Here is a 124606-nt window from a genome sequence, read left to right as displayed (position 1 = left end):
TTAGAAATGTCAAGGTTTATAGTATATATAATGTCATAGCATGTAAATGTCTGTCCAGGTCATGATGACCGCCCCTCTACTTTACACGAGCGGAGATCAGACTTTGTGGCGCCACGGTCATGAAAATGTAATACACCAGCTAAAAAAATGCCACGTCCTGGCCACGCTGTAACAAAGATTTCTCAATATAAATAACCACCACGTTGCATTGCTCGTCCAGGGCAGAGAGCAGCGTACGCAGCGTCTCTCAGAGAGCAGCGTAGTAATCAATAAATCCCAGTATTATTGCACAGGGGTCAGCATAAAAATAACATTGCCTCTATGGCTCTCAGCAGTGATGATTCTTATGGTTTTGATATCAGTCGATTAATAAAATGTTACTTTCAAGTGCTTACTGTATTATTTCTTCTGAAATATCAAGTCATAACTTTCAACGAAGCATACTTCAAGCATTAATCATAGAGCATAAGTATTTATAATAACTGTTTTGTCATATCCAAAATATTTTGTCTTTGTTCCCAGAGTCGAAAACATGCAAACAAAGTGCGACTCTATTACATGCTACATCCAGTTGATGGAGGCTGTCCGGCAAAGAAGCTACGAACGGAGGTAATCTATTCTGTTATATGGAATTCCCATTCACCTATTCTACTACTTAACCAGCCGCTACACCCAACAGGAATCCACATCTCAAATTAATTAGTGATGCTTTGAATTAAGGACATCTTAATCAGTCAGTTACATAATGTAAATAAATCATTGCCATTTGTATTAAGAAACCATGAGAAGCAAAGGTTTGTGGATTATTAATGTCAGCTAATGCATAATGCTTTAGTGTATGAGTTTACATCAATGAACCATTTAGCATACCACACCACACACTTTCCAGGCACAAGTACTGTCAGTCCCTATTTGCGTTCAGTCTCCTGTGAGACAGTATACAGTGGAGAGGGCAGGGGGACACTGATATCCGTTATAACAGACATGCTTTCTACATAAGACCCCGAGATTAAGACATGAAATGTCACCCATTGTGTTTTGTTATCTTATTTGTCACATCTCTGCTAAAAGATCCGTTAAAATCAACATTATTTATTCTACACTCCAGAAGAGATTTTCACCTCTGTTTTTCACCATCCCATAGCAACTGTCCAGGCAGTGATTTCACACCCACAGCGTATTGATCGGCTCATAACTCCCCCGCTTCCATTGTGTTTTAGAGCACACCCCTGATTATTTCGCCACCACATGGACAACGCTTCAGGCCCTCTGGCTGAATGTGAGCATCCATTGTCAGTCAGATGTGATATTTTTTTTGTCTGCACAAAGAAAGGAAAATCAGGCTGCACAGGGACGGCGGCAGTGATTGCTGGCGTTGTGGTGATGGAGTCTTGTGGAGAGAGGTAGGAAGAGGGGTGTGTCCCTTCTGGGTCATCTGCAGGGCTTGGACTCGCCACTCTGCCCACCCACTCGGTGACAGCTCGCCAAGCTCACCGGATGATTTGAGGGCACGGTGCAGGGGTCCCTAGGGACATATGAAACCCCTCCTCCAGTCCTGGCACATCATGGGCTGGAACCAGAGGTGGTGAGGGCTGAAGGCAGGAGAGAGGGAGGGATGGAGGGATGGAGGGAGGCTTTCTGGCTGATTAAATGATACCTGCAGACCACCAGACTCATTTTCGTTGGCATTACTTAAATCACTAGTGCTGTGGGCAACTGGCATTGTTTTTATTTCAAATTGAACTCACTCTAAGGGGTCACATTAAATTTTCTGCTGGAAAAAAGTAGTCCACTCAATAATGTACCAGAAACACAATTTCCCATAAAAGGCCTTAAAATGTAAATAGGCTGACACATTGAGACTGGTTTTGTTGCTTTAGGCAGTAATAAATTCACTTAGGTAAATAAAGTGAATTTAGGCTATTTTCTTTGACAAAATCAAATAAACTCAGTATCCTGTCCTTGTATCTGAGTTGGCACAATAGGAATATTCTTGTAGCTTGATGGAGATAGCAATCCATTTGAATGTAATGACAAAGATTTAGCTGATCAGCATAAAGTATCCATGCATAATATTAAGTTATTATGTTCAACTGAATTATTAATGGCAGGCATTTGAAATCGCTTATCTCATTTCCCCTTGCTCCCAGTGCAGGTCACTGGTTCATTGTAGCCATTGTTGAGCTGGGATCAAAGCATCGACGGAAGCAATAGGAGCCAGTGACCCTCTCCTTACCATACGGGCTAGAGTATGCTGCTACATGCTTTGATGATTGAAGAGGGTGCATTGTACAGTTGTATGGACTGTCCTGACTCCTCTGCATCAGTGAATGAACCCCACAGAGAGTCTCCCAAAGACAAACGGCTGTACAGAATTGCAATAGGCTAAATGGACCACTGCTTGCTTGAGGCACTCTGAAAGATATCCAGGATAAATGCACAAAGATGCTTTTTACTAGAACTATAATTGGATTCCTTCAGCTGTGCTCAGATGTTAATTCTAGATTTATTTTAGCACATTTGTCAATATCATTCTTGATGAAGAGTAAGTTCCTTATATTTATATTTCAGAGGTTTGGTTGAGCTACTTAGATGCACAGTTGGATTCATATAGAGTGTATGCATATGTTGTCTTGGGACTTGGGGAGTTATTGAAATGCCACAGTCCATGTTGTAGGGCATGATATTCCCAAGTTAATGACACTATCTGCACAACAGATGAATAATTGAGATGTCAACCTGCCCATGAATGTATAAACACAGGGGGGTTGGGTCGAATGGGTATCATCATATGTTTACCAACAACTCATGCAGTGTTTAATATCCAAGGTCAGGCAATAGGGAGATGAAAACCAATGAAGGCTTTGCCTTAGGGAGTCAAAGTAAAGACATTACGGTGTGTGTAGACAGGAGTAAACACAGCCCGCGTGTGAGTGGACACAGATGAATGCCCGGCAGCTAAACGGATGAATGTGGGAGAAGTGCATTTTGCTTTTGGCCTATTGCTGCTCAGAAATTAACTGTGACACTGTTTTATTCATTGTAGTAAAAACAACTTTAGACGTTACACATATTCACAGATGATTCAGTTAGTGTGTGCTTTAAATAGAGTCATCTTATGACACAGTGAATGGACACATATGTTGACCCTGTGTGTGTAGTGTGTGTGTGTGTGTGTGTGTGTGTGTGTGTGTGTGTGTGTGTGTGTGTGTGTTTGCTATGGGATTATTTAACCCTGCCACAGCACCGACAGCGATCGACTTCCTTTAACAAGTCCTATTGACTTCTGACCATTATGGGAGTAAAGCTGTACGGCCTATGAAGGTTAATGTGGCTTCTGCCCCATTTCCATTCTGGCATGATGCACCTAATAAGAAGCACTGCTGAAAGCATTAACAGTCAGTCTCCTTAAAAAGCTTGCAAAATTACTCTTCTCCTCGTCCTCTCTGCTGGTTATAATGTGTTTTGGGGGTCCTTGGAAAGAGCTTGTGTAATCATCCAATTTTCCTTTAAAAAAAAAAAAAAAAAAAGTCGGAAGGCTGGATAACAAACACATCCATGTTCTAACTGTGTCACACTGTTAGGTGTTAGGAAGAGGGATGCTTTCTGTTTTTAGAAGTGTGCAAATTACTTTTCTACACCATGACCTACATGCATTGACATGACGAATCATGCGTTTTTTCTGGCGATGAACACTAACACCTTTCATTTCCATGGCCCAAGACAATAATCATGGGAATGGATGCTGTCTTCCTTTTTTACTTAGAAACAGCATAGAGTAGCTATTTATATCGAAAAAAATTTCTGTTGGGCCAAATGGTTTCGGTTGGGCTTCTTGGCACATTTATTTATGTGTGATTGGTTGTACTTGTGTTTTATGTTGTGTGTATGTGTGTATGTGTTTTTTTGTGTTTATACATGCTCCTGTAGGGCAGTGAAGAGGGTGATGTGGATAAGAACAAGTGCTGTACACTCTGCAACATGTCCTTCACTTCTGCCGTGGTGGCACAGTCCCACTACCAGGGCAAGATCCACGCCAAGAGGCTAAGACTACTCCTAGGGGAGCCACCAGCCATCACCTCCAAAGGTAAGATTCCTCCTCGAACCGTCAGCTCACACACAGACACATAAAGTAGAGAGTGAGAGTGAAAGAATGAAATGGAGAGAGGAAAGAAAGAAAGAAAGAGAAGAAAGAAAAGAGAAAGAAGGAAAGATAGTCTGACAGGGAGCCCCCAGCCATCACCTCCAAAGGTAGGATTATTAGTTCCTCTAACTCTGAGCTCACACACAGACACACAAGGCAGAGAGTGAGAGAGAGAAAGCAAGAGAGAGAGAAAGAAAGAAAGAAAGAAAGAAAGAAAGAAAGAAAAGGAAAGGAATGAGATAGTCTTGACAGGGAGATCAATCTGTGGGTTTAAGTAGAGTCGCACTGGACTTGTTCTCCCCCCTGAGCCCCCACTTTGAACACTGAGTCTCTGAGCTCATCTCGTCTCTTTCGTCTCGGTCGGAGACTAAGGCTGGAGCAGTGGAAGAGGCTCTGTGTGTATATGTGTGTGTGTGTGTGTGTGTGTGTGTGTGTGTGTGTGTGTGTTGTGTGTGTGTGTGTGTGTGTGTGTGTGTGTGTGTGTGTGTGTGTGTGTGGGGACCGAGAGGCCCAGATGCAGAGCTTTCTGACAGAGTGGCCCTGACTGCACACCTGATGCTCACTCACCCGAGAGAGGCGCATGTGAGGACACATGACTGCAGGCTCCACTTTAATACCCAGCTCCACTCCAGCTCCTCTCAGCCCTCTGATCCAGGTTGGGCTGCACAGGAGAGACTCTGTCAGGCTGGAAGAGGAGATCAGTGGAGCTCTCTCACATGGCTGTGTCTGTATGTACACACTGACTATGCAATCACTGGCAATATGGCACCGCTCAAGGGGATTCTTGTTTTGTGATGCAAGAAGGGTCTTATTAAAGGTGCATACTGATAACTTTCTTCAAGTGAAGATTGGGTGCATATTATCTGGCTACATGACACCTTGAAGCAACTCAGTGTGACCACTATACCTGGCTGCTTGATGCTCATTGAGCTCAATGCAAATCAAACCAGCTAATACAGTAGGCTAACTAAAATACACACCATGCCAATCGGTAGGTATGGTGAAGGGTATGTGATGATGTGGGACTATTTTAATTCCAAAGGCCAAGGGAACTTTATCAGGATGCATAGTATCCTGCATCTATTAAATAACTGGCCTTTAAAAATAAAAATCTGCCTGCCTCTTTGGGAATTCAACATAGGTTTAACATAGGGGTATGAATACTTATGCACCCTGTATTTTAATGAAGAACATTTATTTATTTACGATACATTATTCATTCACAAAGAAAATTGGTGTCCTTAAAGGTTGGATTTTTCCTAATTTTTTTAATTAAGGCATTAAGATCCATTTTCAAAAGATAATTTTTTAATTCCTCTTTTTAGTCAACTTTAGCATAGGGCTGAATACTTTTATAGGCACTGTAGTTAGTTAGTTAGATTTTTAGCAAGAGTAAACACACTACAAATTCATCCCTAGTCATTATAAACAGAAGGGAAGCATATTGGTGGGAAGCCCTTTTAAATATTTCAAGCTCACTTGCTCATCCTGTGCAAACGCAGGGTATCTGTGCACTCTCACCACGTCCCAGTGGTGGAGATATATGGCCGGGTTTAGGTAACAGGCTCGGTCCAGGCCGTCGCACCGTTGAGTCACACACACACACACACACACACACCAGCACGCATCAGTGTTCACGGGCAGGATGGCCCGCGGTCAGAATTGACCCCAAAAGGAAGGAATGACCGGGTGAGAGCAGGAGAGAGAGAGAGAGCGGGCTGGAGGCCTCCGGGGGCTGTGAAGGGAGCAGTAGGGCAGCAACACAGGCCCAGGACCCAGAGTGCACTGATGGGTCACCATGAGCTAAGAGTATGGTCATCATCTTTGTAGGTGTGTGTGTGTGTGTGTGTGTGTGTGTGTGTGTGTGTGTGTGTGTGTGTGGGTGTGCATGTATGTGTGTGCGTGCGTACGGTGTATGCGCATGCGTGCATGTGTGTGCGTGTGTACGTGTATACGTGTGTGTGTGTGTGTGTGTGTGTGTGTGTGTGTGTGTGTGTGTGTGTGCGTGCAGTCCTTTGTGGTCAAGTCTGTGAAGAGGAACATGAAATGTTTGATGTTCTCTGACCATCCTTACTCTGCTCTCTTAAAGGGCCATGGCAGTTTGTAGAACATTAAATATTAAGTATTATTGTTTTCATATCTCAAAATAAGTCTTTTTGAATACTGTGATACTTGCCTACTGCTACTTCAATTGGCTTTGAGATTTAACCATAGCCTTCTGCTTATCCTCTCTATTAACTTTTATATGTTTTTGCTGAAAAGGCTCAAAGAGATATTTCTCACCAGTGTATGAATAAGAAATTAAATAACAATAAAGGTTGGTTGGATTAAGTAAAGATTAATGTCAAAAGAGAGTATTTTCTCTTTATCTCTTCTTAAAAATGAGATGCATTCCCTGTGTGCAATGAAGCTTAGTCTTACAATGTGGGAAGCGGCCAGCAGACTGCATTAACAGTGCTGTCTCTTTCTCACTTCATCTGAGATGTAGAAATGAAATAAATAGCCGCTGTGGCATTGGCTGGAACATTGACTCTTGCTACAGCCAAGTCTAGGGCACAGACCGAGAACTTGGACAGAGTTATCTCAAGGTAATAGAAGGATTAGAATGTTCTTCTAACTTCTGTGCTCTTTCAGAGGAGAGATTATCAGTCAAAGCTGCATACCAACATACAAAAGAGCCACGGGCACATTTATTTTCCCGCTTTGCCACTCTGCTCGCCGGGTCGGGGTTCTGAAGTGAAATATTTGTTTGTTATGTGTACTTTGGCCGATACCGGACCTGAATCTTTGAGCCAGGAGCATTATCAATCCGTCACAGCTGATGTTTCTGCCGACACTGTGCAACTCTGGAGGTGCACTGGCCTTAACCTGAAAACATTGTCTTTCAATTTTGTTTTTACTGTGGCGGCGACTCGTTGGGTTTGATTTGTGTCCTCGTAGTGGCTATTATTTGGAGGTCTCAGAACTGTTTTTGCTGGCGAGCTGACCTTGGCATAGCTTGCATGGGCCTGGCAAAGTCCTATGATGTATTTGCACCCAGTCTTGGACTCGTTGTGTATACAGCTGCCAGGGGGCTGGCAGTGTAGAAGCAGATAGCGGTTTAACACTCTGGCCACTCACAGACATAGTGTCCAGCAGTGAACGAGGGATGGACAGAAGGACAGTGTGATTTATGTGTTTTTTTATTCAGAACTGTAATTTCTCTCTCTCTCTCTCTCTCCCTTGCTCTCTTTCTCTCTCTCTTTCTTTCTCTCTGTGGCAGAGATTGGGACTCCATAATCTTGGCAGTTTTCTTTAAGATAATTTGTAAGTAAGAAGTGAATAACACTGTATTAAACATGCATTTATCATTACCAAAAATGAGGTAAAGGGAAGGGAAAATATGGCTCTTGATGATGTAATTAGATCAGGCTCTCTTTCTCTCTTTCTTTCTCACTCTCTCTCTCTTTCTCTCTTTCTCTCTCTCTCTCTCTCTCTCTCTCTCTCTCTCTCTCTCTCTCCTCTCTCTCTCTCCTTGCCCAAGCTCACAGACCTCCTGCTGAGGACTCCCTCAGACAGATTTGTCCTCTCGCCTCTCGCTGTGTGAAGTCTGGTCTCAAAATCTGCTCACTTGTTTCACAAAGCGTTGACCGCCTGGTAGTTATTCCAAACGATATGCATATTTCAGATCTTGCTGCAGCAGGTGTCACTGTTTGTGAGCTTTTGCTGAAAAAAAAAACAAAACAAAGATGAACAAGACCCCATGTGTTCCAACAGAAACTACAAAAGGTGTCGCCACATAAAACCATTATACATGCCACATGCACAAATGCTATCTTCTGGCTGATTGATTGCCTGAGTTCATTGGACAGCTATGAAAGAAAACATAATATGTGGGGAAGTTACATGCCATTTCATGCATGTAATATAGACAACATTTTCCCATAGGGTTTCTTTTCTACAACTTTCATTAGCAAAATGAATCCTTGTGAAACTTCTCTCTGGTTGCCTGTTATAAGGATCCCTGATGTTCATTATAAACAAAGTTTCCAGACAGTTTAGGTATTGCTAAAGGCTTATAAATGCTTTTGTTAAAAGCTCACAGTGCTTTGAAGAGGACCATCTGGACCCCTGGTTGTTGTATATACACTTGTGAAGTGTATTAGTAAATTGAAAGCTCCTGAGAGGGGTCCAGTATGCTGTTGGGCCTTTTGTGTGGGAAAAAACGGCAAATGCACTTCTGATTAGAACAGCTGTTCCCTTCAAAATCCATTTAAACGGCGATGACAAAGAGGGGATGAGGAATTTGTACAAGCCGCCCTTTTTCTATCATGCAGAAATGAGTGTCACAATGGCTGGTGATTTTCATTTGAGTGTAATTAATAAGCTCAACGAGACGAGTGCACATTCTTGGCAATCCAGTGTTCTTTCCCTCAAAGATTTTCCACGACACAACAAAATGAAGCGAGTGACTCATCCCTTATTTCTGCCTTCATCTGATGCCGCAGTTAATGTCTGTCACTCAATCTATCACATTTATGAGGCAACCGAGGCCATTGTTAACATTTGATGTCTTTTGTACTGGCAGGGGTTTGCGGTAATTAAAGTGAATAATGCCAGGCGAGCTTGTCTGTGTCTCAGAAATGAGAAGCCCAAACGTATGGGGCGTATGGGCACCCTGTACCTGATGACTGCAGACGGATTGCCTCATGTGACCGCTAGTGTGGCCTATTCATCACATTAGAGTCACATCGCTCCCACTGCTGCTCATTAAATGCAGGCCCCCAAGGAGACGTACTGTAGGTCTAATTTGTGTTCCGTGGACCAGAAAATGCCCAAATTTACAAAAGGCTTTTAGACCCATGCGTCTAGCCTTTGACAAGCTCTGACAGGTGAGGTAAATTGCCAGGAAAAACATCCTGGTGCAATTATCCCCTCCTATCCGGAACCTTTTGGCATCTTTTATTCATGGTCTCTGTCATACTATCTATATTGGCCCACTAGATTGCTCTTTTTAAGCAGTCATGCAAATATTGATTGCCAATATCAGGGGACTTCTCCACTGGGGAGCAATGCCTCATCACAGAGGTTATCACGCAGCCTGGACCTCATCACTGATCCAGATGCATGTTTTCATTATATCCATGTGCACATGTGCATCTAACAACAAATTCAAACTCTTTAACCCCAACATGACCAAAGAAGCTATTCTATCAGCATTTCAATTGTGTAGAGAGTGGTGTCTCGGACTATCTTGACCCCTCTCCTCAGAGGTCATTTCTCTCTCTCTTCATCCCACTCTCTCTCTCTTTCTCTCCTGTGTGTTTCTCCGCAGAGCTGACGGCCAGCACGGGGCAGGTGGCGGCAGGGGAGATGCCCGCGTCGGTGCCCTCCAGACAGGGCCGTGTGTCCCACCGCTACTGCCAGCTGTGCAAGGCCTGGTTCAACAACCCCAGCATGGCGCAGCAGCACTACGACGGCAAGAAGCACAAGAAGAACGCGGCGAGGGCCCAGCTACTGGAACAGCTGGGGGAGAGCCTGGAGCTGGGCGAGCTCAATGGTAAGCCGACTGAAGCCTGTTCGCACGTGTGTTGAACGTGGGGAACGTATTTGTGTGAGACCCTTGTGGTATACATTTCATGTTATGGTCACCTTTCGAATCATGTGTGTCACAACCCAGTAGTCCACCCCTCATCAGCATGGATGTAGATAGTTGTATGTAAATACTGTTTCATTTTCACATTACTGCTCATGCAGAAGCAGGGCCCTTTTAATCACACTTAGAAGAGCCCACAAAGGCAAGCCGTGTCATTAAGGACTTCCATTATTTAGCAGAGATCAAATGAGACTTCCTGCGTGGGAATTATCAGCAGGTAATTAACGGTGAGCCCAAGCAGTGCTCGTGCTCATCTGTGCCACCTGAGCGCTGCTGACTAAAGTCGACCAGCAGGAAGTAAAGATCAAGAAAGCAGGGCGGCTCCAGCGTACTGGCAGGTACCTAAAGGGACGGAGGTGCAGGCTTGTGTGGAGGAGACATTAGTGGCTGTGTGTGTGTGTGCTGGCTGTGTGTGTGTGTGTGTTATAGCGGTGAGCTTAGCCGTGCATTCGCCCCACTAAGGCTCTGACTCACTTCTGACTCATTGCTGCGGCTACAGCAAAGCTCTCAGCACTGCACCTCTTCAGTAGTCTCTCTCTCTCTCTCTTTCTCTCTCAGTCTGTCTGTCTGTCTGTCTGTCTCTCTGTCTCCCCTCTCTCTGTCTGTCTCTCAGTCTGTCTCCCTCCTCGCTCCCAGGATGGTTGAAATAAGCTTGGCTTGTGTTCGGCTCCCCCATGATTACTAATCTGCTCGGTGCTTACACACACTGCTCAGCTGTATTTATATTGACCAAAAAAAAACACACACACACACACTGACACACATGGAATTGACCCACTTTATTGGTGTCCAAAAACATGCACCAAACTGAGGCAGTCTCCATGCCGTATAACGGTGCATGATTGAAGCTGCTGCAGCGTTTGTCCTCATATGCTGCCCACAGATAAGCAGGGTAGCAGCAGATCCATTATTTGATGCCAGTTAAATTAAAAATCAAATGAAAACAATTGGTTTAATGGTTGCAACAGTTTGAGGCCCTTTTTGCCTGGATGGGAAGAAAGGAGCAATAGATGGATGGAGATAAAGGTAGGAGGAGTGCAAAAAAAAGAGAGCTGGAAAGAGATGGGGGCCACACATTTGCCAAATAGCTTGGTTTTCCATCCAACTTTTTAATGTATATTTGTTTCTATTTGATTACATTTATTCACTGATGTTTCTGTAAAAGTTGCCCTTACAACCTCGCGTTTTGATCCTACAGCTTTTCACACCTCATTCCTTCATAAGGACAGTGTCCATTCTTAATTTGCATAACACAACTCCTCTGCAAGAGACTTTTTGTTTGTCCGATTTTCTTTGAATGCGCAAAAAAAGAGGTAAATGATTTGGATAGAAGCCCGGCTACTCTCTGGATAACAAACTGGGCGCTCAGCGCTACGTGCAGTATATTGTCCTGATTAATAATGGATCCGGGGTAAACGTTATTGATTATCCTCAGAATGCCCATTTGTTATCCGAGCACACTCCAAACAGCTTGCTGTGGCTCGGGTCAGGCTTCGTGCAGCTAACATAACTCACACAATGTGTTATCACAGGTGATTCATGACCCATGAGGTAGGTCAGTCTCAACTTATTACTCTTTTAGGCTACCCGACAACATGTTGGGATCTCCCATAGCATTTTAGAGGCCACTGTCAGATCTGGTTCATCCCCTCAGCACAGAACTAACTTATTTTGCACTTCAAATACTGTAAATGTTCAGAACACAATTTAATCACCAGCAAAAATACAAATGGAGAAATCCCACCAACCATCAGTCAATCTCATCTAAATCTGCATGAAAGCAAATCACGCATGTAGATGAATATGTTGCTCTATTCTGATTCAACTATTTGTGTTCACTTGGTACACTTCACATTAGATAGGAGCTCAAATGCAGCATGAGAATGGTGATTTCACATAAATTGTTTACCGTACCTTATTGGGTTTTGACTGCAAATGGTGGTATGTGTACAGTAAGTAAGCCGTGTGAATGGCCCCTTTATCTGTAGTGATCGGTGTGAGAGTAGGCAACAGACGTGCTCCTGTGTGACAGATGTGAAGGACGCGCTTAACGCTACGCCGTCCCATCGCCCCGCAGCTAATGTGCTGCACGGAAGCTCTCCGCAGCACGCGTGTATTCAACACATGAGTCACCTCTAGTTCTGTTCCGTTCCGTTCCGTTCCGTTCTGTTCTGTTCTGTTCCAAAACACAGGATCGACTTTGATGTGGGTGCATTGAGTATGCTTCAGGTTCCTGAGGCTATAAGGTTGTGTTTATGTTCTTGTGTGTATCTCTCCATGTGTGTGTGTGTGTGTGTGTGTGTGTGTGTGTGTGCAAGCACTGCATACATCACATGTTCTTTCATACATTTCATACACTATGAATCAGGCCAAAGACGGATTTGTTAAAGTTGCATCTATATTGCCTTATTATTGGAAACATGAGCTTATTTCGTAGATGATATTATGTTTGCTTATGCATGCTTGTAATCCACCTGTGCAATGTGTGTGTGTGTGTGCATGTGTGTATGTGTGTTTCTGCGCGTGTGTGTGTGTGTGTGTGTGTGTGTGTGTGTGTGTGTGTGTGTGTGTGTGTGTGCATGTGTGCATGTGTGTGTGTGTGTGTGTGTGTGTGTGTGTGTGTGTGTATGCGTATGTGTGTGTATTGTCTCCTCAGGCCTGAAGCGAAGCCACACATGTGACGTCTGCCATGTCACCCTCAACTCAGTGGCCCAGTACCACGCACACCTGCAGGGCTCCAAACATCAGAATAAGTGAGTACCCCCTCACACGCTCAGCACAGCACAGCCTGCAGCTAGTAGCACACTTTACATAGGACATCTATAGGGGGACTGTCACCATGACTATCTAATATGATGTTAAATGTGATAATATGCACCACGAAATACACAGTCACATTACCAAGGCATGCAAGTATACAAAGGTGTCAGAGCACAGTCCAATATAAATCCCTAAATAGTTTTTAATGGTGAATATTCTCACTTGAAAAGGTGAATTAAAGACGATATTGACTTTGTCTTATTAATAGACACGTGGTATCCTTGAAAAGTGAGTGCGTGGAGCAGAGGTGAGAGGGAGGTGTGAGGGTGAGAAGGAGGTGTGAGTGCAGCGGGCTTCTGCGCGGAGAGCTCGAGTGTGATTTGGCCGGCTCGTCCAAGCTGCTGCTGAGCACGTGGCAGCATTACTTCACCCCCGTCGCTTCTGATGACTTTTGCACGGGTGGGCAAGGACGCGGGTGACAGGGGGCCAGCCATTTCGTGCGGGCCGGCGTGCTTCTGCTTGGCCACACTGGAATTCCCGTGGGCTACTCTGGGCCTGTTCTGTGAGACCTCCGCTGCCCCCCCTCCTCTTCCTCCTGCACCACCATCTTTCTTTCTCACAGGTTCAGCTTGGAGAGCACAGCAATGCATCTTCTGCATGCACTGCAGAGCACCAACACATGCTCGGTTCTCCTCAGACGACCCCCCAGTACTGTGGGGTTAAAGCAAGGGGCAGCCAACATGCAAATCGGTGGTGCGCTCACACAATGCCTTCATGTGCACAGGCTTTCTTAGCATGTTTTAGTCACACGCTCTTAAACACTAACACTTCTTCATCTACTCTCTGTATCACACACACGCACGCACGCACGCACGCACGCACGCACACACACACACACACACACACACACACACACACACACACACACACAGTCACACTAATAGACTTTCATTCACACACACCCACATACATGAAGATGTTGGATACCCTCACACACACACACACACACACACACACACACACACACACACACACACATACACACATACACCCGAACCTAATCTCTATGTAAATGGCTTATGATTTCCTGCAGCGCCTTTATGTGTTTTGCGCATTCACACGGGGCCAGGAAGAGTTGCTGAGGTCATGTCACGAGAGATAAAGTCTCCGCTGCTCCCTCTGCTGCACCCAGCTCTGTGGAGGACTGTATTCGGTGGCCCAGAAAAGGTCATGTGTCTTTAGTCATGCAAACAGTTTTTTTTTTTTGGTTCATAAACTAAAGCATTGACCCTGTTGACCTACTTCCTTATAATCTTGTGGTGCATGCTAGAGGTCACGCATGTAGTGAAACAAAGCAACAATACCCTGCATATCTGCTAGTCTAGAGCGTGTGTTGTGCCTTATGCAATCAATATGTGATCTCTGAAAATCATGGCATGGGCTCTGGTGAGGTAAGTTATCAATACTTCACTAATGGGCCTGTCACATCCAATAGCCCTGGCCTTAGATGACCCCATAGGGCTGCTTGGATGACAACCGCATTACTTTGCTAGGGGTTGTGTGTTTGTTGGAGGACATTGTACAAGCTTGCATAAAGAGGTTGTAGGGCACAGATCTGAGGCCTGTAATTTATGATCATTAAGAAAAACATGGCAGTTCTGAGACACATCAGTGGAGCTATGGGGGAAGATCTCTATTGATCTGTTGTGGTCAGGTTGTGACCTGCTGCAAGCTCTATTATTAGCATGTCAGACAACAGGCACACAGTGGACTCATGGATCACAGGAAGTGACCCGGCCTGCCCATAAACATACAGTAGCCGGCCGCCAAAATGGGTGCTTTTCATTAAATGTGAATTTTTATGTCAGAGCCATAATTGCATACTTGTATAATTTCATGTTTTAATACAGATTTTTTTTTCACAACTCTCACTTACACTGCATCTGCGAAATGAAAGGGTTGTTTTTAAGGGTATTAATCATTTTCTATCATTCACACCACATGTGTACTGAGGAAGGAGTAACATGTCTCTCCCTCTCCCTCTCTCTCTCCTCTCTCTCTCTCTCTCCCTCTCTCTCTCTCTCTCTCCTCCTCTCTCTCAGTTTGAAGAATCAGTGAATTTCAGAATCTCACCAAGTGTTGGATTTCCTGTCGGGCCGCCTCAGCCTGTCGTCTGCCCACTTTTCTCTAAGTTCTCCTCCTGGTCTGATCTCTCTCCTCTTCTCCTCCATCACTGTGTTTCCCTAAACAAATTAAACCAGAGAAAATACTTCAGGTGTCGTTTTGCCTTGTGAAAACCCCTTTAACCATCCTGAAAACCTGATGTCAACACACTTCGGGCAGAACTCGAAAAAGACTACTGTAAGATGTCAAACACTGGATGTGACTAAAGACACACCTTCCTCCTGACATTCCTCATGGCAATGGCGACGTCCCCACTGGATCCGTGGTGGAGTGATTTTGTGAACACACACAAGCAGAGATCCTGAGGAGTGAACCGTGCTTCATACCATACAGACTGTGTCAGTAGCCTATACTGTATATACAGTACCATATTGTGAAGCGTCTTTACTTTCTGATTAACAAATGCTGCTCTTGGGACAGGTATGTGCTGTGTCTATGTTTGATATTAGGCTCATGTTTAACGTGTAAGCTTTGATAGCTAGCTACGTTGATATCATAAGCTGCCTGTATCATACCATCTCTATGGTCACCTTTTGTCAACCCTGAAGGGTCCACACCATGCTAAATATGATATTATTGGTTATTTTGGGTGGATTTCAGTCCTACAGGGTTTGGCTTGCTCTTGTGGGTGTAAATTATTCACATTTTCTCTAATTTGGCTTCATTTTGTCGTGACAGATGTGCTCTTTGTCTCAGGGATGTCTGATTGATCACAGACCATGAAGCAAGGACATGGACATTCAGTTACTGTTTAATCATGTCTGTTTAACAGGGAAATATGTGTAACTTTCCGGTATATTATATAGTCTAGAGCCTATATTAAAAAAATATGTAATTTATATTAATTTATCTGGCTGATACTAGATGATACTAAAGGATGATGATGGATGTCTATGTTTTATTCTGCCAGATTTTATTTTTCACAACTCAATTCTACTGTAAGTAATATAATATATATTACCTCAGTAATTGATGGAGGACTGCGCTCTAATACTGTATGTTCTGTCTGCTGGCCTTACAGGATGCTGGTAAATTACTGTATTAGCCAAGTGAGTGACTTTTAAATTGCCCTTGTGTGCTTCTCTGCTCTGTGAAAAAAAAACATCTTTTATGGATTTGGGGCATAAACCATTACCTGTAAGTAAATATTTCACATTCAGAAGTACATGTTATTTGGTATGGTGCTACAACTCATGCTAGTTTGAAGGTAAAGCATCATTCAGCAAAGTTGAAAAGACCATGTACCATGTCTTGCCTCTTTTGAAGAGTATCTTTGGAAATAAAACATTGGGTCAACCAAATGTGAGATTAGCACTTTTCTTGATGTGTTTTGCTTTGAAGTAGCCTGCTCTGTCCAGATGGCAGGTGACTCTTTCTCAGGCTACGACTCAGAGTATTTATCCAAAATGACATACTGCTTTCCATGACCTGGATCCCACAGTAACCTAGTCCAAATTCAGTAAATACGATATGGGTTCAGGGCAGTTGGAACAGGGAGAAAACAAATGGCTGCCAACCAGTGCATAACAGATGTGGGAAGTCCTCTAGGACTGTTGGAACAAAGAGTCAAAATAAAGCAAGGAGTAGCTGTGTGCAGGCCTGAGTCTTCTGGCACTGTATATTGGGTGCTGGATGTGACCTAAAATATCAGGTAATTTATCAAGTGTTATGTACCCAGCAAGACTTCACATATGCTTATCAAGTTGCAGACAGAGGACAGGAAAAAGAACACAAACAGTAAGTCTGTCTGTTAGCAGTGCAACAACAATTTAATGAAACTTGGTGGATTGTAGTAGCATGGGCCAAGAAAGAACCTATTAGATTTTGGAATGGACCTCAAGGGGTGGATTCACGAATTACCAGTTGGCTGTGGTGGAGGTTAGCGCTCTAGTTTCAACTAGAAGTCATAATGAATTCAAAAGTCATAAAGTCTTTCTCTCAAGATGGTTCTTGAATGTGCGAGTGAATGAATTATAGTAACCTCCTTGAGAGACTTCTGAAGAAAGTTTATGACATTTATATAATAAAGATTCTTGATAGACTGTCAAAAATGACATAATAATAATGTTTCTGGCAATACAATTTGAGTAATGACATCAACATGGACTTTCTCAACCAAATATAGACTGAATATATAGACTGTTCACTTCATGACAATGTATTATAATAACAAGGCACTCCAGTGTTCAATTATGCCACCCCAGCCAGTGTCTAGATGACCTGCTTACCAGGCAGTACTTAATGTGATTTGTCATGCGGCACCTTCTATCAGCAAATTTATTTGCATATTTTAGTCCTACTGTGATTGTGGAAGTCAATACAAAAACACTCAACAACGTCACAGCAGGAGGCGCCGATGATGAATTCACTGTCTCAGTGCATGAATAATATAACACTTAAAGGGCAAAGGATTGTGTTGTCAAGAAACAGACAACAGTCGGATCTGATCAGAAAGTGGAGTGAGTCAGCCTATTGTGTCCTGTGATTTGGTCTAAAAGATAAGGGTCTGTGTGATCTTTAGAAGCATCAGAGTAGCCTGTCAGAGAGTTGCTTTTCAATACAACAATAAAATCAGATGCCAATGACTTCCAGGAATGTGATAGCCAAGGCACTAATGCTCGGCTGACCTCAGCAAATCTTTATTGATGCGATTGCTTTTTCCTGTAGCTTGGAGGGACACATTTGAAGGCTACACACTCAGACATGATCGAACAGCATTGGGCTCCCGGGAACACACTATGTGGTGACTCTTCCCCTCCTCTCAGCCCATTGGTGTTTATATGGCCATAATTATTGCACTGAAATGAACAGAGTAGCAGAACAGTGTACCAGACTCTTTCTTTAGGTGTTTCTAATCCACTGTGCTACCAATTTGTAGTTTATTTTATGGGATTATTAAATCACGTATTAAATCATCATTTTTTTTTTGCTCTCTGGGCATCCATGAAACTAGAGTTTGTTCAATTCACACAAGCATCTAATTGTGTATTAGTGTCTGCGGCTCTCATCATGCCTGCTTCCTGTCGGAGCGTCATCAGTCAATCAGGCTGCATCAGTATGCAAGCCTCTACTCAGATGGCCTGCTGCATGACCATGTTAAGCGATCTGTTTTCGTTGCTCTAACTGGGGGAGCAGCTGTGCAAAAACTCACAGCTTCTCTCACGTATGGGGTGAAGTGGATGGCTCTCGCTGTGGTTTGTCACGGAGGGCTGCATTTAACTGGAAGTGTCTGATTCATTCATTCAGGATGGATGGGCTCAAGTGGATGCATTTAGTTACGAGAGGAGGAGGGCCAGATTAGAATTGCACACGCAGTTACACAGTCTACACACACAAACAAACAAACCCAAAGACGCACATGTGTACATGCCCGTTTAAATATTGAATAACATGCCAACTTTCACACATCCCTATTTGGCTCGTGGGTTATGAGAGCCGTTCCGTAGGCTACATACGCAGGAGAGATGTTAAATTCCTAGTGCTATAGGAATTTCGCACAGCGGCCAATCAACAACCAAGCGTATTTACAGTACCGTCAAAACCAAAATCACTAACAAACCACAAATTACTAACAAAACATCACCAACAGAACAGCCTTCCAAAGCATTTCACTGGGGTTATCAAGCAGGTTCATAGGCATTTCATTGGATTAGGCCCACAACACCTCCAGAAGGCTCAACAGTGGTATCTGGTGTTTCAGGTGTTTTATGAATAGGTAATGTATAGGCAAAGTAAGGTCTGACCCAAAACTGATTGCAACATTTGACAAACAAATTGTCCAAGGCATGGAGGAAGATAATACATGTCTTAACTGGTATCATATCTCATCTAGAGGGTATATGCTTTTAGAAAATATATAGTTTAGGGTGTTTAATCTGTTTTCTCTGGACAGTATAGGCCAAAATGCATCCACTTTAAACTAGATTCGCCTTTATAGAATAGAGGGCAATGTATTGTGCATGGAGGAAGATGGGAAATGTCTTAAATGGTGTTATATCTCCTCTAGGGGGTATATGCTTTCAGAAAATATATAGTTTAGGGTGTGTTTAATTTGTTTCCCTTAATAGTGCAGGCCAAAATGTATCAGCTGTTTACTTGATTTGCCTATACAGAATAGAGGGGTATGTGTTTTGCATGGTATGGAGGAAGATGGGACATAAATTGATTGATGCTATATTTCATGTACAGTGCATATGCTGTTAGAATTTGTATAGTTTTTACTATGACTTTGGTAAAACCATGACCCATGCATAGGCATGCATTGTTAATTATTAGTCTTAAACTATATTTATTAGTATAGCATGCACCTTTTTGCCAGATGTCACAACAATAGAGTCACCTTTTTGACGGCTAACTGCAATTATCCCATCGGCACCCTTCTTTCGAATTTGGACATCATCATGTCCATCTTCAACTTTGCCTTCAAAATTTTCCTGCATTCACTAACATAAACATATACTGTGCTGTCTGATTATTGTTTTAGACAAAATTGTGCAAAGTAAAGGGGGATCATACAGGCCCCTCTGATTGGACAGACAGTCTATTATTCAACCCCTGGGCAAGAGGTCAATTACAGTCTTGGAAAATGATGGACTGATACTTTAGTGTGACATACTGTATATGTTTCAGTGACCTCTAAATCAGGTTAAACACCAAAACCACTTTCCTAGGCTGAATAATGCTTAACTATGTGTTTGTATAGCTTGAACATTGTGGAATACTTACATGCAAAAACACACTGGCTCTATTTAAAGAGTCAACAACCATTTCCATTGATTCAAAGGGCAAACATGTAAAAATAGACACCAATTTTGCAACAAACCAGTCTGAAATAAGCCAAAGAAATTCACTCTTTGAAAATATGAAAGAATGTTCCTCAACAATGCAACATTCTAAAATTCCATGTTAAGTTAGATGGGGTCAGATATTCTTTAGAATGTGTATTCTACAACATTCTAATTACAGTTTTGTCAGTATTTGCTGAAGAATAATGCATAAATCAACCCTCATTTTAACATATTTCCGCCAAATGGATTTTCATGGTCTTCTACTATGGTGTTTAGATCACCAATTGAAATATAAAAGTCTGAAAATAAATTCTATTGCAATTAGTTTTGGGTCATACCTGACTTTGCCTGGACTATTAGCTCCGTTGTGGTATTTATACAAATTAGCTATATATAGACCCTTTCAACAATAAAAACAAAAACAATGCTTGAACGTTCTATTTGGGCCCCAATCTACTTCCTCTGCATTAAGATAACATATGGAATGTTAAAAAGGAAGTCTTGTGGGGCCAACTATGATGCTGATAGTGGAACCAAGGGGCAGGCGAATTCCCGGAAGTAGAAGAATCAATGTAGGCTGGAGGGACCACTTCTCTGCTAACCCCATAGAAGCACATTCATTTTAGGATTTTTTTGAAATGCCATAACTACATATAGCATATATCCTGTACCGACATTGTAGCTTCTGTATTATCTACATAAACAATAGAAGGCAAAACAGGCTCAGCTACCTTGTATGTAACGTTGAGGTTCCCGTAAGAAGTAAAGTTAGCGAGTCCGGTTGTAGGGAAGCTAACGCACCGTAGGGAGATAACCGTATTGTTTGGATAAGAAGCTCAGTCCAGCCAGCACGGAAACTCATGAACAAAGCTATGTAGCCTACAATACCATTGTATGTTAAGGTAAAGCATTGGATAGAGGCAAGTAAACCTAATGAAAAACGGCACTAACGATAATCATTTCAGAGGTTTTCGATGGATTGACCGTGGGTCAGAAAAGTGTTAAGAAGATTAGCTTCTAGTGCTAGGTAGCAGTGCTAGGCTGTAACTTTTCGTTTGTTTTACCATGACTGTTTTGAAGATGATCATGTGTGGTAGTTTCAACATTAACACTTGATATCTTAAATAAATGTTTTAACTTTGATGACTTTGAAGGCAAAGGAAGTGTGAGAAGAATTTCTGTATAGCCTATCTATCATATGATTTAGTTCGATGGCTAACGTCAAAGTTAAGTGCGAAGTCTGGCGAGTACTGGGGGACCAACTGAAAAATCGTTCTATTTGACTCAGTGCCCTCCCATTGAAAAACGACGGAGTCTGTTCGTCCATTTCTTTTACTGTCTATGAGTGGAACTCTCTTGAAAGGGTCTATAGTATTTTTCTAAACGTTCCCTTATTGGGATTCTTCGGGGCTTTTTTCTCCTTACTCAGGACATATTGAGGATACAAAATCAGTTAAGTTTGCTTCTATTTGTTCAACCTTTTCTTCATAAAATGACTGGACTATTACATGGCTAGTGGATTTGGAGCCTATTATAATCTTAGCTGCAGAATTCTGAATCAGTTGGAGCCGATTGTGTAGCTTATTAGGCATTCCAGACAAGATGGAATTACAGTAGTCAAGGTGGAATGTCACATATGCATTTACAAGGACTTCTGCACTCTGCTGAATGAGCACTGGGCGTAGCCGTGCAATGTTCCTTAGATGGAAAAAGGCACTTCGAGACATTCTGTTTATGTGCACACTAAATGAAAGTGTATTGTCCAGTATGACACCAAGGCTCTTGACCTGGTTGAAGCAAGGGATGGTGCTGCCATCTACACGAGGGTGTAGGGTGAAAGGTTCCATCTTAGCAAGAGCTAATTTGGAGCCAACCACTAGCAGCTCATTCTTACTGCTATTCAGCTTCAGGTAGTTTTGTGTCATCCACAAGTTTATGTCATGGAGGCAGGCAGTAATTGTAGCTGGCGGAAGAGTGGCAGTGAGTTTTGTAGATAAGTAGAGCTGGGTGTCGTCAGCATAGCAGTGAAATTGAACACCATGTTGCCTGAGGATAGTGTCAAGTGGTAGAAGGTAGTTAATAAACAACATGGGCCCAACACAAACCCCTGGGGCACCCCTTGTCACAGCACGACTCTCAGACTTGCAACTTAGCATTTGTACATATGTGTTCTTCCAGAGAAATAGGAGGTGAACCACTGGTGAACACTGCCCCGCACTCCGATATTGGCTAAACGTTCCAGGAGAAGATGGTGAGAGATAGTGTCAAAGGCTGCACTGAGATCAAGGAGAATCAGAATGGAAATAAGTCCATCATCAGCTACACAGAGGAGGTCATTAGTAATCTTAATCATGGCCGTTTCAGTACTGTGCATAGGACGAAATCCAGACTGGAATTGCTCAAAGAGGTCATTGTCCTTCAGGTGATCCTGGAGTTGAGTTGCCACTATCTTTTCAAGAACTTTGGAGAGAAAAGGCAAGTTGGAAATAGGCCTGTAGTTGTTGAAGTTGTCAGAATCCAATCCAGGTTTTTGCAGGATGGAGGTACAGTGCCAGAGAGAAGAGAGGTGTGAAATATTGATGTAATCATCGGAGCAATAGATGGCAGGCAGCTCTTAACCAGGCTTGTTGGAAGAGGGTCCAGCTGACAGGTGGAGGAATTGCACTTTTTGATGAGGCCACAGATGGTACTTTCAGCAGGGAGACTGAATTCACAAAGTTCATTGATGGAAGATGAGCCCAGAGTGCTCAGTGAGCATGGTTGTTTCAACTGGGTAATTGAACATTCTAAATGCTGGTGGATTGCCTCAATTTTGGTACTGAAAAAGTTCAGGAAGGCTGAGCAGCGTTCATCAGAGAGTTGCTGATGGGTGATGTTACCAGGTGGCTTAAGGAGACCATTAACAGTGGAAAAGAGAGCCCTGGTGTTTCCTTGTCCTTCACTGATTATCTTTGCATACATACATTATAGTATGATGTTTTTGCAACACAGAGTGCATTTTGATATTGATGCAGGTGTTCAGAATACATGTCTTCTTTATGCACAAAGACCAGTCTTTTTTGACAGCCACTCCAGGCGTCGGCCTAAGGATTTCATATGCCGAAGTTCAGGTGTAAACCAAGGAGCGGAGTGCACAAATTAAACAGTTCGCATCTTCATAGGAGCAAGTCTGTCAAGTGCTGTAGATAGTCATTATAGTGGTCAACTAAATCCCCTAATGAAGTATTAAAAGCAGGGGAGGGATAAGTGGCAATTAGAGAAGTGAGTTTCTCTGGGTCCACCTTTTTAATGTTGCGATGACATCACACGCTGAACCTTGGACTTCATGACAGGCAGATGGGTGTCAAAAAGTACAGCTTTGTGATCACAGATGGGTATAATATAGCTTACAGCTTGCATCTTCACCCACCTATTGACTGAGGTTCTGTGGATTTGGAAGAACATCATAAGTTGCTCCTAAAATAAATTCAATGTGGTAAGCATCCATGGCCCATAGCTCCTTCCAGGTGTAGTAATAAGAGGCTTATAACAACAGCTACTGCGCTACTACTACTATTACTACTGACAACTGAGGTCAGTCAAGGTGTATGTTTGTGCTGGATTTTACAACGGCATTGAACGCGATTCAGCCAATCATAACCAAGGACCGGAACTATCCGTTTTAGAAAATATAATATAATATAAGATAATGTAATATAATACATATGCTACATGACCCCTTTATAAGCAATTTATTTTGCACATTCAATGTTTTCTGTGTTTTGAGCACAGCAGTATTGTATATGAGGGACATCAAGACTCGTGAAACTTGTGAAATTGGTCCAATGTATTATTGCCAGCTGTGTATTTACCAGCGTGTCCCTCCTTTTTATTTTTATTTATTTTATTTAGGTACTGTCTGATTGAAATCCCTGCCTAGAGGCAGGTAAAAATGACATTTGCTGTAGACCAAATCATATAGGATTTCACTAGAAATCTGTATGAGCTTAAGTGTCTGAACTGAATGTTGAGGGACCTTGAAACCTGAGTCAAGCATTTTATCATTTTTTTATGCTTAATATTGGAGATAAGGGGAGAAAATAATTGACCCAATTGACAACCTTCTTTAATCACAATTTCACAGTAGCAGGAACTGCTCCAGAGATACTGCTGCTCTCTCAGTCGATTGATTAAGATCAATAGCATCTAATTAGGTGAGATAATCTAGCGGGACCAAGAGTGTACAAACTCCAAAGTCAGCTGTCTGAGGAAGGTCGTTCCTGTCCCTCAGCATGGCTCTCCCTGTGTTTTGCATTCATTAAAACCTCGACAGGATTTCAAAAGAATGTTTCAGTTGACTACACAGGCATCCTCTCTCTCCATTTACCACATACCACACCTACACTATCCTTGTGACGGTGCTGTTCATAGCAAACTCCTGATGTCTTGTTATCTTAAAGACTATATCTGACCCAATCCAGGACTACCTTGAGATCCTCCACCCCGGTAGTGATAACCAAGAGTCTTCTGTTCATGTAGTCACAATCCTGCCAAGGATGGGGATGATCACTGCACTGTTAAAGCCCCACTAATCTCTATCTAGGCATGCTGCCGATAGACCATAACATCAAACATTCATGATGGAACACGTGTGATATGTGTCGGATGTTATCACCTGCTTAATAGGTTTATGTTACTCCCGTGCAAGGCCTCAATTGTGTCCCATGGAGAGGGTGGCATGTGAACCAAGTACACGACAAGGTCATGGTTGAAAGGTTCAAGGCCATGGGAGGCTTGCTATATAAATAGGTATGGATTCTTTCACACTCGACACCATCTGGAATCCTGCCTGAATCATTGATTGTGCCCTTCAGAAGCCAACATAGAGCACCTGCTCACATGAACGCCTTCATTGAGGGCCCATTCCACACACAAGACAATAAATGCACACATCTGGTTCTCTCACCACTGTCTGGAATGAAGTTCCATCCAGACTCCTTATGCTGGGGATCCCCTGTGGTCAAATGGGTTATACAGCTCCATTTGATAGTCCAATTCTCGGTCCAGTATCGGTGGTTTGCCTAAGCATAATTGTTGTAATTTCCTTGTTAGACTAATGTTCTTGCAAATTATTCATTTTTGGCTGCCATCTGGTATTCACAGAACATCTGGGCAAAGCAGAACTTTGTGGAAATTAGTCTTCCTCCATGGCAAGCTGTTTGAGTTGCATTCTACCTCCAAAGCACTGTTCACTTTGAATAAAACAACATAAGCCACATAAATAAATATATAAATCCTCAAACCATGTGTAAACGCCCAGTTGTTAATTCATCTGACTACTAATTATCCATTTTCAAGAAATGTGAAGATCTGTTGTGTTTCTTATCATTTCACTCAGAGGAGACTCTATTACATACTAGAGGCGAATAACACAGAGAATGTTTGCATTTCTCTGTATAATTATAAACATAGCAATATGACTATACCCAAGTGAAAACAAATGCCTATCTCTTCACAACTGTATGCTGCATGTACAGTAAGTCCAGATTTCTTTGTGTGTGTATGTGTGTGTGTGTGTGTGTGTGTGATAACTGACGTATGTGATGTGTACAGTCATCATAGCCCTGGGGCAGGGGGAGGGGGGAGGTGGGGGTGATACCACACAGGGCATTGTTTGGCCTTCAGGTTTCCTTTCTCAGAATTGAGTCGCCGTTGCCGGAGCCAGAGCCAGCCGCCTCCCTGCTGACCCATGGGCTTCACAGGAAACTGAGATCTTGCTAATGAGATGTGCCCTGTGGGCTAACGTGTTGTTACGCTCAAGCTCACGGGAGGGTTTGGGGCCACTGCCTGCCTTGACAGAAAGGTCAAGCGGACAAACTGTGGCCTGTTTGAGCAGATTTGCCAGTGGTGTTTTCACAACAAACATCAATGCTGTCTTGTTTGCAACACCATACACAAATACACACATAGATATATTGTATACACACGCACAAACACACACATGTACATATTAAGTTGTTTTTCTATAAGTATAAAATTGGCTCAACCCAACTCAACAGCAACAACAACAATATAGGAACGTCACCTATTACCAACCGTCCCGTTGGAAATAGGAATTTTGATTTGTGACGACAATTCTCGGTCTAACCATTGATGTGCCGTGAGCAAGGTTGGAAATAGGCACCCACCAGCCCAGCACTAAACTCCGAGCGTGGTAAACAAAATCGGATATTTCAGGCAGTAAAACCCCCGGTAAGAAACAAATTAGATTTTGTTCAAATCTACACACCTATGGCTACTGAAAAATGTAAGGTTCATTTATCAAATGTTATTTGGAAATATTAAAAAACATTGGGTTGGTAATTAGTGGTTTTACGATAAATATATTGACTACATAGCCTTTTTCAGCATAAAAAATGAGAGAGCATATGGACACTCAAAAGGGTTTGTCAACAAACTTGCACTCCGTCAACAAGTCTTATCACAAACAGAACAGAAGAACTTGCTGAGTTAATTGACGGGCTTTAATTTTTTTTCTCTACAAGTACTGAAGTGACCACCACGGGACAGTAATGCTGACTGACTCTTTCTCCACGCTGCGGACCAGGCCCCTGCCCAATGCTGGACCGTCTCATATGAGGCTGTGTGAGGGAGATAAGACTTCCTCCCACTCTCTCCTCGGTCCCCCACCCAGCCTGACCACATTATAGCAGCTTGTTAAGCCTGACAGTAGTGCAATTGTGGACATTACAAATTAATGCAGTGTGAGTGTGTGTGTGTGTGTGTGTGTGTGATGCTGTGTCTGTGTACTACATCCTGTCTGATTAAAGGTGGGAGTTTTTTTCTGCTGCCCCTCTCACCAGATGAGACACACAGGACGGCCTGCTAGGGTGCCAGGTAAAGGCCACACGTGTGTAGATGACTTCTGTGTCTTATTTGGCATGTTGCAGTCCACACAGAAGTCAAAGAGAACAGAGCGAAGTCAGAGAGAAGTAATTTGCTTCACTCAGATCACTTGGAAGTTACAGTAAAGATGCAATATGTAGTTTAAATTATTAACAATATTTCTACAACCACAAATCAGAAAAAGTTGGGACGTTGTGTAAAATGCAAATAAAAACAGAATGTGATAATATACAAGTCTTATAAACCCATAGTTAGCAGCAAAAAGGACATAGACAACATATCAAATGTTGACAATGAAAATTTGGACTATTTCATGGGAAATATACTAATTTTCAATTTGATGCCAGCAACATGTTTCAAAAAAAGTTGGGACCTGGGAATGTTGCTGGCATCAAATTGAAAATTAGTATGTGCTGCTTGACCCTTTTATTTAACAACATTCTGTAAATGTTTAGGAACTGACGAGACCAGTTGTTAGAGTTTTGAGAATTAAATGTCCCATTACTGGCCGATATAGGATTGCAGTTGCTCAACAGTATGGGGTATTCTTAATCATGTTTTTCATTTCATGATGCACCTCATTTGACAGGTCTGGAATAGACAGACTGGACTCTTCGTCTATAGAGAAATACTGTTTAGAGGCTTTCCTGAGCCCAATGATTTTCTTTACAGAAACAGGTCTGGTTTTGATGCAGTGCCATCCAAAAGACCACTGCCATCCAATGAAGTTTTTCAGCTCTATCCCTTGTTTGCAAAGATTTCTCTCGATTCTCTGAATATTTTAATTACATTATGTACTGCAGATGATGAACTCCTCAAATACTTCACAGTTTCATGTTAAGAAGCATTAAAATTACATTGTTTCATTATTAGTCCACACAGGTGTACACAGAGTGATGTATACCCCTACATCTTTACCTAAGAGACTACCTCTCTGGGACACTCTTTTTCATACCTAATCATGTTGCCAGTTACCCTAATTAGTTATGAAACATTTCTCGTTTTGTTTTTATGAAATAGTCACATTTGTTATGTTGTCTGTGTCCTTTTTGCTACTAAATATGAGTTTAAGAGATCTGCAGATTATTACATTCTGTTTTTATTCACATTTTACACAACGTCCCAATTTTTTCTGATTTGGGGTTGTAGTCAATTCAACATAATCTGATTCTGAATACATGAAGACCACACATGCAATTTTCTATGCACTCTATGTATGATGCAATATTTGCCTTACTTGCCTATCCATCTCTCTGAAAAACATGAATACATATAAATATTTTTAATATATTTGAAATAAAATGCTTGAACAACGAATTCACATAATCCACAAGACTACATATTGTGCCATACATGCTAAGTAAAATGATCTGTTCAGTGCTTTCTCATCCATTATATTTTCCAGTCTCTACAGAGTTGAGAAGTAAACATGGGGGATCACTATCCCTCAGGCAACCTCACATGCGTCATCATATAAGCAATAGCTGCACTGCAGATTATGACCATTGGGTGGCATCAAAGCAATGATGGTTGTTCATCGGCTCTTTCTGGTTACACAAGAGCACACGTATTAGCCACAGGAGGGAGTGAAGATCTGCGATTTCAGTGCTTTGCTCTGGCTGTGGTGAAACAACAGCTCAACACGAGAGACTTTTGTACTGAGCTGTCCTGCCAAATGACCCTTATCTGTTCCTGCAACCTCGTACAGTCTGTTCCATTAAACATTTTGAAAGATTAATGAGTGTCTTAGCCGTTTGTCAGTAAAGGAGGGTATAGCTGATGGAAATGAACTTGTAGGCCTGAAGTATCTGATGTCTGATCCAAGCCAAACTTTTTGGCTAGATAAGGAGACAAGTGTCCCATGCAGATAGAGATCTTATCGGCTCAACTTATTCTGCAGTCTGAAAACTGAGGCTCTCCTCTGATGGCTTTACTGTGACAGTTTAGCTCTGTTTTGCCTGCATGTGGCTTTGAGATAAGGTGGTTTTTGCAACAACAAATTAATTGTATGTGATAACACCAAGACTGACTTTAAGAATGTTCACATTTTAAACACACCTCAAACAAAACTTGTTAGATAAGAGAGAGAGAGAGAGAGAGAGAGAGAGAGAGAGATTTACTGAACTGCTTATTAATAAGAGGGTAATTAATCCCAAAGCATTTCAACTTTCCTGGGTTTAAGTCATTATGCCAGTAAGCCTGCAGACTTCATGCCATGTTTCTACAGCTTGTGTTGGCATTCACATATTCTTATGTAAACTGTGTTTAGTAAGTGGTATTGTTGAACTTGGTCACCTTTAATCCTGACTTTACTGAGGTCACAAACTGACATCTGGGGCCTGTAACCTCATGTGCTGTGTTATATTCTATAGGTCTAATATGTTAAGTGATTTTCCAGACATGTTGTGCAAATTATTGCTTAGGTGCAAGGAAAGGGCATAATTGTATTTTATAAGCAAGCTGTCCTAGCCTAGAAATCTAGACGCACCCTAGCAGCAGCAAGCTGTCCTGTTGCATAACATCAATGTACAGTACTGTAACTGTTCACTTCTTACAGTACATGAGCTAGTTTCATTCTCTGTGAGACATGACCTCTGGCTTTGGGAAGGAAGTCCTTACTGGGGGATATCCCATTGTCTCCGGTACACTCAGAGACCCCAGACATTTCAACTACATTTTAGTCATTTAAACCTGGGAAAGTGGAAATGCTTTGGGATTAATTACCCTCTTATTGATAAGCAGTTAAACAGTGTACAGAATATATAAACCTCTACATAAAATAGTGTTTGAAATTGGCTTTTGGAAATATCATGATACACTTTAAGATAGAGCAATGCAATTGAATATAGTCATTCTAAGTCCACAGTATGGTATAATGCAAGCATTGAGCAAATAGTGAACATCATTTTAAAAAACAGTGACAAATGGTGTATGAAGGGAACACAAGGTCTGGACCCATTGCCCCAGTTAAAGCGTATAATAAAGCGTCCCAGTTAATGTGTATTTTGTCTCATCCGGCGGCCCAATGAGGTTGTCCTGAATAATCTTTTCATCAATCTGACTACAATTTTATTATAGTTTAGCCACGGATATATTGGTGTCCATGGCCGATTCTCCCTATATGCACAGTAGGCTACGCAAATTGCGCAGAGCTCCGCAAATTAACCCCGTCTCCCGTTGAGTTAATCTGACAGACATATAGCTAACGACAGTGACTCATACATTAAAAAGATGAACATGAAACCGAATTAGCATTCAGGGCATGAAAAACGGAAGAAACTTCACGAGAATGAACAGCGGGAACAGTAGTCGGGTAAACTTGTGTTCGTTCTATGGTTTGATATAGCTACATGCATCTCTCCAGCGCGTGTCGATGGCCTGGCCTAGGCCTACCTAACAGGGAAGTTAATCTCCTGATCTGTCTGCAGCTTGCTTGCCAGCCTTTCCCATTCACCGTTTTTTGAATGTGGGCGACTGGCTACATTTTTGGAAAAATAAATAAATCAATCAATAACCTCATCTTTAAATGCGCTGATAACATGCAACTCGGGATGAAACTAGCAGTTTTTCAGCAGAAGCATACAAGAACCCGTCGAAACTAATCGGTGATTTCACTCTTCCCATACATTTTAAAATAAGTAAATGGTTTTACAATATTTCAGCCAAGCTTTAGTTGATTTAGATAGCCTACAACTGAACGTATGCAAAATGGGAAGTAGCAATGTATTAACTTTGATTGGCTGTGCTGCATGCATGGGCAATCGATGTATATAGTAAATTAGGCCTAGCTTATGTGAAGTATTAAAATTATTTGGTAACACTTTACTTGACAGTATCGACATAAGAGTGACATGACACTATCATGACACATGAACCCTAACCCTAATCCTAACCTCTAACCCTAATCCTAATTTGTTATGACAAAAACTGAATGTCACTTAATAATAGAAGCGTTATCATAAACGTTTATGACTTGTTTATGACACGTTCATGACTGTGTCATGTCACTCTACTGTCAAGTAAAGTGTAACCAATTATTCTTTTAAATAGTAGTCTACGTTTGAAAAAATATTAAATAAGGGAATCAGGAGAGTTAAGTAGCTGTCTTTGGCAAGTAGCCTACTAGACACAAAGGTGAAGAACAGTCAGCCTCCGCCAGTAGGCTACTAGCATAACCAGACCTTTACAAAAAATAGCTGTAGCCTATTACATCAAGTGTCAAACTGCAGTTTTCTGATTATCAAAACTGCAGTGTTGGAGAAAATATTTAGGCTACAGTTCTTATGCAGGGAATGCAGTATTTTGGACACAAAAAACTGCATTGTACTGCATAGTACTGTAATTTACTACAGAAATGCAGTATTTTGGACATGAAAATAGGCTACTGCACTGTAGCCTACTATAACTGAACTGTACTTCGAAAAAACTGCAGTTATTTTTTGTAAGGGGATATGTACAGCAAGCATCAAAAGCACACTGGGCATTTATAGCTGTGAAGGTCCTTATAGGGAAAAACACTATATTTTGTAACTTCCGTAGACATCCAAAATGAGGTGGGATGATTGTATTGGGAGCACTGAGGTGTCTGATTATTAAAAAATGATTACATTTTGGCCCTCAGAGTTCAGGTAGGAGGGCCCCTTAGCAGGATTTTGCCTAGGGCTCCATGGAGGTCTGAACCGGCACCGTTGGTGTCATTTATCTTAATTTAACCAATAATCAGTAATATGCACCTCCAGACAATTATCCTTCTGTCAAAGTTTTATTTGAAATCATAAAGGGTCCAACTCCGATACCAGCAGTTGTTCTCAGTTTGGGGACTGTTGGCATAAAGTCTGCCAGCTCAGTGACTCTCGAGTTTGTCTGGACAGCACTAGGCCAAGTCTTTCCGCTCAGAGGCTCTGCGGTTTGTCAGTGAACTTATCTACCCAGCTCAGGGACTACTGTATATACAGTTTGGCTCAGCCTTCAGCGACACGTGCAGTTCAACTAGAAAACAACACTCACACTTGCCAAATAAGTACATGATTGGCAGTTTCCCTGCTACTGAAAGGCAATAACCCCAGGAAAGCAATGCCAGGAATAATCTTCAATTTGAACTACAATCAGTCAGTGTTAGGAATAACATTAATAATAAACAAATTAAAATAAAGCATTAAGCTGTAATGTAACAACCAGTTCAACTCTAAGTCAAAAGTATAGCATACCTGGCACAGACAGGACTACACACAGAGCGTGGGAGTTCGGAAAAGCTGATTAACACAGAGACAAGTCTCACTTCCCTTATACAGTTAAGAACAAAATTATTCACACCCCTGGCAAATATTGATTTAATGTTGATTTTCTCAGTATGTTTGTTCTGACTGAAAATGACACTGCCACATGCCAAAAGGTTGAAAAACAATGTGGTAGAAACGATCAGAAAAAGAAGCATTTTAATCTTTTTTAACATTATTATGAAAGTGTGGGGGTGAGAACATTATTATTTTAGGATATTTTTTCAACCAGTTTGACCTGGTGACCTTCTCAAAGTAAATGGTAACACTAAAACAAGGGGCTACATTAAGATTTTTGGAGGAAAAGATCAGTCTGCCGAGAGACCTGCCCCAATAGGCGGCATTGCACCACACAATGATTCAAAACATACAGCTAAACAAGGAAAAAGAATAGTTAACAGATAACAGTATCAACATTTTAGAGTGGCCCAGCCAGAGTCCAAACCTCAATCTGTCAAAAAAGTGAGCACAAGGCCAAAGTGATGGTATGTATTATACAAACTATTTTGAGAGCTGTGATGGCAAATAAATATGTTTCCTTTGATTATATAAAAAGGGGAAGAATCATTTTGGACACGCCATTTTTCATGAAAAAAAAAAAGTGAAAACACTTGATTCCATATTTCTACCACATTGTCTTACAACCTTTTCGCATGTGGTAGTGTCATTTTCAGTCAGAACAAACATATTGGTCAAGAGAAAATCAACATTGAATTAGAATTTGCCAGGGGTATGAATCATTTTGTTCTTAACTGTATATCCAACCAGAACAAAGAAACTCTTTACATTTCAATTATGAATTACATATCACATTTCAATGGAGACGCTATTCACATCTGGAGACCTTTGAACCACCAGGGGTATTCTCTTATGGTAGCAGGAGGTGGTGGGGGTAACCCTGAGCGGGAACCATTTCTCCCAGGTTATATAAATATCATACACTCAAATGAATGTGTTGTTTCTATATGGACACAGAGATGTGCTAAAAAAACATCGCAAGTTGTGTTATTTTCAACATATATTGTGTAACAAATAAAAAAAGGAAACAACACAATCTGTGTTGTCCCTATCTGGACACAGAAAACAACACATTGGTTTTCAGAGTGTAAATATACTTTATTGTTCTCAAACTGGGGCCCTTGTACTTCTTGCCATTAACACAATACCAAACATGAATAATATCATTTCTCATTTGACAAACACATTTCAACCTTCAAGTTGAGTTTAGGTGTGTCCTCATGTATATAGGGGAGAAAACAGAGTGAAGGGACACAACAAGGTAGTAGAAAGCCAGGGATCAAAAGGCAACTCAAAACAATGGCTTCTCACTTCAAACACATACCTAAACAGGGACACATTGATTACAAAAGATGTACCCATTGTGTCAATACCAGAATCTTATGCAAAAAATTGTGGGAATTACAAGTGGCAAGAAAAGTATAAATGATGGTTGTGAAGAAAACCGTCGGCAACTGGATGACAACTACTGAGGCACAAGGAGTGAGTAATGTAGTTACGAGGAGATTTCCACTTGGCAAGAAACGCCTACACAGCCCTGGCAAAGTCCCAGGATTCTATAACGGGATAAGGCACCACAGACGCAAAGGGAATTCAGCAGTAGGCCTAGTCATAGTTACAGTAAAGTCATTATTCTTCAGGCTACCAACAACATGTTGGAATCTCCCATGACATTTTAGAGGCCAGTGTCAGATCTCACTCATCCCCTCAGAACAGAACTAACTTATTTTGTGCTTCAAATACTGGAGATGTTCGGGACACAATTTAATCCAAGACCTCATCTAAAGCTCATCTAAATCGGCTTGAAAGCAAATCATGAGAGAAGATACCGTCTCTCCTTGAAAAATATTTGTGATCAATGTTTGAGGTAAAAAAAAAATCCCCAAAGCCTCTAGTTACACTAAGCCTCTTGTTACTCCGTTGTCATGGAGAGCTGGCTGTGTCAACACTCCCTATGAAAGTCTGAGCAACACAGACAGTGACTCAACAGGTGGTTGCTGTTTAATTTTTTGCCCATGCTTTGGTTAAACCAGCCTGAACCAGAATCACAAGGGATTTCCTGCTTCAGGAAACATTTGCTTTGGTCTGACTCAGGGTCCAAGACTACCATCCCCATGGCGATAGGTTCTAAACTCACAGGCTGACCAGCAGGGACCCCACTGCCATGCTGACGGGTGGCTTCAAAGTTCATGTGGCCTTTCCCTGACAGGAAGAGGGTGTGAGATGGTACCATGATTGCAACATGTGGTGGGTCTTCCTGTTGGAAACAATGGCACAATAATTAGAGGGTGGTCTGATAAAATTTCAATCACAAGGACCTTTGTAGCAGATGCTGTTTGACGTCAAAGCGGGACCTCATTTCTCCAGAGTAATGGAGAGGCAATGAAATGAAAACGGCTGAGATAGAGGAATGTAACGTTAAAAAAGAGTGATAATAAAATATTAGTGTGAAGTAGTAAAGTATTAGTGTGAGACTGGCATTTTGCGGGTACCATTTAATGAAATTGCTAGTTATGGACCTGTGAGGCATCTATTTCTTAAACTAGAGACCAATGTACTAGTCCTCTGGCTTAGTAATACACCGGGGCCTCCAACTTGTCCGTTTGTGAGCCATTTTGAGAGTATAATCGAACCCACAAATGTTGATGCTCCAGATGCTCAACTAGCTCAAAGGAAGGCCAGTTTTATAGCTTTTCTAATCATCTAAACAGTTTTCAATTCTAGATTTCAATCTAACCATTAGAATACAGGAGTGAAGGTAGGTGAAGGAAACCTATATTCCATTAAAAATCAGCTGTTTTCAGCTAGAATAGTAATTTTCCACATTAACAATGTCTAGACTAGGCCTATTTCTGATTCATTAGATTTTATCTTCATTGAAAAAAACAGTGCTTTTCTTTCAAAAATAACATTTCTAAGTGATTCCAAACTGTTAAACAGTAGTGTATGTTAACTGAAATGCCCTCAAACTTTCAGCTGGCGTGAGCAGACGGAAACCAGTTCAAACTAGTGTGACATGCTGCGCCTTTGATAAGGATGGGGTCTCCCTCTCTGCATAAATAAGCCCTTATCTTTGCTTAGTCAGCACAAAATAAAGCCAAACTGACGTGTGTCATGATCAGCCTATGATGCATAAATAACATAACCCTCGTTCTGCAAAAGACCAGTAGAGTTAAATGTAGCTGTAAATGTGTCTCCACACTTGCATAATAGCACATGGAGTACCTACTGTAGGTGTGCTTAGGATGTTTTGCACCCCATCCCATCTAACCCAAACACAATCTTGACCACCTACGTGAAGTTCATCTTGAAGTGGTCCTTTACATATTGCATTGGCCATATTGAGTTAAAAGCTCTAATATTGTGGAATACATTTTTCATCTTCACCTCATGCAAAGACTGGAGCAGTGTTTTTTTTTTTTTAAAGAGACCACGCGTGCCAATATAGGCTACAGATTCACATTGCATCTTTCTCAAATGAAAGCCCTGTTATCCAGGTGTGTTAAACCACTAAACTGACTCTCAACACTGGATGTGTGCTATAGCCTAATGCTCTCTGTGCCGAATTGTGGGTACATAATCATCTCCAATCTTCTAACTTCTTACTAGGCTACTGACAAATAGGCTATTTCCTAGCAATATGTGTTGTCTAGCATAATATTGCAAAATATCCACCCAACAAAAACAGAGAAATATGTAAAATATTAATTTATTAAAATTACTTTGACATACTTTTCACAGTTCTGTTACAAGTGCATATTTAAAGACAACTTCGTCTTCGTGGTCAGCTTGATCTCTTCTACAAATCATGTCGAAGAAGTGTCTTTGCAGTTTTTCTATAGCCCAGTTCACAAGCACTTCGGCGGACAAAAGCTCTTTCATTTCACATGCACATTTCGGAGCTGCACGTTTTTTCTGGACTCCTTGGCAGATCCATTTTCACAGAGAAGCAACACGAAGAGCCACATTCGCCACTGCAGACGAACCTTAGATCCAAAGCTGCGGCATCATTCCCCGTATCTGTCAGCCAGGTATGCGCCGGCATCCACTCACACCGGAGCATCGACTTTTTAGGCTATAGCGCCTCAGAGCCAAATAGCCTTACATTCGGCGAAAGTCAGCGAAATTTCATGGACTGCCGCGAGAGTCCTGTGATTTGGAAGAGTTTGTCTTTTCTCTCCACTTGTAAGGCCATCAGCGCTTTAGCTTTCCCCTCGGGATCCTGGGAGTCATAAATGCTCCGCACTCTCTCCATCGCTTTCATGTCCCCGGACCTCACAAAAAGTTTGAGCAGGACATCCTGGTTGACATTTTCGAATATGTTGGCAACCGCTTTCTTGCGATTGGCAGTGTCAAATTTATACCCATTGATGGATGGACTGACAAGGTGGATGTTCTCAAAAGAGCAAGACATTTTCGGTCGCCTTTAGTCTTCAGTACACGCTCACAACAGACAACGAGCTGGTTGAAATCTGTTCAGTTTGTGCCTTCCTCCGTTTAAATACGGCACTGAGAGGGATGCCACGCATGAGAAAGTTTGTCACCCTGTGACATATGGCAAGCCATTTTAACATTTACCCACTAAGTTTGACCAGAGACTTTCTAATGTGGAGACATCACTCAAAAAATACTCCATAGAAATGCATGGGGCTAGTTTGTCACGCCAATATGGCCGTTGTCTACACATATCCCACCCCTTCCTCGGCAAAACGTCGACATGTGAATACATTGAGCCAATCATATGGTGTGTTGTGAAGACATCGTGCCAATTATGTGTTATGATCTCGCCGCTGGAGCAAGATTGGTGTCGTGAAGCCTTGCGCACGCGCATTTCTGCCGAAATGGATGCCCGACGAGCAGGGCTTGAAAACGAAATTATTTTTCAAACGTTCCATTCCGAACGGTTCAGGTAGGCCTATGTTTAACGTTTTCGTTCTTGCATGCGTTCCGCCACCAACATATCGGCCCTGGGCCCACTTCCCCGAAAGCATCTTAAGCCTAAGAGCGTCGTAAAGTCCCTCTTACGAACGTCTTAAGATTTGCCGACTGTTTCCCGAAACCATCGTAGCTTAAGAGCATCGTGAAAACACTCGTAGATCTACGAGTGCTCCAGAGTACTCGTTACCGCTAAGAGCGCCTTAACAGTACTTCTCACTGAGGTCACCAACAGGACATACAGAGGAATTACAATTTAGAATACATAATCCAATTTACGTTCCCATTCTTTATTGTGTTTACCTGTGATGAATCAGATTTTAGAATCAAAATAGCCTACATTTAATGGTCATTTTGATGAAAAGCGGACAAAATGCAAAAATTAGCCTACATTTAATGGTCATAATAATGTGATGAAAAAGCAACATGTGGTTTAGTCTGGCCTACAAAAATGCAATTTCCTCTCTTTTCTTACTCGACTTCTTTCTTATCTTCAAACGTTTCTTAAAGTGGCACCGCTTGAAAATTAAACAATCTAATCTTAAAATACAGTCTCTGTGTGGTATATAACCCCCTTATGCTTAGATTTTCGTATTGATGTGATCTTAAATGGTAGGCCTATAGCTGTGACGTGCAGTCACCTGACATCACCGACAAATCAGAGGATATTTCAGTGGACAGCTCCCGAGCATCTTAAGAGCAGTGCATGCGCTGCGTTCACTTCTGAGCATGTTTGGGAAACAGTCGGAAAAACCAAACGAACGATCGTAAGATGAATCGTAGAAAACCATCTTAAGAGCGTGTCTCCGTCGTTATCGGGGAAGTGAGCCCTGAACCGGTTCGGAACGCAAAATATCGTTCGTTCTTAAAGTTCCGGCAGTGTTTGGCGGGCCTATCAAGTCTATTTTTGTGGACTTTACCTTAGAATAGATGTAGGCTACTCATTATTTCCCCTTGATTTAGCCTATACCGTAGCTATGCCCAAAAATAATAAATCACAGGAGGCATCCAAAAACATTCAGATGGGCTATCCATCCCATAGCCTACAGACTTACTGTAGGCCTAACCTATGCCTATAAATAATTTCTTATCAAAAATATTTCTGGATACGTGCTAAACTCCTTACCTGGTTGTAGCCTAAGTTTTATCCATATATGGAGATCTTCAAAGGCTTGCGCTATAATTCCAACCCTGTTTATAAATGAACCTGTCTGTTGCTGACAAGGCATATCTCAAATTTCCCGTTTAACTCTTCTACATAGAATAGGCTATAATTGCGCAAACATTTCAAATCCCGACTTTAAAACGACAAGGCGTGGACAGGCAAAATAGGCTATTATGCATAGGCTACAAACAATTTCAAAATCAGTTTCAGTAGCCTACGCTACGAGCTGGCCTAAGATCCGAAGTGGCAGACGGATAGGTTACATTACAACAGCAAGACAAAATATACACATTTGGACCAAAGGTCCATTTATTCGATTTTTTTTTTTCAAACTGCAGAAATCAAATTATTAGGCTGTTCGCCTACAATCAAACGAGTAGAACACTTAGGATATGCTTTTGTGAAATTTTATAAAATATATAGAGAACAAAAAAAAAAACATTATTAACCGGTTTTGTGGATTTCAGAATAACGCTTTCTGTTCGGAACAGTTGAAGACCATTTTGTTTTCGTTTCCGTTTCCGGCTCTCTCGTTCAGTAAAATTCTGTTCGTTTTCGGTTTTCGTTTTCGTTCCTTGAACCGGTTCGGAGCCCTGCCGACGAGTGCCCAATAAGCGTTGTCAAATGGCCGCCGAGTGGAGGGACTTGCCTAAAAGGACTTTGGTTTGACTATGCGGAATTAACATTGTAAATATCAACAACGTCTTTCTGACTATATTCACAATTACATTTTTGATAGTTGGAATTGTCATTCAAGATATCTGTAACGTAATTGTGACTAGTCGAAACGTCAGATAGAGATATCTGTAATTTAGTTTTCACTAGGCAAAACTGAATTACAGATATCTGTCATCACGTCATTGAAAACAACATTCAACTCATAACACATCTTAAATGACAATTGCAGATATCTTTAATTCAGTTTTGACTAGGCAGAGTAAAAGTGAAGATATCTCAAACGTCATTATGACTAGTGCAAATTATTGTGCAAGACGTTGCTCTTTAGATCCGTAGCAGAGCCCGTCTACTTATTAGACATTCTCTGTCCGTAGGCAGAGTTGGGTTATGTTTCCCCTCCCCAACATAATCGAAGAAGAAGTGGGCTTATTTCCTTATTTCTATGAATGGAAGAAGAAGAAGCAGTCATGGCTGTAATGTCTTGTTGACATCTAAAATAACTAAAACTCGGACACCGTGTGGTTTATTAGACTCTCACGTTATTAACTGGCTTGATCTCTGTTTCGTAGCCTACATAAATTAGTAGGCCTAGGCTACTAAATGCACTAGTACCATCTACAGGAAACTCCATTAATAATGGTGTTGGCTGTAATCGAAAAAATCAAAGCAACATTGAATCATTAATTCTTGCTGCCAGCTCCTGTCTTGCATAGGCTGCAGCATTAAAAAGACGATTAAAAACTCCTTCGCCCTCTGGCTGCTCTGACATGGTGCTAAGTAGTGCTAATTACAAAGTTAACAGTTAACAGGTGCTATGTGATTTGATGATTTGAACAACAACACGCTCTGCTCCCGCCTAAAGTGGGATGCGGGCCTAATTTGCATAGCAATACAGATATCTCTAACGTCATTTCGCCTAGTCAAAACTCTAATTCAAGATATCTATAATTACATTTTGCTATAGGCAGAATGAAAGTTATAGATATCTCCAATTTCAGATATCTCTAATCAAAACTCATTCAAGATATCTATAACTTGATAATAGATATCTACAATCAAATTATGACTATCCCTAACTCCAGTTTGAGATATCTACAACGTCATTTTGAAAACTTAAAATTCAAGATCAAAACTTAATTCAAGATATCTGAAAAGGAACATGTAGATATCTTGAATTGAGGTGAATTAAAGATATCTTCAACTGGAGTTATGACTAGTCAGAATCAAATTGTAGATATCTCTAACTGGAATTACAGAGATCTACAATTCAATTGCAGAGATCCGTAATTCACATAGTGGATATCTGCAACTGAATTGTAGATATCTGTAATGATAAACCCCATTGAAATGAATGGCAAATGTGGCGTCATTTGTCCTAGGAAAAATGTCTTTTTGGATATCTAAAATGACAATTATGGATAGGAAGAATTCAATTGCGGATATCTAAAATGTTCGTTTTGACTAGGCAAATATATCTGCAATACATATCCAGTCTAGCGGGTAAATGTTAAAATGGCTTGCCATAGTGACATCATCTGCTACTGCGGCGCTCTCATGCTAACACCGCCCATTTCAGCCCGACTGGAGTGTTAATAGAGTTCATTGCAAACGCAATGTGAAACCCAGCAACCAACGGTCACATAATAATAACTAAGCTTTACTCAGATACCATCATAGATAAACCTATGTCTTTTTAAAAGATCAACCTTGATTACCCTCTATCATTTCAATTAGTAGGCTACATCTGTACAGGAGTGAAATAAAATATAGGCTATAGGTTCACATAATAACAGCAGTTCTACATAATTTAAATCCATAAATATTCAGCTTCACTTTTGAGATTTTCCTACTTTTATTCCAAAAATGCGCTAAAACGTGTTTCAGCATGTTGCACATCTGATGATGAGCTCCCCACCCAGAGCCAGTGAATATTTTAGCAGCAGTAGGCTAAATATTTTAAAGCCCTGCCTCTTTTTAGGGACAGTTACGTAAATTGGGTTATGGTGGGACATTCAGAACTTTTTAGTGTTAATATCTCAGAAGTAACAGAAAAAATTAGGCTACATATAGGCATATTGTTATGCAAGCTTGTGAAAACTATTCTTTATTGTTTATTGTTTTTAATCTTTATATTCTTTATTGTTTTTGTGCATTGCTAGTATAGGCCTACCCAGTAGGATAGCCTGGTGCCACCCTTTTAAACAGTGAACTCTGAGGCGAGTAGATCATTCTCATACGGACATTACACAGGCATCAGTCACAGCCAGAGGTGATATGCCAATGTGGTAAAGATGCAGGATGTGATTACAGAGCTCAAGCTGTGCCAAGTGGCGCTCCACCTGTGATTGAATGATAGCCTTTCAACTGGAACTCCAGGGCAAACCTACTTCACTCACGTACTCTCAAATCAATCACTGTCTTTATGTGCTGCTCGCATGCCTCATCAACAAATGGCAACAAACTCCAAACACCAACAATGTGCACTATCAGTCCTGTGTTTGTTGGATGGAGTCGTTTGAGTTTGACATGTCCAAAAGTTTCTATGTTCAACTGCTGTCTGAAGTGTGGAGAGGTAAGTGTTTTTTATCTGGGCAGTGCAAGCACCTTTCGATGCATACGTTTTCTATGAGACAACTTTTCAACAGAGATTCAGATAGTAACTTCATTTCCTGATAATAGGTGATGAGGGATTATGGGATAGGCCTAAGCACTTCGTCAGCTTCTCCAGAAGCCAGGCCATGAACAAAATTCCACAAAAATGGAATTTCCACTTGTACATCTGACCATTTTCGAGTGCAATATTTGTTTTTCTCCCTTTGCTGGGAAACCAGCTTTGGAGAGGGCCTGTCCTTAGACTACCCTATCACTCTCACACAGCCGCCTGGGAGGAACACACCAGGGCAGTGACGACACTGCGGATGTGGAGGTGGCCTTTCACTTCATGAATTTCACTTCATGAATTTCTCCTGTATAAAATGTCCATTCCTCCGTACACAATCCTGTAAATGAGGAAATAAATATCAACGTTATTCATATTATACACCCTATCTGACGTCAATCATTGGTAACTACATATGCTGTGACAGCTCACATGTCTGAGAACAATGCCCTAACTGCCACCTTGTGTTCGTGACAATGTAATGGATATGATCATTGTGTGTTCCATATCACCTGGGAGCCGGAGTGGTCTTCTGTCCAGCCCCTTGTTCTGCCTATCCTTGGGTGTGTCACACAGCATATCCTGGCATTCTCTCCCCCATAGTGTTGACCGGCCTTCCTGACAATATACTGACAAGAGAGTTAGAAAGAGAGAGTAGCCTATCACTGTTCCTATAGAGTATGTGACTTAACTTATAGAATACATTTTGTCTACTGTATATATTTTCACAAATGTAGAAAACATTTCATAAAATTACATATAAAATAGCATTTAAACAAAATATTTTTATAAAAAGAACATGTTATTTGGTGGCACAGTTACAGTATGCATAACCAGATTTTTTCCAATTCATTTCAGAAAGTGAGGGAAACTTATGGTGTATGACGTACGTTTTGAGGATGTGTCATGTGTACTATATGTTGTACGCCATCCATCCCCTGAAGCCAGGGTACATGATACGATCACACTAATTGTGTATTTGTGAATGAAAGTGATAACAGACCTATGCCACAGATATTGAGTTAGAAAGTGTAACACAGATGTCTATTCCCCATAAGATGGTATTTATTGTAGAATTACAATGACACCAATTAACATTACATTAACATTAAAATGAACAGTAAAATCAAATAAAAAATCAATACCAACATTATTAATAGGATAATAACACTAACCATAAACATAAACAAACTGCTACTCTGTAAGGAAAAAATAATTAGTGAAAGACAAGGGAAATAGATAAATGTAACACATTTTGAGATCCCAAATCTATCACTAAAAAGCCTTTTCTTATACACATAATACATGGTGCAGTAGCATGGCTGTAAGGGGCATTTTGATTTCTCTAGTTTATTTGGCAGCGCTGCAGAAAAATGTGTTTCACTCTGAGCCTCTTGATGGCACAGAATGGAGCATAGGTGCCACCCAAGTGTGACACAGGGAAATTGCACTTTTGGAGTGATAAGCAGCTAATTAAAAATTCTGTTACAGGAGCTGGCATTAGTACAGAACGTTTAACCCATAAACAACTCTTCGTCTCTACATCTCTCATAACAACTGATTTGTTTTTTAATTCAATACGTTTTTACATTTTCTACAATTCAGCCATATTTTTTTCGCCATTCAGCATCTCAAATAACTGTGCATGTGCATTGGGATAAATACCTCACTTTATCTCATGGAAAAAAAATGTTATTCAACCTTCCCTCATTTCCTGTGTTTAAAAAAGCAAGACATCTTTTGCAAAATAATTAGTTGAATGAAGTCTCCACCTAGTGGTATAATGTGAATCTGTTCACTATCAACAGCTGGTGTCAAGGCTGGGGATACAGTCTCAGACTGTCACTATATGAAACAGAATATTTCTGATAACCAAACAAATAACAACCCCAATTCCAGAAAAGTTGGGATGTGTAAAATGTGAATAATAAATGCTATGATTTACTAATCATGCTAATCCTTTATTTAAGAGTGGTTCAAAGACAACATCAACTGTTGAAGGAGAGGAATGTTATTGTTTTTTGGAAAACGTATGTTCATTTTGAATTTGATGCCAGCAACATGTCTCAAAAAAGTTGGGACGGGCATGTTTAGATGTGTCGCTTCACCTCTTTTGTACCTGGCTTTATCATTTGTTCAGATCTATCTATCTGGCCATCACTGCAAACAAGGATTCTGGAGCTCTTAATTGGACTTTGCATTTGTCAACAGGAAATGTAGCCCACTATTTACATTTCCTAATAATATTTGCAACTGTAGACACCAGAACATCAAACTGCTTGGAGATTGTCTTATAGCCTTTACCTTTAACATGCCTGCCTGTCTATAATTTCCCTTCTGATGTCCTTAGACAACTCTCTCCTTTGTTTTCTCTGGCCCCTATTTAGTGAGGTGCACATGATACCATACTGAGTGACCTTTAAAGAGGCTGAATGTCTGAATACAAAATCAATTCAAACACATCTGTGATATAGTAGGGGGGCCTATATGTCTAATTTGGGGGCTTGTGGGATTCGCATGTTAATTTTTGGAGAGTATTATATCTTTGTTCTAGGGGTTCTTAAGAGTAAAAGTCTACTAAAAAGAGTCTCCATTTTTTGAAGGTTTTGAAGGACCCAAATCAAAGGTCAAATTCAGAAAAGGTCAAATTTGGTGTTTTGTCCATAAACCTCACATTGCTGGTATTATAGCATAGAGTTTGGTGCCAAAAAGCAAATATATTCTACAAGGTAGTGTGCAAAAGTGGGCGAACATAAACAATACAACATTATAAAACATTTTTAGGCTGATGATTGATCTTTTTAACAAGAAATTGTGCCTAAAATTCTCAATACTATCAATTCATGCCTATTAGTGTGCTGGAGTGTAGGCCTAGCCTGCTCTGTCAGTTCTTGTCTACACCCAGAGCACAAAGTGCAGAAATCTCTGTTAAATCAAGTTTAATAGACTTTTACATGGTACCAGCTGAAGTCTGTAAGGCCTTCAGTAGCCTATATGTAAGTGTGAAGAAAAGAAAAGGTAAAGGATCAGATAGACAAACAGACAGGTGTGTGTGTGTGTGTAAGAGAGAGAAAAAGAGAGACACTACCAGCATGGACGGATTCTGAACTTTCAGGCCCCTGGGCCCAGATGTATTAAGGGTCCCCCACTAATTGTTGCGGGGGACATTGTTTTTAATTTATTTTATGGGATTTCCTGTATTCTGGTGCATTTTGGGGATGGCCAATACTTTAATTCAATCAGATTCATAGCCTATGTGTTGATATGATGTGTTGATATTGAGTCAATTATTCTATGCAATGGCTCCTTGGGCCCCTGGCTTGGGCCCGTGCAGTAATCCATCCCTGACTTCCAGTGACAGTTGGCTGTTGATAGCTGGCAGTGATAGAATTTAGAATATTGAATAACCTGAAGCACATAGTGCTCTGTTCTCATGGTTGGTGATATTAGTGACCTTCTAGCCTTCTACATTTGAGCAAGCACATTTTCATAGTTCATGGTGGCACAGTCTAGTTTCTGAGGTGTGTCTTTCTGTTAGTCAGTTAGAATATGTGTGATGGCACACATATTCTAAAAGAAACAGATTTTGGGCTATGTATCCAGTGGCAGATATGTGTGGACTGGTGAATGACCCATCACTAGAGACATATGCCAAATTTCTTGTTTTTGTCCATGAGAGAGTTTGGAGATGGGGGTCACAGATCAGCCAACGATTACATTGTTACAGTGCAGTTATTTTACAACAGAACAAAGCAGTTTGGCACAGGAACTACTACAAATCCACCTGTAACAGTGAGCATCTGCAGCATGCTAAGATTCGCTACTAGAAATCATGTGAAGCAGGCAGGCAGTGTCTTCAGAAAAGACATAGTAGACCATCTTCTGAACCTGCAGTAACACCTGCAACTGCATCAAGTCATTCTAGAGGGACTTTGTACACTTGTTCAGCAGCAGCTGCTGCCAGCATAGATAAGTGCTTCTTCTGTCAGAAGCAGACAAAAGAGCGTCTTCATGAGGTGTCCTCTTTCAATGCAGGCAACCAACAAAGAACTATAAGTAATATTTTGAAATCAATGACTTTTAACAGGTAGCCAGTGTAAAAATGCTAGTATTGGGGAAATATGTTAATATTTTTTGTGTGTGTTAGCAGCTGCAATTTGAATAAGCTGTAAGCTCTTTAGACAGGTATTATTACAGCCAGCATAATAGCATTACAATAGCATTACAATAGTCTATCCTTGAGATGACATAAGGACTTCCTTAAATGGTCTTGAAAATCTTTGAAATGTTCCTTAAATGGTAAAATTACGTTTTGGTGATCTGTTTTATGTGATAACTTAGTGCTAGGTCCTGGTCAATTATAACTCCTAGGTTTTTAACACTTGTGGATGAGGTCAGTGGAAGATCACTATATGTAGCCTGTGATGTGGATAGGATATCCCTCATCTTTTTAGAACCTAAAACCATGCCTTCTGTTTTATCTGAGTTCAAAAGCAGGAATTATTCATCATCCATGTCTTTATATCTCTTATACATGTGTCAAGGCAGCGCTGAGGTCCAGGAGGACCAGTATCGATACAAGGCTAGGTTTTTTAGATAGATAGATAGATAGATAGATAGATAGATACTTCAAGAAATTTTGAGGGAGGGCTTAATAACAGATGTCTTAAACGACTGCAGTACATGCCCTGATAGAATTATTTATAATCTAGAGCAAAACATTGTCCAGGAAGGGGAGAGCAGTCTTAAGAAGGTGAGTAGGAATAGGGTTTAGTAGACTAGTTGTATATTTTGATGAGGAAATTGTGGAGGTGAGATCTAATATGTTGTGTATATGTAAATTAAATAAATGTTGTTTGAGGTCTCATCTGTGATTCTGTGATTTTGCTATCTTTCAGCAATGGAATATTTGTATTTGGTGAAACTGATCTTTTCCCTAATTGTTTGACATACAATCATAATACTGACATACAATCATACTGTTGAAAATAAGAAAATAACTGTTTTGTGAACTTTATTCAACATAGCCAGTAATTTAGGCGAAATTTATGGTGTTAATTATAGTGTAATATACAATTTCACAAAAATAGGGTTAAAACAGGTAAATAAAAAATGGAGACATCATTTTTCTCCATGTTCAATGACCTCTAAAGACAGTCCAACCACTCTCCAAAAATTAACATTTCAATCCCACAGAAACCACATAGGCCCCCTGACTAATACTAATGAAAGTGAAATGATATTGAAACATCACTCCAATCCAATGATTATCTTTGGTACCAAACAAATCTGTCTGAGACAGTTTTTAGAATATCTTTACAAAAGACACAATAAATTATCTCTTTTCTCTATTACATACCAGATACAACTTTACATGTCAGCACTTTTCAGGGGGAATTCAACTTTCTTTCAATGAGCTGTAAGGTTACCAATACATTTGACCAGGCCTGTATTTACCAAAAATGTTATACCCTAATTCAAAGCCAAGGAAGTATTTTAACAAAGCTTGCAGTTCAACAAAAGAAATCTTATGAATCATGGAACTGCCATGCAGCCAGTGAATCATGTGGGCCATGTCTGCTGTGGCACGTTTTCTCTTCAAGTGTTTAAGCAAGCAGCAACACTTGATGGCAACACTTCAATGAGTAAGAGTTTGCTTCCTTGTTCCTTGTAATCCATTTGCTAAGCTTGTTCAAATACAAACAACTATAGATACAGTAAATCCTTAAACAAACTCCATGCATTGTTCTTTCCCCTCCAGAAAGCATTTTTGTTCCATCTAAGGTGAGGCTAAATAACCTGAGCATTTGATGAAGCTCTTTTACGATGACAAACACAGTCTTGATGCATGAGACCAAGACATTGCCCTACAGTCTTAGCAAGTGTGTTCTTACAATATCTGCAAACCAGTGGTGGAATGTAACGTACTTAAGTAAATTTTCCACGTATTTGTACTTCCACCTATTTACTTTTGACTTTTACTTCGTTACATTTTGCAGCAATTATCTGTACTTTTACTCCGCTACATTTCTACAACACCATCGTTCCTTTTTACATTTTATGATCAGTTTTTTTTTTCTCTTTGACAAACACGTTTGTTTCACCAGGGGGCTGGGTTGCTACCAAAGATAGAGCGCTACGTGCCCGCTTCTAAATCTTTGAAACTAGTCTAGACCAGACAAAGTGTGAGCTTGTAGCCATCTTCATTCGGTAGGCTATATTCACCAGACCATGGCTATACTGGACATGCAACTGTGTTCTGTGCCCTGAGCATATGCTTGCCTTTCTCTGTCTATTATCTGCAGCGCTAGGGCCTCCTCTCCGATGAGATTGCAAGTCCGCGGAGCAGCGAAGTTACAGGCTATGCCCATGCGTCTGTCACACGTCTGATCATTTGCGGCACATGAATGGTAGACTATAGAACCGCTGTCCGAAAAAAACTAAACATGTTCCAGATTAAAATATTTTTTAATTGTGTGATCAAATAAAGAGGCATAGGCTAGCCTACACTTGGGGGGTAGTAAAGTGAGCGCCCATTCAATGTTTATGCGCGTCTGCGCAAGTGAAACTGAACCTTATCATCAAGACACCTTTCTCAACAACTTTTCTGTTCAATCTGGACCGGCAGAATTGGCATTATGATCCACCGGACGTTTCCCTTGTCTACCCCGATAAACTTCAGGCTCTCGTGTTTTACTGAATGATACTTAACTCAGCAGATCACACTAGATAACCAGAATTAGTCTCCATAATTGTAAGTCAGAATGTAAACTGGGCCACGGATGGTAAGCACAATCACATCAGCTTAAAACTATCTAGCCTAGTATAACCTAAAACTATAGCTTTATTAAAATGCCACACCTCATAGGCTACTGTTTTTTTTTTTTTATTATTATTAGGATAGGCCTATAGATATTAAGATAATAAATCATTATGCAAGTACTTTTACTTTTAATACTTAAAGTACATTTAAAATCATGTACTTTTTACTTTTACTATAGGGTTGGCATTGTGGTAGCCTACTTTTACTTTTACTAAAGTAAATATTTCTCTGCTTATTTGTACTTTTACTTAAGTACTGAGTTTCAGTACTTCCTCCACCACTGCTGCAAACATGAAAAAGGAGGCTTGGCAAAAGATAGCAACGGTGAACATGAGAGGCACCTACAGAACAGTTAAGAACAGTTAACTCAAGTATGATTGGCATAAAAACAATCATTGAACAAAATAAAGCAAACATTCGCATGCTTTCATGACGTAGGCTTTTTACGCTAAACTAGTGACATGAAAGACTGCTCCTAAACATACATGACCTTATTTGCAGGTAAAACACACAAACATGTTTTGTGGGTGTCATAAAGGGATTCTTAGTACACTAAGGATCAGGGATTAGAAATGGTTCAAAGAAAACCGGAAAAGAACACTATTTTTGGATGAAAGTAATTTTACTTGTTCCGGAGTGAAAACGCTATTTTCAATTTAAGATAACCGGTTACGGTATTTATCGTTCTGATGAACCTTTCTTTGAATATTATTCAAAAGTCCATAGGCTTGGAAAGTCACCTGCCCACACAGCTGTTCCTCAGACCCCTTAAAGTATTAATTTAGTCAGATCTTATGAATTTGTGTCTCCCCTGTATATGCCTAGTAGTATAAATTGATAAGAAGGATTTTCATATCCAACACTATCTAACTGCCTTTTCCAAGTATGTAGCCTATGTGAAGTAACATACTACCCGAGACCCTATCTAGGCCTAGTGTCATGCAGTTCATAGCACCACATTTAGGTTAGGCTATTACAGGGCTTAAAGCAAGGATATTTTCTGTGCTTGAAGTTAGGCTATCAGACATTTTTGAAGATCTATTAGGATATCTAATGTGCTTTGTTTGCTTTAAGCTTTAAGGCTGTTGGGCAGAAAAAAAGGCTATATATTGTGTCACCACCTCCACCGGCCATAAATCAATTTGTAAAGGCAATGTCATTTTTAAAGGAACATTATTAACCGTTCTTCTGTAACAATAAAAAAATAAATGTTTTTGCTCAGAACGAACCGAAATGAAAATCATTTCATGTTTTAAGTCCCTGCTATAGGGATTGTTCGTACACTAGGGATTGTTCACATCTGACGATGATGTTGATGTCTGGGGTGGTGGTGGGTAGTAGGTGTGTGAATGTGTGTGTGTGTGTGTGTGGGGAGGGGGGGATGCATGATCATGTCTAAAGAGTGTAAAAAATGTAAACTGATATGGATAAGAGGAGAAACAATGTCAACACACAAAATAAATAGAAGGGAGGGTGACTGTTAATCTTATTACTGTATTACTGATTGGTAATAGTGAGTTAGTGTTGCACAATGCACCGAAACTCAAAAGGTATTGTGATACCCTAAATGTAAAAACATTACAATACCCCGTTTCAATCTGATTTTTAAATAAAAAGCCATATTTGATATCTTTTCAAAAATATAATAAAAGAAAAATAGTGCCATTTTCTGTCATACGCTTGTTCTATTAGTTCTATTGCTGATGTTTAAGGTTTGTTTCAGTGTTGGTATTGAGAAACAGCATATTATTGTAATATTTGCTTTGAGAAAACACCGCTGTGAGTAAAGCAGAGCTGTGAGACACAAGGCAGTGAGGAAGTCAAACAATTTAAATGTGAGTGATTATAGGACAGACGGTAAATCTAGTGTTGTGTGTCTGGAGGGAGTGGCAGGTTTTATAAAAAGGGTCAAATGTGACTGCAAAGACACACAAGTTCAGCATATCCCAACACATCAACCATGAGAGGGACATACGCCTTATGTGAGATGCTCACCATAATATCTTTGCTTCACATCTCTGGTAAGACCACGGATTATTTGAACGTTTTGATTGATGGCTTAATGTGAACAATGCTCATTATTCCATACCCAGCAGGCTATGTGATTACATGCATACAAGTAAGAATGTATGAGTTTCAATATATATGACACATTACACCACTTTATGTTCTCTTTGGCTTCTTGGCATTGCTACATTGTGATTGCATTACTATGTCATTGTCTATGAAAGCTAATGGAAGAACAACTATGGTGTAGACTATCATTTCTCGATAGTATATTGTCTTAACTAGAGAGGGCATTTGTTTCATAACATGTTTATCATCTGCTTAAAATAATATAAAGCTGAAAAGTCTGGGGACATTCGATTTATGCTATGAGTCATGTTTTGCACAAAATAATAATAAAGAAAATAGCATATACTTCTGTAGGCCTCTGTGTGATAAGGCACAGACCAAACACCAATATTTGCCAGACTTAACCCTTGTAAGGTGTTCGGGTCTGTGGGACATGTTTTCAATGTTTGCTAAAATAAAAAATATGCAATTTATTATTTCTTGTAACTCAAACTGATTGGCCTTGGCTCATTTTCTGTGAAGAGCATAAAAAATAACTTATTTTCAATGACTGCACACCTACACCCGCCCTACACATAACTATTACACATGTGGTGTTCGGGTCTACTGAACCCAAGTGTAGTAATTGTAGGTGCTATATACCTTAATTGTGCCCTCCTAACTGGGCCTGCTGTGTGTGTGTGTGTGTGTGTGTGTGTGTGTATGTGCATCTGTGTGTGTGCATGTCAGAGTGTAGGTGTCTGTGCGGGAATGTTGTCTTTCTGCATCTGGTATTCCCACACAAAGTTAGAAAATTGCTACATTTCAAGCACTTTCACCTGTTCTGATTAAGTTCTGAGAAATAAGCATCAATAATGATAAAAAAAATCTTGTTTCTATTTTTTTTAACCTTTTTTATAATTGTTCACTGGAACATTGTCTAAGTAACAAAAATAACACCTTACAAGGGTTAAGAAAATCAATCAATAAATTATAATGCTGCACTTGAGGCTGATGAATAGCCTTCACCTACTAACACACATTCCGAGACTAATGGCAGAATGTGATAAGAATAATATGCAGCTAGGCTTCACTAGTCAGATGATCTGACAGAGGGGAGAGTGGCAAACACATCAATGTGTCCAGTGATACTTGACCAAATAGAGTTGCTTATGTTAAGACAACTATGAAATTGCGTTGTAGGCTATTAGTGAGCACTTTCTAGACCTATAAAGTAGCCTATGAAGTAATCACAATGTCAAAGCTTTCGGTGGAAAAATCCGTTTGAGAGAAGGTCCCTCTCTATGAAAGCTCATTGTTATTGAAAGGTGTGTTGTTAGATGACCCAATGATAGCATAATCACGCTGGTTAGAAATTACATGCTTTTATCAATTCTAGTCAGTTTTGAAAGGCATTTGGGAAGACAGAATGAGCCTTAACAAATGCACTAACCTGACGTATGTTTAAAGCTGAATGCAGAGTGGATTAAGTCTACGTCATGATGACGGTGGAAAAAAATACTGAGGATGGCGCAAATTACAGTGTCTGTGTTTAGAGGGATGGCTGCGAGAACAGATGGTAAACAGGAGGGAGTACGAGGTGGTGCGCCCGGTAAAACTGCATCATCGGTACGGCAGAGACACAAAGGTGACCTTTCTTGCTGAGCTTACGTCTCAAAGAACACATTTGGATATGCTGTGCCAGAGTAATATGCATAATTCAAACACCCCTTCATATGTTCATTTGGATATGCTGTGCCAGAGTAATATGCATCATTCAAACACCCCTTCATATGTTCAACTTCACAGCTGTTCGGAACAGAGTCACAAGACGAAGTTAACTATAGACTAAAATTGAATGGGAAGGACATTGAGATTCACTTGCAAAAGAACCGGTGAGTGAACAGGAGGAGCAGTTCTCTCACGTTTGCCGCTCTCACTTTAGACATGACATTCTCTACGTATGATATAGGACAGAGACATTTGAGTATGAGTATATACAAAATATGCCAAGTCTACTTCTCACCACTCGCTTTTTATATTTCCCTTAGATTGCTGATAAGCAAAGACTATACCGAGACACACTATACCAATACGGGAACAAGGGTGACAACGCCTTACACGCAGGATCAGGTGAGGTGTTAGGGAGCCTTCTTAGGGCTAATTTGATTTAGGCTCTTTTCAGACCCCCAACACCTAAACACTACATTTCACATTTTAGAATCAGTGCTATTATCTTGGGAAGATTGTTGGCGACAGTCAATCAGCCACCAGCATGAGTACCTGCCACGGCCTCAGGTGTGTGTTTGAGAATAGCTTGTCTCTATTTGGTGCGGATTATTATTGAAGCCGTTCAAGGAAACCTTATATGTCTGACTGTGGTTTCTGTTGTTTCAGTGGATTCATCAGGGTTGCAGGGCAGGAGTATGTGATTGAGCCGTTGGCGGGGACAGACACCGGGGACCACATAGTGGTGAAGTACAGCAACCTGCGCCGGGTTCCGTTGAACTGCGGCGTCAACGAGAGTGTAGAGAATGAGTTTCCGCTCCTTGCCGAAGGAGGGCGCGCCCAAACCACAGTAAGAAAGTGGAGCTAAATCAAGTCAATCATCGCTTTACCATGCTATTATTATGCAGTGTTACAAATAGTGATGTCAGCCCCTTATACAGCTTACTTAACCCAACTATTTTTGCAGTCTCCTCTGGATATACAGAAATACATTGAGGTGTTCATAGTAGTGGATCACAGTGAGGTGAGGGGCGATAAAATAGGCTACTGTATGACCTAAAACATAGCTGTTTATGTAAAATATTTTATTTTGATTAGTTTTTATATTCTGTTGTAGTACCTTATGATGCAGCAAGACACTGACAAAATCAGGAGGAGGATGTTCGAGATATTGAATTTTGTGAACATGGTAAGTTAATTAAACCTTACTCACTTAGGTCTATTGATGAAACTCCGAATTGATTTTCTGTAATAAGACAGTGGGCCTACCAATCCACATCTTAAAATCATCTCCAGGTATACAGACCTCTACATACTGCAGTTGTCCTTGTAGGACTAGAGATATGGAAAGACAAAAATCAGATCCCTGTTGTGAAAAACAGTGGGGCGACTTTGAATACTTTTACAGATTGGAATAACAACGTCCTCGAGAAAATCAGGAAACATGACAACGCTCAGCTGATAACGTAAGTTTATCATCAAAGTTCATGGCCACTATCACAGCTTCCTCTTTTTAGTCCACTTTGACACCACGATGTGACTGTTTTTACCTCTCTACCACTTATAATTCAGGGCAGTGCAGTTCGACAAAGGAATTCTTGGCTCCGCCTATATTGGAACAATGTGTGGAAAATACTCCACTGGAGTAGTGCAGGTACTAAATTTCAATCATTAAATCAATTAAGATGGCTTATTTTTAGTAGATGATCTATAGATCTTGATTTGGCACTCAAATCTGATAAGCAATATATATGTTCTATTATCCTGATAGCTGATGAAAAGTTTACTGGGTTTTCAAGTTTTCAATTTTCACCACTTATAACTTTACATTGGTCAAAGTGTATTAGCCAACACAACCATGTCTGCTAATACCTTTGTGAGGGGACTCAAAAGGACATGTCTTCCAGGAGTTAATAAGTTTAATAGTGTTTAGAAGACCTGTTTGGTCACATATGCTATTGCATTATCATATACATGATCTGTGCTCTGTGAAAACAACTCCAACAGTACGATTCTAGACAAAAACTAATCAGAGAACACAGACCAGAGAACTGAGACACTAGACTTTTATGAAGCCCTGTTGTCCTCTGTGTCAACGTCACACAGGATCACAGCAGGGATGTCATCCTCACGGCGGCAACGTTCGCTCATGAGCTGGGGCACAATCTGAATATGCAACACGACAGCAGCCACTGCTCCTGCAAGGATTGCATCATGACCAGCCATCTCAGGTAGGACGACGTCGAAAAAAAGAGACACCATACGCTTACATGTAACACTCAAATACGTACGCAGACACAAGGTGTCAGAGGATCTCATTACACTGTTTACCTGAAAAAGCATCCATCTCTCTATCTCAGCGGTGGCTCGCATCCGAGACAGTTCAGCAGCTGCAGTAAGGAGGCTTACACCTCCTTCCTGGAGAGGCCAGGCATCATGGCCTGCCTTAGTGTCAACCCGTTTCACAGAACCCTGATCCCCGTGTGCGGGAATAGCCTCCTGGAAGAGGGCGAACAGTGCGACTGTGGCTCTCCAGAGGTAATGGAACTAGTGCATAAGCTGTTTGGATGTTTGGAAAACGTAAAAACAACAAAATGAATACTGAGTCTGACCTGCATCTCTGGTGTGTTGTATCTGCTGAGAGGACACATGAATACCTGTCTGTACCTCTGTACTCTGCAGGGGTGCACCAATCCATGCTGTGATGCTACGTCCTGCAAATTCACTAAAGGAGCTCAGTGTGACAAAGGAGAGTGCTGCAAGGACTGCAGGGTAATGCAACGCCACAATCCACCCCACAATGCCCAGGGTAAACAAGGCTGTTATGGCCCCGTAAGGCTGTCACGGGGGCAGCTGTGGCCTACTGGTTAGCGCTTCGGACTTGGAACCGGGACCGAACCCCGACCAGTAGGAACTTGAGCAAGGCACCTAATCCCTCACTGCTCCTTGAGCGCCGCTGTAGCAGGCAGCTCACTGCGTCGGGATTAGTGTGTGATTCACCTCACTGTGTACTGAGTGTGTTTCACTAATTCACGGATTGGGATAAATGCAGAGACCAAATTTCCCTCACGGGATCAAAAGAGTATATATACTTACACTTATACTTGTTATTTATTCATAGGCATCACATCTGTTCTCTTGGTTTCACTGCAGTTCATCCAGTTCACCAAGCAGTGCAGGGCCCAGGTGGATGAGTGTGACCTCCCAGAGTACTGCACGGGCTCCTCCGCTCACTGTCCAGATGACACCTTCCTGCAGGACGGCACCCCCTGCGCACATGACACAGGGTACTGCTTCAATGGCCAGTGCCCTACCAGGGCGGAGCAGTGCAAGGCAGTGGGTGGAAATGGTAAGCACTCTGCTGCCCTCTCTGGACACTTTCACTCAAAAAAGTTGTCTGCAGCCGGGTAATAGTGTGTTGATGGCGCAAGGGGGATTATAAAGTGATAATAACGCAACATGGATGCAAGATGAAACATCAAATTAACTCTTTATTTAAACTATTTGTTATGTTGCAATGCCTGAGGTCAGCTTGTCACACACTATGTCACATGGTAGAAAAAAGGAACCCCCCTCTCTCTTTCTCTCTCTCTCTCACACACTATCTCTCACACACACTCACAGAAAGAAAAGGAAGAAACTTACTAAAATTATAACAATGTTACCTTTCAGATACAAAGGAGGCTGAAGACCATTGCTATCATTCTAACTCTTCACTCCATCATGGTCACTCTTCAAAGTAAGCAGTTAACAAATGAGATAATGTGACATACAAAGATTGCAACAAATAAAACACACCATACAGTACACTGTACTCCATTCAAAACAAACCTAAGGCTAAAACACATTTCTTTTTTCCTATAGGGATGCAATGTGTGAAATGCTGCTGTGCACCAGTGGAAACAAAGATCAGTCCAACGATACATGCACAGACATCATCTCACCTAGCAACAGATCAGACCACAACCAGGTTCTAAATGGCACCAAGTGTGGTGAAGGGCAGGTAAACCCACAGGAAGACCCAACTAATGCAAATAAAGATGACTAAGCCGTGAACATTATGTTAATCACAGTGTGCGGTTGTTGCATTTGTTAAGTGCTTGTGTTTCTTCATTTAGGTTTGCATGAGTAATAAGTGTGTGGAGCTGGGGAATGTATATACCACGAATAACTGCAAAGAGAAATGCATGTGGACACATAAGGTAAGGACTGTGTACATGTATTGCAATGTTAAAGATGATAACATACTCTAACCTACACTGTGCTGCAGGAATTAATATGAGCATAACTCTGCTTGGGAGAGTCGACATTATGCTACACCTGCATTCTGTACTGTAGCAGTGTTTCAAGGCTAAAAGTCTAAAAGTTAAAACCAGGGGGCACTGTGGTGCAAGCGGCAGCTGCAACTAGACCATACTCAGGTCCAAGTGCCCACGGGACCCGGGTTTAAATCCGGCCAGTGGTCATTTCCTGATCTGACCCCATCTCACTCCCACTCACTTCCTGTCACTCTTCACTGTCCTATCTGAATAACAGCAAAAAGCTCAAAAAAATATCCTTTAAAAAAAGAAAAGCTTAACCTCATCTGAGTTCCACATCTGGCAGTTTATAGTTTTCCTTCAGCAGCTATGTCCTTCAGTGAGTCTATCGATAGCATAAGCTGACAGGTGCCATTATCAAAAGACTGCCACATTAGTATTTTCCAATGCAGTGTGTGCTGAAATCAACACTGTATTTTAACCCTATGTTCAAAGGTGTGCAACAATAAACAGGAGTGTCAGTGCGAAGCAGGCTGGATCCCACCTCTTTGTGACAAGAAGTATCAAGGGGGCTTGGGTTTAACTCAAAGTGAGTTCTATAACTGTATCAAACTTGTCATCACAAGGTCATTCATTGCTGTCATTAAATGGCTGATGTGGTTACTTTAAAGACAATGATTACTGATTCCGTTTAAAAAAAACCTCTTGAATCATAAAGACTTTTGCATGGAAGTATAACACTAACAACAACATTTTCACATCTCTCTCTTGGTGTCACTACAGGTCATCATCCCTCAAGACTTTCAAAAGGTGAGAATAGAAAGCCGAGTCTGTTTACATGTGCAGTTTACCAAGACAACACCAACCACCACACACCACACTCATAGCTACCCTCATGGACATATTTTCTCATTCCAAAATCTCACGTTGCTCCATAGATCGATGCTATGGGGCAACATCTTTGTGTCATAACTCACCAACAGTTAATCGATGTGGAAGGGTTCCGTGCAACCCTCGTATTGAGAGGCTCTTTTATCTTCCTGCAGGCGGAATCATTGCTATTGTGGTTGTCATAGCGGCAGCTGTCTTGGCTCTAGTATTGGTCCACGCTGTGTGCTTCTGCAGAAAGAGAGACACACCTATCAGCCAGCACAGGTAGGCCTACCGCTCACACTGTACCACTGAGAGAATGGAACTCTGCCCCTTACATCACTAAATACAGTTTCACTCCTACTTGCACAATGAATGACAAGTTAACAGTGATCATTGTTTGTATATCTTGAGCCAAAGTCCTACAATAGAAATAAGTGGTATCCTACTTGTACATATTATTGGCAATGTAACTGGTGCTGCTATTTCGTTTGGGATGACTTTGCATCTTCTCTTACCCAGCCACTCTTCAGATAACCCAACCCAACCCAAGCCAGGGATTGGATAACTCTGCCTTCAACCAGTAGCAAAAAAATGTGTATGCAAACGTGTACGCAACCAATGTGCCCATGCAGGTACTGCCATTTGAGCCAGCTGTTCCATTCACCACACTGACCACTATTCTAAGACACATCAATTTGCATTGAGATGGACTTGATGTCTAAATTCATCTTATTTAACCCTGAACAGGTACTACCAACATATCCCTACCCTACTGTTTGAGCTGCAGAGGAGTCTGGTGAGCATCTAAGGGTGGGGATGAAGATCCCCTAGGCCTGAGGCCCCTCTCCTCTTCTGGGTTGGCCTGTGCTCTGGTCAGTCGCTCTCGGCAGCACATCCATCATCCTCCTCCTCTACAGCAGGGATTTCCAAACTGTGGTATGTGTACCACCGGTGGTACACGAGCATCCACTAGGGGGTACGCAAGTTGAAAAGGGCAATGTCGGAAAGGTGTTAAAAATGTTTTTTTTTAAATCTTAAACCTATGTTCTCTTTGTTCTTTGTGTTTCATAATGTTGTTCTCCACAGTTTTTTTAGTGTGAGAGCTCATAGACCAGTTGCACATTTTGATTTTGTTATCATGTAGGGTGGCTAATTAGCCTAAGCATGATGCCTGGAGTGCGTCAATAGAATGTGTTACGTTTTTATGATGGTGGGGGTATGCGAGCCGAGTCAGGATGAGGCGGTGGTACGCGGGGGGAAAAGTTTGGGAACCGCTGCTCTACACAGTAGCCTGGACCCAGTAGCAAGTCTACACCTGCTTTGTGAGGTGTTCACGAGACATTTCATATGCAGACTGACGGTCTATGACAAGGTGTATGGTTCATAGGCGTATGCAGTTCAAATGAACTTATTGACAAGCGTTTTAATGGTTGCAGGAGACATTTGCCAGTCTATGTGGAAATATAGGTCAGAGAGTTTACTTGTTGCTCAGCAACAGTGCCAGGGGAGTAGCATTTACCCCAAAGACTTCTGTTTTGAGAAGGGACCTTGAGGATGAACAAGTTTGTATTTCTCTTTTTATTTGTGTTGCATTGCATTAACAGTAACAGAGTTGTAATAATTCTGGTTTGCGGTTAGATATAAAGTTGTATTCTTCTTTGTGGAACTCAATTTTGAGCTTGTGGCTGATAAATGCATATATACACTGTAATTAAGTGACAAATGAATTGATTAAAAATTAAAAACAAAGAACAGTGTAATTTGTTTTGAGCAGTTGAATTTGTGTAACCTAAAAAAAACATCCTACACAGCAAGAGATTTTCTTCTGAAGTTGTCGCATCTCAAAATAGTAAAAACTGTAAAAATAGGGCGGTGGTAGTGTAGTGGTTAAGGAGCTGGGCTGGCGTGCAGTAGCCTGAAAGTTGTCGGTTCAATTCCCGGCTTCCACCGTTGTGCCCTTGAGCAAGCCACTGAACCCCAAGTTGCTCCGGGAACAATATAATCTCTTGTAATATAGTTGACAAATGGTCAAAAAAAAAAAAAAAAAAAAAAAGTGTCCGCTAAATGTAATATAATGTAAAAACTAAAACCTCAAAACTTTATCAAGAACATCTCCAAAGATAGATAACTCTTTCGGGCCATCAGCTTCACTGGAGATGCCAGTGCCACATGTTAGACAGACATTATTAAACTCAATACTGAAGGTGGTTTGATGGAACAAGACACAAAATGATAAAGATTTATGACTTTTTTGTAATTCTTTTAAGTTTTTTTTTAATGGAGTGATACATCTACAGAAATTCAGATTTATAGAGGCCTCGCAATACAAGTACTTGACAAAAAGTTATTTTCTTTTTTTTTCAGCTATTAAGAAAATCTTAATAAACAATTTCTGTACATTCTGCAAGATATGTGTTCAAAATCGTAACAGAAGTCAGAAATAAAGCATCGCCCCACCGTACTCGCTTTCCCAGAAGCCCCTCTGTGTTGCCCTTTACACATCCAAACACAAAGCCCTGACCCAGAAACTCCCCTCCCCTACCCCACCCCACCATCCGCTAGCTATCTTTCACACCACAGCAGAATTATTTTTTAACTTAAGCATGGAGGAAGAAAAAAAAAAAAAAAAAAACAAGAGAAAATATATATATCAAAGAAAACTTTGGAGTCTGCAGAGCCTCTTCACGGAGAAACAAGAGACAACACGGCCAGCCAGGAACAAAACATTCAGAAGTAGAAAACGAGAAGATAAAAGGGAGTCATGATCCAGGTGAACTCTTGGTACCTGATTGCAGACGCGAGTGGAAACAAGCCTCTAGGCAGCGCCTTTATAATATATATTTATATATATTTATATAGTATTTTTTTTTCTTTAAAACACAAAAAATAAAAAGTACAATATAATTCAAGAGCTGAAAATGCATTATCTTACTCATGATTACACAAATCTACAGGACTGAAGAGCACTGACTTTTTTTCCTTTTTTTTTTTTTAAATATAGCTCCTCTATTGATGGTACAGACTTTACATTATAGTACAAATGAAAACACTGATTTTCTTTTTCTTTGGATGAGAAACATTCCTAACAAAGCTCTGCGATGAGAACCCAGGAGCCCGTTGGGGTGGTAATGCATCCCTTTTTAGTATGGGTCTCACGGCCAACAGAAGAACAACTACAAAAATGGATCTCAGTGTGGCAATGGACAGAGAGGCCTTACTAGACTCGGTGGTACTGAGGATGCCCTGGCTGGACACTGCTGGGGTTGCAGAGAGACCGCCTGAGAGGGTGAGCCTCTGTGAGGTCCCCTCAACATCAGTTTTTGGAGGTGGGTGTACGAGGCAGTACGCGGCACACAACCTCGACTGTACGATTGCTTGCAGGAGGGAGGTAAAGGGAGGGGCTGTGCTCTCAAGGTGACCTTCTGCCCAGAGAGAGCGCAAGTGGTGGAACAGCTGTTAGGTTCGGGGATAAACTATCAGGGTTGACCTGCAGATGGAGGGGGACATTTCTGCTGAATCCTAACAACCTCAACCAGCCCGCTAGTTTGGTGTGTAACACAGGGGTCTGACACAAAGTAACCAAGAGCAACTAATTAGAATATCCCGTTTTTTTTTGTGTGCCAATAGCACTTACTCCCTCAGCAAGATCACTATGAAAGGGCGAGGATTCAGAGGCTATCAAAAAGCCAGACAGCCAGCAGTCTCCAGCTGCAACTGACCAGAGTACCACAATAAAAGGCATCTCTAAACACACAGAGTCGGCCAGTCTGACTCACTTTAGAACAGCTGTGGTGGATGACCAAACATCATTCCCAATATATGTATATATAAAAGCTTATACTAATTATTGACTAAAAGCAGAGTTTGCTTGCTCATTGGTACCTAACTGGGGTCATTGTTGTCAATTCAGACTCAAAGTAAAATAACAAACAAACAAAACAAAAAAACGGAACCCAAAAAAAGATGAAAGTAAGAGAGAAAACAGAGAGACATCACATCCGAGTGAGGGAACGCTTAAAAATATACAAATACATGAAATACATGTGTCAACAGAGGCTTCAGTCTGCTCCCCCCCCTGAGCTAGTATTGGCATCATCTTTCTCCTCTTCCGGTTAAACGTTACAAGCAAATGGAGATTACGTTTCGTTCCCCCTCCCCAGCCACGGTAGCCACCCCGCGCACTGAAACGACCACACGCACATGCAGGTACTAGAGAGGTACTGTGCCAACGGTTCCCTGCCAAGCACGCAGACAACACAGGAGAAACTCTGCTGAACTAGTTCGGGGTTGAGAAGAGGAGGAAATAAACCGCAGATTGTATCAACCGAAAGTTACAAAATGGAGTTTGTCAATGACCATTCAGGCTGGCCTGACCACGACCCAACCTGATCTTTTTTTGTAATACATGTCTGTTTGTCTATATCTATGTACTGCATTTATATACATTTGAGAATACAATGTATTTATTTATTTATTCATTCATGTTTATTCTTAATTATTACGCATCAGCATTAATCTTCCTTCTTATTAGGATCAATAAATAAATAAAACCATGATTTTCTTTTTGTCTGGTCTATTCTCTGGTCATGGTGTTGTGCAATTCCCCCCTCCCCCCAAATCTGTACTATGGCAGTTTGCCTGCAGGGGGTGCCAAATCCACCCAGAGGAGTGAGAGGGAAGGGAGAGAGATGGGGGGGAGGAGGAGGAGGAGGGAGGAGGAGAAGGAGGGGTGGTAGTGGGGGGGGAGCAGAGCAGGTTGGGATGAGTGGGCACTATGCTTGTGCGTTGGTGCCGTTTTTGTCGGGGGAGTTGGCGGCGTTGATGGAATTGGCAGTGCCGTCCGGCTGCTTGCCATCCTTGCGTGGCGGCATTCTCTCGTTTATCCGGTCCAAGCCGCGGGCCTCCTCAAAGCTCTGGATCTTATGCTGCGGGTTGAAGCCTTGAATAGCTGTGCGTGGGGGAGGGAGACAGAAAGAACATGAGCACGGTGGACAAAGAACGTGGCCTTGTGGTGGGACCACACACACACACACACAAACATTCACACTCACACTCACACTTACACAGCTGTATCTGGCAGTCATTACAACTCTAGAGCATCCTCAAGGTATTCAACAGACACCGCCTTGTGATAAAATAATCAGACCTGACCAGGTACACACATACTTTAAAAGGTAAAATAACAACAACTCAAAGACTGAACAAGGAGGACAAAAAACATTTAAAAGTTTACTATGAACTACAAAAATCCAGTATGAACTTACTAGGTAGCGAGAGCATGGGTGCATAATACAAAATAGGAAAATACACAAAATTAGTTCTTCTGTTCATAAATTGTTAGCATAATAAAGACATTTCATATCTAAAACACAACTACCTCATCCTGGGGGTGCACATAAATAGGATAAAACTATGTGAGCCATTTCAGTGACACTACAGCATGAACACGAGTATGAAATACTGATGCACACACAAAATAATGTGTAAATGTTGTAGTGTTTAAACAAACCTGCCATCATGCTAGACCTGACCACAGTTATCTGAGAGTAAATATACAATCTCAGAGGAGATGGAGAAAGCAAGATTAAGGAACTCGGGGTGAGCAAGGCCAATTAAATATACTCAGAAGATGATGTGAAACCCCCGAGCTGGACAGGACTTCTTGTTTGCAAGTTTGTCCGTGGCCAACATTGATTGATCGTTCTTTCTGGGCCCTGCCTGACTGTAGCATCAGCTGCTACTCATCACAATTGTCTGTAGGGTGCTAAAAGAGGACACATTCTTCCTTTTCACAGCAAACCAGACTGATGAAAAGCAATGTGGCTCACTGTGGCTTTTTCAAAAGCTGACCTTCTGCATTTGTAGAACTTGAATTGTAAAAGGTCGCAACCAACTGCCTACATGAAGGCCTTGGAACAACCACAGGAGCTGCTGGCTCAGCTGTGAGTGAGGAGTATTAGGGGCAGGTGTCCACCAATCACATTTTTGCGCTGACGGCGGCTATTTTCTATACAAATCCTATGAAATTCAGCGTTCACAGCGCTGAGCGGCAAAAAGCCCTCGATGCTGACCGGTTTGTTACTCGCCACTCAGAGCGCTGAAAGTTGAAATCTGTTCCAACTTTTAACGTTGGCCTCGTCAATGTCACTTCTCTCTCGACGACCAATCAAAACTTTGTAACCTAGCAACAATAAACACTTGCCGAAGCGCTTTGAAAATGAGGTTGAGGGCACTGTCAGCGCAAGAAACGCGATTGGTGAACACAGGGCCTTATACGGGAACACTTAGACTGAGTGGTGCATGCTGTACTGAATTAGTACTACACAAAGCAAGACTTGGCCAGTTATGGCACAATTCAGGACAGTGATTATTTGTGAGAAACTTTAACACCGTTGTTATTTTTTGTTTCAACAAAACAAATTCACATTCAAAATGCTTTATAACTTTTTAGTTAGTTTACTGATGCAAGATCAAAGGGGTTAACACATTAGGTATTAAAAGGGATTGTTATACTGAGAACAAGACAATTCACAAAACACAGGATGTCAAAGAGGAGGTTCACAAAACACACACACACACACACACACACACACACACACTCAGAGAGAGGAAAAGAGAACGGTTGCGTACCTCGTGCCTCCTCAGCTTCTACGGTGGCTGTGTAAGCGTGAGTAGTAGTGCCATGCCCAAAAACCGACGGAAAGAGAGTGAGTCAAGTTATCAATGCAATCAACGTCCATTCAGAACATATCCCCTCCCCAGAGCCCACCCGCCCCCATCCCACCCCACACCTCATGACTGGGCTCCCACGGCACTCACACACGCACCTGGAGGGTTAGTTCACTAGACAACAATGGCTTTACTCAAGAGGCGAACTCATGCAAGAAAAATTTACCCTTCTGCATTGTATTTAAAATAAATAAACAAACACAGAGACTGTTAGAAAGTTCTAGATAAGTTTACATAAGTCTGGCTACATCTTAACCCCTATACAGTGCTAGATAATATCATAGGCTGAATACAACACCAAAAGGCCCAATATGCTAAATCAAGTAAAACAGGAAATTACATTCTAAATTGCTAAAATATTTTAACCATTTCAAATTGTGACATTCACTCAATGTGCACCCTATAAGGTTAAACGGTAAAAATGACATAGGGATGAGAGAGGCCATGTGCTGCAGTCTGGTTCTTTGAGTGGAGTCTTTCCAGAGGCTTCTCTAGCGGCGCTAGCATGAATACGAGCTGATAATCCTGGGAAAAACCCACAGGTGCACTTAAGATTTTACAGTCATCACAGTTGTCATTTAAGCTGTCTATCAGTGGCCGTGCCGACCCGCAAATGGTGAGAAGCTTTCTGTCCCGCGCGACTCTTTGGCAACGCCTTGGGATAAAAGCATCTGCTAAATCGGGAGCATTTCAGTAGAAATGCCAATTTGGAGCCTTCAGAAACCTGATTAAGCTGGTGAATGAAGCAACCAGATACCAAGGACATGGCAAATGGCCTCTAATTGCCTGGAACTCATGGGCACCCATGACAAGGACTGGAGGATCTTATTACCAATGCTGGGATCGTGTATGTCTAGTGATGGGCTTTCATGTGCTCAAAGCCCCGACATTAAAGGGCTACAGATTTTACCTACAGGGGTGCTTACGTATCTTCTACAGTTGACGAATGACTACATTTATTTTGTCTTCCCATTTTTGCTAATCTCTATACTGCCTCTAAGAGGAGCGTACGGTCACAAATGTGTGATTAGAATGTTTGTGAATTCAGAGTTCCGCATTATGATGAGACAATTACCCTCGGAGATTTTCCCCATAGATTGTATAATGAACACTACAACTTTAGATCGTTTGTGTAGAATTCTAGAAGGAACCAGAAAATAATTCACTCCTCAACAGGTTAAATCTGTGTCGGAGCCGAGTCTGGCTGGGGTTAGTGAGAGGAGGGTTAGTGGTCGAGCGGCGGGATGCAGGGTGCTGGCGAGATCCTCCAAAGGCCTGGAGAGAAGGGTGGCATGCGGACAGACATGTCAAAAACTGGGTCGCGTTGCATCACAGTCCTCAAGAGCCACTGTGGAGCCACGTCACCTGGCCAGGCAGGCAGATAGGCGAAGACTTTACCTACGAAATATCAGGCTGGAAAACCCAAGCAGCGCCCAACCCAACCTTGCTGCCATTGAAAATAAGTAACCCATAGTCTCGCAGCGTAATGGTGTGAGGTGTGACAACTGTCTGAGGTCAAGTATGTCTATGTAGTCGATTTGATTTTGTACTAAGGTAAAAAAAAAAAAGCAGCTCTCCAAAATGCATGTCTCTCCAAATCTCTTTTAGAACATGCCACATGGAGCTAGTGTAGTATTTCTTGTTACATTTTTATGTAGTATTATGTTAATAAGCAAGGTGTGTAAATCCGTACTCGTCTGTACAGTGTATGAATTATGTGTGTGAGTGCGTGTGTGAGTGCGTGTGTTGTGTGTGTGTGTGTGTGTGTGTGTGGGGGGGGGGTTGGCAATGTGATGGCTTAGGTGGGAGCTGAAAAAAAGGATGAAGATGATGGAGAGAATTTAGCCAATAAGATGGGGGTGGAGGGGGAGGGAGGGGAGTAAAGCTGACAGCTAGGAAGAAAAAACCTGAGAAGCTGCTGAGGTGGAGCAGAGAAGACAGCAGAGGGAAGAGGGGCAAGAGAAGCGAGAGGCAAGGGAGCTTTGATAGGCAGGATGGAAGCATGGGAGAGTGGTGCTGCTGCTGCTGCTGGTGGTGGTGGTGGGGGGGGGTGTCAGCGTGAGGATGAAGGTAGGTGGAGGAGCACTTACCGCTCTGCAGGGTCTGGCGGCCTCCGGACAGGACTCCCAGCGGCAATGTGCCAGTGGGGGTCAGTCCCTTCAATGTTAACACACTCTCATTCTCCTCTCTGGTCAAACACACACACACACACACACACACAAAGGAGTTATTCCTTACACCAGCAGTATCAACAAAGCCTAAAGCAATAAAATCATACGATATGTTTAGCACACATTAGCCTCTTGTTGAACCCTTACTTCAAATATTTGAGTTGTAAATTTGGAGACGGGGAGTGCAGTGGGTTCTGGCTTACCTGAGTACAGAGAAGACGCGGGCCATCTTGCCAATGGCACGGATCTTATTTCTGATCACCTCCTTACGCACAGCTGGAGTTCCACCCTCTACTCATACACACACACACACACACGTGCACACACGCACGCACACACACACACACACACACACAGGGAGGAAGAGAGGATGCGATAAAGTCGTCCATTTCCATCAGGAGGAAAGCCCTGCACTCGGCGGAGGTGACACAGAGCCCTTGCTTCCCTGAACAAGGTTAATTTCAAACGCACGGGGGACGTAAACAGATCACGTTTATTGTCTCTCTGAATGGGACTCCTGTAATTGCGTTTCAGGGCCATTACAGGCAGCTCCCAGCAGGCTGCGGCTCTCCCATCAAGGCAAGGAGCTCGTCAATAATCCGTCAGCGGCCGGAGCTTTGGCAGAGCCACACACACTGCGGCACGGATCGATGGCAGCGTCTGGGTGGCGTATGGGGCTGGGGCATAGGGGGGGAGAGAGGGAGAGGGAGAGGGAGAGAGGGAGAAGGAGAGAGGGAGAGGGCGCTCTGCCTGCCGCGCCCAAGCGAATCCTCCAGGGGAGCTGTGGGGAACTGTGCACACCAGTGGATCTGTGTCAGGCCAAGTTAAATTTATGCGCCGCGCGGCAGAGAAAGAGGGACAGCTCCCACATCCACAGCAGCTGGCTGCAAGTGGGACACTCAATTCCTGCCTGACGACGTCAAGATGCCGTGGTGTGGTGTGGTGTAGTGAAGAGTGGTGGGGGAGGGTCCCTGATCTGGTTCCTGGGAGTAGCAAGAGGAGGAGGAGGAGGAGGAGTATGTGTGCTGGGTGAGGAGACAGCAGCTCAGAGCAGGAGCCAGAGTGTGTGATGAGGGCCACCTGCCCTGGTGCGAGCAGACGAGGAGCACACAGCCAGGGGATTCAGAAGGGCTTCAGACAATCCCCCTCGTGCCTCTCCTGCTGCTGCTGAGCTGCCTCACTCAACTGCATCTCAAATCAGACGGGCCGAGACGGGCACAAGTATCCACGCGCTGAATCTACATGGATCTGGAGCAGACTGATTTCACATGACTTAATGCAGGTCGCGTTGGTTTGATTGCGACGCTGGGGATGTAATCGATTCATTTGAATTGGTATCCAGAAATGCAAAATAAACTTAAAAAACACAGAAGAGTGAAGGATTTTTAGAGCTGCATTTTGAGAGAGATTTTTTTTTCCAGTGAAAAGCTTTCCCAGTGTTACATAAAACGAGGCTACAAAGCAGCAATTTTCCCAGTACTTAATAGCAGTCATCATGATGCACTGCTTGTCTCATACTTTCATTTTGAGAGATCACATGGTTTGTGCAAAGGCACAGGATTGTACTCCGTAGGGGTAAACTATCAGATGGAAGACAAAATCTACTGATTTAAAAATAACATTCTAGCGGCTGAATTCTACTATATACTTCACATGGTTAAATAGGGCAGCAGCATAATACAGTGAGGTCGTTCATTAAATATGGAGCTATGGCTTTCTGATGCATACTGTTCTCCGACCTTTAAATATCTGTTTAAGGTCAAACTTTTACTACAACAATACTGTGATATATGAGGTGGTGGGTGGGTTGTGTTCTGTGATCAGAGTGAGTTTAATATGGAGTGATGTGGACGTGACGGAGTGGTGCTGGTGCAGTTGGGACGTGACGCGTCGTGACGGGTTCATACCTTCACAGGTGTCGTCTCCCTCCGACATGAGCTCGTCGTCGGAGCAGATGTTCAGCACGTTCACCAGCATCTCCGTCACTGCAGACACACACCACACACAGAGAGAACATGGCGTCAGAAAAGAGTAGAGAAGAGGAAGGGAGAACACACAGAACGGAGCAGAACAGAGCAGAGGGACCTTATGGCTGCTTGGGAGCACCGCTCACCTTTCTCTCCCACGAAGGGCAGTGACCACGTGAACACGTCCATGAAGTTGGGCAGCCAGTAAGGATGCGGGGAGCAGTTGAACTGTCGGATATTCATGACGTTGTTCTCATATTTCAAAACAGCAGCTGGAGATTGGAAAATTTCAACCACATGATCGTGTGAGGTGGAGACAGTCGAAGTGTAAATATACACACTTAGGCATGTTTGTCTGAAATCGTCCCTAACCTTTGTTGTTGTAGACATCTAAGTAGTTTGGTGCGGAGAAGATTGTGATTAATGAAGGAAAACCTGTCGTCTGGCTTTTTCTGTACATTCGGTACCTGAAGGGCAGACAAGACAAATAAACTATCAATCAACCAAAACACGCCGCGACAGCGTCCCATGAAGTCAATAAAGCGTTGGGCTTCAGACAGACGCACACTAGCACAGAGGACGAGACTCACCCGGCATCCTGGGCTTCGTGTGCTCTTATTATGGACAACAGGTTGTTATTCATCAGGAAGTCACATACCGCTGGGTAACTGAGACCAAAGGAGAAAAAAGCTTTTGAGTATCGTGCAGACAAGCACCAACACGTTCAACGTCAACATTCACCCAAAAATCCCTTTGCAAACGGAGCGCAAAGACACAGGTGAGCGAGTGGCGTGCGTACCTGTAGAAGTAAGAACAGCCACGGACGCTGTTGTGACAGAAGTGCTCAGCTGTTTTCTCGCTTCCATAGTCCTCGCCAGGGTCTGACCACAGCAGGTCACACATGGGCCCAAACGCCGGGGGCTCTTTGAATCGGTCTAACTGTAGAGGGAAGGAAGAACAGAAACAGAGTTGCAGAGGCTGGTATGTGCTAGAACATGCACAGCAAATCACACACAGCATTGACTGGTTGCACGAAAGGCGTCTCGGTGAGCTTGTTTATTTCCTGTGGAGCCAGGTGTGTTTGAACCTGCTGCTTTTCTGAATGTAATTAGTGTCTACACGGACCTGGTTAGGTATTGCACCTACTGAATCAGCGCGTTACGATAAAGAAGGACGTATAGAGACTTATTACATCAGGGGTCTCAAACTCCCGGCCCGCGGGCCAAATCCGCCCCGCGTCTGGCCCAATTCCGGCCCGCGACCCATGTCAAAATAATAATGTAATCCGGCCCTTGAGGTATTTTTAATTGCGACAAACAACGATACTGATTAAAATAGTCGATAGATCCAAGTACGGTGACAAATCCCATTTGTACTCTCCTCCACTATTTGCTAGACATCCAGAGCTTGATTCAAACCCAAAATCGCTGCACAAAGTTTTCAGGAAATACTTGTATTACAGCGAGAAACAAGGCGATGCATTTGTAATGGCGGAAGTGATGCAGGCCATAGTTTTGCACAAATTGAAGCAGAAATAGGCCTACACCAAATGTTGAAAAACGTTCATGTGTGATGAAGTCTTAGGTAGGCTATGTTATTCACTTATTCTGATTGTGATGGAGAATATCCTTTTGGAAATTATTATCGATCGTCTATTGACAGTGATAGTCATGGTGCGTCTGTGAATGGAGGTGCGTCTTTGCGTGTATAGCCTACAACGGTGTCCACTAAGCACACCATGCTTATTTCGACCCTCTGCCCAACATAGCTTGGAGGTTGCAGTGGTAATCGTGATGATAGTGTCCGTAATGGACGTGGTACAGACAGCAGGGCTAGTAGGCCTAAAAATAGGGCTCTGAAGGACTACAAAGTCACCCGTGATTTGAGCTGCTTTGACCAGCTAGGCTAGTAATAGTTTACTATTGTTGGTATACATCTTAGGTGTTTTGTGGGTAATATGACAAAAAAGAAAGTAAACCTGCTCAAATATGTTCATCCAGTCTTTACTGAAAGGTGCATTATTTGAGGTGCTTGCCATCCAGTGGCAAATTAGATGGGTACATTTACCACCCCCTTCATAAACATTTGTTTATACTCAAAGATTTTTACATTTACAGTAGGACTTTATCTCTGGCCACTTTCAAGCCATGGCCTGACATTTTGATATAACAATCCAATGGTGTTGCTTTCTTAACCCTAGTTTGCCAGGTTTTTATAATTTGTATGAATATTTATTTTATAATTATTTTATTTATAAGCTAAGGATGCTAGCACAGGTGTCTAAAATGGATAAAAAGACTTGCACTTTCTGTTTGTAGTTTTGTGTTTGAAAATACAGTATTTGAAAAAAACATTGCATTTTAGGAAATTTTTGTTTGTATTATTCTTTAACACTGACGTGGCCCTCCAATCAGATGACATTGGCAGAAGCGGCGCCCAGCTCATTTGAGTTTGAGACCCCTAAATTACATTCAGAATAGCAGCAGGTTCAAACACACCTGGCTCCACAGGAAACAAACGAGCTCACTGAGAGCCTTTCGTGCAACTAGTCCATTGTGGCCCATAAGGCTATTTCTGCTTTGCTAATTGTCAGACCAATACTGAACAAATGGTCAGACAGACACTACACCAACTACTGCATATTTGAAAATAGTGGCTGCATAAGCCAGGGAGGACAATTTCAGAACATTTTCAGAAACATGTAACCAATGTAAACTCAAACACAAACTACACCACTGCTATTTCTTTAAAACACATTTAGTGCGCATCAAGTCACAAAACGACACCAGTCAAAAAGTGATGGCCAAGGACAAATGTTTGGGAGGTACCTGGGCTGGAGGGACCCTGGTGCCCATAGGGCTGTAACCCAAACATGGGGCCTTACCTTCCGAATGTCATCCAGGCAGGTGATCTCTGGGGACAGGCCTCCATGCACGCACAGGAACTGCTGGTTGAGCAATGCAGCCAGTGGCAGGCAGTCGAAAGCGTCCATGCAGGCGTCATACACACGCTCCGAGTACTTAATCTTACCTGAGAGGGGGGGAGAGAGGGGGGCAGCACACAGAAGAAGGGGGGGTGGAGAAGAGGTCACTCTCCGTCCATTTGCTGCTCGGAAGAGCCGAGAGACTGCAGGGGGGATGGGGGTGGGGGTGTCAGCTGAGGACGGAGGACATCTGCCCAACGCTCTGCTGAGAGGTGCGGGCCCGAGAAGGCACATTGAAGCCTTCTCAAGCCAGCCCTTTCAAACTAGCGGGGTGGGTGGGGGAAGAGGGGACACACACCTACCTGCTTCGAGGTCTCACATTCTACACGGTTAACCAGACACACGCACTAACAAGCAAGGCCTACAAGTCCAGGGCGGGGGGGGGGGGTGGTTATCATTCAATCATCTATGGCTAGAACCAGTTGAAGCATAACACATCACATGGGCTATTTTACCTCTCACAAGTCAGTGCTGTTTGACGTCAGCCACAGTGTACTCAAACAGGAGGGCATCTCTTCACTTGTAGCCCAGACAATAAGGAAGAATGCAGTATGCACTGTAAGCCTATATTTCCACTCATATTCACCAATCGACCCTCAACATATTGGCTAACAAAATTATATGTATGTCATACATACACGACTAGCAGGCTAAACTCAAAATAATTAGTAGAACAGACTTACAATGCGTGACCAGACTAGTGGATGTCTAATTAATTAAACTCAGGAACACGCTGTCTGTCTGGGCAGGAAGTGAAGAACTGGGGGGCTCTCTGGCAGTTTTAAACAATCATCAGTACTGTGGCTGGCTGTGACGCCAAACGGCCGACCGAAGCCTAGAGGAGAGGGACACACAGCGGCGCTACTACCGACTGCGCTCAGCTGGAACTCATCATCACCTCATCGCCAACAGGTCCGCCATTAGCTCTTTACGCCGGGGCACAACAAGCTCTCCGAAAGCCTTGTGCGATAAACACAGAGCAAAACACACACACACACACACAAAAACACACACATGTACAAAAACAAACAAAAACAAACAAACAAACATACACACAGTGTCAGTCAGGGTTAGGGAGGCATATTCTCTAACAGGGCCGGGCTGTTCTAAATAGCTTCCAAACACTTTCACATTCAGAGCCTGCGTGAGACGAGGGATGCCTGGTGGTCTAATTGGTCGCTTGCCATCCAGGGGAAACAAACAGGTCTGTTGTAATTTACCCGACACGATTCTGCTGCTTTGGAACATGAGGGCAGAACTCCCTTCTACACCGCTGCCGGCTGGATGCAGAACGGGGCGTGTTGGCTTCTGTGAGAGTGGTCAGACGGCGTGGGCCGAGCCTAGTTGAGCTGAGAGGGTCTGCTGGCATTCGCCCACTCAGCTGTTAGCACACAAGGACACGGCCGCTGCCGCCGCCGCCTCCCCGGCTTCTATAGAGCGAGCGAGAAATGTGCGCCGTTGCTATGGTTTCCCCTGGCCGGTAGCTAGGCAATGCTCATCGAGTTCCACCAGGCTCAATTTAGTTCAACATGTCATCGACATGCCCGAGCTCTACCTGTGGAGCGGCAGCTTACTTCAGCCTTGAGTCATTCAGCAAACACTTTAAGCCAGCACCACTTACAATGCAGTGCCGGCATTCTATCAGCCATTTCCTCCCAGTGGGAACTGAGCCCTCTACAATGGCGCTATGAGCATTCAAACTCTGCTTTATCAATTGAACTGATCAAATAAAGGAAGTAGCAGTCATTACAACAAAGGTAATATGGTCTCATGGAAACGGTTGATATGTGGGTGGGAGAGGGTTTGGGTGGGTGTTTGGGGGTGTGTGTGTGTCTGTGTGTGTTTGTGTGTGACGGTGCGGAGGTGGGTGTCGGTCCCCGTTTCCTGGGCTTCTGCCAGTAGGACTTACACTCCTGTTTGAAGGTGAAGTACTCTGTGAGATGCCGGCACTCGTGATTGCCTCTGAGGAGGAAGAGAGTGTTGGGGTGGTTGATCTTCAGGCACCACAGAAAGAGCACACACTGTAACCAAGGACAGAGAGACAAGACAGAGAGAACATAAAATACAGTGTAGAAATGCAGCACAGATGCAGTCTGTAAAAGCAATCCACAGGATCATGTTTACAGGAATATAAATCATATAAATTACAGCATACACATTCATATTCAGCATCACTTGTCACTGAGCTACACTGAGTGTCTCTAAATGAGGGCAATGGTGGGGGTGGTCAGTGCTTGAGGGACTGAGGTCTGAATCATACAGACATGTTCTGTTTTGTGGATGAACATTGTTAAATGGATACATTTGGAGTAGAATCATGTGATATAGGCAGGGGGTCAAATTTAACATGGTAAAAATGTCACACTGATGTTAAACTACTGAGCACTAAACTCAGTCACTGATCATGAGGGCATAAGAAAAGTGACGATATCCAAATATTAAATTTCATTTATTAACAAAATAAAGTATCTGTCTATCTATCCATCCATCCATCTATCCATCTCTCTGCCAGGTTCAGAGTAATGGCATGCTGGATCTCGCCGGGCTCAAAGCAGCCCACAGGACGCAGTGCCGTCAGAGCTGGTTAGTGCCTCTGTCGTTCCTCACACTCCTTTAGTGAGGCTGCTGAAAGAGGAGTGCCCCTCCGTTCCCTCCTCTTTTCTATTTCGAGACGCTCCTAAGCCCTGACAACCCCAAGACTGGCTAACGGGATGACTCTAAATGTCAGTTAAAATAAACCGATACAGATAACACTCGCACGTGAAGCTGGGATTCAGCCTGGCTATTTTATCAGTATACACAATAGTATAAGCACTGCCTTTAAAACATACACACACACACACACACACACAACAGACACCAGTGTTTCCCCTACAATGTATTCATCAGCGGCGCAGCGCCACTGCAAAAAAAAAGTTGAACTTTAGGAACAGCTGCCGTTCGTTCAGGTTTCATGTCAACGAATAACAGTAGGCTAACGTTGAAGGCACAGTCAGGGATTCCACAGGAGATCACGCTTGTTTGTGTTTATGTTTATTAGCAGATGCAATTCCTTTTAACCAAGGAACCAAATTAAACTACAGTATGTTAGATAGCTCCAAATTAACCTTCAGTAGCCTATTCCTAGCCTATTCCTAGCCTATTCCTAGATAAATTCCACGCATCGTTTCGTTTTTGTTTGTGATACAGGCAATGCTTTCAAGCCCTGTGTTGCTAACATACCTAGGCTGTGAAACTAAGGTCTAGCTAGCCTATTGGTGGGTTTAATTGAATTTGAGTAATAGGATACGCAACCATTTACATCCAAGATAGTTTGTAATTCCTGTAGAGCTCACCAACATTATAGATATGATACAAGACACTTATCTGCTATAATCCAAAATAGATTTTCTTCGAGTTTTTGACCATTTATTTTAACAAATGACATGGGAAACATAATTAATTTCATCCACATATTCTTATGCACCATGCACAACAACGCTACTAAGTTAGCTTAAAACCGTGAGAATCAACCAAGCGTCACGGGCGGGCCGTCACGGCATTAAAGTGACAGGCACTCAATTCGACTTACACAGCACCAATACAGTGTAATGACATGAAAGAGAAGTTTATATAGTTTATACAGTGCTGTGCAAAAGTTAAGACACCCATGCTGAAATTGACTAAAGGGAGGAACAAAAAACATATTTTGCCTTAATTAAAAAAAAAATGACATCAATTATTTTTTAATGCATCATGTATCGTAAATAAATAAATGCTATTATATATAAATGTCTTAACTTATGCACAGCACTGTATATTCTAAATAGTAATAGTTTGTACAGTGGCCTACAGTGTACAGTGGCCAATACTAATAATGTAAATAAAAAAGGTGAAAAAAACATGAATAATCCTGTTCAAGTACTGCAATAATCATGCTTGTGTTGATGGTTCTGTCATAATTTGTAACTCAATCTGTCCATTTCTTTCACAAAATCCACCAAAAGTCACCATTTAAGGAGTAATTTTTTCAAATTTTTCTTTGGGGGTTGGGGGTCCTACGATCAACAGCACCGCTGCTGGAAAAATTCTAGGGGAAACACTGCACACACACCGCATAGAGAAAGAAAATGAGCGAGCAGGATCTATAACTGCAACCTGATAACAACTCTTGTTGGCCAATCATGAGATTGGCGGCTGCCTTCAAGGGAGGGACAGGTTAAAAATTAGGAGTGGCCAAGAGACCAGCAGAGCGCGGAGTGGGTCATTTGTTAGCACAGCGGCACCACACACACACACGTGACCTGTAGACCAATCAGTCAGTTGATCTCCACTGCGGTGGCTCAGGTCTGGCAGCGGCAGCAAGCACTGACTCGCTCAGCCTACTGCCCACACTTTCGGCCCTTCTTATCACCAGAGTACACGTGCAAGCAGGGCGGAAGCCTTCACCATTTCCTGTGTGTTGGTGAGTGTGAGACTATGTCTTGGTCAAGTCAAACAGCTGGTTATTATGGTGCTGGTTATTATGATCACTGAGTAGCCAAAGTGAAAGTAAGCACTACTTGACGTAACATTATTTAATGTCACCAAATTAGTTCACCGTACATCACCACTGGTGCACAAAGGATGTCTGTGGATGACCAAGTGCAGGACTAACAACTAGGCTACAGCACTAGGACACACACACCTTTGACACCATTGGCATTCTGCTATGAAGGTCATGAATGCCGAAGTATTTGATGGCAGCAACCGGAGCAGCTATCCCTTTCAATCCATGGGTTGTGTCTAATGTCCTGGTTCATGACCTGGTCATGAACAACATCCAACTGTAGGGCTGTAACGATACACGAACCTCAAGATTCGGTATCACGATTTTTTACCCACGGTTCGATACGAACCTAGATTTTTATTTTTTTTTTTTATTTTTTTTTTTTTTTTTGGGGGCTAGACATTTTATTAAATAACATTTTAATAGCATACTGTAGAACACCAGAGGATAACAATATAGTATAATCTGTATTATTTTATATCCTGATATAAAACGATTTTACTGAATGTAATATTTATGACTGCACACTTTATGCAGATTAGCCTATGGCCTAGGCCTACTATTTTTATTACAACTCTACCTCTTTAATTCAGCTGTCTGGTTGAAGCCTGGACATATTGTAAACAAAGTACAGTTGGCTAGCTTATCATAGTCTACAGATTGGTCGGTTCAGTTTCCCCATGTGTGTTTAAGTTTCAAGGTATTAGGCTACTTGTTCTCCTTGGGACAGGCTCTTTTGGGGAAACATTGGTATTGAGATGATCAGTCAACTTGAATGCAAGAGTTTTAAACAAATATGTGCAGCATGCTAATGATGCTAAGCGGATTTAATAGTAAATTAGCTAGTCGTCTTCTATGCGTCCTTGCTTTCACGATTGTGAATGTTTAATTTTGGTTGTGTTGGCCGAGCCACGCGTGTTGATTGAGCAGGAGAGGGAGGGAGAGTGAGAGGGAGGGAGAACGAGAGAGAGCAGGGCAAGGAGAGGGGGTTTACTTCTAAACTGTTTGGTAAAGTTGAACAAATAGTCTACAATAAAAGCAATGAGAGGTATGAAATTATTTATTTATTTTTGGACAACCTAGGCTACCGGTAAATAAAGCGGGAGATGTGTGTTGCTTATGCGGCCGTGTAAGCTGCAAAGCACTGTGTGAAACAGAAAGGATGTGTCGCGGTTCTGCCTTTTCACACCGCGACACAGTATCGTGGATATAAGTGTCGCGATTTCGGTTTCGAATCGCATATCGTTACAGCCCTATCCAAATGTAATTGCAACTTTCGGCTCAAACTGAGCAACATGTTTCCGTTACGTTTCCTTATCTATGTGAATTCAGTTTATGGCGAAAGTCAGAAGGCTACACTAGAAACCAGGTCTAATCACATCCGCTTATTGAGTGATAACACTGATGCTGACAGTGATTCAGCGATCGTCAACTAAAATACTTTTGACCTGCGGTTTAAATTTCGTTTTATCATCTGAATGTTATTGTTTTGTACAAAAGAATGCAAAGATAAAAAATTGTTCAACCGTCAACACTGATTTCATACTCAACATACTCAACATTTGAGTATCCACCTTAATCAGTGGTCCAAACATATACCAAATGTTTTAAATATAGCCTATACACCTACATATGCCAATTTATCATTATTTTTACCGTGTATGGATCATAATGAATTGGTTGAGTCTCAGAGCGACGACACCAAATGGGTGACATCGGAGCTTTAAGTAGCTGTGTACATTTACCAAAAGATGGGGTTGGGGATAATTCATCTCTACAAACCTAACAGAGCCATACCTGCATGAAAAATAGTAAAGATGGGCTCGACTTGAAAAGGTCAGCAAATACCTTTTTTGACCAAAGTCTCTTGTTAAAACATGAGGACCAGGAGAGGGGGATTGAGGGGGGCTGAACAGAGCAGGGCACCAGAGTCCTGTCTCTGTTGTCCCTGGGGTGGTACTGAGTAGCCAGTGGGTAAGGCTGGTTTCAGAGAGGAGAGGGTCTGGTGAGTTTTGACTGAAGCTTTCTGCACGTAGGGGGGTGCGCCTGTGATGTACTGGAAGGCACCCAGGCACGAGGCCTTTGTTGTGGTCAGTCCTCACTCTCAGTCGCTCTTAGAAAGCTCCACGTGACCGCTACGTCCCACTGAGTGGCCGTCTGTGTCTACACCCCGACTTCGCCGTTGGGCCACCTCTTTGAACTGTGACATTTCAGCCTGGGTGCCCTGAACTTTGCCTGCAGGTGGTGTTGACCACGGCGCAGTGAGAAGAGAAGCAGCAAATGCCCTTTTCAGCCACGCAAACAGACACCCTCATTCAGTCCAAAGCGTTCAACAACACCCATAAAGCCAAACTAAACAGGAAGAGCCCAAGTCGACAGCAGAGTACTGCCTGTGTCTGTGCATGCGCACCTCCTGAATGCACTAACACTTACAGGACATTAAAGACATCCCTCACCGAGAAAGACTGCTCTGGGAATGAGTCATCGGTCACTTTTATAAGGACACGGCAGGAAGGGAAGTTGCATCTCCTCGGCCTGGAGATGTCCCATTAGTCAGGCCACGCCTCGTTCATTTCGCAGAATGCCTCTAACTGCTCCGTGACGGAGGATCCTTTCCAGGGAGACGGCAGCCATAAACAGAGACACAGGATTTACAAGCCGCGCAGTCAGAAAATAAATAAAACCTGAGACACATGGCGGTGTTTGTGAATGGCGGCGTTGGAAAACGAGGCTTCTCTTAGAAGGCTAGAGCACTTTGGTGCTCTGCTTCACTAGGGCAATGCTCCTTGGTCGCCCGGCAACTAAGTGTGCTTTACAAGAGATTACTGTATTAGAGGGCGACTGGTCAGAAATTCCAAGAAATTGTGACGGCGAGCAAAGACGCTTCTCTGGTTTCGCATAGCGGTATGATCAGGCATACCGCCCTTTGGCACTTCTTCAAATAATGAAACTATTCACTTGAGAATAATAGGTTTACTCTGCGATGCACGACACAGCCATTTCCCCTGAAGCGATAAAAAAATAAAATAAAAATAATAATAAAAAAAAAAAAAAACCCACATGCCTTTATGCACCCTTCTCGAGCCTGGCAAGGCCTTATCAACAACAAAAAATGAACCTCGACATAGGGGTGACAAGAAACTTCATACTACGCAAGAACACAACACACAGAGATTCCCCCCCACCCCCCTTCTAAAGCCTACACCTGGAGGGCATTCCTGAGATAACGCCACAGTAGAGGCTTTTGAGAGAAACTGCAGGGGAGGACCTGAGCGAACAAAATCAAACTGGGGAGTGTATCCAAGGTTAGGTCGAGGTGGGTGGGCAAGAAAAGAGAATAATGTAGGACGGGACATTTTCTGCAGATATGCAAAACAGCCAATTATTCACAGGGTGGCAACCACGTCGGCCAAATCAGGGTGAGCTCAAGTTTCAGGAGACGGAAGAGAGGACCTGAGCAGCAAACTCAAAATCTCACCATTCCAGAATTTCTCTCACACCCTTTTTTTCATTGCAAGAACATGTTAACTCCACTCAGCAGGGCAAGTGTCACATACCAGTAAAATACCAGCCTATAGTGTGTATGAGGAACTACCTCCAACTAATGAGTTTCCTCTTCACACCAGACAGGAACTGCTCTATAAAATGAGATACATGGAAGTCACTTCATGAGTACATTTGACAGAGCAGCCATAGGCTATTGAAAAATGAGCAATTGTAAAACAAAAAAGTACAAAGTACTGAAATGAAAATGTCACCATGTACAGACTTGCGCGTTCAACAAACCTTGTAAGCCAAATAACCTTATAAGTCACCAACCAGAAAAAGGTGATGACCGCAACGTTGACGCCTGCTTCAAAGTGAAAGCAGAACAATTGCGTGACGAGCTGTCAGTTAGCCCAGTTATGAGACAGGTATTAGGCAGTCATTTCTCTCCAGAGAGAGAGAGAGAGAGAGAGAGAGAGAGAGAGAGAGAGAGAGAGAGGCGTGTGTGTGTGTGTGAGAGAGCAACGTCTGCGGTTTCCTGCCCCAACTCACGCCCCCACCCCCACCCCACCATAACGTGGCGGGGAAATGGAGGTGACACAGCGATTAGTCAGACAACACGAGCGCAGCCACCGGGTGCTCCAGCTTGGCATCCTCTCCCTGCTCCTCCCGCTCTCTCAGATGCCCCATCTGGGCATGTGATCTAAAACTGAGGGAACCAGGCGATGGTTTTCTCAAGCACACCCACCAACTTATCTGGTGGGGCCCTTTCTGCTAACTTTCTTTTCCTCTTATCAAAAAGCTAATAACAGGAAATAAGCCACAGAGAGTAAGAGGAAACACAGCTGAACTAACTGCACTCAGCGAGCCGCTACAAGGAGTTTCTAATATAGTAGGCAGTGCAGACGCCCAATATGGGTGAAAGTGTTTGTGTGTGCGTGTCTGTGTGCACAGGCATCTTGTGGTTGGTCATGGTGTACTTTCTGTGACACTTACCTCGATACTGAAGTAGCCTCGGTCCACATAGTCCCCCAGGAAGAGATAGCGCGTGTGTTGTTGGGGGAGCCCCCCACCTCAAACAGCTTCATCAAGTCAAAGAACTGGCCGTGAACGTCCCCACACACTGCGTGCACAAAAACAAACAAAGACGCGCGTTAGCAACTAGGGAGGTCATAAAAACGCATCAGTGCTGGCCTGTCATTTGCGGTTTGCTGACGTGCACCATCAACACCATGGAGCGAACATCCACCGAATGAGACAATTATGGTTGTTGACAAGATGTCATAATCTGTTGATCAATGTTGACTGTCATCACTGGTTACTGAGACACTAGCTTTTGTCGGAGCAGAAGGCCATGAATAAATCCCCAGGGACAGGGTGCATTTACTAAAAAGATAAATTCCCAAACCTGGTGCTTTTATAATTAGAGATGCACCGATTGCAATTTTCTGGGCCGATACCGATTTTTCATAGAGTTTGACCTGCCGATACTGATTTTAGCCGATTCCGATTTCATTTCTTCTAACCATTTTACAGCAAACACACAAATAGTTATTTTCTATCTTTTCTTTGATAGAACATGTTAATATAGACGTGTAATCAACTTATCAATGATGAAATGGCTGTTAAAAAAAATGGAACCGGTGAGCAGACAGGTTCTTTTTCTAAGAAGATTCTTGTCTAACTTCAGATGCAGTATCAAATTATGGATTAAGTTAAGTTATGGAACACCCATTTTATGCTTCTCACATCCAATATCCAACTAAAGATTTAAGAACAATTTTCATGATACATTTGAAAATACTACCATGTAACATATTTTCATATGCATTGATGAATTTATGGGAGGCGAGGAAAAGTGGTAGTAGCCTAGGCTATCACGCAAACACAGGGGAGAAGTGCTAATAGCGATCAGGTGCTCCACCATATGAAAACAGTGCACGTCTGTTTTGCAGTGAAAAAAATTAAATCCAAATTCTGGTTAAATGCATCAATTAGGCTATAGAAACTTTCAGAGATGGCTGATTCAGTATTCAGAGCATCAGTTTTCTTCATTGTAGGCTACTATGTCAAAAGCAACTTTAACGTTTGTTTGCCTTTCTAATAGGCTATCATTTGTTCACTTTCAGACGACATCCACTTCTCAATCTGCTAGACTAGGGTATTTTAAGGCATAGCCCTAGTCTCACGTGCAGTAAATAGTTAGGCCTAGAGTATTTTTTTAAGAAAAACCACTACTAGGGCTACTGTATGTCGCTGCTTGTTGATTATGTAGCCTAGCCTATGATCGCTAAACTTTGATTATTTTTAATGTCGCAATCGTTTATCTCCGTTCAGCAGGCTTGTGGTTCAGCTGTGGGCACGCGCAATTAAGCGGCAGTGACGGGCGGTGATGAGCGATGTTTACATAGCCTAATGAAGTGACAGCTTAGTAAATTCCACGCAGTAGGCCAATGGTAAAAGCACAGCGTTTGCTGCATAGAAAAACTCAGTAGCCTATTAAGCTTTCTTTGTAGCCCTACATCCAGCCCTGAGTGTTGGCCTGGTTGCTAGCTTCTTCAAACTTTGCAAACTCAGCTGGGTGTTGTTACAATTGCAGCGCCGCGAGTGTATTTGACCGGCATAAAATCGGCATGTCTCAGACTGACCGGCCAGGTCGCCCGGTCATGGCGATCACGCGTGAAAATCGGCCGATCCGGTCACCAGCCGATCTATCGGTGCATCTCTATTTATAATCAGCTTGAAATATTTAAAAAAAAAAAAACAATTCCATCAAAAAAACTAAAATAAATAAAAGGCCCGGGACAGTCAAACAGTAACACAATGTTGAGGGGAGCTTGCAGAATGGTGAGAAGAGCTCTGAGGATGTGGACAAACCGTTGTGGGTTGTGTGTGGTAAGCAAACATTTCTAATTACACCTCCATCTATCTGAGTCACAGGCAAGGGGAGCAAAGGGGGCAAAACGGCAGCAACTAATTATGAACACAGGCTCCCAAGGGAGGAAACAAAAGCTGATGTTTGTCTCTCTGCAAAGTTGGTGGGGGTCGGGCCTGACGCAGGCTGGAGGACACAGAGCATGCGGATGGCGAGTAAAGCTCCCATGTCTTCATGGAGAGGCTACGCAGGTCCATGTCACCATCTGTAAGAAGAGCCGTGAGGCCGCCCCCTCGGTCCTGGCGGGGGCTTCCCTGGCGAGGGGGCGCCTGCTGTCAGGGAGAGGCCTTGGCCTTGACAGCCTGGGCGTGGGTTGGGGGTGAGCATTACTAATACTAACCCGCTAGGGAGCAGGGCAAACGGAGCCATTTTTACCCCCAGCACCTGTTAGTGTGTGCAGGGGTCTCAGAGAGCACAGCGGGGAGGGGGGTTGGGAAGGACTGTTGGGGTTTCCTGTGGACTTCAGAGGACTTAAATCCCCCCTAGCACATGTGGCAGCGCCAAGGACATCAGGGGTCCGTGGGGGGTAATACAATCGCCGTCCAATGCAAACCAACATGATCGTCTATTCCCCGGTCATTGAATGACCACAGTCTGCCTGCCTGTCCCATCAGCTCAGAGATGGTCTTCAGAGGGTAATATTATTAGTAGGCAATTAGAAACAAGCCCCTTGGCCATCCAAATGCTTTTTGCTTTGCTGCGTTTGCTGGTATTGTGTCTAATTGGGAGAAGAGTGTCACAGAGCTTGACAGCTCGAGTTTATGCAGCTGTCTGTGTGTAGTATACGACTGTGCAGACATTAAGACATGCAGTGGAGTGAGAGAGGGGCATAATTAGCCCACGGCCAGAATGTTAATGCATCATGCTGCATCAGCATGCAATATGTTGAATGCAATTGGTGTAAATGACTGCAGCTTGATGTGATGGGAGAATGGGTGAAGGCATAGAGATAGCCACTGAGTGACTATCATTAGGAAGAGAATATTATTGGCTAACCATTTTGTGGCCAGAAAGCATGAACGTAATGTGATATGCACTTATATGCAGCAGAACGTCAGCTATACGTGGTATGCTTGAGGTAGACAAATATACCAATGGGCTGTTCTGGGGGTGAAGAAAACATGTCTGACCATTGTCTGAGTGTGACAGCCTGTCTGTCTGTCTGTGTCTGTCTGTCTGTCTGTGTCTGTCTGTCTGTCTGTGTGTGTCTGTCTGTCTGTCTGTGTCTGTGTCTGTCTGTCTGTCTGTGTCTGTCTGTCTGTCTGTGTCTGTCTGTCTGTCTGTCTGTCTGTGTGTGTGTGTGTGGGGGTTGGTGCTGGTGTACCTGTGATGGGTGCCTCCACCTCCAGCATGCACTTCTCCTGCCGCAGGATGGCGGCGCCGTCGTTGATGATGCGCAGCGCGGCCTCCTCCTCCAGACGGCCCTCCTTCACCAGGTGGCTCTTCAGCAGCTCCACCTTGGGCTTGCCATCCTCGTACAGCTCCTTCATGGACAGGCGCGTAGTAGGAGGGTACGGCACCGCTGCACACAGAGGAGAGAACCAGACAGAGAGGGATGTTGAGTGCACAAAGATTTAACTCATTTATATCTCGGAGAGCAGGTAGATCCACTAGCCAGGGGGCACGTTTCCCAAAACCATATAGTTGCTAACTAAGTTAGCAACTTTGTTGGTTGCAATGCAATTTCCCATTGCCAACCAACTAAGTTGCTAACAGGTTAGCAACTATGGTTTTGGGTAATGCACCCCAGTTTAAATGTTTCTTTTGCATCTGCTAAAGTGGGTGTAACAGGTTGAGGCAAAAGGCCAACACAGTGAATGTTTGAATTTGACTCAAAGGGGAAGAAGAGTCTCGGCAAGACATCTCTACCTTGGTCTTTTTTTCCCCCATGTGCCTCCTAAGGGTTTGGGTGGCACTGGCCTAATGCATGAAGCACAGGATGCCAACACAGAAAACCAGTGGGGAAAGCGTAGTGTCAGGGCACAACATACCCTGATTTGAGTACAGGTTCAGACAGTGTGTGTGTGTAAAATGTTTGCACAGGATCAGCAGTCTCTCCTTTTCCTCTGTGAGGTTTGTGGTCATGATGGCACATTTTAATTCTGACACTTCTTATCCAAGGGTTTCAGCTAAATGAGGGCACTGCTGAAAGCAATGAGCCCAATCTACGAATCAGTCTTTTTTTTTTTAAGACAGGCAAGAGTGTAATACACTGCCACAATATGATGATCTACCAGTACACTGCTAGTGCCCTGGTTTACCATGAGCCATATTCGGCTTGCAAATGTCACCATGGGACTATCTTCGACACCAGAGCTCCCTTGCAGTGTGCGATGCTGCGCCTCGTTGCCTGCATCCCTGAAGTGTCTTCTAGACGTCCATGGCAACTCAACCAGGCAAATGGATGGGGGATGGCCAGACCAGCTGCTGAAGGCAGGGCCTGGGGGGGAGATATGATGTCCGTTATGGACACACATATGGCCACCGCAGCATCCGCAACCCCCATCAGCAACATGGGCATCCACAAAGGAGGGGCAGTGGTGGTGATGGGTGGAGGGCAGAGCTGCTGTTGCTGGGCCTTATGGAAGGGAGGTCGGTGTATAAATAAACCGCAGCAATATCCTGAGGTCTAGCTGGGCCGACCAGGGAAGAGGTTGTAAGCTTTGCGCAAGCACTAAGAACCAGGGATTAGGCATGGGAAAGCAGGTTCAGACATTGTTTGTTTAATGCAGCGCAGCAGAGCAGATTGGTGCCTTGTGGCTAGTATGCACAAGGCACATATGAAAGAGCCATACATAAAGAGGTCCATGCATTAGTGTACATCCCTATGCCGCACACTGACGTGTGAGCCAGCGTGCATACAAGCAGACAGACGCAGACATAGATAGACAGACACACACACACACACGTCGTCATGCACTCTGGGATGTGGAGTTTATTCTGAGCAGCAGGAATATATAGGTAAGGCATTCCACCGCGGTGTGGCACTGGCAGGCCAGGCTGCGCGGGACTCCAGCTGACAGCGATGCAGGGGAATTACCCCTGCTTGCAACACCGGGGGCTGGGCAGGAATGCGGCCCTGGACCTCTGCCACTGCACTCAATGCCAGGCAGCCAGTTGAGGCGCTGGGGGGAGGAGGAGGAGAAGCCAGGAGGCTAAGGGGGGGGCGTTCAGACCCAACCTGCTCTCAGGAGGCGCATTTTCAAAACCAGTGAATGATTGACTTATGCACTGAACCAAGATGACAGCATGCCAGAGAGAGAGAGAGAGAGAGAGAGGTTGTTGGAGAGTGCCTATCTTTATCTATCTCTCTCACTCATCTACTGGTGGTACAGTAGAGTAGCGGTGCTGTGTGAACTGAAGAGGAAGTGAAAATGGTGTGCTGTAGCCAGCCAGCCATAACGCCTGAGGGGGTGGCCAAGGCACACCTGCTCATTTGCCTTAGCTCACTTAAAAAAAAAAAAAAAAAAAAAAAAAAAAAAAAAAAAAAATCAAAATGACCATCTGCCTGAGGGTCTGCGCGCACACTGAATGGCGAATGGGAGCTCCTCGGCTTTAAACAGGGCCGATTTGCATGTGCGCCGGGCTCGTTCACGGAAGAGGGCAGATTTTACTACCAAATGGGCAGCTGTCCAACTTGACAGCACCATTCAAAACCAGCTCGTCTGACTGCCTCCCCCACACAATGCCGCTTCCTCGGACAGCTCAATCTCATTCCACTGCCCCAAGGATGACGGCTCGTTCTCAACCTGGCGGGCCTGTCAGCCAGGCCAAATTGAGACCCATGCCGAGCCCACACAATGCTGTGTACTCCCGCCAAACCCACACAGCTGATCAAGTCCTGATTTTTACGTACGAGCGCACAGGTACACACAACACAGCTCCACATTTTGGCTAAGGGCCCTGTAGCTGTTGAAAAACCAAAACAAAGCCATCCAACTTTAAGACACATTTTGACCAATAAGAACTCCTGACTGGATATGGTTGAAATCCATATAAAACTGTTTTAATGTGAATAAACATTCAATTTGCTAGTGGGGTGGATTAACTCCTTATTCAAATAAGGTATACTGTAATTAAGGTTAATAGAAACACATAAATTTGCATCTGTTGCAATTTTATCAGGCGTTTCTGTTGAACACAACTCCTCCTTTTAGTGTCCATTTCTAATTTGCATTATAACCGAACGCGCGCCAATTCAAATTTTTATTCAGCCAAATTTTCATGAGTGCACATTAAGGATGCCAATGAGTTGGCTGGAAACCCATAAGAGTTAGTGTGGTGGTGTGAGGTGAGCCGAACAGCAGGTGCTGTCGGACGAGGCCCGCGCCACCTGACAGGCGTCAGAAAGCAGCTGATGTGCCGAGCAGCGGACACTGCTGCAGTGCAGCCGCTATTGATCTCCCGACATCACACTCGACGTGTCTCGTCGGGCCCACAGTCCTCCACCAGTCAGACACTCCACTTTAATCAATCTTCTTTGCGGGCTGTCCCCCCTGAAGCAGGCTCCCTTCGACATGCCTCAAACAAAAGCAGGTCACACGAGATTCAGGCGACCGGGCTGGCCTCCTGAGAAGAGCTAAACTGGTTCAATTCTCCTCTCCATGACACGCCATTAACTCATTCTGGAAATGCCAAGAATTTTGCTGGAAGAGAGAATAGCTTAGCTCTGCGATTACTTTGGCCCTGACATAAACGAGAGCACCACACAGCAGTCACCGAAATGCAAAGAGCTACAGGTAAGCAATGCAAAACCATGACCGCTTAGCAGACTTGTGTTACAATGCGTCCTTTTAGGCTGAAGATCAAGAAGATATGCTATGAATGGCTGAAAATGAAAATCATGCAGCTGCATTGCATTTTTAAATAATTAGGCTAATACTTTGACAGCATGCCAATACATACGTTTTTAGGTCTTTTTGAGTAACAAGTTTCTTTTGATTCAAAACACAGCAAAAGCCACAAGCTCTAGGCTCCACACCAGAGAAGCACAGCGATAGCCAATCAAAATAACCAACTTGTGGTGGATGTACAATTAAACACCAGAGTTAAGCATCACACTCTTATAGAGAAAATCCAGAGAAGACTGGATAAACACTGCCTGAACAATAACACTTTTTTAATGTCTGAAAAGAAAAGTTGCACTCTAATATTTTGTTGGACTGCTTTTATTTAGCTTTGATTACTTGATTACAGCATGCATTTGCCATGGCATTGTTTCGATAAACTCATGCAATGTCTCAACTTTTATTTCAGTCCAGAGTTGTATTCATTTTTCACCAAGATCTTGTGTTGAGGATGGGAGAGTCAAACCACTGGATAAAGTCTTCTCCAGCACATCCCAAAGATTCTCAGTGGGGTTAAGCTTGGGACTCTGCGGTGGCCATGTGTGAAAAAGATGTCTCGTGCTCCGTGAATCATACAGCCCTATGAATCCAGGTACTGTTGCCTGTGAAATATGACCATGTCATCAGGAAAGAAAAAAATCCACTGATTGGAAAAGCTTGGTCATTCGATAGATAGATAGATATACTTTATTGATCCCTAGGGGAAATTCAAGAATATGCAGGTAGTCAGCAGATATGGAGTTGTCAGGTCAATGTTCAGCAACATTATCTGACAATAAAATGATAACACTGCCCCCACACAGGCTTGCACAACAGGGACTATGCATGATGGGCTATGCACTTCCCTTCTTACCCTGACATCCCCATAACTCTGGAAAAGGGTGAATCAGGACTCAGACAACATGACCTTTCTCCATTGCTCCAGAGTCCAATCTTTATGCTCCCTAGCAAACTTTACGATCAGCCTCTCCAACAAATATCAACATCGCCCCATAGCTGTGAGTTCTACTATCAATTTTCTATGATCTGACGTCGAAGGTTTCACTGTCTTTCAAGATTGTTTTCCGACCACATTATTTGGCACCATCCTTCCAGACCATACATGTATTTAAATAATGCATTGGACAATTCTTGATCCAGTTTGTCATTTCAGCGATCTCCTATGACCATGTCTTCGGACATGGGTGTTTAAGAAATGAGAGGGTATTCACTGCATAAGATTAAATAACATGTTGCCAGATTAACCATATTAGTCACTGTCGTAATTAACCAATCAAACGCTCTTGCTTATTTGCTCATTTAAATCCAAGTGGCGATTTTTTTGGCAGGGCAGTGTATAATTAAGTAGCCTAGTTACAGGAGGTTCATCCATTTTTTTCAGTAAAGGAATCACAACAAACAATGATTTAACAAAATTTTGGAATCGGAGGTCTTTTGGTCAAACAGGTTTCACAGGGATAATACTACAGCCTTTTCTATCCACTCTCCTGACCATCACCAACTCAGTCAAATGTCCATCAGACCTTATCTAACACAACATGCCACACAACTTCTTGTGCAGGCCATGGCTCGTTCCACACTGAACCATTACAATGCATTGTTAGCTGACTTACCTGCTTGTATAGTGAGACCATTACAGAGGATTCAAAATGCAGCAGCCAAAGACATCCACATAACTCCACTGGCTTCCTATAGCATCCAGAACAAATTTCAAATCCCTAAATTTGGCCTATAGGACACTGGATATGCACCTTGCTACTTTAATTCCATGATCCTGCTCTACGTCCCCTCTCGACCACTGCGGTCCTTGGATGAGCATCTGTTATGTCGACCATCCATTAAGACTACGAGGTCACGGTCAAGACACTTTCCCTCTGTGATTACTTGTTGGTGCAATGCATTGGAATGTTCTACGTTCTTTTGATCGTTTTGAAACTTAAGAAATGTTTGAAGACTGAGCCTGCACTTAACTTATTCTCTTACAGAGTTATGGCTTGTATGTTTATGCTTTTTGTTAAGAAAATATTCAATGATTTTATTATTTATATTGTTATTATTACTGTTATTATGCTTATGTAGACTTCTATTATAAACTATTATTTTTAACTAATAATGTAGTGTTGACATACTGTATGTTCCCTCCGAAAAGCATCTGCCAAATACCATAAACATAAAACATAATTCAGACTGCTGGTTCAACAACAATGAAATTCTGCAGCAGTTGCTTAACTTCATCTGGGTGCACAACAGATGTTGACAGAATTAGCTCACTGTGCAACCACAGATGTGGCAAAGAGAAAAGCCCTAAAGAGGATCTACTCTCCTGGCAATTGCAGTTAGCATTCGCAATAGCGAAAATCTCTTAGCAATCAGGGGGAGCACATTTCACTACTATTAACTTAATACTTATTTAACCCATCTGAGTACAGACATCGCCTCAACAATCAATCCTATTGATTACCAAGTCTTATGAAGAGTTGGAGGCGGCTCTGTGTGATTAAGGCTGATCTCGTCCTTGCTGGGCTCCATGACTAAAACTCAATCAGTGAAAGCCTCTGAAAAATCTGGAGCTGAGACAGGACCATCTTGAACTGACGTCAGCTCCAGACGGTCCTGAGGGCTGTCAGGCTGGTGTGTGTGTGTGTGTGTGTGTGACAATTCTGTGGCAGACCAGAGGTCACACTATTTGGGACGGTGGGGCCCTGGGCTCCCTGGTCAGGGCCACGGCAAGATTTAATCATGTATGAGGGCCAAGTAATTACACTGGCAGGGTGGTGCTGGACCAGCGTCTCCTGTTACCATCTGTAAATAAGCCAGAAGGTCAGAAAACACCAGGATTTACACTGGGACCTGACGTGGCACATTGTTGTCACTGCAGCATTTAGACATGCATGATGCCCCATCCACCAATAGGGTTCTCTGCACGTATGAAGGGGGAAAGCCAGGAACAGAAGGCTTTGTCATGCTGGCTATCCACGGAGTTGGTTCACATTGAAAGCACACTGGATAGGATTGGCAGGTGGTGCAGTTGGAATCTGGAGTGTGGGAGGATTACTGCATGTTCTCTTCTTGCAGGGCTGACACATGCAAGGCCACTCTTAATGTGTTGCATGCTTAGCTAAGAGGAAACATCTATTATGGACTAAAGCACCTGTAGAAAAAAATTTTTTTTGTGTCAAAGCATCCGATTTCACTGCTTCAGGAGAGTCCATCACCACCCACCATGGTGGACCACCAGGCCTACACTGTAATTTCTCTGTATGATTCACACCTAGTTTGAAATGGTAATGCATATGCACAACAAAATTGGTCGTGACACTGCTTTTGAAAAAGAAAAAAGGGAAAAGAAAAGAAAAAGAGTGAGTCATGGAGAGAAACTGGCAGATTTGAAAAGCATTTAACAGCACTTAACCCAGCCAAGCGGGGCCCAAGTGGACGAGTAGAGCTTTCAAGTGTGCACGACAGCCCAGGGACCCCCGCTCTCCAAGCAGGTCTGTAGGACTCATTTGCATGTGGCTACACAATTCTGAATATCAAACCCCAAATTAGTCACCAACAGTCGTCCGTGGAACACTACAACACCTGCCTCTGCTGGGAACAGCACATGCATTGCAAACAGCGATTGCACATTTTGTTCACTGGAACCATGGTACTAGTGTGCGTGCCTGTAACTGGCTGCAACTTGTAGAATGTGCATGCATGGTATCTGATCATGACTAACCACTCAAAAACCACCATTCCCAAGACCGTGGCCACAATGAATAATTACAAAAGCACTTCATGAAAAAAAAGCCAGCTTTAGCTAACCTTTTGATGCACTCTTTATGCATCAAGCCCAAACACATCAAGACCTGTCCCCGCACCCTTTGGCCGTGCTACTCATACCCCTGTACCCAACCAATTAATCGGTAAATTAATCAATGAAATCATTAACACCAAAGGGACTGTTCCATGCCATTGGGGTAGCAACATTAACAAGGGATGCAATGTGACTAGATTTCCCAAAAGACTCCTAGTAATGACATACAAATTCCCCCCTGACATTTGCATTGCATTGCATTGGATTCTGGGATCACCCACATGGCACGACAAAATGGCTTACTAGGGCTTGGTTTAACATGGCTTATTAGAGATACCATTTAGTCCAGTGAGTTCTTCTCAAACAAGAGGGGCATACACTCTGCCCTCTGCAGCCTTATGTGGCAACTAGTGTCCAAGCCTCCACACTACAAGCCATAAGCACAACTCATTAGTGAATCAATTACGCTCTTAGCAAGAGAAGACTGGTGAGGGACTCCGGGAGCTCAGCTGGCCTTGTGCCAGAGGATGGGCCAGCTTTAATCAAAAGAACCCTGGCTCCCATGTTCCTTTTACACCTCCACCACCTAAGATGTAACAATCCAATTAGGGATCCGGGGGTCATGGCTCATCCCTGGGGCTAAGGAAGTTTCTCAGGGTCCTGGTTAACAATGTCTGCCTCAGTCCATTTACAACTCCAAGGCAAAATGTCAGTCTACTTATTAGGTGGCAACTGTCAGTGTGCTTTCTTTTCTTCTTTTTAACAGCCTAAGGGTGCCTGACTGCAGAGAAAATAAGACACTCCTTGCATCACAAACAATTACCATGTTGGTGGTATGCAGTAATGTTGATCTTGTAGTTCAGTATCCTAATAACTTTGAGATTAAAGGAACAGGTAAATGCAGATCCATTTACCGTGCTACATGTAAAAATATTCTGAGCAGAAAAAATATGCATTACGTTACCGAAGAAAATTTTGTCTGAAAACACCTAATGGTCAATGAGTCCGGGTCTATCCGCACTGACACTTCAAAATGGCATCGGGTTGAAAAAGGAGAACAAGCATCATACCAATGCTCGACCAGAAATAAGCTTTAATATTCACACCCATACATTGTCAACAGTATTCGGACCACTGATACATCCAACAGTACTAGCCCTCGCATGCAAATTCATAAAGATACTTGTTGGATGTGAATGAGAGCACGACGACTGTAGCATAGCATCCATGTGAATACATTAAATTAATTTAAAGGCCAATTGATAGCATGTTTAAACGCATTCAGCATAACAGCGTCAACAAGAGTTTACAATCATATTTTATTCTCCCACTACGACTGAAGAGCCCCTGGAATTCAGCCGCGCAGAGGGAGAGAGATGACATTGACCATGCATGCTGTTCCGTTTCGGACAACGACGGATAAGGACACACGTTAAAGCTAACAAAACTGCATAAGCCATCTTGTCCAAGTCTCGAACACACAATGCCGATCATAGTCTGGAGAAAAACAGTAATCATAATACGTCAAGGAGGTTCGAAATAATATTTAAATTCATAAGAGCGGGATGCTGGCGTGCTAGCCAGGATAGATAACTTTAACTCCGAACGGACTACCGATGCAGGCGCGTATTTCATGAAGTAGCTAGTCAGACAGTCATCTAGCTAGCATCTTCTGTTAAGGAAATGAGAATAGGAGATGCAATGCAAATCGGTTTACACACAAAAAACATGATCCACGCAAAATATCCGTTACCTTTTCCTTAAGAACTAAATATGTTCTATATGTAACACAGGGGTAACTGGCATCCTGCACTCCCGAGGAGTGGACACTCGGCCAACTAATAATTCTAGCCAACATTGCCACTTAGCTAACGATAGCTAACTTACTGCGGTCAGCTAGCTGACTGACTTCAAGAGTCACATAATGCTAGCTAGTTTGACGTTAGCCAGTATTCAAAATAAAATGCATCTCATAAAAAGCTCTTCGATCAAAACAAGAACACAAGATAATCTTACCTTTGACAAGCCTTTCGGTGGTTGACTGTTTGTTCTGCTCTTTTCCAGACATCTTGAAATTTCCTCTGGTTCGAAAAAATAATTCCTCCGCGTAGCTAGCTAGCGATAGCTAGTTAATTCAGCTAGCAACCTCTGCTAGCTACGTTTGGCTATTACCAATGTGGCTAATATTCGTTGTCTGACACAGGACAACCCAAAATGGGATGCGATGTCTATATTGCATTTAACAGTTTAACTCTGAAAGGGGAGGGGAAAGGGGAGCCCGCTTTAACCCTAAACTTGTATTTTCCTTCCGTATCTGTCCTTCGTTGGTAGTTGCCCAGCTGCTTGTCAATTTTCAGTCAGGGATGAATCAACGAAGCAAGGAAATACAAGAAAAATCTTGCAAGTAGTATAGAGAAAAGTCTAATTTCCCAAAACCGAAGCTATTACTTATACAACACAAAGCACTCATCTGTGGTTCTAGTCTATTTTTGCTCCAGTTAAATGCCTCTTCGTTTTGTTTTGTTTTCTCTCTCTTTCTTCCAGTTTGGACGTGACCCACTGAATCGTCCAGACTCTCTCCCTCTTCTCTCGGATTAAATTCTAATCCACGAACAAACGGATTTCCTAGAACATGGCGGACCTTGGTAACTGCAATGATTCACGGGTAATGTAGTTGTGCATCTTCATCATGTGTCATTCACAGATTACACATGATTATATAGCTGTATTCATAATTCATGTATATTTTATTTTGTTCCCTACTTTTTTGATGACAGTAAATGTTGCTATTATTCAGTGAAACATTGTTGTATCGTGGTAAGGAAAATGCAAGAAGTTAGGCCAACTTGATTTATTACACATCTCACCAGTGGCACTTTGTGGCCAAAAAGAGAATGACACAATAGAATACGTGTCCAAAGAGGCCTACTCCATTATTCAGAATATTAATACATTTCTGACAAAAAAATATATATAATTAATTTAAGAGACACTGCAATGACAGGAGATATCTTTGAGATTTGATTTAGACGTTGCACAATTTTGGGGGGACCTAAGTTCCTCACAACAGATTTTGTGAAAACAAAACTATAACAAATATATTATAGTAGAGTAGGCCTACATATGATATTATAAACACATTTAATACAATTTTAGACATGGTTTAAAAAAACATTTTTGGAAGTAGGAGTTAATTTGACTTGAGCCCTCATTTGGATATCGGTTGAATATTGTGGTCTATTTGAATCAAACACATTTCAGTCTACAAGATTAGTATAATTCTGAAAGTTTACATGAATGTCCCTTAACAGCTCCCTTTTTTATACTCACAGAGCCCATTGTGCATACTAAATAATTTACATGCACACAATTGTTTTTAAGCAGGCTCAATGTTAAAAAGTGGTTGTCAACTATAGGCAACCTGGCACAAGCTTTTGATGGCCAAATCCAACTTTATGGTTGCCACACAGAGACAGATGGAACCCATAATACAACTATAAAAAGTAATAATAAATTGATACAATGCCGTCTCTACCCCCTGGGGTGATAACTTGTTAAGCACGGAAAACTTATTTCGGATTCATTCAAAAAGGCAGATTCCAAAATGTTACATTTACATTTATTCATTTAGCAGACGTGACCTTTTTGATTCTGCCTATTTTTGAACTAATTTAAATTGTTGTGCAGATCTGAACAATTGCCTTTCATACCTCAAAGTTGACTTTTTATAATTTTGAGAAGATTCGGTTGGTTGGTTGCTTTATCTGTCTGTCTGTTTCACTATCTGTGTCTATTACCAGGCTGATTTTTTTCATGAAGTTTGGTGGTGCGGTAAATGGTGGTAGAGCCCATTACATTTTGGACTCAAAGTCAAAGTCAAAGTCAAAGTCAGCTTTATTGTCAATTTCTTCACATGTTCCAGACATACAAAGAGATCGAAATTACGTTTCTCACTATCCCACGGTGAAGACAAGACATATTTTACCAATTTTAAGTCCACAGACAAACATAACATTCAAGTAAAACAAAAAGTAAGTAAATAAGTAAATAAGAGGGCACATATAATAATGAAAAAATAAGAGCAGCAAAATTTTGTTGAAATTGTGCATAGACAGTCAATAAAAAAACTAGTGCAAAGTCAGGCCAATAAGAGGCTTGGGTAGTTCTGTTTGACCTGAGTAATAAAGAAAGTGGCATAGTGGTGCAAGTTATGTAAGAGCAGCAGAAGTGTTGTGTTTTCAGGACAACAACACCAAGTTGTAAAGTGTACAAGTGTGCAAGTGTTCAAGTGTGCAAGTGGAGTAGTGCAGGCGGCCATTGTGGGTCCAATGTCCAGGATGTTATGTAGCTGAGACTACGTTCTGATCAAGGGAGTTTCCCCTATTTTTTCAGCATTGAACGATAGGCTGTTTGTCAGTGCTCTCCAAGTGCCCCCTCTAGCCACCAAATTGTTTTTATTATTTTGTTGATAATGATTATAATTATGGTTCACCCAAATTAGTCTATTTTCATTTCTCCCACTGGGGGGCGTAATTGCTCTCAGTGAAGATAACTATACCGTCTTCTTGTGTTCTCGCTATTAAATGGAAATTGTCCTTCTACATTTCTACTGAGGGTAGCAACTATACACTATAGTTTAGTTGGTAAGAAAAGCCCTTCAATGCTTTGATCAGACTCGAGGCAATTATTTCATGTCTGATTTTCAAAGAGCCTCTAGAGATGGCAAAACACACCATACTCAACTAGGACAGATATTTGTGTTAAAAAGACCGACAAAAGTATTGTACTGATTCAACTTCTTTACTCGAGTAAAACTCACAAATTACAGGTTTTGATATGTAATCAACATATAAAAGTTAAAAACGGTCCTAGCCATTAAGGACTATTTTCGTTTCTGTTAAAAGGAGCGGACTACATATTCCAATTTTACTAAATGGGAATTTTTTTCTCTGTCCTTACAAATATCAGGCAAGTCTGTTGCCTTGTATCCACCAAGTCAAGGATGAACTTTCAGATAGACACACATACAATCTTCTGGCAGAATAGGCCTACTAAATGACAAACAACAAAACAAAGACTAAGACATTTTGTCATCTGTAGGCCTACATGTCCTGATAGATAGTTTTTAATGTCCCCAGGGGGATAATCATTTTTACACATCACTCCATGTTCCACAGCTAAGAATGTGGGCAGAGCACAACATATAACATATGACATTTAACACATGACAGCACATATAATATGTTATGTTCTCAACACCACCCAATACAAATACAAACACATCACATCACACAAGTAGGCACATCAAACACAAATCCACATAACAGACGTGAGTACAAAAGTAACACTGGATGTACATACATTTGTTCAGCACTGTGATGGCAGTTGGGACAAAACTTCTTTTGAAGAGGGCTTTTGTCCAGTTCAGTGCTTTGTATCTGTGGCCGGATGGAAGCAGTGTGAAATTGACTCAGGAAGTGGTCTGTGTTGGTTGCTATTGTACTTGTTATACGTGTGATGACTGTGATAGGCTGGGAGTGGGGAGGCTGATTATCTTGGCGGCAGTTTGTGTGATTCTAGTAAGTTGGTTTTTGCAGATGATAGAAGCTTTCTGTTAACCCTTGTTTTTGTTGCTGCATCTTTCTGTGGATTTCCCTAAATATGTTGCAAAGGTAACTTTGTTTTGCGAGACTGATGTCCCATCCATTTAGGTTGAAATAGGCCTTGATGATGGGAAGGCAAAGCAAAATCATGAAATTAAATTGTATAAAATCTTTTTCCGCTATAGAAGCACAATAGAGAGGGTAAAAGCAAGAAGAGAGTGGAAATTAATGCCACTGTGTTAACTTCTGGGCTTCTTTCAAAACGTATTTTTGTCGTTTCTGTGAATTTCAAAGTTATGTAGGGGATGCTGTGAGAAGTTGGCCAAATAAGTTTATTTTTTTTTTTTTTTTTTTGTGAAAAATAAAATAAAACACATTACAACTAATAATTGTCAGAATATTTGTATATCTATCTATCTATCTTTTATACTAATGCTAATGGTTTAATCTTAAATTGACACATAAGTGCACACAGCTCTAAAACCACTGGAGATGTCAAGAAACAATTCGTTGATACGCTGTGGAGGTCTCAGCACTGCTGTCCACCACTGTAGTCGCACTTGTGCTTTCATTCATCCGTTGGACCACGCTTGTGGGAAGACGGCAGGCTGGTTGGGTGTTTCAGCGCCACTGCTCCTTTAAGGGGAATGGAATACTACACAGTGCGTCCTGAGCGAAGTCGTGGGTTTCACTTGCCCCACAACTTGGAGTAGCATAATGTTCACCACGCCGAAAGTACGGGACTCGTGATTTGACTACAGAGAAAATGGAGTTGAAGTTAGGAATGGCACCAAGGAACCTTTAACTAGCTTTTTACGGATGAACCCTCAAGAAATGATTCATGTAGGGGACCAGATGTTTGACATGAGCACATTGGAGTCAGTTATCATTGGAATTACCTTGTCTATCATCACTGCGCGTAACTGTCATAGGGAACACATTGGTAGTTATAGCTGTATGTGGTGGTCAAAAAACTCGTCAGCCCTCCAACCATCTGCTTGTGTCTCTGGCAGTTGCAGACCTTTCAGTAGCTGGTCGTAATGCCCTTTGTTATTGTAACCGACCTGACCGGAGGTACTTGGCTGTTTGAGAGGTTTTCTGCAACATCTTCATTAGCATGGATGTAATGTGTTTGCACAGCATCAATAATGACATTATGTGTCATCAGTGTTGACAGGTAAGATTTTCATCTGCATGTCAAACGACATCATTACTGAGGTAATTTGGTGAAAACCTATTGTTCTTATTGTTTTTAGATAAAAAAAAAAAAAACATTTTAATGTTGTTTTCAAAGTGGAAGGTTTTTCTTGTTCATGTCTACAGTGATCCTTTCCATGGAAGAATTCAAATACATTAAATTTCCGTACTTTATCAATGCAGGATCTGCCATGCAATTTTATTGTGAACACTCAGTAGGCTATATGGCTACTGTCTAGGGATTTGGAGTGAGAGCAGTGGATCTGCCTTCTTGACCTTTGATGTGATTACTGATTGATTGACTGTGCCTGAGTAACAGAGTAGTTGTTGGTATATGGGAGGTTATCAGAGGTGCAAGTGCTCCTTGCATGAATCACCATCATGTCCTGTAACCATTGCCCTCTGGGGATCAGATGTAGAGTAAAAAGAAATATATGAAGAAAAAGCCATTGGGGATTTGATGGAAATTGAATGTCCAATTACTTGTAGATCTATTTTGATGGACTTGGAATGAGGAATGACTTAGATAAGGCTTTGACGGTTCCTATATTGGATGCCGATCAAACTCAGTTTATTTGGTGCCTAGGATTTGCACCCTATGCCTGCTGTGAAATGGAGGGATGGAATGCTAGGATTCTGGTTGATGCTGAGCCATAGATCAGATTCCATTTTGGGGGACGGTGGGTCATGTCTCTCCCCATCAAAGACTGTTTTATTGAGATTCTCCAGATATATATAAAAGTGGTTGTACATGCTTCAACAGCCTCTGTTGAAGAGTACACTAGCTTGACATGGTAGTCCTGGGAACAGAATGTAGTCTGTAATACAGATATCTGTCATGTAGGCTTACAATTTGTATATGTGCATAATCCAGTATATTTTATTCCCATGTTTAAATAATCAAATGTCTGAACCTGTTAACATATTGTGTTTTTGTATTGTTTAGGTAGGTTTGTTTGCAAACAGCTGTGCAGGTGAGGGTGCAACTGTCCTGCTTTCATGTATTGTGGAATAAATAGTGCAGAGCAAAAATCACAATTTCCATGACTGCATTGGAACAAAAGCCAGACATCCTCAGCATAAATGAATCAATGAATGTCTTTCTGAAATGTGGGTCAACCTCAATGCCATTATGCAGAGCAGAACAATTTGCCCACTGGATTTGAGCTCCAAATCTCAGGAGGAGAACTTCGTACCTCTTTTGTGAAATTGACTCAGGAAGTGGTCTGTGTTGGTTGCTATTGTACTTGTTATACGTGTGATGACTGTGATAGGCTGGGAGTGGGGAGGCTGATTATCTTGGCGGCAGTTTGTGTGAATCTAGTAAGTTGGTTTTCGCAGATGATAGAAGCTTTCTGTTAACCCTTGTTTTTGTTGCTGCATCTTTCTGTGGATTTCCCTAAATATGTTGCAAAGGTAACTTTGTTTTGCGAGACTAATGTCCCATCCATATAGGTTGAAATAGGCCTTGATGATGGGAAGGCAAGCAAAATCATGAAATTAAATTGTATAAAATATTTTTCCGCTATAGAAGCACAATAGAGAGGGTAAAAGCAAGAAGAGAGTGGAAATTAATGCCACTGTGTTAACTTCTGGGCTTCTTTCAAAGCGTATTTTTGTCATTTCTGTGAATTTCAAAGTTATGTAGGGGATGCTGTGAGAAGTTGGCCAAATAAGTTTATTTATTTATTTTTTTGTGTGTGAAATAATTACAAATAATAAACACATTACAACTAATAATTGTCAGAATATTTGTATATCTATCTATCTATCTTTATACTAATGCTAATGGTTTAATCTTAAATTGACACATAAGTGCACACAGCTCTAAAACCACTGGAGATGTCAAGAAACAATTCGTTGATACGTTGTGGAGGTCTCAGCACTGCTGTCCACCACTAGTCGCACTTGTGCTTTCATTCATCCGTTGGACCACGCTTGTGGGAAGACGGCAGGCTGGTTGGGTGTTTCAGCGCACCACTGCTCCTTGCGGGAATGGAATACTACACAGTGCGTTCTTGAGCGAGTCGTGGCTTCACTTGCCCCACAACTTGGAGTAGCATAATGTTCACCACGTCGAGTACGGGACTCGTATTTGACTACAGAGAAAATGGAGTTGAAGTTAGGAATGGCACCAAGGAACCTTTAACTACCTTTACGGATGAACCCTCAAGAAATTATTCATGTGGGGACCAGATGTTTGACATGAGCACATTGGAGTCAGTTATCATTGGAATTACCTTGTCTATCATCACTGCGGTAACTGTCATAGGGAACACATTGGTAGTTATAGCTGTATGTGTGGTCAAAAAACTTCGTCAGCCCTCCAACTATCTGCTTGTGTCTCTGGCAGTTGCAGACCTTTCAGTAGCGCTGGTCGTAATGCCCTTTGTTATTGTAACCGACCTGACCGGAGGTACTTGGCTGTTTGGAGAGGTTTTCTGCAACATCTTCATTAGCATGGATGTAATGTGTTGCACAGCATCAATAATGACATTATGTGTCATCAGTGTTGACAGGTAAGATTTTCATCTGCATGTCAAACGACATCATTACTGAGGTAATTTGGTGAAAACCTATTGTTCTTATTGTTTTAGATAAAAAAAAAAAAAAAACATTTTAATGTTGTTTTCAAAGTGGAAGGTTTTTTCTTGTTCATGTCTACAGTGATCCTTTCCATGGAAGAATTCAAATACATTAAATTTCCGTGACTTTATCAATGCAGGATCTGCCATGCAATTTTATTGTGAACACCTCAGTAGGCTATATGGCTACTGTCTAGGGATTTGGAGTGAGAGCAGTGGATCTGCCTTCTTGACCTTTGATGTGATTACTGATTGATTGACTGTGCCTGAGTAACAGAGTAGTTGTTGGTATATGGGAGGTTATCAGAGGTGCAAGTGCTCCTTGCATGAATCACCATCATGTCCTGTAACCATTGCCCTCTGGGGATCAGATGTAGAGTAAAAGAAATATATGAAGAAAAAGCCATTGGGGATTTGATGGAAATTGAATGTCCAATTACTTGTAGATCTATTTTGATGGACTTGGAATGAGGAATGACTTAGATAAGGCTTTGGCCGGTTCCTATATTGGATGCCGATCAAACTCAGTTTATTTGGTGCCTAGGATTTTGCACCCTATGCCTGCTGTGAAATGGAGGGATGGAATGCTAGGATTCTGGTTGATGCTGAGCCATAGATCAGATTCCATTTTGGGGACGGTGGGTCATGTCTCTCCCCATCAAAGACTGTTTTATTGAGATTCTCCAGATATATATAAAAGTGGTTGTACATGCTTCAACAGCCTCTGTTGAAGAGTACACTAACTTGACATGGTAGTCCTGGGAAACAGAATGTAGTCTGTAATACAGATATCTGTCATGTAGGCTTACAATTTGTATATGTGCATAATCCAGTATATTTTATTCCCATGTTTAAATAATCAAATGTCTGAACCTGTTAACATATTGTGTTTTTGTATTGTTTAGGTAGGTTTGTTTGCAAACAGCTGTGCAGGTGAGGGTGCAACTGTCCTGCTTTCATGTATTGTGGAATAAATAGTGCAGAGCAAAATCACAATTTCCATGACTGCATTGGAACAAAAGCCAGACATCCTCAGCATAAATGAATCAATGAATGTCTTTCTGAAATGTGGGTCAACCTCAATGCCATTATGCAGAGCAGAACAATTTGCCCACTGGATTTGAGCTCCAAATCTCAGGAGGAGAACTTCGTACCTCTTTTGTGAAATTGACTCAGGAAGTGGTCTGTGTTGGTTGCTATTGTACTTGTTATACGTGTGATGACTGTGATAGGCTGGGAGTGGGGAGGCTGATTATCTTGGCGGCAGTTTGTGTGAATCTAGTAAGTTGGTTTTCGCAGATGATAGAAGCTTTCTGTTAACCCTTGTTTTTGTTGCTGCATCTTTCTGTGGATTTCCCTAAATATGTTGCAAAGGTAACTTTGTTTTGCGAGACTAATGTCCCATCCATTTAGGTTGAAATAGGCCTTGATGATGGGAAGGCAAGCAAAATCATGAAATTAAATTGTATAAAATATTTTTCCCGCTATAGAAGCACAATAGAGAGGGTAAAAGCAAGAAGAGAGTGGAAATTAATGCCACTGTGTTAACTTCTGGGCTTCTTTCAAAGCGTATTTTTGTCATTTCTGTGAATTTCAAAGTTATGTAGGGGATGCTGTGAGAAGTTGGCCAAATAAGTTTATTTATTTATTTTTTTGTGTGTGAAATAATTACAAATAATAAACACATTACAACTAATAATTGTCAGAATATTTGTATATCTATCTATCTATCTTTTATACTAATGCTAATGGTTTAATCTTAAATTGACACATAAGTGCACACAGCTCTAAAACCACTGGAGATGTCAAGAAACAATTCGTTGATACGTTGTGGAGGTCTCAGCACTGCTGTCCACCACTGTAGTCGCACTTGTGCTTTCATTCATCCGTTGGACCACGCTTGTGGGAAGACGGCAGGCTGGTTGGGTGTTTCAGCGCACCACTGCTCCTTGCGGGAATGGAATACTACACAGTGCGTTCTTGAGCGAGTCGTGGCTTCACTTGCCCCACAACTTGGAGTAGCATAATGTTCACCACGTCGAGTACGGGACTCGTATTTGACTACAGAGAAAATGGAGTTGAAGTTAGGAATGGCACCAAGGAACCTTTAACTACCTTTACGGATGAACCCTCAAGAAATGATTCATGTGGGGACCAGATGTTTGACATGAGCACATTGGAGTCAGTTATCATTGGAATTACCTTGTCTATCATCACTGCGGTCACTGTCATAGGGAACACATTGGTAGTTATAGCGGTATGTGTGGTCAAAAAACTTCGTCAGCCCTCCAACTATCTGCTTGTGTCTCTGGCAGTTGCAGACCTTTCAGTAGCGCTGGTCGTAATGCCCTTTGTTATTGTAACCGACCTGACCGGAGGTACTTGGCTGTTTGGAGAGGTTTTCTGCAACATCTTCATTAGCATGGATGTAATGTGTTGCACAGCATCAATAATGACATTATGTGTCATCAGTGTTGACAGGTAAGATTTTCATCTGCAAGTCAAACGACATCATTACTGAGGTAATTTGGTGAAAACCTATTGTTCTTATTGTTTTTAGATAAAAAAAAAAAAAAAAACATTTTAATGTTGTTTTCAAAGTGGAAGGTTTTTCTTGTTCATGTCTACAGTGATCCTTTCCATGGAAGAATTCAAATACATTAAAGTTCCGTACTTTATCAATGCAGGATCTGCCATGCAATTTTATTAATGAACACTCAGTAGGCTATATGGCTACTGTCTAGGGATTTGGGTGAGAGCAGTGGATCTGCCTTCTTGACCTTTGATGTGATTACTGATTGATTGACTGTGCCTGAGTAACAGAGTAGTTGTTGGTATATGGGAGGTTATCAGAGGTGCAAGTGCTCCTTGCATGAATCACCATCATGTCCTGTAACCATTGCCCTCTGGGGATCAGATGTAGAGTAAAAAGAAATATATGAAGAAAAAGCCATTGGGGATTTGATGGAAATTGAATGTCCAATTACTTGTAGATCTATTTTGATGGACTTGGAATGAGGAATGACTTAGATAAGGCTTTGGCGGTTCCTATATTGGATGCCGATCAAACTCAGTTTATTTGGTGCCTGGTTTGCACCCTATGCCTGCTGTGAAATGGAGGGATGGAATGCTAGGATTCTGGTTGATGCTGAGCCATAGATCAGATTTCATTTTGGGGGACGGTGGGTCATGTCTCTCCCCATCAAAGACTGTTTTATTGAGATTCTCCAGATATATATAAAAGTGGTTGTACATGCTTCAACAGCCTCTGATGAAGAGTACACTAGCTTGACATGGTAGTCCTGGGAACAGAATGTAGTCTGTAATACAGATATCTGTCATGTAGGCTTACAATTTGTATATGTGCATAATCCAGTATATTTTATTCCCATGTTTAAATAATCAAATGTCTGAACCTGTTAACATATTGTGTTTTTGTATTGTTTAGGTAGGTTTGTTTGCAAACAGCTGTGCAGGTGAGGGTGCAACTGTCCTGCTTTCATGTATTGTGGAATAAATAGTGCAGAGCAAAATCACAATTTCCATGACTGCATTGGAACAAAAGCCAGACATCCTCAGCATAAATGAATCAATGAATGTCTTTCTGAAATGTGGGTCAACCTCAATGCCATTATGCAGAGCAGAACAATTTGCCCACTGGATTTGAGCTCCAAATCTCAGGAGGAGAACTTCGTACCTCTTTTGTGTATTTCATGGTTTCTGGCAAAAGTGTTTCTATTTCAGACCTTTTACAGCAAGTTGGCTGTTATATTGCAGCGGCCTACGATGTGATACGTGAAACTGTAAATCTTTTAAGTGGAGTGCATGAATAATTCAGAGGTCCTGAAATGAGAAATGCATCAAAACATATGGTATATCGGACTAAAGTTTGAGAGTTAATGACCCCCTACTGTGTCTATGATCAACTAAAGCATCGGAAAAGAGAACCAGCTTTTGAACCAATGCATGGTGTAGCATGGAAATTAAAAATCTTTGCCTGAATTCTATCGGCCTGTTGCCAATTTGTTGCATACACGTCATACTCAATGAATGTTGAGCATGACACCACAATGACTTCCTGTGATATTTTGCAAAATAGTCCCCTGGAATCAAATATTACAGCCATAATTAGGTGTTTGTCACACGCAAAGAGCACAATGGGACAAATGTTGTTCTTGGCCTTTACAGCATTCCCTTTGAGCATGTACTGTTAACATCAAAGGTGACAAATCATGTGAGACTTTTTTTACATTTTGAATTGAATATAAATTATTTCAAAGGTATTAACCTTTTCAGTACTTGTACCTGTTCATTTCATTTGCCAAAAAGCTGTCCAAAAGCCCTGGATCTGTTCTGTAACAACAGTATCAAATAGGCACATAAGTCATATCTTTATTGAGTTACCCGCAGGCGACAGCAGTGAAGACCTTCCAAGAGTAGAGACTGATCTGAACCAGTGACTGTAACAATTATTTTACGTAATATTTGCATAGGGAGGACTTTCTCTATGCGCTGATGTTTTTAATTTTTTTTTTTTTTTTAAGTTTTCTGTTTCTAAAAGTAGGACTCCATAATACAAAACAATATCAGCTGAAATTTCACTTTTTGCAAGAAATCCTACAGGACTCAATGTGTTGATATATATTTTCTCACCAAAGTCCTCATATAGTCTGCATACTAAGTCCTCAAGCTTAGTATTTTCTATCTTGGACCTATATTATATAGGTCCAAGATAGAAAATACTATTATATCTATAGAAATGTTATGTGAAAATTAACATAATTTTTCATCTGATCCCTTGTCAGCCGATATCACATTATTTCACTTATCAGGAAATATTCAGTATAGAAATAAGGGGCAATTCTGACTAGTTAACCTTCTAAATCAAATAAATCCCATTCCCAAGTAATGTGTTGAGTGGTATTAGGCTCAAAGCATGTTCATCAGATGACTTACCAGACTGGCTTCAGTCCAGGATGGGAGGAGCCATTTTATGTTTTACTCTGGCATTGCTCTCATCTCCAACAGAGATGCTGTGCCAACATATAACTGGTCCCTAGGCCCCCCATTTAATTTATGACACTGCAATCATAAATCAGGCAATAATGACAACGGTGAAAGAAGTCTTCTGCACAGCAATGTGTGAGCATATGTAAATATGTGTTTTTCTCTGTTTATCAGTATAACCATGAAATAAATACTCCCTAAAATTCAATCAATCAATCAATCAATCAATCAATCAATCAATCAGTATTTCAAATTTCTTTACAGTCACAAGTACTGGCCATATGCTAAAAGTGTGTAGTTTTGCAAAGTCAAGAAAAGGTGGATTGGGAATTGTAACATTTTCACTATCAAAATGCAAATGTCCAGGTTTTGTTTTATACACCTTGGCACATATTGCAATAAAACTTCTCTGAAGGGACTTGTCAATTTCTTAGAATATAAAGTAACTCCTCTGGTCTACAATAAACACGACGGCCCAGGTTGTATAAATTTGGTGCAGTGCAGCCTTTAAAAAGTAGCTTAAACTGGTCCTTTACAGCTGTCGTGGTGTGGTGTGAGGCTTATTTCAAGCAGCAGACAGAAATTCAAAATATTTTTTCACAGACCACATACAATCTTGTACAAAATGTACAAATATAAACGTCTCTAGATACTTTTTTTTCTAAAGAACTAAACCTGATGCCTGGTTTAGCAATTACATCACTCTAAATACAATTGTGTTGAAAGGTGAGGATATGCCAAGGACACCTTTATTTAACATCAAAAATGTCTGCAGGCACTTTTCTTTTCCTTTTTGTGCGTATGCCTTATGTCCTTTCCCTCACTTGCACTCTTTGCTGTTTACATATGATCATTACAGTCAGGCTAGACTGATCAAGAGCTTTGTGGTTTTATGCTGGTTTGGTACATTTGGAATTTTAAAAGCATTAGCAAAGGTGGACTACTTTCAATGGCTCTAATCAGTGTGATATGTGCTGTTTGCTCTTGGTCTGAGTCGTTTTAATCTTAGTTTTTTTAGTTGCAATAGCATGTAATTGTATATGGCTGATAATCTTGCTACTGTTATAGGCAATGGTGTAAATATTAAATGTAACTCCTATATTAGGATTCTGTTCAAATTAAACCTCCACGCAGTGGTTTAAACACTGCAGATGCTGTACAAAGTCCCCTGCTCTCTCCAAATGGCAATCTTAATATGCAATGAGAAAGTATTGCCATGATATTGAGTAGTATCCAGAAGAGTGCATATGGCACTACTAGCACACAGTTTTGTGTCATGACCAGAACAGAAAGTGGCCTAACCACAGAAAGCAGAACACAATTTTATGCCATGGCTGCTCTTCAAAATGAGTAGAGGACTAAATGAGAGTACAATTAAACTGTAATTAAAAGACACAATTGGCAGCGGCTAAGTGATTAACCTAAATAAAAAATCTTGTTTTGAAATTGCTCTATTAATCGCTCTCTGCAGTAACCTGTTATTAAAACAATTGAATGTGTTTAGAAATAGCTAAAAGATGATGGTTCCACATGTGATTACAGTTGAGTTGTGAAATGAACATGCTGACCTCTATGGTATCACACATTAGGGCCATGAGCAAGAGATCACATTGGGCTACTGTATGTCTTCGCCCCTGAACTCGATCATTGCTTCTCCTCTCACCTGCCTGCTCTGTCAGCTTGTGTTATGGAGGATGTGTTCAGGTAAAGGCATGTGTGAGGCCCGTCACATGTCACCTGCTAGATCTGCGCTGAGTGTTCAGCCTTGACACTCTGAAGGGAGCGAGAAAATCCTGGAAGACATCTTCAAAAGGCATCGCTAAAGTTAGAGTACATGTCCTTTGGAGGACAGTCAGTTGTCTTGTACTGTCCCCTACAGTACCTCTATATCTTACAGGGAACGTTATCTGTCTGTGTGTCATATTCGAAGAGTCATGATTCATTACAGTACATTCATTGAAGCAAAATTTTTTACTTTTTAGCAGCCTACTGTATGTCAGATTCTTATGTGTACGATTTCATTCTGCATTACATTTTGCTTGTCGGTATTATAAATTATACAGGACAGCATGGATGTCTGTCAAGACCCAAGCATATATTGTAGACAGACATATACTCTGTTTTTTCTGTGGTTGCATATTCTCTCTTCGGTTACCAGTGGTACAGCAATGTATGCTGACAGAGGCTTTGTAACCTGTCACTGTGCCCTGCTGCAAAGGAACTAATATACAGTCTGGGAAGTGCATGCAACAGCAATCTATGCAGAGACTTAAATATATATTATCTAGAGGCTTGCCGAAGTTATAAGGGACCTTTTAGGAATGCTGATTTACAGGTGTGTTTTGCAGCTGCGTTCATACCTCAAGCAGTTCATAAATATTGGTTTTGGGAAATTGGAGGATTAATGCTTAATCTGAAGTTATCAATTTTTTATCTTTTGCTTCTTTGAGGTTGTGTGTTTTGAGTTGTTTCATTTTAATTACAAAATGCAGAGTTGGTAGAATTCCTTGTTTAAACTTGAATGCATTGCAATCTAATTGCTGTTTTTTTTTTTACCTTTGACCTTCTCTTGGTTCTTTTGGTTCTTAAAGGTACCTGGGCATCACCCGGCCTTTGACCTACCCTGCGAGGCAGAACGGGCAGCTGATGGCCAAGATGATCGTGGGCGTGTGGCTGGCGTCGGCCTCCATCACGCTGCCCCCATTCTGCGGCTGGGCCCAGAACATCAACACGGCGGGCGTGTGTCTGATCAGCCAGGACGTGGGCTACACGCTCTACTCCACCGCCGTGGCCTTCTACATCCCCATGGTCGTCATGCTCATCATGTACTACAAGATCTTCCGGGCCGCCCGTAAGAGCGGCGCCAAGCATCGCTTCACCACCCTGGCGCCCTGCCCCTGGCGGGACCCCCCAGCGGACGCCGGCGCTGTAACGACCTGCGAGGGATTTGGCCCGCAGGGTGTGCGCCTGGCCCCAGCGCCGGTCAGGCCGCCGGGAGAGGAGTGGTCAATGCTGGCGCGACTGCTGCATCACGAGCGGCGCAGCGCCTCGGTGTTCCGGAGCGAGCAGAAGGCGGCCACCACGCTGGGGGTGATCGTGGGCGTCTTCTCCGTGTGCTGGCTGCCCTTCTTCGTGTTCACCACGGCGCGGCCGTTCGCCTGCGGCGCGCTGTGCAGCTGCGGCCCCGCCTGGCTGGAGCGCACGCTCCTCTGGCTCGGCTACGCCAACTCGCTCATGAACCCCTTCATCTACGCCTTCTTCAACCGCGACCTGCGCTCCACCTACCGCGACCTGCTCCGCTGCCGCTACCGCAACATCAACCGCCGCCTCTCCGCCATGGGCGTGCACGAGGCCCTGAAAGTGTGAGACGACCAGGGCGCGCCAGACAATGCCAGCCACTGGGTGCGTGGGACACATGTGGTTCTGCCCAGCCATCTGTCTGTGTGATAGTAGCTGGTATTGGCTGTGCACATTTGTTGTCTGGGATCAAAGATTTAACAGTGGTTGCTGTAGCTCCCTGTGCGAGTGCTTGGCGTGTATCTCACTACACTGTTGTGGCCCAAGAATTCCCATTCCTGAATGGTGGCCACAGCAGAGGAAAAGTCCCCTTAATCTCACTCTGGCTCCGTGTCTCCTTCTCGCGCCTCATGCGTGCACTGCTGTCTCAAAAGAACACAGAAGAAGAAAAAGTCTTATTTTGAAACATGAATATTTATACTTTGAAATTCGCTTTGATGAACATCCAAAGCTAAAGAGTGCATTTCTCTGTCAAGCTGGAAAGCTGAAAATGAGGACACAGTTTCTTTTAGGATGCACAATGTTACATGATAAACAGGTTAGAAGGCAAAATATATTTAAACCTGGTTCTGTTCTGTAAACATACATACAGACATCTGTTTCACGTTTAGTTATAGTAAAGTGTAAAGTGTAAAGTATAGTAAAGTGAAAATGGCAAAAAAGTTGGGAGCAGCCTGATTCTGTATTATGGTGTAAAAATTTCATTTTGAGTGTAATTGGTGCTGTTGGAGTCTGGAGTTTTAGCTTGTAAATATTCAGTGTATTTGCATGAATGTTTTATACAGGCTGGCAAAATTACCCCATGCTGTAAAAAAAACAGTTATTTGCTGTAAATTACTGTAAATTAATTACATCCTGATAGCTCTCATGCTCTGTGAATGCACTTATCCAGGATTCTACTGGCCATTATAATCACAGCTAATAATATCAACAGTGGGTGTCTATGCTAACCGTTGGTGAAATTCCAAAGAGAGGGAAGTCTATCCCTAATGATTTCACATGTGAATAGAACATCAAAGGTAGGAGGTTGACTCCCATGGTAGTCAAACCTAGCAGAACTTATACTTATGTATAATTGCTTTAAAGTCAGACTTTTTAAATAATTGCTATGATGTAATGTCAAGGGAATCTGAATTTCTCTCACACTTCAGTTATCACCCACTTCAGCAACAGTGGGTTGTAATATCAATGTTATATTGCAACTTTGCAATGAGTGATATTGTTTCAACAGGGTATAAAAACAGAGCATCCTATTCCATTGGTATTTTTTGTGACAATGCTATCTTGTTCTTAAAGTCGAGACACATCTGGTTGGATCCAAATAGATGAAACAGTGATACGAATGCTATTGCCTACCCTGTGAGGTTTGTATTTGACAAAATTGAAGTCATCAATCCCTATTTATCTCCTGCCTATTTCTGTCCTGATGTCCTGTGCTGAGCGTCTCTCTTCTTGCTTCTAATAGATTCCTGGATTAGATAGGAGGTGATATATATCAGGCTATCTAACAGGCACATTGTGTTGTAAATCTGTAGTGGTGATACATGTTTATTTGTATATTTTTTAAATAAACCACACTATTCATGAATATTCTACTGAATTTTTATGATGATCATCTGCATACGTCAAAAGAAGTGTAATGTGATGGTTTTGTGTAAGGAGGAAATGAGTGTGAATATATTAACACCAATAATTTGTTTACTGTGTCCTGTTTACATCCTGCTGAGATTTATGTTAAAACATACCACCAGATACATCCACACAGTTAAATAATGTAGTAGTGTGCAAAACTCAATTGATTGTTTTTATAACGTGAATGTAAAATCAGTCATCATAACTTTGGCTGGCTTTGTAGAGAATCTGAGAAAGATAAAGACCTCACTTGCTATCTTAGTGATCTTATGAAAGGAAATAATTTGATCTTGTTAGAGAGGTGAGAGTCTTTGCTTATGGACCAGTGTGACTTCATAGCTTTTGCCTGCAACATACACAGTGAAAGGCAGGGAGAGGGCTGTCTGCTTCGTTAGTCATTTCGTGGATGCTATAGTAGGGTTCTTGCAAATCATTGGTAAAATTATTTTGACAGTTCAATGACAGCACACAAAATCATCTTAAGACTGGCCAAAGCATTTTTGCCATTACAATCTTTCACTCGGTCACTGAGGCATTATATAACTAGATGTACCGCATAGCGGTACAAAATATGACCGCCGCTCAGTCCTGTACATCCGTTCCGCGAAAATAAATCACACTTCAATTTGTCTCCATATTTTACTCCATCCCCCACTCTTGAAACTTTTTGTGTATGCTTGTTTGGCATGCCTGAGTGTGTGTGTCGGGCTGCACAGAAAGTAGCCTACTGGTGCTGAAAAGGTGAATAGATTGTAGAATAGCCAAAGAAGATGTAGCATTGTTATAAAACCTTTAAAATCTCTAAACAATCACAAGTAGGGCAGTTAATCACAGTTCATCCATTGCAACTGGATTGATGAAAGGTCACTTACACCTGTAGGCTACATTGTATTTGGGAAAAGCAAAAGGTATCAGCATAATGTTATTTATTTATTTATTTATTTTTTGTGTAAAACATCTCTGTCAGTTCCATGCCGTTTTCAACAGCTATCAAAACAAAGGTCATTTTTGGATGGATGGATTTTTTGTGAATGTTTCTTCTTCTACATAAGATTTTAGTCATCTTTAGTTCATGTAATACTTTATTGTCAATGCACAAATTAAGTAACAGTAGTCTGAAACGTTATTGTTAATGCACAAATTAAGTAACAGTAGCCTAGTCTGAAACGAAATGCTGTTTTACATCTAACCAGTGGTGCAAATAACTGACATGTCCAAATGGGCCTTGATGAAATGCGTGGATTAGACTGTTCATACACATTTTAACGGGCCAAAGTTGAAGAGCTTTTGTCCGTTATTGTTCGTGCAAATATAGGCTGATTCATGTTCCCTTGCATTGTGTAACTGGGGTCCATGGCTAGTCTGGCTTTCATCAGACCAAGCTCAATCTTTTAAGAAATCAAAAAATAAATAGCGGGCAGATCAGGCTGGGTTCACCCAGCCTAGTCCATAGGCACCCGATATTGTTTAATTTTCGATTGAGATATCGCTCTGGCTATTCTAAATGCAAAAATGCATCAGGGGAGTTATGACAAAACGGTAACTAACAAACTAGATCCTTATAGAAAGCTGTTAGCTTCCCTAAGCTACAGGTAGGATTATAAGGTAGGCCTATTTACAACATAAATTGTCAATAGGCTATGCTGGCGACACTAATAAAATCTCCTTTGAAACCAATGGCTTCGCCTTACAGTATCAAGCGGACTTAAACTGCCATATCGTGGCGAAAAAATTTAATAACATTCAAGCAGCTCCATGAGTCAAGGAAAGCGCGAATGAAGTAGCCACTTCTAGATGGGACCCACTACACAGTAGCTTGAGGTGTGTTGCTAAAGCCGCCATAATGAAATGAAGGTGTCATTGTTTGGATACTTCACACACACGCGTGCTTTTTTAATTTCACAAGACTACAACTACCAAGCTGTAATCAAAGCACATCGATTCCCTCTCACACCATGCACGCACTTAAAACAAAATAAACAGGCGCCTCAGTCTCACGCATGTATAGGCAAAACTGTATCAGACCGGTGTAACGTTGGTAAATCTTCCATTGCACAGAATGATTTTGTAGCACGTGCAATAAACGACATTCGAAAGATACAAACAGTGCTGCTATCAATTTGCTTGGTATAACCGCATTTATAGTTTTCTACAAATGCAATCAATCAAATGCCTCCATCACTCAACTAACGCTTAACGGTAACATTACCTAGGTCCTTATTGATATTACAAGATTAACGCATCTGCAGTAAAACCAAGCATGTCCGATAAACATCCTCAGATTTATTTCAACTTCAAGAAGAAATGGGAATTACACTTCATGTGAACATCGCCCTATCCTTATTAGATGTCCGCTGAGGTAAATTACAGTCCTTGTAGGAAGCGGCCCATTGTTTTTCCAACCCACTTTTAACTTCCAACAAAATTACGCCTCACTGCAACGATCGCCATCTAGTGGACAAACAACTACTTATCGCCAATACTGAAAATGCAGCCATGATGATGATGATGAATATTTATTTTGGCTTTCTTTTAATCCTACTGAATTTGTAATTATGTATCGGCCGTTCTAATACCGATAGTATGTGGGTGCCTGTGTGTGTGCATGTGTATATGTGTGCACCGCCATTTACAGGCCAATGAGTGTACAGTCACTAAATGTACACATAACCTAATTTTTTTAGACCCCCCATGGATGGAATTCTACGAAACTTGGCAAACCCCCAGAGAATGCCAGGTCAATCATACACATAGAATTTGGTGCAGTTCTGAACATCTTAACTGAAGATAGGGGCAATTAAAGCAGAATAATATTGCATTTTCATTTTTTACCGGTTTTTGCTTATTTTTCCCTAAATTGGGTTGATTTCAAAAGTAATCACTAAAACCAAATAAAAGTGATCTCTAAATACATGTTTGAGCATTAAGAACCCATACTATAGTTTATTAACATATTTAATGGGAACATGATTACAGTTAACATTTGGAAATTCTTACATGATTACAGTTAACATTTGGAAATTCTTATCAAAACACAACCATATTTTTTATTGCTAACATAGTGAGTCCCTCATGTGGTGTTTAATGCATTTCATCACAATAACAAGTTGCACAGATGACAACTCAGAATATATCCTACAATACATATGAACTTAGATAGTGGGAATAAGCCTAATGCAGAACTGCATCTACTGTTAGCAACAACCGACAAGTAAAAAACATTTTACTTATAGTAACACTGAATTTGGTATGTGTCCTTGCCTCCATACTAGAGCTCGACATCTAGAAAAAAGAGTGGCTCTGGCATAGTGTTGTCATGATACCAAAATTATGACTTTGATACAATACCTGACATAAATATATTGATACTCGATACCGAAACGATATCCAAATCCTAAAATATCTGGAAAAGAAAGGACGCAGGCCTCCTCCAAGTGTATTCAGTCATTTGTGTTGAATTCGGTGCACTTTTGGTGCATTTTGGGTTTTAAACTTCTAAACTTCCTACTTAATTATTATTTTTGTAGTCAGTAAAATAGTATTTTGTGTGTGATTAAGTCCTTTATTGTTTGTTATAGTTCATTTATATTGTGTGGTGTTTTGGCAATAAATTACCATTAAAAAGCCAAAGTAGGCTAGATCAAGGTCAGTGTTCAAATTACTGCATGCAAATCACTTAATGCTATGCAGAATAGCCTAATCTTAAAGGCACACTATGCAGTTTTTTAGCTTAATATGCAATTTTTTAGCTTAATTTACCTTCATTTAACAGCTTCAGAGTCATTGGAATGGTTATATGACTTTTTTCGGTTGAATGGTGGCCGCCTCGCCTCCCCTAGCCCTGTGAGCTGAAAACCACCCTTGCAACTGTGGGCCGGCGGGCCGACGGCCTCAGTGTCAGGAAGTATAACAAGTGTAACGAATTGCTTTACTGCATTCAAATACACATACACGCCAGGCACCGGCTAGAAAAAGGTAGCAATGGAGTTTCTCAGATATTCGTTATGACAGAGCCACCGAAAAAGAAGCAAAAACCAAGAAAACAATAAGGAAATTGCCAATACTGCATAGTTTACCTTTAAGGCCATCTGATGTAGGCTACCCTAGGCCTTCCCGTGTTTATGGGATTTCTTTGACAGTTGCAAAGGGGAAAGTATGTTTCAACCACTCATTATCTGTTGCAATATCTGTGTGTATTTCTACATTAGGTCTATTTCTTTGATAGTTAACATCATTTGCTACCACATAACTAATACCAAATAACGATACAAAGGTGTCTTACAAACTTTCCTGCATACTTCTTAAATGTTCTGCAGTCAGATGGGTATCCTAAAGACATAACTAGATCTTGAGAATCTATTACCAGTGTTGAATGAGCAGTTTTTGCAGTGATCACTACTGGACATTCCACGTTGCTAGACAGCACTTGAGTGAGGATAGACTTATTTCCACTTCACAAATAACCATTGCTATCTGCAATAGCTACAGTACAGGGACATTAATCAGTTCATAGCAGTAATGATGCATCGGAGAATGTTTCTTTTTGTTGCACTATAAAGGATATCTTGTCTAATTTTTTTGCAAATAATGCAATCTCCATAGCACTCTTCAGCACTCCTCAAACATGCACAATCTTCCATTTCTGCATGGCTGGAATTTGAATGATAGGAAAGAGCACCAGTGAGAAGTTTTAACTAGGCAAGCATAGGCAAAAAAAAAAATACAGTGTAAATCCTCTGTAAAGACTGTTCATAATAGTTAGTGACTAAGGACTTTCTACAGAAAAATGAGCAGTCACCTACTATTCTATCAATTTATTATCAAGGAATCTATTTTGTTTCTAAACATCATACTGAATTTTATCTATTATTTCAATTTATATTTTAATTTTAGCTTATTTTCATTTGCTACTTGAGGGTCATTGGGGGTAATTCCTGTCCTATCCTACAACATATCTGATACATAAAGAGTATATTAATGCATTGTTTTTTGCAATTCCTATGATATCTGATGGCAAAACCAAAAAGTATGTGAATTATGCTAATTATGCTAATTCAGCACCCTCAAATTGTGTGAAATAGCCCCTTTACCGACTTTTCCTCAAATTTGCCAACAGGACTTTTTCGGAACGTTTGTTAGCTATCTGCTCTCCCTCTAATATAGGCTACTTCAATCCTCTATTTAGTGGGTTTGATCCAGCAAGCCCACTATTGCTCTTCTTAAGTTTTTTATTAGTGGGTTTGATCCAGCAAGACCACTATTGTTCTTCTTAAGTTTACTTATTAGTGGGTTTGATCCAGCAAGACCACAGCATGGCGAAGTAGGTTTGATCCAGCAAGACCACTATTGTTCTTCTTAAGTTTACTTATTAGTGGGTTTGATCCAAGACCTGCGGAGCAAGCCCACTATTGTTCTTCTTAAGTTTACTTATTATATCTTCCTATTTACCCACTTTTTGTACTAACTACTGCTCCTAGACCGTTTGAGCTATCGACGCAGTTCGAATTCCAAAAATTCAGGCCCGAACCGGTGTAGGGAGCTTGTTACTTTCGTGTCGCTGGTCCTTGTCGTTTTCGCGTTATTCCCATTTTTCGGCGTTTTTCGGCCCCAATGAAATGAATGGCGGAATGTTCAGGATTCTAATTCCGATTGTGACATCACAGCTCTAATTGTTTAACCCTTAAAGGTGTAGGTTTTTGAACATTCTAAGTTCCGCAACAATTGAAGGTTCTAAAATTCTATGTTGAATTCAATGAACCCAGATATTCTTTAGAATGTTAATTTTCCCGGTGTGACGGTACTCCTTTAAGGGTTAAAGGTGCGATTTGTAGGATTGTTACCAAACGTTCTGCAGGCCAAAATCAAAACACTGGTGAACGTTCTCAAGACTACCAGACGCGAGCCTCTTCTGGGTTGCCAGATGTAATGAAGACTTAGCTAACGTTAGTTGACCTGCAGCTGCTTTTAACGCTTTCTCCAACCATGACCCAGCTACACATTACGGAAACAGTGAAAACAAAAATACCTCTCTAACCAACGTAACATATTTAGCTGAAGTTAGCGATGCAGATGAAGTTTAGCCTAGGCTACCTGTTGTGGAGAAATATGGCCAGCTCTGCGTCAGACTTGATATTCTTCGTTTGACGAAGACGTCACCATCTCAGGAAGCTCCTCCGATGTCCACTTAATTTGTTTCTTGTTTTAATTTTGGAAATTTGCCTGCCTCTCGTAGGCGTTATTGACTACAACTGACAGCTGTTGACAGTTGGCCTTTGCTAATTTGGCAACCCAAATAGGAGGACGCGCTAGCCCATTATTAATACGCTATATTCTAGAATTAATCGTTCAAAAGATAAACGAAAATTCCAAGAGATTCCGCCCCGTAACTAATTTTTTTTCATGGGTTTTACGGGGTTTTACGGGTCAGAGTAATGTTGTCAAATACACTGCCCCCCCCCCCCCTACATACACAGCACATTATTTCATCAGGAAGCTTCTCCAACACACATCCCCAACATACTTACACACTGTCCCCCCCCCCCCCCATACACAGCACATTGTCTCATGAGGAAGCTTCTCCAACACACATATTGCACACTGCCCTCTCCCCCACATACACAGCACACTATCCCATCTCCCTTGTCATCCCCCAACACACACACCAAGACCCTGGCAGTTGGGTTAGCCCCTTGAGCCGTGGATCTGCCCAAGGTTTCTTCCTTGGTAAGGGAGTCTTTCCTTGCCCCTGTTGCTCTTGGGTGCTCTTTGTTGGTGCCCCCCAATTCCAATCCTCCCCCACCTTTCTTATGCAGCCCTTGCCACTTAATCTACTAAACCCCTCTTCTACTGCACTTTTTACCCCCCCACTTTGCACAAATAGGCTGACACCAGACATAATTTCACTGCATTTCTTACTTCCAGTAACTATATGCATGTGACAATAAACTTCCTTGTATCCTTGTAAATAAGCCATTACTTCAATTCATTGTGTTTCCTTACTCTCTGACAACATATTGTGATCATATTTGGAATGGTTACAGTTTATTTTCCATTATTTCCTACATACTGGACCTTTAAGCTTGCACCTGGCAGAGTTCTAAGCCATCTGGCACTGTCTAATGGGCTGGGCTGGGCTGTCTGTGTATATGAAGGTGTGTGCATGTAACTTTTGATCTGTATGTCCGATTTTCATAAATGAGGTACTGTTGGAATTGGATGAGGCCGAGTTCCATGCCCCTGATCAAACCCACTCTTGCAGTTCCTCGGAACCGCAATTCTACCCAGATAGCAAACATACACTGGGACGGAACTGGGCCACACCTACCACAACGTCCGGCACGGATCTGCATAATGGACCTGATCCGGCGTCCAAACGCACATCGGTCCAAAATTGGTCTGGATCCGTTTGACGGATCTGGTACCAATAAGGGGCTAAGACTGGCCCAGTTCCGTATGGTAGTCTGTGTTACTGGCGTGTTCCAGATCTGTTTATCATATGCAATACGGGTCCGCTTATTGTGTGTGGTATTGACCCGGACCGTTTATCAGACATCAGCCGGCTTTATTTGACATGTGAAATGTGATTGGTAATTAGGGCTAATTATCCTGAAAAAATCTGTTTGCTACACATTTGCTAACAGGTTCGTTATAGGTTCACCCAGGCTAAAGTTAAGTAACGTTTTCCCAACATAAGCTAGGCTACAAACACAAGGGGGTAAAAAACTTTACACATAAGTGTCTTATTATTTTTTTTATTCAACAACCTGGCTGTAGAAGTGCCATCCCAGACAACGTTTAAGTCGTGTTAATTCCACTGTTCCCATCGATATTCAGGCTGTCTTTCTCAGTCATCTCCATGGTCAATCTGAAACAACAAAAATAAACATGAGCCATTTATTCCTTTTTGAAAATAGGTTAAGTCACAATTACACTCGTTTTTATCATCAGTGATCCTGTTGGCGTTAGCTGTTACCAAAATAGGCTAGTTACTGTGATGGCTGTTTTGCTCAAGCTAAGCTAGTAGCCTAGCCTATATTGCTGGAAAATAATAGTATAACCTTACAGTAAAGTTATCAATGTTTTTGTTTGCTTATTGTTGTCTCTGAATAAACCAACAGAGATAAAAGCAGAAAAGCAGAGCCTACCTTTGAAAGTTGGGCTGTCCTAGTCCAGGCTGGCAAATCATGTCAAAAGATTGACAGTGAGCAAACCAAAGATCCTTGATTAACGTTCCTGCTTGGACTTCTGCATGCGTGGCAAAAATATGGGGTTGTCTCATAGCACTGTTTGATCTGACACAAACAACAATTGACTACTTTTACCACTGCTAGGTAATAATAAAAATAATGAAACGAGCATATGATCAATATTGAGCCAACTATATCTTCTTTTCCAGCCTTACTGTAGAAATGAAGTGGCCATGGGAACATAGTGCACCCCCATGGTTTCTAAATTTGTGCCATTCCAAAATACCTTTTTTTTTCTTTAGCAGCCAGTTGACAATGAAGTAGGGAAAGGTCAATTTAGCAGAATCAGCACCTTAATTAATATCATTACCACCTGGGTCTGCTGTGAAAAAATGGTCCTTCGGCTCATATCCTGTTAACACTCAATATGTTCTGAAGAAGTCCAGACAACGACTCTACTTCCTTCGTCAGCTAAGGAAATTCAAAGTTTCTACATCCATCATGAAGGCCTTCTACACTTCAGCGGTTGAGAGTGTTCTAACTGGTAGCATCATCACCTGGTATGGGAACTCCACAGTTAGAGATTGTAGTACTCTGCAGAGAGTAGTGCGCTCAGCTGAACGTACTATAAGAACTCAACTCCCTGCTCTACAAGATATCTATTCCAGAAGAGTACTCCTAAGAGCCCAAAAGATTCTGAAGGACTCTTCTCATCCTAACAATGGATTATTCCTACCGCTGAAATCAAGAAGACGCCTATGTAGTCACAAAGCCAGAACTGAGAGACTCAGGAGAAGTTTTATCCCCAGGCCATCCAACTCTGAACTCACACTATACTGACTTTGCACACATTCCTCCTCAGCACTCTCAAACATTTCCCAACTCTGAACTCACACTATACTGACTTTGCACTCATTCACTCCTCAGCACTCATGACCCCCAACACACACACACACACACACACCTACAAGACTTTTTAGCACTTTTACATCCCTCTCCCTATGCTACAGACCTTTTATTTATTTTCTTATTTCATCACACGTCAAAACACACACACACACACACACACACACACACACATATCTGACTTTCTCCAACTTTTGCACACTTTTTATTTATTATTTTTGATTTCTCCTCCATCTACCCATGTCCTTGATTGCCTAGCCTTTCTGGCTAGGCAATCCAGCCAGAAAGGCTAGGCAATCAAGGACATGGGTAGATGGAGGAGAAATCAAAAATAATAAATAAAAAGTGTGCATGAAGTGCACAAATAGGCTGCACAAATAGGCTGACACCAGACATAATTTCACTGCATTTCTTACTTCCAGTAACTATATGCATGTGACAATAAACTTCCTTGTATCCTTGTATCCGTATCACAGGTTTGGGCCAAATCGGTGTTTTGTATTTTAAACGCATCTCCTGACTTCCAGTTGAGTTATGGGAAATTGGACCTGGGACAAATCTGTAAACCCGGTGATAAAACAGCATTGCTAGCAGAGCTGAAACCTGTATCAGGAGCAGACCTGGCCCACAGTCAGATACCGTATGTCCGCTACAGGCGGATCTAATGGCTTTTATGCGGATCCGGCCCAAAGGAAATTGCTATCTGGGTAGTTTCAAAGGTGATTCAAGTAAGGAAGAGCATGGCCCAAAGTAAAGTAACTAGGACTGAAACTACATAAATTCGTCAAAGTGAATAATTTGTGTCAACTCACCATGTAGATTTATTAACGCACCCATCTACATCTCCATTTAAACCAAATGTTTTAGAGCGCACGTTGAGAGATGTATCCAGGGCAGGGCTGTACCATATGTAATACAGTAATACAGTGTATTTGTTGCACGTGCTACAACAATCATTCATTGCGATGGATGATTTAGTACCAACGTTACACCGGTCCTATACAGTTTTGCCTATGGCTACCGTGAGACTGAGATGCTTGTGTTCGAAGTGCGTGTTTAGGGTGTGAGAGGGGAGTCGATGCGCTTTGATTCCAGCTTGGTAGTTGTAGTCTATGCGATTAAAAAACACGTGTGTGTGTGAAGTATCCAAACAATGATAACGCTTTCATTATGGCTGCTTTAGCCACAGACCTTGAGCTACTGTACAGTGGATTGGGTTCCATTTAGAAGTGTCCACTTCATTCGCGCTTTCCGTGATTAACACAGCTGCGTGAAATGTATTACTATGCAAAACGATTAACTTTTCGCCAAGAGGTGGCAGCTTAAGTCTGCTTGATACTGTAAGCCATTGGTTCCCAAAGGAGATTTTATTTGGGTCGCCAGCATAGCCTAGTGACCATTTATGTTGTGTAATAGGCCTAGCATTATATAGTTTGTTAACAGTCACGGTTTTGTCATAACTCCTCTATGCATTTTTGCATTTATAATAGCTCTGAAACCGGGGGGCGTACACGTCGCAGGGGGGGGCGCCAGTGCGTGGATATCTCAATCTCAAAATTAAACAGTAGGCTATTTCTATCGGGTGCCTACCATGGACTATAGGCTGGGTGAACTCAGCCTGATCTGCCGGCTATTTCTTTTTCGATTTCTTAAAGGATTGAGCTTGGTCTGGCGAAAGCCAGACTAACCATGGACCTCTTAGTTGCAAAATGCAAGGGAACATGAATCAGCCTATTATTTGCACGAACAATAACGGACGGTAGCTCTTCAACTTGGCCCGTTAAAATGTGTATGAACAGTCTAGCAACGCATTTCATGAAGGCCCTTTTGTACATATCAGTTATTTGCACCACTGGGTAAAACCACATTTTGTTTTAGACTACTGGTATTTAATTTGTGCATTGACAATAAAGCTAAATATCATATGAACTAGATTACTAAACTTATGCATAGAAGAAGAAGAAGAAACATTCACAAAAGAAGAAGAAACATTCACAAAAAAAAAAGAAACATTCACAAAAATCCATGACATGACCTCTCTTCTTGATAGCTGTTGAAAACTGCATGGAACTGACAGGGATTGTTTTGTTTAATAATAAATAAATAAATAAATAAATACATACATACATACATACATACATACATAAATAAATACATTATGCTGCTACCTTCTGCTTTCCCCAAATACAATGTAGCCTACAGGTGTACCCTTCATCAGTCCAGTTGCAATGGATGGACTGTGATGAACTGCCCTACTTGTGATTGTTTAGAGATTTTAAAAGTTGTATAACAATGCTACAATTTTTTTGGCAAGTGCTACAAATCTATTCACCTTTGCAGCGCCAGTAGGTGACTTTGTGTGCGGCCCGCACACACACATTCCAAACAAGCATACACAAAAGTTTCAAGAGTGGGGGATGGAGTAGAAGATGGAGACAAATTCATTAATATGATTTATTTTCGCGGAATGGATGTACAGGACTGAGCGGCGGTCATATTTTGTACCGCTATGCGGTACATCTAGTTTACTTTCTTTGCTGCTGGGAAAGTGAACAGTAACTATAAATAAGATGAGGCAAAATGTAGAAGGCAGCCAAATCTTCCATAAATGGGCATTTGATGAAATGTATCTTTCATCTGTTTTAAAATATTACTTAGATTAGCACTTAGATTGTGGTAAATTCACTTGCTTCACTTGGAAAATTATGAAAAGGAAAAGCAACTGCAGGCTTTGGCTTTTTATAACTCACAGTTGGCCATGTCCATGATTGAATTCGGAAAAGTTTAGGGGAGAAATGACACCAGTTCACCTCTGAACGTCCAAGCACATCACCTCAATTTGGAATAGGTGAGGAATCCAATAAGTCAACCCGCTGGTTGGCCCGCTGGTTGACCCGAGGTTGACCTCTGTGCGGTGCAGAGGAACAGTGCATTACGGCCGGAATGATGTCTGCTCTCTCCGTAATGGGCTGTGTCTGGGGTCTCCTGCTTTATCCTCTCATTCCTCTCACTCATTTGGGTATTTGTCATGATCCCATTTCATAATGCAGACAAAGTCACTCGCTGATGGAGGGCTCACCTCCACTGAGTATGCCCTGATGAACACCCCGGCTCCTCTGCAGCGCACACTCACACACACACACACACACACACACGCAAACTGATAAAAATGGATTCTGTCAGTGCTGTGTAAATGATAGTGTAAAATCTGGCTAAATGAAGAACTGTGCTCACCTCACAACGAGTCATTCTTATGTAATGTTGCACATGACTTTTCGGCAGCCTTTGGACCCCCTCTCTTGCATTAGCACAGACTGAACAGATGACTTATACAAAATTCATTGGCTCTCTGATGCACACAGAAGAGATGCCTTGTCAACAGACAAAAACGCAAACTGACATCAGCATTGCACCTAAATGTGAAAGACTGTTGCCACTTACAATGAGCATCAGCCACCAAGTGTGACACTCTTAACACCTGTTCAAGCTTTTAGCAGCTCCTGACTTTTATTTTATTTATTTTGTAATCGCTGCTATTTGAATGGAGCTGCCTGTGTCACTCCCATGCCTTCATCACTGACTTAACCCTGACGGCTTTAAATGCCACTGTACACCTACAGCGGCTGTTTTTCTTAATGATGTCTTTGCCATTTGCTTCCCCTGATGCGTGTCTCCTCACTGCTGTCTGAAAGCCACCTCCCCACACCATCCATGTCCAGGGCTGTTTAGCAGAGAACCAGAGGAGACTGTAGTGACTGCGAGCCATGCTTCGGCTCATGAGTGAAAGCTCACATCATGGCGACGGACATGAATGTACTCTGTGATTCATCCGTGCTGTTTAACAAACACGTAATTTCAGAGTTTACACTTTTCCTGGTCACTTGGCATAGATTATACCCCAAGCACCTTAGGATTTTACCACAAGTTGAACTGCATGGTAAATTCCTTCTGGCTTGCATAATATGTAGCCTACTCTCCTTAATGCGATATGGGGACAGATAACCTTCAGGAGGACACACTATATTTATACTGCATGCATCATATACACTTACAAGTCCCAAATATGTTTTTTTTTTTTTTAAAAACCTTGAATATATTATAGCACACTGTAATAATCAACTTGGTGTAATATTTAATACATGGTTTTTCAAGTGGAGGGAAAATGAAAGGTTCTTTGACTTTTCCAGAAGCCTCAAAGGACTTGTCTAAGATTTTTTTTATAAACCTAAAGATGCCTCGATCAAGGTCTTTGAACTATCACTGGCTTTCAGCTTTTGCCAAATATTCCAGAGCACATTCCATCCTTGAAGTACTGGTCTTCCCATCAAATACAGTCTGCAGAACTAGGCCGCTAATGCAGCTCGTCAAAGATAATGAAAAACATGAAACATTTGGCAAATAATTATTCGTCTGAACTGGTATAACCTGGTATCTGGTATCGTCTGAACTATTATGCATTCTATGGTATTGTATGGTATTTTATTCCTACATGTCGAGTGCTATGACAGGATGATCGTATTGGGCATTGACATAGTTTTGAAGTGAAACAGCAAACTTAGTCTACATTGGTGAATAGCTTAAGTACTGGAATGAATAACCTCACTCTGGCAATAACTGGCACAGAAACAGCTGGTGATGCAATTACGGTGCAGCAGGTTGTGGATTTCACGACCCAGAGGAGAGCGAGCAGGTTGAGGCTGGCATTGTTCTGGGAGTGGAGGAGAGAATGGCCGGAAATGGCAACTGTACAAATGTTTTCATGAAGTACAATAAGTAATTTAGATCAGGCGCTTGATATGAACACAGAGGAACAAGTAGCTGCTAATGACGAACTCTGCCATGACCCTGTGCTCACCACCCATGTGCCAAGTTTTATTCATTTGAGCACTGTGTGTGGCTGTGGGACTGAAGAAAATGATGGATGGGGAGCAGTGGGGGGATTTCGATTGCAGGTGATTCATGGTTTTGTGAGGTGTGATTAAATTCGACACCCTGATATGTCATTCAAACATGCATGCAGAAAAAAAGGTTCTTGCTGTTACTGACAATAGTGTAAGCGTCTCTATAAAATCAAACATAGGTCTTGCACTTGTTCAAACACTGACATCTGACCTGCATGAGTTTCCTTGTTCTGAAAAGCTGAAAACACTTACTCTGGTGATTTTGAAGATTTGCCAGTGGCACCCTCCTATTTGAAAAGTGAACAACCTATTGAGTCCTTCATTTATCTGTTGTTTGTTTGCATTGCTACAGCATACATTTGACTAATCAGTTGCTCACCAATAGCCTAGAGGATGTAAGCACATATCTACATCATACTGGCCTTCACTGGAGATAAACAGACGTTAATTAATCCACTAGGAAGACTATTAAATCCATTTTTAGCTCATGCGTGCAAACTGCTGGTGGACGAATTATGAAAGATCTGGTGGGTGTTACCATAAATGTACGACTTGAAGAAGACAAAAACTCCCAAACACTGGGTCTCTCAGCATGTGTCCTCTCGCCGTTAATCAGGGGAAGGCCAGGGAGTCAGTGACACGGAGTGAAGTGTTTGGGAACATACAGAGCACAAAGAGTGAAGCTCTGGCGTCTATTCAGAGCGAGTTTTCATCAATGATTGCTCAGCAGGCTACTGTCCCATTCACGGAAACCACAGAGTGGCATCATTTCTCTGCAAAGGTAGGTCAGATGCAAGTGTCTGTCTGTGTGTGTGTGTGTGTGTGTGTGTTTGCATATGTGTGTATGTGTGTCTTGAGATGGAAACTGCTTGAGTGACAGTCATTCTCATCGAGTCTGACAACACTGTCAGACCCCAAGCCCAGAGGGAGAGTGTGAGGAAGGCGAAGGGATATGGCCATGGGTCTGATTCAATATTAATGCC

At 41.9% G+C, this 124606-nt stretch overlaps 5 protein-coding genes and 2 long non-coding RNA genes across 11 annotated transcripts in view; 4 read left to right on the top strand and 3 right to left on the bottom strand.

Moving 5' to 3' along the window:
• Nucleotides 1–16024, top strand: part of LOC125304110 (zinc finger matrin-type protein 4-like) — a 22531-nt gene extending 6507 nt beyond the window's left edge. For 2 of the 3 annotated variants that reach the window (XM_048258136.1, XM_048258137.1), the window contains exons 3-7: nt 523–609; nt 3931–4087; nt 9459–9683; nt 12436–12532; nt 14642–16024. In XM_048258136.1, the coding sequence (XP_048114093.1) occupies nt 523–609; nt 3931–4087; nt 9459–9683; nt 12436–12532; nt 14642–14657 (582 nt within the window). In that variant the 3' untranslated portion in view covers nt 14658–16024. The remainder of the gene's footprint in view (nt 1–522; nt 610–3930; nt 4088–9458; nt 9684–12435; nt 12533–14641) is intronic. The other variant, XR_007195192.1, reaches the window with a different exon arrangement.
• Nucleotides 16025–26151: 10127 nt separating this feature from the next.
• LOC125305030 lies at nt 26152–28133 on the top strand. The gene is made up of 2 exons (XR_007195321.1): nt 26152–26386; nt 27801–28133. It is a non-coding gene; the product is annotated as an uncharacterized LOC125305030 (long non-coding RNA).
• Nucleotides 28134–32781: 4648 nt separating this feature from the next.
• LOC125304744 lies at nt 32782–57638 on the bottom strand. Of its 3 annotated transcripts, none has more exons than XR_007195272.1 (4): nt 56969–57638; nt 54829–55001; nt 41639–41755; nt 32782–33946 (listed from the first exon to the last, which is right to left on the bottom strand). It is a non-coding gene; the product is annotated as an uncharacterized LOC125304744 (long non-coding RNA). The 3 variants fall into 3 exon arrangements; XR_007195274.1 differs by having other exon boundaries at nt 32782–33942; XR_007195273.1 differs by lacking the exon at nt 32782–33946 and adding an exon at nt 38394–41466.
• LOC125304743 (transcriptional and immune response regulator-like) lies at nt 35383–36195 on the bottom strand. The gene has a single exon (XM_048259242.1). It carries the CDS (start codon nt 36101–36103, stop codon nt 35807–35809), a length of 297 nt encoding a protein of 98 aa, XP_048115199.1. The 5' UTR covers nt 36104–36195; the 3' UTR covers nt 35383–35806.
• LOC125304742 (zinc metalloproteinase-disintegrin-like jararhagin) lies at nt 40974–57672 on the top strand. Its single transcript, XM_048259241.1, has 22 exons — nt 40974–41039; nt 51561–51652; nt 51814–51899; nt 52056–52137; nt 52226–52302; nt 52402–52582; nt 52700–52756; nt 52850–52921; nt 53029–53198; nt 53305–53386; nt 53839–53963; nt 54093–54270; nt 54415–54504; nt 54886–55081; nt 55405–55471; nt 55597–55735; nt 55851–55934; nt 56487–56580; nt 56775–56801; nt 57038–57146; nt 57384–57496; nt 57612–57672. Exons 1-21 carry the CDS (start codon nt 40994–40996, stop codon nt 57427–57429), a joined length of 2100 nt encoding a protein of 699 aa, XP_048115198.1. The 5' UTR covers nt 40974–40993; the 3' UTR covers nt 57430–57496; nt 57612–57672.
• A 1449-nt stretch (nt 57673–59121) lies between these two features.
• ppp3ccb (protein phosphatase 3, catalytic subunit, gamma isozyme, b) lies at nt 59122–92918 on the bottom strand. Its single transcript, XM_048259239.1, is given in 15 exon segments — nt 59122–61812; nt 63495–63521; nt 65684–65781; nt 65968–66055; nt 67672–67749; nt 67878–68003; nt 68104–68198; nt 68322–68399; nt 68531–68670; nt 70616–70761; nt 72624–72735; nt 79725–79778; nt 79781–79851; nt 82988–83185; nt 92326–92918. Coding segments are annotated over 15 exon segments (1539 nt in total). The 5' UTR covers nt 92378–92918; the 3' UTR covers nt 59122–61636.
• An 8681-nt stretch (nt 92919–101599) lies between these two features.
• LOC125304741 (5-hydroxytryptamine receptor 7) lies at nt 101600–109586 on the top strand. The gene is made up of 2 exons (XM_048259240.1): nt 101600–102175; nt 107293–109586. The coding sequence occupies exons 1-2, from the start codon at nt 101721–101723 to the stop codon at nt 108065–108067; spliced, it is 1230 nt and encodes a 409-aa protein (XP_048115197.1). The 5' UTR covers nt 101600–101720; the 3' UTR covers nt 108068–109586.
• The last annotated feature ends 15020 nt before the right edge of the window (nt 109587–124606 follow it).

Source organism: Alosa alosa, chromosome 12 (assembly GCF_017589495.1).
Source record: "Alosa alosa isolate M-15738 ecotype Scorff River chromosome 12, AALO_Geno_1.1, whole genome shotgun sequence".
In the NCBI taxonomy this organism is placed as follows: domain Eukaryota; kingdom Metazoa; phylum Chordata; class Actinopteri; order Clupeiformes; family Clupeidae; genus Alosa; species Alosa alosa.
The sequence above is the reverse complement of the archived record's forward strand: the minus strand, read 5'-3'. Positions and strand labels throughout refer to the sequence as shown.

Excerpts from the sequence above, each read along its gene's own strand:
- LOC125304743 (XM_048259242.1), bottom strand. The coding sequence starts at position 36,103 with ATGTCTTGCTCTTTTGAGAACATCCACCTTGTCAGTCCATCCATCAAT.
- LOC125304742 (XM_048259241.1), top strand. The coding sequence starts at position 40,994 with ATGTCCAAAAGTTTCTATGTTCAACTGCTGTCTGAAGTGTGGAGAG. Across the intron at positions 55,736-55,850 it reads CCAAGTGTGGTGAAGGGCAG|GTTTGCATGAGTAATAAGTG; the intron begins GTAAACCCACAG and ends TTCTTCATTTAG. Across the intron at positions 56,802-57,037 it reads TCCCTCAAGACTTTCAAAAG|GCGGAATCATTGCTATTGTG; the intron begins GTGAGAATAGAA and ends ATCTTCCTGCAG.
- LOC125304741 (XM_048259240.1), top strand. The coding sequence starts at position 101,721 with ATGTTCACCACGTCGAGTACGGGACTCGTATTTGACTACAGAGAAAAT. Across the intron at positions 102,176-107,292 it reads TGTGTCATCAGTGTTGACAG|GTACCTGGGCATCACCCGGC; the intron begins GTAAGATTTTCA and ends TGGTTCTTAAAG.